Source organism: Argentina anserina, chromosome 6 (genome assembly GCF_933775445.1).
Source record: "Argentina anserina chromosome 6, drPotAnse1.1, whole genome shotgun sequence".
Lineage (NCBI taxonomy): Eukaryota > Viridiplantae > Streptophyta > Magnoliopsida > Rosales > Rosaceae > Argentina > Argentina anserina.
This window is the reverse complement of record NC_065877.1, coordinates 8,581,600-8,724,836: the sequence shown is the minus strand read 5'-3', so window position 1 is coordinate 8,724,836 and position 143,237 is coordinate 8,581,600. Positions and strand designations below refer to the sequence as shown.

At 37.1% G+C, this 143,237-nt stretch overlaps 14 protein-coding genes across 22 annotated transcripts in view; 8 read left to right on the top strand and 6 right to left on the bottom strand.

Moving 5' to 3' along the window:
* Positions 1–1,508, bottom strand: part of LOC126799024 (uncharacterized) — a 2,013-nt gene extending 505 nt beyond the window's left edge. Inside the window, exons 1-2 of the mRNA XM_050526133.1 lie at positions 1,215–1,508; positions 1–1,096 (exon numbers count right to left, since the gene is read on the bottom strand). The exon at positions 1–1,096 is cut by the window's left edge and continues 505 nt beyond it. Of these exons, the coding sequence (XP_050382090.1) occupies positions 1–1,096; positions 1,215–1,327 (1,209 nt within the window). The 5' untranslated portion in view covers positions 1,328–1,508. The remainder of the gene's footprint in view (positions 1,097–1,214) is intronic.
* A 21,880-nt stretch (positions 1,509–23,388) lies between these two features.
* Positions 23,389–29,883, top strand: LOC126798287 (uncharacterized). 2 transcript variants are annotated; one of them, XM_050525206.1, is made up of 8 exons: positions 23,389–23,866; positions 24,549–25,034; positions 26,335–26,500; positions 27,994–28,291; positions 28,685–28,757; positions 28,833–28,923; positions 29,012–29,091; positions 29,360–29,883. In XM_050525206.1, the coding sequence occupies exons 1-8, from the start codon at positions 23,783–23,785 to the stop codon at positions 29,597–29,599; spliced, it is 1,518 nt and encodes a 505-aa protein (XP_050381163.1). In that variant the 5' UTR covers positions 23,389–23,782; the 3' UTR covers positions 29,600–29,883. The 2 variants fall into 2 exon arrangements, with proteins under 2 accessions (XP_050381163.1, XP_050381164.1); XM_050525207.1 differs by lacking the exon at positions 23,389–23,866 and adding an exon at positions 24,216–24,340.
* An 8,508-nt stretch (positions 29,884–38,391) lies between these two features.
* LOC126796886 (probable catabolite repression protein creC) lies at positions 38,392–43,259 on the bottom strand. Of its 2 annotated transcripts, none has more exons than XM_050523600.1 (11): positions 42,866–43,259; positions 42,055–42,348; positions 41,862–41,970; positions 41,684–41,777; positions 41,368–41,455; positions 41,166–41,249; positions 40,137–40,233; positions 39,966–40,053; positions 39,695–39,800; positions 39,508–39,600; positions 38,392–39,088 (listed from the first exon to the last, which is right to left on the bottom strand). In XM_050523600.1, exons 1-11 carry the CDS (start codon positions 43,055–43,057, stop codon positions 38,690–38,692), a joined length of 1,644 nt encoding a protein of 547 aa, XP_050379557.1. In that variant the 5' UTR covers positions 43,058–43,259; the 3' UTR covers positions 38,392–38,689. The 2 variants fall into 2 exon arrangements, 1 of the variants encoding a protein (XP_050379557.1); XR_007672428.1 differs by having other exon boundaries at positions 38,940–39,088; positions 39,508–39,595.
* A 2,282-nt stretch (positions 43,260–45,541) lies between these two features.
* Positions 45,542–47,180, top strand: LOC126796643 (fasciclin-like arabinogalactan protein 11). Its single transcript, XM_050523370.1, has one exon. The coding sequence runs from the start codon at positions 45,714–45,716 to the stop codon at positions 46,452–46,454; it is 741 nt and encodes a 246-aa protein (XP_050379327.1). The 5' UTR covers positions 45,542–45,713; the 3' UTR covers positions 46,455–47,180.
* LOC126796640 (dnaJ protein P58IPK homolog) lies at positions 47,103–51,029 on the bottom strand. The gene is made up of 9 exons (XM_050523366.1): positions 50,875–51,029; positions 49,804–49,969; positions 49,309–49,510; positions 48,977–49,137; positions 48,798–48,891; positions 48,390–48,602; positions 48,182–48,262; positions 47,458–47,676; positions 47,103–47,319 (listed from the first exon to the last, which is right to left on the bottom strand). The coding sequence occupies exons 1-9, from the start codon at positions 50,999–51,001 to the stop codon at positions 47,113–47,115; spliced, it is 1,470 nt and encodes a 489-aa protein (XP_050379323.1). The 5' UTR covers positions 51,002–51,029; the 3' UTR covers positions 47,103–47,112.
* A 4,641-nt stretch (positions 51,030–55,670) lies between these two features.
* Positions 55,671–58,062, bottom strand: LOC126796641 (zinc finger protein JACKDAW). The gene is made up of 3 exons (XM_050523368.1): positions 57,629–58,062; positions 57,031–57,430; positions 55,671–56,901 (listed from the first exon to the last, which is right to left on the bottom strand). Exons 1-3 carry the CDS (start codon positions 57,762–57,764, stop codon positions 56,040–56,042), a joined length of 1,398 nt encoding a protein of 465 aa, XP_050379325.1. The 5' UTR covers positions 57,765–58,062; the 3' UTR covers positions 55,671–56,039.
* An 8,511-nt stretch (positions 58,063–66,573) lies between these two features.
* On the top strand, positions 66,574–68,353 carry LOC126796642 (NAC domain-containing protein 68-like). Its single transcript, XM_050523369.1, has 2 exons — positions 66,574–67,096; positions 67,614–68,353. The coding sequence occupies exons 1-2, from the start codon at positions 66,620–66,622 to the stop codon at positions 68,220–68,222; spliced, it is 1,086 nt and encodes a 361-aa protein (XP_050379326.1). The 5' UTR covers positions 66,574–66,619; the 3' UTR covers positions 68,223–68,353.
* A 3,137-nt stretch (positions 68,354–71,490) lies between these two features.
* LOC126797962 (syntaxin-71-like) lies at positions 71,491–74,134 on the bottom strand. The gene is made up of 9 exons (XM_050524752.1): positions 73,855–74,134; positions 73,564–73,689; positions 72,963–73,128; positions 72,753–72,838; positions 72,551–72,619; positions 72,422–72,466; positions 72,257–72,319; positions 72,072–72,148; positions 71,491–71,835 (listed from the first exon to the last, which is right to left on the bottom strand). The coding sequence occupies exons 1-9, from the start codon at positions 74,008–74,010 to the stop codon at positions 71,820–71,822; spliced, it is 804 nt and encodes a 267-aa protein (XP_050380709.1). The 5' UTR covers positions 74,011–74,134; the 3' UTR covers positions 71,491–71,819.
* Positions 74,135–75,715: 1,581 nt separating this feature from the next.
* Positions 75,716–82,417, top strand: LOC126798184 (E3 ubiquitin-protein ligase MBR2). 5 transcript variants are annotated; one of them, XM_050525064.1, is made up of 8 exons: positions 75,728–75,841; positions 76,435–76,547; positions 79,605–79,773; positions 79,869–80,621; positions 80,705–81,111; positions 81,608–81,706; positions 81,799–81,936; positions 82,058–82,417. In XM_050525064.1, exons 3-8 carry the CDS (start codon positions 79,674–79,676, stop codon positions 82,205–82,207), a joined length of 1,647 nt encoding a protein of 548 aa, XP_050381021.1. In that variant the 5' UTR covers positions 75,728–75,841; positions 76,435–76,547; positions 79,605–79,673; the 3' UTR covers positions 82,208–82,417. The 5 variants fall into 5 exon arrangements, with proteins under 5 accessions (XP_050381019.1, XP_050381021.1, XP_050381018.1 ...); XM_050525061.1 differs by lacking the exon at positions 75,728–75,841 and adding an exon at positions 76,808–76,954 and having other exon boundaries at positions 75,870–76,547; XM_050525062.1 differs by lacking the exon at positions 76,435–76,547 and having other exon boundaries at positions 75,716–75,841.
* A 2,101-nt stretch (positions 82,418–84,518) lies between these two features.
* LOC126800453 (polyubiquitin 11) lies at positions 84,519–90,916 on the top strand. Of its 2 annotated transcripts, none has more exons than XM_050527824.1 (2): positions 84,519–85,502; positions 90,050–90,916. In XM_050527824.1, the coding sequence occupies exons 1-2, from the start codon at positions 84,592–84,594 to the stop codon at positions 90,741–90,743; spliced, it is 1,605 nt and encodes a 534-aa protein (XP_050383781.1). In that variant the 5' UTR covers positions 84,519–84,591; the 3' UTR covers positions 90,744–90,916. The 2 variants fall into 2 exon arrangements, with proteins under 2 accessions (XP_050383781.1, XP_050383780.1); XM_050527823.1 differs by having other exon boundaries at positions 84,529–84,639; positions 90,099–90,916.
* On the top strand, positions 85,520–88,210 carry LOC126800452 (DNA-directed RNA polymerase III subunit 1-like). Its single transcript, XM_050527822.1, is given in 7 exon segments — positions 85,520–85,935; positions 85,938–85,953; positions 85,956–86,002; positions 86,004–86,424; positions 86,427–86,543; positions 86,546–86,625; positions 86,627–88,210. Coding segments are annotated over 7 exon segments (1,488 nt in total). The 5' UTR covers positions 85,520–85,779; the 3' UTR covers positions 87,278–88,210.
* Positions 90,917–96,632: 5,716 nt separating the features above from the next.
* LOC126800666 (MLO-like protein 6) lies at positions 96,633–101,422 on the bottom strand. Of its 2 annotated transcripts, XM_050528063.1 has the most exons (15): positions 101,404–101,422; positions 100,932–101,097; positions 100,515–100,847; positions 100,064–100,180; positions 99,896–99,956; positions 99,633–99,721; positions 99,459–99,533; positions 99,254–99,348; positions 98,993–99,042; positions 98,217–98,257; positions 97,928–98,101; positions 97,695–97,730; positions 97,531–97,598; positions 97,384–97,444; positions 96,633–97,297 (listed from the first exon to the last, which is right to left on the bottom strand). In XM_050528063.1, exons 2-15 carry the CDS (start codon positions 101,052–101,054, stop codon positions 96,878–96,880), a joined length of 1,743 nt encoding a protein of 580 aa, XP_050384020.1. In that variant the 5' UTR covers positions 101,055–101,097; positions 101,404–101,422; the 3' UTR covers positions 96,633–96,877. The 2 variants fall into 2 exon arrangements, with proteins under 2 accessions (XP_050384020.1, XP_050384019.1); XM_050528062.1 differs by lacking the exon at positions 101,404–101,422 and having other exon boundaries at positions 96,634–97,297; positions 100,932–101,304.
* A 17,220-nt stretch (positions 101,423–118,642) lies between these two features.
* Positions 118,643–119,164, top strand: LOC126796805 (uncharacterized). The gene has a single exon (XM_050523529.1). It carries the CDS (start codon positions 118,643–118,645, stop codon positions 119,162–119,164), a length of 522 nt encoding a protein of 173 aa, XP_050379486.1.
* A 5,131-nt stretch (positions 119,165–124,295) lies between these two features.
* LOC126797952 (MLO-like protein 3) lies at positions 124,296–128,745 on the top strand. The gene is made up of 15 exons (XM_050524730.1): positions 124,296–124,585; positions 124,670–124,727; positions 124,820–125,097; positions 125,176–125,292; positions 125,402–125,462; positions 126,593–126,681; positions 126,769–126,843; positions 126,941–127,032; positions 127,147–127,196; positions 127,307–127,347; positions 127,434–127,607; positions 127,697–127,732; positions 127,865–127,932; positions 128,055–128,115; positions 128,252–128,745. The coding sequence occupies exons 1-15, from the start codon at positions 124,460–124,462 to the stop codon at positions 128,555–128,557; spliced, it is 1,632 nt and encodes a 543-aa protein (XP_050380687.1). The 5' UTR covers positions 124,296–124,459; the 3' UTR covers positions 128,558–128,745.
* Positions 128,746–143,237: the final 14,492 nt, after the last annotated feature.

Below are 143,237 nucleotides of genomic sequence, written 5' to 3'. Positions count from 1 at the left end.
TCCTGGCTTTTTGACATAGGACAATAGCACAGAAGTGTTGTGGTCAACAAAATAGACATGGAAAGCTTTGTGTGTAATCGGATACGAAGGCAGGAACCAGTTTGTAACATTTGATTTCAGGTGCTCTGCTGCCCCAATATCGATATAAACCAACCGCTTCTTGGAGGAAACATCAATAACATCAGGCAGATAAACTGCTTCCCCATCATACACTGGCTTTTCCATCACAAGAGGTTCTATTTTCTCAATGACAGGTCTATTGTTTGTGAGGGACTGGCAGTCAGCCGGAAGGCGATACTGCTCAAATAGGCCAGCATTTTCGTAACTCTTCCTGAACACAACCAGTGTGAAATTGCTAATATGATTAACATGCACGACACTGGAACTCTTCAGCAATGAAGATATCGGGGTAGCAGACCTTATGAGGCTATTCGGAGCCAAACCACTGCTACCAACAAGCATAGCCCCAATTCCACCGGGGCTAAGAACACGCTCAATCTCAAGCACAAGCAGAGCAGGGACAGAAACCTTGTCTAGATCCCTACAGAACAAAAAGTCAAACGACTTGTCCTCATAGTCAATCTCATACACAAACTGCTTCCGCTTGAGAGAGAAGAATCGGTGTTCATAAATACCTCTCGCATTGGGGAACCCCAAATCCTGCAACGCCATCACTGCTGAGGCCGATCCCTCACCGACACAGAGAGCCTTATCACCATTCAAAAGCTGCTTGCTCATTAGCTCTCTGACCACAGTGACAGTCAAGTTCACATCTTGCTTGCACTGCTCCGAATCGAAGCTACCCCAAATGGGATTCAGAAACCGGGTCTGGAAGATGAACTTTCCCGGGTCCAGGTTCACATTGTCACTCCCTAATTCAGAGGCGCAGTCAATAGTGCTCACGAAGTTGAACATTCTCATGTAAGACCCGGACAAAATGTGAACCAAGGGAATCACAGACATAGCCGCGGCGATAAAGAACGTGCGGAAGAAAACGCGCTGGGCAAGCGATCCATGAAGGATCTGGAGCTTCAAGAGCTTCATTTGAGCTCTGACTTTCGGCCAAAACCGAACTGATTTGGTGTTGGAGTTATCTCTTGAACAGAGATGAGAGATGGAAGTCTAAGATATCGTTGGAATTGAAATAAAAATTTCAAAGATAGGAGGAAAAAGCCAAGGGGGAGAAAGAGGGTAAAGATTAGCGAGTGCAAAACCTGGAGGAGGTGTGATTCCCACCCACGAGGAGTCCCATTGATTTGTTAATTACTAACCAAACTCTTTTTGAGACCTTTGCAGGCTTCGTATCGTACCACACTCCCTGATCCATTGCTTGAAGCTTCAATCTACATTCTCTGAGAAATTGGATCCTCTACATCAAACTGGGTATGAAAATTGAGCACCAAGATGGGATTTTTTTGGGAAACTGAGATTTGGCAATTGGGAGATAATGGAGGAGCAGGGTTTCGTAGAAGCCTCGAGTGAAGTGAAGGATTGAGAAGAAGCAGATCTGGGGTGTTTTAATAATATTGGGGTGTTTTAATAATATAGTGAAGCTGCTAGTTGTAGTGGGTCTAGTTGGGAGTGAACGATAAGGGAACCGACGGTGGAAAGGTGCACGTGGCGGGAGGAGGAAGCTTCGGAAGTCTAGTTTAATTTGTTGAACTGTAAATAAGTGAAAAAGTACTAATAATGGGGCGGAGAAAGCGAAGGACTCGCCCGCCAACTGGAGCGAACGTCGGAAGTAAGGGTGTCAATTGGGCTGAAAAATCCGAGTTCGATACGGACCTGGTCTGTTAAAAATTAATTAAACATGGTTCGAGTCTATTAGCGACCCGGTTTAAATCCGTTATTTTAATGGATTGAACTGAGTTTAGATATTTTAACACATGGGCCCAGTCCGATTCAAACTCGTTTAGGGCCCAACACGACCAGAACAAGATAAATTCATGAGTCGGCTCGTTAATTATATAATTTTATATTATTTATATTAATATTTAAACAATTATAATAATTATTATTAAATATTAGACTATTTAAATATAAACCTCTTGATTATTTCATTATTTTAATTACATTAAATCACAAATATCATCAAAATAGTGATAAAAAGTCATAGTTTTGATATATATAACGTTTTAGAAATAAGATTATCAAATGTGTTTTATTATTTTATTTATTTTATTATTATAAAAAATTATATACAATACATATTCTAATTACACAAAAAAATTTTAATGTTAATTGTGTCTTATAATGCTAATGGGCCGAGTCGGGCCGTCCCAACACGGGTCTGAGCCCGGCCGACATGATTTTGGGTTGTGGGCTGGGCCGTGTTTTATATTTAAGCAAATGGATCGGCACGAGCACGGTTTTGGCCCCACTTAAAAGGGGCCAGGCAAGCTCGGCCCGACCCGACCCGTTTGCCACCTTTCGTGGGAAGGGAGATTTACAGCCGTTGGTTTAGATTGGGTCATGGGACTCATGACTACAATGATCTATTGGAAATGTGTCGTTAGTGACTAGAGAAATTTTTCTGTGCGTCGTGCGTACCAGCTGGCAATATGCGCATCCAATCAAAATTTGACACCTGCCCCCTCTTTCCACATCAGCATCGATAAAGGAGAGACGGAATGTATGGATGGGGTGTCGGGGCGGAGAATGAGAGTGCAATCAATTTCATGGACGAACAGTCGAACCTTAGTCTTGTTGGGATAATTATCAGCGGCGAGAGGGAAGAAGTCGTAGGAGAAGTTCAAGGAGGGAACGAGGGACCAAAGGGGTCACCATTTGCGGGAGATTAGAGAGGTGGCGACGACCTCGATGGTGGGGAGGAAGAAGAGGTTGTGGAGAAGGATCTCGTTGGGGAGGTCGTCGAGGCTCTGGTGAAGGCCATGGAGGCGTTTTGCGTGGAGGAGGAGTTGACTGCAAGTTTCTCTTGCCATGGCTTTGGAGAGATATAGAGTTTCTTGGGTCAAGTTATTCTTTCCTGATAAGAACATAAGAACCAACCTTGGAGCTGGGCAAGATCGAGATGCATTTTTGGGTTGCTTACCCATGTTCTCTTGAGTTTTTCTCCATCGATGCTGACGTAGAAAGAGGGGGCAGGTGTCGAATTTTAATTGGATGTGCATTATGCTAGCTGATATGCACGCTGCACATAAGAATTTCTCTAGTGACTAAATCGGATATGTGGTCGCATAAGTAGGGGATTGGAGCTTGATAGAGAGAAATGACATCTCTAATTTGCCATATGTAACAGCTCAGTTATGGGAATTGAGTTGTCCGCTCGGACCGTAAAATTTTTATTTTTGAGATTCCAACCTAAAACACAGACGCGTCTTATGGCCAGTTGAATGTGCACATAAAAGCACATCTTCTATTTTTTCTTGAGTGATGTGGGATCTATCACTAACTTGTTTACTAGTTTCCTAATCAGGCGCTATAATTCCATCTTATTAAAGGAGTCGACGTTGGCGTCGCACATTTCCAGCATGGGTTAGACACTGATAGCATATGTAATAATAGTCTACGAGGCATTGTCTGCTTTTTGGGTTTTTGGCCTCACTGGCGAACACTGATAGCATATGTGCTCAATATGCGGAGCTTCTTCCCCCCACCTAGTGGAGGTTCACTTTTCTTTTGTTAACAGATCGTGTACCACAGGCGCTAACCGAACTCTTTCACCAAAACTTTCAACCAACTGAACACCCAAAATGATTGCATTGCCATCACCAAGATAGTCATCGGTCTTCATTCATTTCGATGAAGGTGGTCTCTCAGAAACATAGATACTGATGCACCGGCATAGCCAAAGCCATCTATGTTCTTCTCGTCCTCCGTTCATTGATTGTCTCACCATGTTAGTAGGATTTTAGGTTTTTGATAATTAGATTACGGGGTTTTGGGAGACCCAGAAGAAAAGGTAAGAAATAGAATTGAATGGTACTGGATATGAAATTGTTCTTCTTTCTTTGATTCCGATTTGTTCTAATTATATCCAACTCTAGCTTTCTCTTTAACTCCAATCAGGAAGCCCCATAGTCTTCTCCTTCTCCTTCTTATACTTCGATTATATATACATATTGACTCATTGTTGAGAGCAAGAACAATCAGAGAAAGCATTTACCTATCCTCTCCTAGTCTTCTTCGTTTCTCTCCTCTCTGTTCCTGGATAAAAAAAATTATGCAATAATATGACTTTAACGGAGAAATGTTTGTCAAACTTAAATAGATTAATACATAGTTGTGGTTGTGCCACGTAGGTTCAGTTGAACCTTGGGAAGAATTTTCGGCTTGTTAATGCTGTGATTATACTTGATTCAGTACGCCGTGCTCCACGTGTATGTAGTACGCCGTACTTCCGATCACTTCCCTGCCACGGGTAACACACGTCGTTAGAGTAGAGACCACGGCGGCGTGGTCTTCGACTCTCCGACGCTCAAGTCAGGGCAATGATAATTCGTGCAGAGTGATGGTAGGAAGTTTAGTGTACTTACCTTGTAAGGTCAAGAGTCTGACCTTTTATTGTTGAGTTGAAGTGGATCGTTTACTTGCCATTCGATGTGGGACGACGTCCGATTAAGGTGCTCTCTGGAGCCTTCTTTGAGATGCGCGTGAGGGCACGTCCGTAGTCAGTTTGGGCCGTGGGGAGGCCCGTTGTGTAGTTAGCGCGGCTGACTTGCTGTTAGTGTTGTAGGATTGTGCTATACGTTAGCTTTAATGCGCTGGTAGTTGTGCTGATTATGGCGGGCATAAGCCTATGCCAACACGGCTCAATATGGTATATAGAGTTTAAATAACATGACTTAAAAAGTACATTGTCGTATAGTGAAGGGATTCTGGCAGGTCTCAAATCATAGACGTTCTTGATAAGATTTTTGATTAACAAATTCACCAAAGGCATGCATCAATGTAGTTAATTCCATTATCTTATATAATCTTTGGTGAAGGGATTCTTCTATGTCAAACGTGGTCGAACCTCATTGGGGAATTGGATCATCGGGGGAACCAAAGGCATCAAACATAGCATCTATCTCATATGATTGGAGACACATTCACTGATTCACTGGGGAAATATCGATCGGAAACAAAGTCCAATTGTCACTGACGAGTCGTAATATTGTAGATGCTATAGAGTATAGATCAGGACTTCCTGCCATTACTTACTACCAACTCATAATATTAACTCATATGCATGAGATACTTTGAATTTTGCCACTTTGATATCGATTTCATGGCTCCACATCAAGAACAGATGGACCATCCAACCTGACTTCAATATAATTGATGTACCTCTAGGCTCTCGTGGTATCTATTCTCTAGTTTTTTTCTCTGATTTTTACATTGGTATATGAAAGAAAAATTATTTACACGTCAGATGATTGTATATAACGGAAGTAGCAAACCATCTAGGAAGGAGGTAGGAAACTGCCGATAATTTTTGAACATATTTTTACCTTCATTTGTACTTTGCTTAGCTCTTATTGTTATACTATTGAGTCATTGAGTCGTATTAAGAGTCTTGGGCGGTATTTTATGCATTTTTGTGTTTACATGAGTTAAAAACGCAGAATTGGTCTAGAGTCCTACTTTGAGTAAAAATCCTTATAGGACTAGGAAACCTAGTTGGATTATGAGTCTTCATCTTTCTACGTTTTGGTCACATTGGCGATATTTTGAGTCATTGCACTAAGAATCCTTGTTAGGTTTCGAAACTAATTATTTCTTACTTATGATTTTATTTTCTTATTTTCAGATTGGATTTAAGAGATAATACTAGAGGAAAACAAGGAGAAGTCATCCACATGGAGTCCTATCATCAACAAGTCATGCAACAATTACATAGAAGAAATAAAAAAAGTGGAGAGAATTAAAAGATGAAGTCTTTGCCGTGAGAAGAAGAAAAGAAGAAGAATGAATAAATAAATGTGAAGATTAATTAAGTGAAAAAGAAGAGAGATGGAGCCATGCATATGCAACCTAAAAGCTAGAAGATGATCATTAAATGAATAAAACATGACATAATTTAGGGAATAAAACATGACATGATTTAGGAAATAAAACATGGATTTAAAGAATAAAACATGACATTATAATAGGAAGAAAGAGGCAAGGTCAAACCAAACCTACACTCTATCTTTCCTCTATATATACATGGTTTCACCTCTCAAATAAGATAATTTCTCATTAGCATTCAAGAGCCAGAACTCTACCAAAACATCACCATAAACTTCCCTCACAAATTAGTCAAACCGTCCACCCCAAAACTATCATCATCTCCACCGAGTTTCACTTATTGCAGCCGTATTTCTAAGATTCATACAACGTGTGATTCTCACAACTCATCTCTATGGCTTCGTCTATTTGTGTTAATCTACAATTCTTTGCCTATGAAGATTGTAGGTTGTTATTTATGTGGAAATTTTTGGTTTTGTATTTGTTTTAGAATTTTTAGATTGTATTTGATATGTTTTTTAGACTATGCTGAATCTATGTTCTTATAAGTATTGAAATTTGTATTTCTATTGTTGTGTTTTAATCATTTTTCTCATACTTTTAGATAATTTTCAGATATGTGCATATGAATTTAGTGCTTGGATGCAGTCCCTAAGATTGTGTTTGAGTGCTAGATTCATCAACCATATTGACACAAATCGAATCATGCCCTAAGTAGGTTTGGTTTGTGTTGATTAAAAGTGGTAAAAATTCTGGAAATTTGCATGTGAAACCATGGTGGGTCACGTCAGACATGAAACATGTCTCCAACAAATATTTGGTGCTTAAATGTAATCTTGTTTGATTTCTACCCTAAGTGTTGTTAAACTTGATTACATGCAATTTAGGTGAGGCCCTAAATCAACCTAAACGTCAATAGAAATCTTGCATGATTAGATGTTCCCCTAAAGCTCTAATTGTATTGGTGTCTAAAAGTATGTAATCAGATGAATTAGAATGCATGATAGAACCAAATTTGTAATTATGTGGTGTATTGGTGAATTTGGTTTAAGTTTGTTAAAGAGAAGTCGATCATGTAAATAGTAAATTTAGGTTTTATTTTAGTAGTTAATAATCAATCTCAAACCCTCCATTATTTGTTAACACTAAAAGTTTAGAGTTCACTTCAATTCCCCTAACTGGACAATCCCTGCTTATTATATACTAACGATGACATTTTACAGAATTTATTATAGACGTTTTAATTAACGACCTATCAATTATGCAACCAAAATCCCAGAAAATGAGCAAATCGCTTGATACGCCTCAATGGCCTCATTAGAATGATTCAAGGTCTGAAAAATCGAAAATTCCTTGATATTTTGGCAATATTTTCGTTTTTCTCACTTTGTGATATATCTTTGACTAACCAACAGTTTTTCGTTCGATATTTCGCAATGTTTTTTGTTAATTCCCAAAATTACTGAAATCATACGATATTTCATGTGTCACGTCACACCTTTTTTTTTCAGATTTAAAAATTCAACAAGAAAACCACATCCCCATATTGAAACCTTGATTGTCTCGTTTTAAACCCAATAAGTTTGCCACATAACCAATCTCACATCTTGTAATATATGGCAATTTTAATTATTATAACATCTTCCACAAATCTGAAAACAAACTCCTTCTATTTTTTACTTGCCTTTCTATTTATCGAGAATTTTTTCTGTGCTATCGTAGTACTACGGCAATGCTCAGTGGTCTATTCTTCTAATCACAATTTGACACGCAAGATTTAATTAGAAAAATTATATTTTAGTTATTTTGCTAAAGACTATTTCAAGTTTCTTTCTAAAACCCTAAACCCTAAACTCTAAACCCTAAACCCTATACCCTAAATCCTAAACTATAAATCATCAATACCCATAAAGGTCATTTCACAATAATAAAAATGTTAGATTATAATTTTTGTATAATAAATCCACGTGTCAATAATATAATAGGTAAAAGAGTACCACTAGGCATTTTCACGTGGTACTACGGTAGCATGTAAAAATTTATCCTATTTATCAATAAATTCAAATTTTGTGAACTTTTAAGTATTTGTTATATGATTAGACACAATTTAATACTTACATCTCTCATGAATCACTTTTCTATTATTCATTCTTTACATCATATTAGATCATGCATTAGCTATCTAAAGTAATCTTTTGAGTTAATTTTTATATTTTTTCACCTTGAGTTATACACTCACTATAGATATTAACCAAAAAAATACACTCATTATAGATCAATGGTTATACCAAACTTTCTTATTGAATATTGCAGATAATTGAGCAAACAAACATCTTTTCAAATTTCATTTAAAATTTCTATGTTTATCTTCAAATTTCAATCAACAATTTATAAAAGTCGATATTTCGTCAATATTTCTATCGAAAATTCTATTTTTTGGACGGTCGATATTTTCACGATCGTTGATATTTTGGTCTTTGGAATGATTAGATGAACTGATGAACAACAAACCAAGATGTAACCAAAGATGTGAAACTTCTAAATTATTTGGTTAGTGGACCTTAAAGGAGGAGCATTCTGGAATGCACATTCGCTCCGAGAGCCGAAGGTTAGAATTCCATACTTACCCTTGCACCCTCACTAACATCTCAAATTGACGGCGTCATATGGTCAGTGGCTCTGAAATCTCACACTTTGTTCTGTTTTATTCTGGTCTTTGAGGTTTCCTCTGCTTGGAGGTTGTCATGGTAAAGACGACATCGAAGATAGGCGGCAGGATCTAGATTTAGAGTTTGGGTAAGAGAGATGAGATTGGGTTTGGGGTCTAGGGTTTGGGGTTTGGGGTTTGGGGTCTAGGATTTGGGGTTTGGTGTTTAGTGTTTAGTAAAGTGTTTGAAAAGCCATTCCGATGGGCTCAGCGATGGAGCTGCTGGCGGAGGAGGAGATGGAAGAAGCTTTGTAAACCATTAGTGGATTGAAATATGAATCGTGTAATTCTATGTACCAATATGAAGGAGATGAATATGAATTAGGGCGAGTTCTGAAAACTCATGATGGGGAGGAGTTTGTATTGCAAGTTGTATTTTTACTTTTTAGTTTCTGGAAATCATTGGCTTCAAGAAACCCAGATTCTGATGGTCTTGAGGTTGAAGAAAGAACCAGCAGATATCGGGTTTATAATTGTTAATATGACAAAAATGAGCATCTATACATAACAAATGAAGTGGCAAAGCTGATACCCGGATTCGAATAACCCCCGGGCCCCCAAACCCTTTTTTTTATTTTTACTAATTTTAATCATACAATCGATCAGCTGAGTTACTTTTTTTCTTTTACAATTAACCAAGCAATTATTCAGCCGAGTTACTTAAGTAATGTATTTATCCAAACAAATAATCATAAGAAATTGTTTTCTTTCTTCTTCTTTTTTTTAAAGGAGTTTGAAACCCAGCCTAACGGGGAGGCTCATCCCCACGTCCGGTTTCATTTATTATAATAGTAAATAAATTTTGCAACAAGGGGATATATAACCTAAATCTCGTACTACATCACTAGAACGAAGAGGAGGTGAGGAAAAATTTAGAAATAAAAAATAATATTTATGGCCGACTTTTTTACACCTAATATTTGTATTAGTTGTTAATTTATTTTTTAAGTTAAATACTTAACAGTTTTTACATAGTCCTCACGTCATAAAAACTGAAAACACTACTAATGCGTCCCAAGGGTGGACCTGTTTCCATTATGGGAACGCCAAAACTTTTTTACATCTCTCAATACCATGTAATTATAGGGAGTCACCTTGTGCAGTCGAAGTTCGTAGTCTTATTTATAAGGTGCCCAGTCAATGCGGTTTTGTAATGGATAAACACCTATTTTTCGGTCCACTGGATGGTCGGATGATCATACGAGATCCAAACTGATTAACCATATCAATTACGTAGGCTTTTGTTCACTAAAGTATCATAACATTTATATTATATTAGATATAAAAATACCACATTATGAACTAGCTATATGAAGGCGACGTCAAAAGATCAATCACACCGTCTGATGTTTCCGGTATATATATATATATATATTTATGTGTCATATAAAATTTTCATCCAATTTGGACGCTGATTAACCATCCCCACCTCATAAAAACTGAAAACACCACTAGTATGCCCTTAGAGTAGACCTAATCTCAAGATGAGAAGGCCAAAACCTTTTTACAGCTCTCATACCACGAAATTATAGGGAGTCACCTTGTGTGGTCGAAATCCGTAGTCTTATTTACGAGATGCTCGGTCAATGCGGTTATGTAATAGATAAACGCTTTTTTTTATTAACCAGATATTATGATGGTCATACGAGATCTAAATTGAATAAAATTTTAATAGGTTGCCTAAAAATATAAACCGATCACATCTGACGGTCCAATTGACCATATCAGTAGCTTAGATTTTTGATCACTGAATTGTCCATTAAAGTATCATAACATTTATAATAGGTTAGATATAAAAGTGTCACATTATGAAACAATTATATAAAGGTGACATCTAGACATCAATTGCACCATCAGATGTTTTCAATATATATATTTAGGCAACATGTAAAATTATCCAAATTAGACTCTATTTAACTGTCCTCACGTCATAAAAACCGAAAACACCACTACTGCGCAATAAGGGTGGACCTAGCCCCAGGATGTGAAGGTGGAAACTCTTTTACATTTCTCATACCATTTGTAATCCTATTTACGAAGTGCCCAGTCAATGTGGTTTTGTTATGGATAAATCCCTATTTTTCAGTTGACTGGATATACGGATGGTCATACGAGATCCAAACTTAATGAAATTTTAACATGATGCCTAAAAATATGAACTGATCACATCTGACAGTCTGATTGATCATATCAATAACCGACCACTAAAGTATTATGACATTTATAATAGGTTAGATATAAAAGTGTCACATTTAAATTGACTATATATGGAGGCGACGTCTAGATATCAATCACATCATGTAATGTTTTCAGTATATATATTTAGGCAACCTGTAAATTGTTTTATCCAAAATTAGACTCTGTTTGACGTCTCCATGCTTAAATACTAAAAACTCCAGTAATATGTCTTAATTAATATAATACCATAAATATCCAAAATTTTCCAAATTGTATCTACAAATTGTAAATAACTTAGAAAATTCTTTACAAATAAGAAATTAAGCTTTTAGCTCTAACCATAAATCTAAACCCTAAACAATAGTTTTGATATGAACAATCTGGTGTACGATGTCGTTTAGAGGCACTACTAATATGGTGAAAAGAAATACACCCAAACAAATACCCAAAATTAGGCCCAATACTCGCAATACCGAACCCAAACCAAATCTATTACAAAACCCAATAAATACTTTCTCCATCATATCTTTATTTTTGGTTAGCATCTCCACGATCGTATCTGTAGAAAAGAGATGTACTCTCGCTAGCAGCAGCATTTAGTCTTTATCGACTAACATCACGACTCACGCCACCGCCACTATCGCCGCAAATCATCAGCAAGTGAAGCAATATGGCTGTCGATTTCCTCCTCTGTTTCTCACTCACATTCGCTGTCGAAATAGAACACGGCCCGGCACTCCGACAACATCTACGAATCCACCACACTACTCATCGGCGCAACATCCGAGAGCCTCTGAAATCACCGGTGTTGAATCCCATGCCTGAGCCTGCGCAGCACCACTCCACCAAGTGGCGGAACCAGGCCTTCAATCTCGACTGTGTAGAATTTTCTTCTCCGGTTCCAAACCTAAGAACTTCAAAACTCAAGAAAATCATGTTGGGATATTGATGGCCAGCGATTAAAGACGGCGGGAGAGTTAATTGATTTGATAGTTGATTCCGTGAGAGTTCACGACGAATGGAAAGTAGTTGCTTGGAAGGGCAAAACAGACCACGATAATCAAACATGAAAATATATTATATCATAGCAACTGAAGTAGCAGTTGGGCCTTCAAGTATTGAATTTGATGAAGAGAGATTTTAAATACACACCTCAAATCTCTTAATATATACACACCCATACATCATCTATTTCAATTCTCATTCCAATATTTTTACTAAATGCACCACATAAAAAACCTAAAATACCTTTAAATTAAAAAAATCAAAAAATACGTCATTATTTGAATATACAAGGCTACTTTTTATTGTAATTAGTATATTAATATATATACACACATATATATATATATATATATATATTATAAATTGCAATTGTTTTTTTTTTCAAATTCTTTAACCATAAAAATGATAAACAACATGGAGGATATATATATATATATATATATATATATATAAAAGGGAAATGGATAAATTGATTGTTTGAAGATGATAGAGCGCGAAAGCGTCACACAATTAACCCTGCAAAATGTCATCGTTAATATAGAATAAACAGTGATCGTTCAGTCCAGGGAATTGAAGGGAACTCTAAACTTTTAGTGTTAACAAATAATGGAGGGTTTGAGATTGATTATTAACTACTAAAATAAAACATAAATTACTATTTACATGATTGACTTCTCTTTACCAAACTAAACTAAATTCACCAATGCACCACATAATTACAAGTTTGGTTTTATCATGCATTCTAATTTTTCCGATTACATACTTTTAGATACCAATACAATTAGAGCTTTAGGGGAACATCTAATCATGCAAGATTTCTATTGACGTTTAGGTTGACTTAGGGCCTCACCTAAATTGCATCCAATCAAGTTTAACAACACTTAGAGTAGAAATCAAACAAGATTATGTTTAAGCACCAAATATTTGTTGGAGACATGTTTCATGTATGGCGTCACCCACCATGGTTTCACATGCAAATTTCCAGAATTTTTACCACTTTTAAGCAACACAAACTGAACTTACTTAGGGCATGATTCAATTTGTGTCAATATGGTTGATGAATCTAGCACTCAAACACAATCTTAGGGACTGCATCCAAGCACTAAATTCATATGCACATATCTGAAAATTATCTAAAAGTATGAGAAATATGATTAGAACACAATAATAGAAATACAAACTTCAATAATTATAAGAACATAGATTCGGCATAGTCTCAAAAACATATCGAATACAATATGAAAATTCTAAAACAAATACAAAATTAATATTTCCACATAAACAATAACCGACAATCTTCATAGACAAAGAATTGTAGATTAACACAAATAGACGAAGCTATGGAGATGAGTTGCGATAATCACACGTTGTAGGAACCTTAGAGATACGGCTGCAATAAGTGAAACTCGGTGGAGATGATGATGGTTTTGGGGTGGACGGTTTGGCTAATTTGTGAGGGAAGTTTATGATGGTGTTTTGGTATAATTTTGGCTCTTGAATGCTAATAAGAAGTGATGATTTTTCATTGTGAATGATGTGCTATTTATAGAAGAGTTTTGGCTCCTTGAAAATTATAGCTTAGACTTTTTCTCCTCAATTTCTTTCACTTATTTTTGTCATTGGTGGGTGCAATCTCCTTTGATAAATTCCTTATTTCTCTCCTTTTTAGGTGTCTCATTCTTTCTCTATTGCAATATCTTTTTTTATTCTCCTGAATTTATTTCACTTATTTTTGTCATTGGTGGGTGCAATCTTCTTTGATAAATTCATTATTTTTCTCTTTTTTAGGTGTCTCCTTCTTTCTCTCTTGGAATATCTATTTTTATTCTCTTCCTTTTTCTTTCTCTTTTTTTCTTTCACTAATTTTTGTCATTGGTGGGTGCAATCTCCTTTGATAAATTCCTTCTTTTTCTCCTTCTTAGGTGTCTCCTTCTTTCTTTGTTTTCCTCCTTTGCTTCTTTTCCTCTATTATTTTCTTCAATCTAGCTACACAATTTGATCTTTAAAATCTAAAAATAATAAAAGACAAGTGAGTTACGGAGTAGAAAATTACGATTAGGAAAGTTACGGAATAAAAGTTTCAGTTCAAGTAAGATTTTCCCAAATGGTACGTTTCCTAGTCTAAAATGATTCCTAATGCAAATAGGATTCTCAAAATATCGCCAATGCGACTAAAATGTAGAAAGATGAAGACTCATAATCCAACTAGGTTTCCTAGTCCTACAAGGATTCCTACTCAAACTAGGACTATAGACCAATTCTGTGTTTTTAACTCATATAAGTACAAAAATGCATCCAATACCACCAGAAACTCTTACTACGACTCAATGACTTAATAGTGCAACAATAAGGGCTAAGCAAATTACAAATAGAGAAAAAAAAACATATTAAAAACGTCGCACAAAGTGCTCATATCAGAAGAAGATGAACATTTTTTTGTCAAGAATGTATGAAGATGAAATTTAATGAAGGATGAAAAATTATAATTCTTTTTCATGAATTACCTTATATGGGACTCTAAAAATAGAAATGATATTTTTCGGTGAAAATTAAGGAATGAATTGATTGTTTGAATCTCCCGCTTAATTTTCCATCAAAATATATACTAATTTAAATGTCCCTGTAAATTTTCTTATTTTAATTTTTCTAAAAATAATTTTTTTAGTTTTAATAATTTAATTTGGTTTTAATTTTCTGAAATATTACACATACCTATTTTAGTCATTCAAGATACATGCAAAATGTTATTTGAATTATTGAATAATAGGGGTGTATATCAAGAGTTTATCGGTGTGTATTTAAAACTTCTATTTGATGAGCTATATTAACCTAGTTTGTAGTTTGATACTTTGATTATCATTGCAGCTTTAAATATATAGGGTTGTGTTATTTGTTTTTGAAATAAAGGGTTTATGTGGCTAGCCTTAAGCCTTAATTAATGAAAATGTCGAATACAAAGGGGGGCATAAAGCCTAAATCTCTAATTACAAAGACCTGAAATAATATCAGCAATCTCTACAAATAAGTACTCAATGATGCACCAACTAATGAATATTCTATTTTCTTTGATATAGCGGTGACATACCGGAAAAATAACTCGACTATTGCGAAACATAATTACTAATAGCACAGTTTTTCCCACTATGTTACCGTCGGAAAGTAGATCAAATGACACTCAGCTTCACCCTGCCACTAGGCGGTAACAACCATTTAATGAAACAAGGAACTCGTTGGTTACCTAAGGCAGACAAGACACTAAAAGTGCACACACAAGCACAAAACTTGACTAACCCTAAACTAACATAGGGACTTATTATGCGCATAATGCACAACAAAATTAAACAACATAAATAAACATAAAACTTTATTAAAATAACCACTAGGGAATATCCCAAGAATTGAGCCCAAACCCCTTGACATGCCACTGGCCATGTCGAGGCCCGAAGAACTAGGATGAGATAATATACAAACTTGCCGGACCAAGTCACAAGCTGCAACCCAATCACTGCACCTCCCCGGCTGCTGTCGTTAAGCCCCTAACACCGACACGTCGCCATCTTCCTCATAATAGAGATGGAAAACATGAACATGTAGTGCTAAACGACTACATCGACCGGAAAAACTGTAGAATTTGATCCCACTGTCGCAGCAAGCCCACTGTTCCTCGGGAGTAGAAACCAGTATCATAACACCGTCCAAATTCCTAGATGCCATTGCGATATGATGAAGACCCAATCCTCCACCAGCCTGAATCCACCACCACGCTGCAGCCTCTTTCTCAAACCAGAAGAGAAGAAATACTACCCCTACCAAGCAGATCCATCGATCCAAAGGCATGCCTACAACACGAACCTCATGTCCAGCCACGCACATCGTGTGCCAGCGAGGTCAAAGGCCGTCACCAACACTGGCGCAGCCGGACATGAACAAAGGAGGCAGTCGCGTTCTCTTTAGGGTTTTTGCCGCTCACTAGCAATACGCTCCTTCAATCACTAAATTGCTATTTACGCACTTTTTTATTCAATCACTAGAATTTAATTGAATTTACAAATTGACTCCTTAAATTTACTTTATGATTGACTCTCATGCAGTGTGTGAATATAATTTTGGGATGTGTTAATAGCACAATCCAATATATAATGTCTGTCTAACTCTCTTTGTTTTAAAATCTTAGGCTAAACATGAACAGAGTACATTAAGCATATGAGAAAAAAAATTCAATAGAAATTGGGGTTGGTATAGATTTGTGTAGTGTAGAAACTAGGACATATAGACATTAGACAATAGACACGGAAAATCCCGTGTCATGAACTACAATAATTTCTTCAACTAGTGTAGATGGATTGATGAGAAAGCAAAAACACAACATGGTTATAACAAGTAAAACAAGTTTGAAAAGTTAGAGAACTTCAGAAAATCGTAATTTCTGAAAACGAAATTTGCTTGACAAAGTTAACGAGTACATTTCTTGACAACCTATTTGGGTAGGGTAGTCATGTCTTGTTACTTAATTAAACTTTTGCATTTCCTTGAGTCTTTTTCGATAAGCTCATACCTTGAGTTAATGAATGATTGAGTTGTAGCATTCATCGATCTTTCTTTATATTCACATTTCGTTGGAGAAATTTTTCAGTGTTACCGTAGCATTACGTGGTCATGTTTAGTGGTCTACCATTACAATCACAATTTGATATGTAAGGTTTAATTAGAAAAATTATATTTAATTTATTTTGTCAAAGATTATTTTGAGTTTCTTTTTAAAACCTTATACCCTAAACTCTAAAATCTTACACTCTAAAACCTTACACTCTAAACCCTAAACTCTAAGCTTTAAACCCGAAATCCTATTTCAAAGTCATTAATACTCATGAAGGTCATGTTACATTATAATTTTGGTGTAATAAATCAACGTGTCAAAATATAACAGGTAGAGTATACCACTAGACATAGAGGTGGCAAATGGGCCCAAAAGCCCGGACCCGGCACGACCCGAGCCCGTTAGCGGCCCGGCCCGACATGAGCCCGTTATTGTAATGGATCGAGCCGGGCCGAGATATTTTGGCCCATGGGCTCGGCACGGCCCGGACACAATAAATTCATGTACCGGCCCGTTAAACACATAATTTTATATTATTTATATCAATATTTAAACAATTATCATTATTAAACTTGAATATTATACTTTTTAAATTAAAATTTCTTGATTATTTCATTATTTTAACTACAATATTTCACAAATATTATCAAAATAGTGAAGAAAACGTCATTGTTTTAACATACGTAACGTTTAAAAATAAAATTATGACATGTGTTGTAGTATTTTATTTATTTTACTATTTTAAATATTTATATAAAACAAATATTCAAAGTAATAATATTTTTTATTTTAATTGTGTCATATAATGCTAATTGGCCGGGTTTAATATTTAAGCAAATAGGCCGGCCCGAGCACAACACGAGTACGGTTTTGGCCCGTTTAAAATGGACTGGGCCAACCCGGTCCGGCCCGTTTGTCACCTCTAACTAGACATTACCACGTGGTACTACGGTAACATATAAAAATTTCTCATTGCAACAAAAGCATTCAAACCCGTACATATATACTTAAAACGGAACTCATTCCACTCAGGATCAAACCCAAGTTTACGTGTTTGGCCGATCTTCATTGTTCTTGCACTAGTACTCAAGAGTTCGTAAACTTCATGCCTTCCAATCATTGTCAACTACATGTTGAAGAGGTTCTCTATTACACTTGTGTAAGTGGTTGTAGTATTCACATCTCAATCTCAATGACCAAGTGGTAAAATATATGATACAATGCTTTCAGGATTATGGGGTCTTTGTCAAGCCAGATGTGCAGAAGCACCTTCTCTCTTGGAACCGAAAAGGCCAATCTTTGCTTTCAAAACATTCTTACATTACATAAAGACTTTGATGCTTTGCCTAGCTAGTTGTCACGAGCTTACTTCTTTCGCTATGCAACTCGTGCGGCCTTAGCAACTCCCTTATGCTAAGTCAGCCTTACTCGCAAACGCTCTGCTAGAACAATTGAAAGGCAAGAGAATATTTCGAAAGAGAACTTATATTGAATAAGAGAACTTACAAGTTTACTTGATAGCTTGCTTGCTAGATTGCTTGATTGCTTGATGGAACAAATGAGAGGGGTGCCTTGCTATTTATAGGCCTCCTCATCCTACTTTACAAGTTCTAGATATTTTCTAGGACTATGTACAATGTAGATGACTCTAGAGAGTTCTATACAATTCTACATAACTCTAAGATAGTCCTTGAGTATTCTAGAGAGTTCCAGAGTGGTCTAGGTCCTTGAGCCTCTCCAAGGTTCTAGAGAGTTCCAGAGATGTCCAAAAAGTTCTCAAACCTTCTAGAGACTTCTAAGACTTTCCAGAGTTTTCTATGACTCTCTAGAAGCTTCTACGATCTTCCGAAGTCTTCTATAACCTTCTATGACATTCCGGAGGGTTCTAAAGTCTTCCAGATGCTTCCAAAATACTCAAGTGATCTCTAATACCTTCCTTGAGCCATATTGTCCAAGGAAAATTCTATGAAGGTTGGCGGGGCGTGACACTCTCCCCCACCTAAGTACGCGATGCCCTCATCGCGCCTTCCTTCTTGTAACGCTGGATCTTGTCCTTGAATTGCCATAGTGTATCCTCGGGCTCCCAGCTTGCTTCCGTATCAGGCATGCCCCTCCACTTAATAAGATATTCCTTGTACATCGGCATGCCTCGACATCGGGTGACTCGATCGGCGAGTACTTCATCTACTTCTTTCCTTAAAGAAGTGACAAAAGTTGTTGGTGCCGGATGTGAAGCTCCCCTTGATGAGTCTTCCATGAATTCTAACGTCGAAAACACCTTTACGCCTTGTTTTGTACCTCTAGTTGCCGGTACTACACAAGACTTGTCGCCGTCCATGATGCAAAGGCTATTAGTGAATGGCACCGGGAATGCCTTGACTTGATCATGAAACTCTAACCCCAAGACTACCTTGTAGTCATCCATCGGTACAATCGAGAAGTCGAGGTTCCCACTCCAAGCTCCTACGCTTGTCTTGACTCCTCGAGCTACTCCTTGTATTGGGCGGGCAGGTGAGTTAACCACCTTAATGGAGCCTCCTCCATTTGTCGCCTTGAGTCCTAGCTTGCGCGCCTCTTCCACGGAAATGAAGTTGTGAGTTGCCCCGGTGTCGAGCATTGCCGTTGTTGGCTTCCCACTTATGGTGATGTCCGTGAAGAGTAAACCTTTGGCTTGGACCTTGGGTGTAGAGCGGATTGCGTTAAGCACCTGCAAAGACCCCAAGTGTGCACCTCCATTGCCACCCTCGGCTTCACTCTCGCCTTGATGACTCCCTAAGAGTGCGCTTAGTGCTCTCCTTTGTGGGCAATGCCTAGCCCAATGCGGACCATCGCATAGGAAGCACTTGTTGTCATTTGGCTTGTCCGAGCTCCGCATGTCTCTTGACTTGCCTTTATCCTTAAACCTTGCCGAGTAGCTCTCACGGCGGGGCTCCTCCTTGCGTTGGATTTTGTCTCCCCCACCTTTGGCATAGTTGCTCTTCTTCTCCTTTGGCTTGGTGGACTCTCTTGGACTTGAGAAATCAACTAAGCCTTCGGCCACGGCTATGGCGGTAGCAAGGTCTTGCACTCCACGTCGCCTAAGTTCCGTCTTGGCCCATGATTGGAGACCATCCATGAAATTGAAGAGAGCATCCTTGTCGGATAGGTCGGGAATCTCAAGCACCAAGTTAGTGAATTCTCTAACATAGTCACAAATTGGCCTGGTGTGCTTGAGCCTTCGCAAGCGAGCTCTTGCCTCATCCTCGGCATTCTCGGGATAAAATTGCTTCTTGAGCTCTTTAACAAAGTCATCAAAGGTAGAGATGGTGCACATACCTCTTTCGACATCTCCTCGCCTTCTCCTCCACCATAGCATGGCGGTGTCGGTGAGATAAAGAGTCGCGGTCTTTATCTTGGCATCCTCCTCCATGATGCCTACGGCCCCAAAGTATTGATCTAGCCCCCATAAGAAGTTGTCTACTTCTCGAGCGTTGCGCATGCCTCCGAAGCTCTTTGGCTTTGGCACCTCGATCCGCTTGGCTTCCACGTTGCTGCTGGTACTAGCCCCCGCGGCTAGTGCGCGCTTGCATAGGGCAAGGTCTGCCTGCATTGCCTCCATGCGTGCAGAATCTGCCTGCATCTCCTCCATGCGTGCAAGCATGCTATTGTGCTCCCTTTCTTGCACTTCACGCATCCGGGCGAGTTCCCCCATGAACTCCTCGCGAACCTTGTCAATCTCTCCCCGCAAGGACTCCTCTAGCTTGAGCATCATGCCCTTGATCGCAGTGTGGATTGCGGCGTCCTCCGCCTCCAAATCTTCCACCTGGGCTCCTATGCCACTCACGCTCTCTTCCACTTGAGCTAGTCGTGAGTCGATTGCAGCTAACATGTCCTTCACTCGTTCCTTCTTTGGAACCGTCGGGTTGACAAGTTCTTCATGACCCTTCTCTTGCGTGTCGTCGGAAACACTACCAACAGGATTGCCATTCTTTGCCATTGTGTCGAGCTAGCCTCTTGATCGAACTTCGGCTCTGATACCAACTGTCACGAGCTTACTTCTTTCGCTATGCAACTCGTGCGGCCTTAGCAACTCCCTTATGCTAAGTCAGCCTTACTCGCAAACGCTCTGCTAGAACAATTGAAAGGCAAGAGAATATTTCGAAAGAGAACTTATATTGAATAAGAGAACTTACAAGTTTACTTGATAGCTTGCTTGCTAGATTGCTTGATTGCTTGATGGAACAAATGAGAGGGGTGCCTTGCTATTTATAGGCCTCCTCATCCTACTTTACAAGTTCTAGATATTTCTAGGACTATGTACAATGTAGATGACTCTAGAGAGTTCTATACAATTCTACATAACTCTAAGATAGTCCTTGAGTATTCTAGAGACTTCCAGAGTGGTCTAGGTCCTTGAGCCTCTCCAAGGTTCTAGAGAGTTCCAGAGATGTCCAAAAAGTTCTCAAACCTTCTAGAGACTTCTAAGACTTTCCAGAGTTTTCTATGACTCTCTAGAAGCTTCTACGATCTTCCGAAGTCTTCTATAACCTTCTATGACATTCCGGAGGGTTCTAAAGTCTTCCAGATGCTTCCAAAATACACAAGTGATCTCTAATACCTTCCTTGAGCCATATTGTCCAAGGAAAATTCTATGAAGGTTGGCGGGGCGTGACATAGTGCTGCTTTGAGTGCTTTACAAATATGAAGGATAAACCTCAGCCATCAAAATCAAATACAGGTCGTTTCTGGTAAGTTGACTTCCATAGCACATAAACAAATTAAGAGTATCTAATCCCATTCCAACTGTGCTTTCAGTATAATTTACGTACATATTGTTTGTTGATGCTAGTAGCTAATATTAATACCCGTAATCGTAATGATAATTATTGTGGTTGAAGTGGCGTACGATGCAACTAACAAGAACTACCATTTTACTAGTTTCTGTTGCACGTAGACACACGAGAAAATCTCAACAGAACTAAATTATTCTTGTTGGTGAAAAATAAATTAGATGTAGAACAAATGCTTATAATGTACATCCTCTAATAAAGTTCTGAGAAACAGAGACTAAAATCGATATAAAAGATCATATCTTGCTTAACTATGTCGCAGTACTTTGATCGATATACATAAATCAGAAACTATTGTTCTGAAGTGTTGATTTTATACAAAAACTCCCGATTTGGTAAGATATTTTGTTTTGTTGTGATTTGTTTTTTTTTACAATGAATTAACTTCATTGGGCATACGCCCTTCCACGACCACAATGATCAAATGATATGTCATCTCACATACACGTTAACAATTAAAAAAACAAATAAAGGCGCAAAAACACATTTATTATACAAACCAAAGTCTGAAACGAAAAAATGAAAAGCAAAAGCATAGTAACTCCCTCATATCAAAATTAACAACAAAACACACTAACACATCAAGCCCAGGACATCAATTTGCGTACTCTCAATATTAGTGAAGTCGAAAGAAAAAACACGAGGGATGATCTTTCACCCCCACACGGAGGCCAAAAATTAGACACAGCCAAACAAAAAAGAAGAGGGAAGCTGATGTATAGGGCCCAGCCCACCAAGCCACGGATGCAGTCGACAACACAAAAGCTCGCAAACCAACCTCCCTCGTTCTTGACTACAACAACAACCAACTACCGACCACCGTGGGGATTGCCACCGCTTCATCACTTAGGTGGCTTACTCGGCCAGAAGGCCATGTTGTCGCCGTCGCCCACGCACAAACCAAATTGGCATGCACCTGCAAAGGACGTCCGCCCACCCACTGGAAAACAAAGCAAGCCATGGACAGAGGTTGTTTCCGTGCGCCGACCAAGGAGACTAGACGTCGTTGCCGCACACACTATCAGCCACAGAATCGAGATTCCGCGTCCTCTAAGACACAAACCCCAAGTGGAGCACTCCAACATAAATCGAACTCAGGCACCGATCGGCGACACCATTGTGCCTTCTCTTGTGCTTGATTGCATGCGGTAGCCGACACCGAGACGTCCTTGAGCAGCCGAGTATGAAGCCGCTGCCGTGCCTCACGAAATCTAGAAACCCTAGGTTTCGGAATGGGCGCTCCCGGGAAAGTGGAGCGATATTTTCTTATATATATATATATATATATATATATATACATGTGCTACTTGATTACCTTATTTCTAAAGATGTTTTGTTGTGATTTGTTATTTGTTAATATCCCAATCTTGTATATAAGAAGTCGACATCATGGTTAATATCCTATCGCCAGAACCTAGCCTGTTCCTCTCTAAGCTACGTTGGGTGCTCTGGAGAAAACTATATTGTACTGATGTACTCTTCTGAAAGGGACAACTAATAGTCTAATACTACTGAATGATGATTATATATAATATATGGTCAGCCTGATTATTATTAATCCTCCGAATCACTTCAAATCTGCTAAACTAGGACAAAAACAACTTCAAACTATGCGGTGGGCTGGAATGGATTGCCCTGAAAATGATGTTTTCCTATGAACTATACCTCACCACTTGGCAGAAATTTCATTATTCTAATTCTCCGGCCGGTCCAAACATCCAGCATTAAACTTTAATTAAGCAAACGAATTCTGCCCCAAGATCACTAATTGTCACATTCTGGTAAAGCTTCTTCGGCCACCAGATATGGATAAAACTTGAGAGATCATGTTCAAGACACAAAATCTAGTTGAAGAAGTAGAATTGATTTCCATATAAGCTTATTGGGGGCATTATTCCAGACCAAAGTTAGCCCTTCATTGGACTCAAGAGGCATTTGGTTGTGCTTGCATTTGCTGTGCTAGAAACGTCGGTAGCGGTACTAATTTCTACCGGAATATCTTCGAACTAACCTAGTAAACTTGTATCTCATGACCAAAAACTATGTGAAGATTGTGAACTAAATATGAAATATATGAGTTCGTTCTATAGTTAAATGTAGAACGTATTTATATGTTTGGTTGTCATTCTTAATAATTAAATCATGGAAGAAAATGGTGGTTTTAATGGATCTTAAGTTAACTAGCACATGTTCCACTGCAGAAACACATGCCCGAAAAGCTAAAACCCTTTGATAAACTTGTCGCCGGTGCCAAACCACCTTTTCAATTAATCCCTGTTGCAAAACCGTGGGTCCTTTTAAGAAATTAACATAAAACCCGCTTTGACATTTTCCGAGTCACCTGACTCTCTCTCTCGTTCTCTCTCGCTCTGAGCTGCCTTCTTCTCTGTTATTCTCTCCATTCCAGCTGCCACTTGTCCCTCTGCTTGTTTCTTCAGCTGATATTTACTTCACCTCTTTGAGGGTTTTATCTGCAGAACCTGAAGCAGGAGCCTTTGTCAGAATTCAAGTATGGCTATTGAAGGAGAAGAAGCTTCTGATAAGGAAAATGGTGCTGGCATTTCCACCACCCAAGTTGACCGTTTACCCCAAGAGGTAACCTCATTTTGTCTTTTCCTCGCTGAATTCTGTGATGTTTCTTTCATGTTTATGTTTTTCATTACTCCTTGGCTCTGTTCAATTTACCAGATATATGTGCTTATAATTTACCTCAGTGCTAAAGTTTTTATCTTTACTTGAATTGGGTGAAGTATACTTGGTGTATCATAGTACTAATATGCAGCTGCAATCATTGATTTGGTGAAATAAATCAACTGCTTTAGGGATCCATAATCTGCCAACTTTTAACTCATTCAACTTTACTTGGTATTTGTAAAATCATGTTAGTCTAGTTATAGGATCTAATTTCTCTTAAAACTGTTTATACTTGCATGTTATCATTTTTGGTCGAGAAAAAGGAGAGCTTGCTGTTGAGTTTGGTTTAAGATTCTGCATTGTCAGTTCATCATGATGCTCTTATATCATTGTGTTCCTTCATTTTTCCTTTTGCTTCAATCTGGATAACCATAGGTCTTACCCTTATGTTGGTTTAACATCCTCCGTTGTACATACCTTGGAAAGTGAAATGAACTGGATTGCTGCTAGATCTCAGTTTGCAATTCTCAATTATTTCTCAATTGTATGAGTTTGTTGTATATTTAGTACTTGATTGGGTGAATTTGATGTAAAAGAAATGTTCTTGCCTGATCTTAAGCGACCTTTCTTGTTCCTTTTACAGGATGTAAATTCCACTGAGATAATTGAAGACACACCTCCTGATCACCAATGGAGACGACAAAACCTTGCCTTACAGATACCCTCAAGAACTATTGAGAATGCCAAACAGGATTTTGTGAGAATAGACATGCCCCCAACGCCTAGTCCAACTCCCAAAAGAGTAAACTTTTCCCCATTACCCAGCCCTTGTTTAAACAAAGTCAGTGGATCTCCAGGTCCCTCATCCTCAAAAACCAAGTCAACCATAAAAGGCCTCCTTCCAAAACTAAGTTTCAAGTATCAGAACACGACTTCAGAGATTCGGAAGGCTGCTACTCTTGCACTCGGAGGTACACCTACAGCGACCCGTGAGAAGCCTATAATTTCTAGGACATTTTCCCTTTCAAAGCTTTTAACACCTAGATTGAAGAATACGTCATCCTTGCCTCCAACCCCAATATCTCACTCAAATCCAGAGTCTATGCATGGAAGGAACTCAATTGATCTGGTAAGTTCCCTTATGTGTAGCTATCACATTATAACTTGACCTCTTGAGAATAGTTAATTTGTTGAGGGGAAAAAAAAACCAAGTTGATCACAATACTTGGAGATGGTAAGGTGAACATAAAATGAATCGTGGGTTCAAGAATGTCAAGCCTTACCTGTTTCAATGTAAATCTATTATGTAGTATTACTCAATCGTACTTAAATATCACCCATGTGATTGTATTACCTGAAAATGGAGAGTAAATTAGCTTCAGATTTACTCTATATATGCACAAATGTTCCTTCAATTTTGCATTTCTACTTTCTTGTGTATGCTCCAATAATTTCCTGTGCAATAACAAAGTTCTAAGGGATGACTAAAGCCAATTGGTTTCCTTGACATCACATGTAGCCAGTGTTCGAAATATCGGATATATCGGCCGATATATCGCCGATATTTCGAATCCGATACGATAACGGCATATCGGTCAAAATTTATCGATCAACACAAAAATGATGGTCAACGGTCAAATATCGGTCAAACTGTGATTTTTTTTTTCCATTTTTTAATTTTTTAATATTTATTTCCTCTCTTTTTTAAAAAAATTATATATTTTTTATTATATATATATTTTTTAATTTATATATATGATGAATTTTAAGTCTAAATAATCATTCTTAAATACTTATTTTTATTATTAGATGTCGTTCGTGTACTTTAATTGTTACAAAATCAAGTATTTATTTTTTTAAATTTACTTAGTACCGTTTTTTTAGTTTATTTGGTACATATTAAAGTATAATTTTATAAATTTTATTGAAAATAAGCAAATCCGATAAAACCGATATATATCGATATATCCCTGATATATATCCGATATATCGTTTTACCCCTCGACCGATACGATACCGATAAGCGATATTTAGACCATTGCATGTAGCAGTGACAGAGCACCTTATTGTGAAGGGTTCCATGACTTTCCTTAATTTCATTTACTGAAAGTATGACTTTTCAGATTAAAAAAGTAACCATTTACCCTTTGTTATGTTAGACATATTCGGCAGGGATGTTTATATCAAAATAAACATGAGATTAGTTTCGTAGGACATGATTAATTGATTACAGGCAGGGTGCTTTCCACTAATCCATTCTGTAATCATACTTTAACCCGAGTTTTATATATTTGTTTATATTGTTTTCTCTAATATTTTGATTGCTGCAGGGAGTTATAATTCTTTTCAATGCTTCAATGTGGTCTTGACATTGTGTTCATTATTGTATCCACCAGTACACCTTAGTTTTGGGATTTTATACTTTGCAGAAAGGAGGAAAACAACTGCCTATTCATCGTTCACATTCAGTCCCTGTGCTTAATAAAGATGGGAGTGTATGTCTAGGTGGTGTCATTCGAGTAATTCCTTCCACACCACGAGCGATGGAGAGAACTGTATCAATAACTTCATGCACCTCCCCGAAAAATGACAATGGTAATTTTGCTTTCCGATTATTTTCACACTTTTGATTACATCATTTTCCTTGCAGAAATCTGCCTAAAGTGCGAGCATATATATACCAACTGTCTGTATTTTGGGGTAATTGATTATAGATCCAAAAATCAACACCCTTTTTAATCGAAACCCACTTTTAAAACTTTTTCAATTAGGTTGAACGTACAAGAAATAAAAAAAGAATTATTTGCTATAAGAAATAAAATTTATTCTTGATGAAAATTACTTTCTTTGTCACTAGTATAAATATATTTGGTATGTTTCTGAATTGCTTAATTGTAGTTTTAATTTAATATCTCATCACTTTATATTAATACTTTGAAATTCCTTCATTTTTGAAATTCTTTGTCACCTCCAAAATCTCTTACCCAAGTACTACCTTAGAGTATGTATTTTTGTTATTCTATGTTTTCAGTGTGTGTGTTTGCTAAATCTGAAGAACCTATGTAACCGGTAAAAAACATAATTCTTAATGTTCAGTGGAGTACGTGATTCTACAAAATAAGTGTTTTTTTCTTAAGTCTGCTAAATATGTGAGATGATTCATATGGTTACTTGTGTATTGGTTGGGATTTGTAGGTTTCATAATTCTGTTGAGTAGGTGGGTTTCACAATTTGGTTTGAATTTGTATCTGTATAGTAGGTGTGGTTTTGTTGTGCATCTAAGGTTGAGGTAAGAAGTTCTATTCTATAGAGCATTAAAATCTACTTAATAGGTAACAAGATTTGCATATGTTTAACAAGTTTACGTAAAGTGATAATTATTTAGTAGGTAGTGAGATCTGTATCTTGGAATTGGGTAATTATAGGGATTTCATTATGTTCTTTAAATTATAGTGTGTAAGGTTGTTTTGGTTTATGATAGGTGCTTTCAATCTGCTGAATATGTGGGAGAATAAAAAACATATTCCAAGTATATGAAAAAAATCTTTGATAACATAAAGTGATAGGAGACTAAATAGAAGTCAAAATTAAGGTAAAATTTAAGGCTCATTATGATAAATTCAAATAATTAATCGTCTTAAATAATAAAACAAATCAAAATTCATTCAATCATACCTCTGTTTCACTCTTGTATATTCTATAATTTCTCTAAATTAATACCCGATTTTCTCAAATTTCTCCAAAATGAAATTACAATTTTCATTTATGATAGATACAATTAAATGTTAACTAAATTAGAAAGTTGGTTAAAGGTAATTTTAAGGAGGATTTTCAATTTTTCAACCTAGAGTGTAAAAAAGTGAAACCATTCTAAATGAAAAATATTTGTTATAAAAATATTAGGTTAAAATAATTAATTTGGGTTTAGATTGAAAAAATCTTTTGGGTGTGGGTTTAAATTTAAGTGGGGGCTTCAAAATTAGGTTTATGTCTAATTATCTCCTGTATTTTCAGATTGAAGCAACCTTTAACTGTAGTTTTGCAAACAGCAATCACCAACATATGCCTTATTTAGTTCTGTGGTTCAGATGGAAGTGATGATGATGGTGAAGATATTGCCGAAGAAGAAGCTGTTTGTCGAATTTGCTTAGTTGAACTGGGGGAAGGTGCTGAGACCCTCAAGATGGAATGCAGCTGTAAAGGTGACCTCGCTCTGGCCCACCAAGAGTGTGCTATAAAATGGTTCAGCATCAAAGGTAATAAAACATGTGATGTGTGCAAGCAAGAGGTCCAGAACCTATCTGTTACGCTTTTACGAATTCAAAATGTTCAAGAACGTAATCTACGAGGAAACAGAGCACTGCAGCCTGAGGTTACTCAATATAGGCAAGTGAAATTTACAACTGCTGTTATGAGCAGGAAGGGTCTTTGCTCTTATATTTCTTGAGTGGTTGTGAAAAGATGCAGCTACTAGTCTAGATAGATATAAGTTGGCTCAAAAGGAAAATAGTCCCTTAAATCTAAGGACTTTCATTCGTAACCTTGAGTTATAATTCACTCCAAGATCAATAAATGAAAGTGGACTGAGATTATAATATGCAGTTTCAAAGGAGATAAATGAAAAAGATCAGATGGTTTGCCTGATCATCTTTCACTTGTTGTCAATGGGGTATGATCTCTTCATATGCAGAAATGGAGTGAATCCTGTATAAGTTTAATTTCTAATACATACAACACCACCTTCTAGGCTATAACTAATACATACTGCAATATTTCCAGGGTTTGGCAGGATGTTCCCATCCTCGTCATAGTTAGCATGCTCGCATACTTCTGTTTTCTTGAGCAGCTTCTGGTATGTCATGCAACTTCTATATGGTTTTGTTTTCTCCAATTGCTAAAAACTAACCTACTATGATCGAATGCATAGGTAGGAAAAATGGGATCAGGTGCGATTGCGCTCTCTCTTCCTTTTTCCTGTATATTGGGTCTTTTGGCATCCATGACAGCAACCACAATGGGTAGGCCATCTTACAATTCTTCATTAGTACAGTGTTTTATTTGCATCAACCAATCTTCTATGTTTCTGACTTTCAATTTTGTGCCCAGTGAAAAGAAAATTTGTCTGGGTTTATGCAACTATTCAGTTTTTTCTGGTGGTTCTCTCAGCTCATCTACTTTATTCATTGGTAAGACATGTTCTGCTGACATTAAGTCGTGATGAGATTTGTAAGTAGACATGAAAACTGATGTTTCTGCTTTGTGAAACAATGTAATTTAGTTTTGGACGTTTGGGTTACAAACATGTTGAATGAGGAATTTACTGATGAGGCTAGTGTAAAACTTTAAAGTGTCTCAAAATAGAATAAGAAACCAAATATTAGATGAGGAGCACTGATGTTTTAGCTTCTTACCTGTGAATCTGTGATACTTATAATGTTCTTGGTGGGTCTACAGATTCACATGCAGGCAGTTCTGTCAGTTCTTCTTGCCACGTTTACAGGGTTTGGAGTTACAATGTGTGGGAATTCTATTATTGTTGAGGCTTTGGGATGGAGGGAAAGATGGATTTCTCGGTCAAATCAACAGCATAGTACTGCTGCAGTGACACAGCCAAATCAACCACAACAAACAGAAGCAACTCCTCAGCCGCTTGAAAATGAAACACAACAAGCTGTAGCTGTTCATGGAAGCTGATTCATAATCGTCACTTCGTTCATATGGTGCATCTACAGTTTAAACTGCAACTACAAATTATCTGTATTGAGAATATTAGCGTTGATGTATATTAACCATTCCATCCCTTAAAAAAAGAAAAGTAACATATGTTGGTTTGGCAAGTACAGAAGTTAAATCTTAGGCTATTACCGAGCACAGAGCTTTCTTACGTGGGACATTTTTGGCAAAAACCGATTGTGTTTTTGGGTCTGAAGTTTTAAGGTTACCTTTGTGATTAATGAACTGACAGAGCTGATCTCATATGTACTCGGACCAGCATAGATCTTCTAAGACCGCTACTGATTCCCATTGTTTTTAACTCGTCAAAAGTTGGCAGATTTGATAAAGATTGTGTGGCTTACAAGGACACAATCACATTTCCTTTATTGTAAATCAAATTTTATTACGCAGACAATCAAGTGTCAAATTTTCTCTCTATAGAAAGGGATATCGGTGTGGTGTTCCATGGATGTAATTGTTAGCTTTATGGATGTAATTTTCTCTATATTTCCAGATGCAACTAAATCTGGTATTCTGGTATATATATATATAGGAGTCCCAAGTAGGGATACATGGTTGTGGTACTCCTAGAAAGATCTAACAATCCATTTTAAAATTAAAGCATATTATGATATAAAGTCTCAACAATCTACAAGAGCAAGTTCTAGTAAATTATAGTCCATTAAAGAGCTATCAGCTATGACATGCAAATTAATCGGTTACAAAGAACATAGCTAAGAAAAGATAGATTAAACACTCAGAAAAGAAAGTGCATATATAGCTAAAAAACTCACATAGTATATGAATCAAACTTGTTTTAGCATGCTCATTATGTACCAATGTAACAAAGCCATATCTACTACATATCTACATGTTACCCATGCATCCCAATTAACCAAAGAATAACATTTAGAAATCATCTTGATCTTGTGATCCTCTATCAGTCATAATTTTAGAAATATAAGTTCATCATCGACAATTGAAAGACATACGACTCAAAGACAATTGAAAAATAAGGAACAATTTTGTTTCTAATGACACAAAAACGACTAACGAATGTATATGCCCTTCCCCCACACTTAATCATGCATTGCCCACAATGTATGACTAATGAAAAACATGCAAAGATAATTCAAGCATAGAGGAAAGAAAAAAAGGAAGAAAGTTGGGAAAGAGCAAGTGCTCCCCCATTGTAGTCCCAAAACAGTGCTTTAGGAGACCAGCTTCCAGCCCTTGTGATTTTCTGAAGCAGCATCCAATGACCGAAATTCCAATTGGATATGAAATATGGCGTTGCAAGCTGTTCGTGCATATAAAGCACGTCTCCTAACTCCAAATAGATTGAAAATGGCGGCCCTGCAAAGTTAGATGAAACCAGTACACAGAAAAGCTGAAAAACGACCTTTACCCATTCAATCCTCAGTTTCATCAAGTTCCGGTGCTCCAATGAAGATGGTCCTCTAGATTACTTTTGAAGCTAACATCCAGAGCTTCATACCCATATAATTTTTTTCCCCATTGGACCACGGGAAGTATACCCTGTTTTGACTTTTATCGGACACAACTGCGCAGTTTCTGTTTTTTCTGGAACGACATGCCGACCTTCAAAATGAAACTGAGAATTCGTTCGGACTCCAAATCAAGTTCTGTAAAAAGATACAAAAACTAGATCCAAAGATATTTTCAGACATATATGGCACAATTTCCCAGGTCGTCCGAGCTGAAAAGTGGCGAGCGTCCAAAGTTGACTGACTGCACTGCCGGAACTTTGTTTGAGGCATGTTTTGCTACTTTGTTGCACTTTTCTTCCCAATACGACCTGCACACAGAAAACACAAAAAGAACAAAAAAACAAACTGAATCAAAATGATAGAGAATTGGGTTACCTCCCAATAAGGTCTGCTCTTTAGCGTCTTGCAGCAAAGACGATGTACCCTTAAAATTTGTCAGGAGGCTTAGGTCTTGGTTCCATCAAATGTTAACCCTCTTCAAAGATATTTCATGATCTCTTGATAGCAATTTGAATAACTTGGGAGCAATGGAATTATAAGATTTGATGCTCGTCTCCTTCCTTCTCTTCTTCCATTGTCCCCATCTCTTGTTGGATATACCAATGTTTTAAAAGACTAAGGCGTAACCGAGGCGTTTTCGGAATAGTCGACATAAGTCTTGAGGTAAAAAGCGTAAGTCTTATGTATGAATTCATATACTTGTGCATTGATTAGTCTTATATGTAGTCTTACATATAACATGATTTGTAACCAAAATAGACATAATAAATGGTTATTCCTTCATAACAAATACATATCAAAACCATGCAATTAATCAAATCATCTTGCATAACATACATCCATATATTAAAGTACTAACTAGTCTTAAAATAAAAAAAAATAAAAAATAAGAACAATGTTTGGACTATCTTCCAGCTTCAAAATCGTCATCATCATCAATTATAATATCATCATTTAAATCATCATATAAATGTCATCATCACCATCACCTCCAACACCGACACCGACATCTCCAACACCAACATAGGTTTGGTAGAGGAAATCGGTAGAGGTGGTCTTTCTAAAGTCTCAAAACCTAAAAGACCCCGTCCAAAAGATAGTTTTTAAATAAAAAAATTGTCTATTAAAAAAAATCTTGAATTATATATTTTTTTAGGCCTTCGTCTTTCGCACCTTGGTGTGCGCCTTTTGCGCCTAGGCAACTAAAGCTAAGACCTTTTAAAACTATGGGATATACCAATCATAGATAGAGAAAATCCTTTATCTAATTCTGGATTATCACAACTTATCATCTCCATACAATTGAGAATGTCACTAACTTCTTGGATGGGAGGGACACACGCAGAAGTCGAATGTGGCAAGCATGAATTAGATGGTGTGCCATATGTTAGCCAAGGAGGTTTGATGTTGTCTGATGTAATGGTCTCTTGCACACAAGCCTCCATGCCATCTCTGAAATACTCTTGATCATCATGTGACACATGAAACTCATTATCATGAAGCTCATCTTTATATTCTTCACTGTAAACCAAATTATCATCAGAAGGATCCACACTACAAATTCATCCTCTTCACATGTTGATCCAGGGAATGCATCGTGAGGTTGAATAATTGTGGAAGAGTGCAATTGACACAATAAGTTCGCCAAAGACCTTTTGGTTTCTGTCCACTCTTCATCAAGAACTTGATGTTCCTCATTAGAAGCATTCAGAGACTTAATCATCTCATCATAACGATCTAACTTAACTGAATTTTGAGGAGGGAATCCCCGTGGCCAATAATCATGGAATGAACTCAGGGAAGCTTCAAACTCGTTGTAATAACCCGAAAAATTCATATCTAATTTCCAGTGAGTTCACGAATATTATTAAGTTGGTCATTGTCCAATTTTACTAGCCGAGAATGAAAACGAAAGGGTTTGAAATATTAATTGTTCGGAAACGTTCAATTTGACGAGTCTAAGAGTTGACTTTTTGACTCATTGGGATTCTTAGGAAACTTCTTACATGAAAGTCGTAGAGCTCGTCGATACGAATCAGTGGACACGTGGCACGCCTAAATCGGAGTTCGTATGATGAAGTTACGAATCAAAAGATATTTGGACAATTTTGGAAAATAGTATAAATAGGGGAATTAAAGAGAAAAAGGGGAGAAAAATCAGAAATTCGGATCGGTACTGTTCACGCCAAAAAAAATCCAGAAATTTCTCTCCCGAGCAGCCGACTTTGGGCCGCCGGATCTCCGCCGTCCGGCCACCATATAGCGGCGCACCGGTCACGTTTGAAAGGTTGCTGCATCCCCTGTCAATTGGTGGTAGCATCACCCGCCATCTCGCCGCCGTTTAGGAGCGGTGAAGCCCGGAAGTTCTTCCGAAAAAGCATATTTTGCCGAACTTCAACTCGTCGGATCTCCCTCCTCCGGCAACCAATCGGTACGATTCTTATTTCATTTTGAAGGTCTCCTTCTATACTACAAACCCTCCAAAAGATTTAACCTGAATCGTTGTGTGCTAGGAGAATTGAAGAAAAGAAATTCTAGGTTTTTAAATTAGGGCTTTTCGGTTCTTGTTAAATTAAAGTGTTTAGGCTCAGAATTAGACTTTGTGGTGAACTAGGAAGTTGTTAGGAATGTCATTTAGATTGTGGTAGTGAAATTTAGTGATCATTGGTGGCGGTCGGTGAACAGTGACGCTGCATGAATAGTACTATGAATAGGGTTTTATGAACAGTTTTATGTAACAGTAATGTGGACAGTATTTTAGTAAACAGTATTGTGAACAGTGTCATGGTAAACAGTAACTGTGAACAGTGTTTTAACAAACAATACATTGGAACAGTGTTATGTGAACAATGTTTTATGAACAGCATATAACTATACTGAAATCGTCACCTGATATTTTACGTATCATTTTCTAAGTATTTATCATGCTATTAGGTGACTGACGAAACGAATGACGAAATTACTTTCAGTGTCGTAGAAGTTGCACACATGAAAGAATGTGAGTAAAATCTCACATTTACGAATCTACCCTTGTGGAGATTCAAGATTATGCAGAATTTTAAAGAATGAAATATGACATGTATATGATATAGTGGAATGTATATATATTTGTATAAATAGTAAATAGTTACATATATATAGTTTGCTATATTATATACTGTTATGATTTCGTGGTGAATATGTTCATTTTGATGATGAGATTTATATATCGAACATGTGATTTGATTTGTACAATATGACATGATGATTATTGTATGTGGTTTTAACATTTAGTTTGTTAAAACGTGATTGTCTTCGGACGAGTTTATGTCTTCGGACGTGTTTTATGTCTTCGGACGAGATTGATGTCTTCGGACGAGTTTTGTCTTCGGACGTGATTGATGTCTTCGGACTAGTTTTTGTCTTCGGACGTGATTGATGTCTTTGGACGAGTTTTTGTCTTCGAACGTGTTTATGTCTTCAGACCAGTCTTCAGACGTGTTTGGCATGTCGGAACCTAGCCTTTGGCTGGGCGAAAGTTACGATACAGTTAGAGCTCTAGTCTGTCTGCGAAGGTACTGCATATGAGGTAACATATGGGTTATCGGCTTATGAGTACCTATATATTTTGATATTGGATGACAGATGGTTGTCCAATGTCGGCGGCGTACTACATGAAGGGTAACAGAGGTGTACTAGCGCTCATGAGTACCCGTATTATAAATGCATTTAGGTAAACAGAGGGGTTGCCCAATTCTCATGAGTACATATATTTTCACATTATTAGACAACCAGATGGGCCGTCTAATGACTCATGAGTGCATTTATATTTGTTGATTTGTGAATTTTCGTATATATTGATATGCGAGTTATATTGTTGTTTTACTCATACGAGCTGTAAAGCTTACCGGGTTTGTGTTTACAATCCCGGTGCACCTATTCGATGGTGTAGGGGATAACACCGCAGGTGTGGATTAGCGAAAATCGACGGACCGTTCAGAGGACTTGAAGTTATTTATTTCCATCTTGTAGTGAGGACTTTGTGTTGATTTCCTTGTGAGGATTTTGTGTGGATTTATGTGAGGATTTATACATTTCCATTTGTTATAATGTTAAATTATAAATTTGGTTTTGTAATAATCGGTTTGACTAAGTTGTTTTTTTAACTCAGAAATGATCTGCTGTGACATTTAAAATGATTTCGATTTATTGAGATTATTTTAGAGTTTTTCACGACTTCGAAATTAGAGTTTCATACTCGAAATTTTGGGGTCGTGACACTCGTTGAGAGATCCCTGCTGGATGATGTGATTATTGCTCCATGAAGAATAATGAGGACTATCCCATACTTGATCACATGATGAATAGTAATCATTCAAATGCCCTGCGTTGCCTTGAAATTCTCCAAGCATGCTACTATGATCATAGTACTGTTGATAATAGATGCTTGGACAAGTCTCGGTTGAATGACCTACCAAATAAATAAAAAACATTATAAGATTGATGCTACATTAAAAAACCAAATAAAAATCAAAGTTAATAATATATACAAAAATAAAAAATAACGTAAATTGCTAAAGATTTTACAATCCCCGACAACGGCACTAAAATTGATACGGCTAAAATAGTCTCACAATTAACCATGCAAAACGATTGTCAATCGTAGTATAGAATAAGTAAGGATCGTTCGATGCCAGAGATTGAGGTTACTTTCACAATTTACGCTAAACAAAAAGTAAATAAACTAAACTAACTAAATCAATGAATTAGGGAGTTTTATGATTATAATGAAAAGAAAACAAGAAACAATAATAAACAAAACAAATAAACTTAAGAAAGATCAGATGGAGATGAGATTAGGGATTCAATTGTCTACTATCGAATACATTTCAAAACATGTGTAAAATCCTAGGTTCCAATTATTAAGTCAAAAATCGGTTCCAATTAAGAACAAACCGTGAACGCACTACATAAGTTCTTATTACTTCCCACAATTACTAGAAAAAGATGACGCACCATTACTTAGCCTTTAGAATAACCAATTCAGTTATAGATGATATCCTTTCAATGAATTACCCTAAGCAATAAACACAATGGAAGTTTGATCGAAACAAGTATGCAAAACTAGTGTGGAAATGCCTACCTAGCATGCAATCCTCTTTATTTGCTTTCACCTATTGTCCTATAGGTTTCACTACTTTGAAAAAGACAGTCTAACCGTTTAGGAGATCAGTCAACCTAATTATAGTCTCACTCACAAGTTCATAATATTCTATGTTGTGCAAACATGAAGATAAACAAAACCAAATAAACATATTCAAAAACGTAATAATACCGAAACCAAGAATCAAACCATGTCTATCACATATTCATAATAATACCGAAACCAAGAATCAAACCATGTCTATCACATATTCTCACCCCTAACAAGAAGAATTAGCTACATAAATCCATAGTTGCTGCTGTCCCGTAGGGCAGAGAGGAGAAGAACATAGGAGAGAAGAAGACAAAGGGAGAAGGAGAAGTCCCCTTTTATAGAGTTACAAAATTCCTTTTCAAACTAGGGTTGTCTTCTTTGTTTCCTTATAGGATTTCTCTTTGTTTGCCTCATAAATTGACTCCATAATCTTCAATATATCAGAATTATACTTCAAAAGTCGTCCATGCGCTGATTGGAGTGGTCCGTGCCTTGAAATATAACTTTCGATCCACAACGTGATTCTCAGCCAGACAGACTTTTACTCGCTAAATCATACATAACTTTCTGTAGAAAAATGATATTGATATGATTTCAAGGCTCTGGAAAGTAGACTCATAGGGCTTTCCATAGATATATGATTCATAATTTTCCACCGTGTAAGATACCCGCTATTATCCGTCAAAGTTGACTGTTCTGCAAAGGCAGATTTCTGATTCGGCTTTGAATGCCAATTCTCTTCTTTGCTTCCAAAAACACCTAAAATAATGAAAGTAAGTCAAAATGATAATGTTTAAGAGAATAACATAGAAAATATGAGGAATTAGACAATATAATCATAGCATAAAATGCTTCTATCACCTTGCGTCTTCAGATCCTATTCTAGTCTTATTATGTTCCATGATCGATTCTTTGGAGTTTTTCTTTGTCTTCTTGAATCATGGTTTAGGATTAAGCGTTGTTGGTCATTTCATTTCAATTGTTTTGATGGTAGCATTGGTTATAGCATAATATGAGCTGCTATATGTATGTATGATTGAGTATCATATGAGCTTAGATTGCTATTCTATTGTGTTGTCATTGATACTGGATGTCATTCTATGTCATAGTCATAGTCACTGATTAAATAAGCAACTACATAATTAGTTTCATTTTTCAATGAATACTAGACTACAAACTGAAAAAAAAAACTGCTAAGCTATAAGCAATATTTTCCTCTGCGATATTGCTGATCTCAATCAATGTCAATTGAAATTTTTACTTCATTACTTTATGATCCTGCTATCAATATAATTAAAGGAAATATAAATGTTTAGTGTTTCCAGGTGATCAAAATATTTCTCAAGTATGTGAGCTGTAACAATACAATATATTTGTCCGCTTCATTTGATGCCTATCTATTAAAGAATCGTTACATATTGTGGGCATTGACCTCATTACTGTTCCTTTTATTGGTTCAATTTTCTTGCCAGCAATTCTGAACTTTTGAAGCTTTTCTGTGTTAAACTGTTGGTTCAGTTCTGGTAGATCTTGGTGATAAATAAAAGCTTTTCTCATGGGTTTTCTGTGCATCTATCCAAATTTGGCATTGCTTTAGTTTCAAGGTTTTAGAACTTGGATCCATTGTTAAGAACCTTTATTTAGTTTTAAGAACCTTTATTTTTTTAAAAGCCTTATTTGTTGTTCTTCAGTGATAGAGGCCCTCTTTTTTGTGGTTTCTACTTCAGATCGGTTTCTCAAACTTTTCAACTAAATAGACCCTTTGTTGCATGTTCATGATCTTCATAGATTTAGTTTGTGCTTGACACAAATTATATGATACATTTATGTAATTCTTAAATCCTGTAAGCATGCTTAATCTTCTTATATGCAAGTGCTTCATACATTTATGTGCACCTATTTATAAATGACTATGAGCTAACTTATATGCAAGTGCTTCTGATATAGTTTTGTCATTTTAGAGTTAGATACAGGGAATGCATAGTCCAATTACAAAGCGCGGCCAAATTAACTAGTATTTATTGAAGATGAAATGTCTGGAAAGAAATTATGAAGTTATGAACAGCTTTTAAGATATAACCAAATGGGATACTCTGAGAAAAAACATATCTTTATTATTCTCGTCACTCGTTAAGTACACTCCACTAACGGCCATACTTTAGTTACAAATGGGTTTTTTTCTCTCCATCCCAATCTCTTACTGCCTTCAATGGCAATTTTCTATACAATAGAATCAGTTGGTTGCATGGCAATTGGGAATGCCGGTCAGATTATGCTCACAAAGTGCTATTCGGGGAAAACCAACTGGTAAGAGGAGAAAAAAGCAAATCAAAATGTACCCAACGGAGAGAAGCTTGTTATGCTTACCATCTGATGACAGTGTCATTGCTTATGACTGGTACTGCCACCCTTGCTTGACAGCAAAGGCTTGTCCTTCAATCTGGGACTTGACACAGTTTCCCCATTGCTTGATTGGATTTCGGAAACCCCAGGTCTCATCCAAATCTTAGTATTTCCTTCTCGGCAGACAGTAAGAACGGATTCTTGGGTAAACATCACACCAGAGAGAGGTTCAGTGTGCACACGGTGAGCAACAAGTGGTGAGATCTTTGGAACATCTCGCATGCTTGGGGCAGGCTGCAACGTACCCACTGGTAGTGCATTGTCCCAATGAGATGACTGGCTTCCAGTACTATATGTGGGGGAACCACCTGGAGGGCATCGGCGCAATGGCACCACAATCTCATCCATTTCCAGGTCCCACAGAAGTAACTGTGTGTCCTGCACACAAAGAAAAGAATAAATATTAGGACTCATAATAAAGAACTACACACACCACCTCAGTTACTTTAATATTTTCTCTCCAGTTTTTGCAATGAGCATTTTATCTGAGAAAACAAATAAGGGGTTTGAGGAAGAATATCAGAAAAAATAGGAATACCAAGGTCATAACTTTTCTAAAATGCACTCATTTCAGATCCGGGAAATTTCTTATACTATTATTATCAGACTATTGTAGGTTGACCAGTTTTGCCTTACGACACTCATTCATAATTTGAAAATGTCAAAGATATACCATGAACATAAAGATGAGAACCAAACAATCAAAAGTTAAGAAAGGAAAGTGCAACTATGTCATTAAGTCCTTTCTGTTATGTAATTATAAAAATATAGACAAGACCATCCTAATTTTCTGATACCTGACCGACGGAACCAAACCGATACATGACTGTTTCCCCGATACTTTCTGAATTAGGGGATGACCAATATGAATCAAACGCCACTCCACTGACCTGCCAGCGTCATTTATTAAATAGTTTAATACAAGAAGCAACTATCAGGTACATACAACAACTCAACAAGTCTGTTAATATTCAAGAAACTTACCCAAGAATTGTGCCCCTCTCCCCATGCTACAACTTTCCGATCTTCCATACTCCAAACTTGAACCAGATCATCTTCACCTCCTGCCAGTATGTACTTTCCATCCATGCTGTTCAGAAGCATATGCAGTAAATCATACCATCATCACCAAAGAACAATATCAATAGAGCCACAAAAGTAGGAGTTTAAATCAAAGGGAAGCTAGGAGATGGGAAGAATATTAATAAATCAGCAGCAAGCTTCCATTAACAAGAAACGAGTATGAGATGCAAACCTCCAAGCGCAACATAGCTGGGCACCATAATAACTTTTTCCCCCACATATAAGCTGCTCTTTAGAGTAGTCAAAAACACGTAGATAACCTGCACTCCGTGATTAATATCTAGCTCATATTTTACAAAAATAAAATTATCCAATAGGAAATAACATAATACTGAAACTATACCGTCTCTTCCAACAGTTGCTAGATAATCTCCATCAGTTGAGAATGCAATACTATTAATTGAACCTATGCATATGTGCCATCTGGCAATTGGGTTACTCTGCACAAGCATAGTAGGAAGTCAAAAGAAAATTAAAAATATATCATAGGGGCAGAAAGAAGAAGTGTAAACGAAGCATGTCTAATTCATATGATTTACAGAACTATCTGACATCTATCAGTCATGTTGTAGATGCAAATGTATTGAGCCAAGTAACCAGAAAGAATTCCAGCGCACTACTCATAAATGCTAGGATCTCAACCTTAATACCCTCAATAAAAGTAAGAGGATTTACTAGCCTATGAAAAAACGATAGGATATCAAAATAACCACTGATGACTTCCCATCTCTAAGTACAATTATCCAACATGCATCTCCACTAACATAAGAAGGGAATTATCTTAACACTTTTAAAGTCAAGGGCATTAGCTATGCTCTACATCATAATCAATTTTACCAACTGCTGCCAGGGTCAGAGATCAATGAGCAGACAAATTCCTGTCAACCCCTAAATCTGTGAGCTTTAGTAACCATCAATATATCACGTAACAATGCACTCAATCTATAGCCTAATAGAATATTATGCTCAGAAGACAAAATGGACGATAAATAAGATAAATCAGCCAGCATAGAGAGAGAATTGGAAGATAGCCAAGCTGAAAACAGTATCACTGATAATGAACTCAAACAGCTAATAAAGTGAAGACTGAGTAAACACAAGTCCGAATGGTGCTCTTAATAGACTAGGAATTCACTTAAAAAAATTCATCTAAAGATAGTGCCGATTGCTGAAAGATTCTTGTATCAAAGCCTGGACAATCAGTTACACCAGTATCCAGAACTGTGGCTATTCGCTTAAAAAATTGACACTATAATCTTCAAGGTGATATAGCAGCTGTGTATTATCCTCTTATCCAATTAACAAAATAACTTTGTAGAATGAACATCTACATGGGGAATTACTTTAAGAAAAACAAACGCAACTTAATTACCTTACTGTAACGTGCATGTGCAACAGAAAATTGAGCTTGATCTTTTATGACAGAGAATGATGTATCGCCTGCACCATCTTTGCTCTATAGAAAATCACAATGAGAAAACAGCACAGTCATATTACTTACACCAAAAAGAGAATCATTAAATATTGAAGTGAAGGCAGGGAAAACTAGTTTTTTATAGAGAATAAAAACTCACCTTTTCATATACATACAGATTCCCATCAGCATGAGCAACAACAAAAGAACCATCACCACCAGGAACCCATGCAATACTAGTGCAACGGCTGTTGAAAACAACTTATGAGTCAATATATTCCACAAAGCTGTACAAAGATATAAAACTATCAAAAACTGGCAAGCGAGGTCTATTAAGGAATGACAAACAGAAACAAGAAATGTCAACATGTAACATCCTCTGAGAAGCGGATGAACTTGAAAACAAGTACAAAGCATTCAATTCCTCCAATCTATCAAAGAAATTAAAAAGGAAAAAGAAAGGAAGTTGCACTTGCCTAATACTAACAGAACCATCTTTGTTATAATGCTGAGCACCAACAAGCTTTTTTCCAACATCCTGTAATTGCTGCCTCAGTGACACTGAGTAGACTACAAGAGCATTTACACCACCTTTAGAACATTTAAAATTCCACTGACAAAATTTTGATTTCAGAGTATAGCAAAAATGTGTACCATCGCCAGAATTTAATCCAATAATCAAATCATGACCATCCTTTGCATCTTGATCGAATGCGTGGCACACGGGATTTGAATTACTGAAATGTATGGACTTAATTGGATCCTGCAAGCAAACAAGAAACCTATCAAAAATCGATCCCAGCACCTAAACCTACAGCAATAACAATAACAAAATGTCCTCGAATACCTTGTCTTGAGTATTCAAGTCACTAATGAAAATCGCATCTCCCACATTGAATATCAGGTAAGACCCTTTCCCATCAAAGTTGGAAGTAGAAGTCAAATTACTTGAACTGGAAGCCACCAAAGACCCTACTCTACTACTCGCACTAACACTCTTACTCACACCATTCCCTCTCCCATTACTAGCACCCAACAACCTTGCTGCAGCTGACCGTACACCACTGCTACTGCTGAAGCTTGAAGATGGAGCAGTTGGGGTCGTTGGGGCAGGCTTGTCCTTAAGATGCGCTAACGTTACCTGATAATCAACAGCCAGCACTTCTTCAAAGCTCATCAATCATAATCTAAGGGTTTAAACAAAAGACTTGCACATTGAATTAGCTACAAACACAAATTCATAGTTGCCCCCATCAGATGGGCTGAAAATATCCAAAATAGAACTTATCAGCTTATAATCCTAGGAAACTGCTCTACCAAAACTATCTTCAAGACAATGTAGCAAGCCCTTTTCAGGAACTCGAAATGCTAAAGTTCACCTAAAATGAAATCAAAAACACAGCTTGGTCTCAAAGTGCCTCACATTTCAAAGTTCTAAACTTCTAACATTAACAACCCTTCTTTCCACCACTAAATTTCACATTTGAGCAAAAACCCACAAAGCTTAAACTACCCATTGCCCAATTCTTCCTAACAAACCTAAAAAAAAAAACACCATCTCACAATCAAAACCCAAAAAGGAAAAATCCCATCTTTACACAACCATGGCTTTAAATAAGTAAAATAACAAAATGGGTAATGAAAATTATGAAGCAGACCTGAGTGACAGTTTTGCCATGAGGGTAGTGAAGAAGGCCGGAAGGGTGAGCCTTCTCGTATTGAAGCTTGTACCTTCCCTCAGGGGTCTTGAAATAGGTCTTGAGCCCCGGCGACTGAGAACTGTTGTTGTTGGCCGCCGACGAGGAAGAAGAAGTCGTTGATGACATCATACCGTTGGCGGTGTTGATCATGGCGTCGATTACGATGCACCCTACAGCATACGATCATGACCCTCCTGGGAAAATGCTTGCTTCTTCTTTAAAGGTGGCTTCTTGCTATTATGATGTTGTGCTCTAATGGCTTCCGGATCAAAATGGGCTCTCTCTTTGGAGTTTGGACTGTCTGGTTTGCGGCTTGTGGCAACGTTGTTGGGGAGTTGGGACCTGTGAGTGAGAGAAGCACTGGTGAGAATTCACTGAGATGTAATTGGGTTGGAGATTTTGACTGTTGTGATGTCAGTCTACAGAGTGGACGGCTCAGATGAGATGATCTTTGGAATAGTGGGGAAGCAAAGGTAACGAGGCATGAATGAAGTCACAAAGAGACTGCCTAGTCTGATTGTGATTTTGGGACTTTCTTTTTTGGATGCAACATTACCCAAAGAATTAACAAAAATACAAAATATATGACTTATAAAAAGTGGTGGTATCACCTCACTAAGTTGAGCCGGTTCACGTTTGTTTAATACATTATTATTATCCGGATTCTCTCTTATTTGCATGCATTCGATAGTGCAATTTTAGGATTTTAATCATTCACCATATTAAAAAAAAAAATTGAGCCTAGCTCACAAGAAGGTTCGCAAACTTAACATGATACGTTGTCCGCAAACTAATTTTTCAACGAAACTACTTCCCATGTCAAAAAAATTCTGGCATGCAAAAAAAATCGAGGTGGAATATTTTATCACACTGTTAGAGGAGGAGAAGACATTCAACTATTGCGCATGGTTTGTTGTATGGGGCAGTTGGAAGAACTCTGGGTTTATGAAGAAAGAGGATATTGGCTGCAAGCCTCATAATAGGATTGCTCCTTGTTTCTGAACAAGTTCTTCACAAGAATCTGTCTGGGCCAACTTTGGAATATAATTAACTAGTTCAATAAAATCATGCAGCGGAACTAACCTATTGGAATCCACCAACGGCATCTTTGAATCCACAAGATTAGGGTTTCTCGAATACACAAAAAGTTCTGGAATCCATCATGATAATTGAGAAAACTTAAAAATTTATTGATATAAAAATTATCACAATACAAAGAAAGATAATGTTTATATATGCATCAATAACCTAAATAAAATCAAAATCATAACTAATATTGAAACCTAAAGAATCCAAATTTAAAAGAAAACAAAGAAACTTAAATAATAGAGTTTTAAAAGGAAAATAAAACTAGCCTAAAATACTAAAAGCCGAATCAGAACAGTGAAACGTCATTATTTGGCTTAAATCTGACAGGGCTCATTAAAATGAGTCTTGTAGATCTCGTCGTTCTCATTCCAAAAATGTGTTATGCGTCTCAAACGGATATTCTGACCAAAATCTGGTGAAATATAATTCATAAATTAAAATCTGCAATTTCGTACGAGCAACCTGAAATGTTCAAAATATCATTTTCTTAAATATTCCGGCAGCTAATTGTCTTAGAACACGCGAATTACTTATCTTCAAATCATAATTTTTTATTGTTCGTTGTTTTATTACCTTTATATTTTTTTGATTTAATTTACCTCATTCTTGTCTTAGTTTAAGGATTGCTTGAATTACCCAATTTAGTTTGACAGTTGGGGTCTATAAGCTCCCTAATGATATCAATGAACAACACAAGCTAGAGCAATCATCTAAGCGCAGATTAATGGTTTAGGTCTCATTAGTAAGAGTAGTTGGTCGTGGAAAGGCCACATCAGTATAATCTTTTAGAGTTTGAGACTATGCAAGTATAGAATTAGAACACTACAGAGTAATACAACTACTAAATTAGGACGAAAATGCATTATCATGCTCATAAGTCATAGCATGTATTATCACACTTTAAAGACCTTCAATAAAATTAATAAGGACGCATCAGTGGGTGTAACATCAGAATCTATTGCTGTATGAAAACCCTCTTGTTTTGTTCGCTAACTTTGCTTAAAGAGAGGACTAAATTAGAACTGGAAATAGATTGATTCATTGTGTTATTCTGTTTTTTGGTCAGAATGAATGTAGTCCTTCTTTTGTAATGAGAGGTGAATCAAATCCAGCATAGTATTCTAGTCTAGACTCTTACAATTCATTCAGATTTCAAATGATATTTGAGCTAAAAGTAAACACATTATTGAGCTCATCCATACTATTTCGTGTGGTTTACTTGGAGATTATCTCAAACCTACAGTTATCTTTGAACTGTTATGGTACTTGAGCTTAATTTATTTTCTGTTTAGATGTTAAACCAGAGGGTCTCATAGAATCAAAGTATGGCAGAAATTGGTCCTACTGTAACTGCCGAAAACTTAAATTACAAGCCTTCTTCTGTAAAGTTTGGACCAAACAATAAGCAATACACATTCAATCATAACCATCATCCCAACACTAAAACCCCACTCACTTCATTCACATATCCTCCTATTTTTCCTGCCCTGCCAAGCAAAACTCCCTACCTCTCCATTCCTCTTACTTCCCAATAAAGAGTTACACTACTGGGTTCTAGATGACACAGTCTTTCTACCTTAAAATGACTCCCCTTCACCTAACTATGCACTCATATATATAACCTCACCCCTCTTCACCTTTTGCTCAATTCCTCCACCTTGGTACATTTCTCTCTTGTTATTCAAAACCAAGCCACAAACACATACACACTGGAACAATGACACCCAAATACCTCTTCCAATTCTTCTTTTTCGTGATCTTCAACTTCCATTCAGGCATAGTTTCTGCTCAATCTCCAGCAGTTGCTCCGGCGCCATCAGGCACCAATGTGACTGCGGTGCTTGAAAAGGCCGGTCAATTCACTACATTCATCAAGCTTCTGAAAAGTACAAAGACATCCGACCAAATCAACACCCAGCTGAGCACATCAAACCAAGGCATCACCATCTTCGCACCAACTGACAATGCCTTTGCATCCCTCAAAGCAGGCACACTAAACTCCATTTCAGAACAACAAAAGCTCCAGCTACTCCAGTTCCATATCCTCCCCACGTACTATAGTACCTCACAGTTCCAAACAGCCACCAATCCTTTACATACACAAGCCGGGAATAGCGATGATGGACAGTTCCCACTCAATGTGACCACATCAGGCACCCAAGTGAACATAACAACTGGGGTTGTCACTGCCTCAGTGGCTAATACCATATTCACAGACAACCAGCTAGCTGTGTATCAGGTGGACCAGGTGCTCCTTCCCTTGGCAATTTTCGGCTCACCAGCGCCCGCTTCAGCGCCAGCTGCTACCAAAAAGAGTGTCAAAGGTTCTGATGCTCCTGTCGCAGGGTCGTCGTCCGATGACAGTCCTGCCGATGCTTCTACTGCTGCAGGGCTGAAGCACCAGACAGTGAAAGCAGTGTCCCTGGGATTAGCAATGCTTACAGCATTCTTGTTGTGATGAGATTTTGAGCTGAACAACTGTAATCATTTGAACTTTTGATTTGTTTTCGGTTGTTTCCTTTGCCTATTTATGCTAAGAATTTTGTACTGCTGCTATTATTTGAACTCCATGGCCCATTGTTCTTTTGAATAACATTCAGATAGTACCTTCTGCAATGAAACTCATCCTCATTCACTAACAGTGCAGTGACAAATTTTCCTGAAACAAAAGTTTCACTACGGATTTTGGTCACAAAAATTTGAAACATGGGACGATTCCTAGACCGCAAAATGAGGCTGTTCCGACCATTCTGCTATACAAATCAATTTTCCCAGAAAATAAAACATATCAGCTGTGTTAAAGTTTCTAATTATCTGTGATGAAAACGCCTTGCACATGTATATGTTTCTGTATAGAAAATTCAACTGATTCATTTGCTAATCGGAACCAATCTGAACATACGAGGGTACATTCAACATATACAGAAATGGACCCAAATCCATTTCGTTTGATGAACTAATAGAATTTCCAGACTCGAGCATTGTATGGATCATTGTCCATGTACACCTGTTAGCGGATATTGGCTCGGGGGCTTCCATTGAATGACACAATTTATACCACTTTTGTTAGCTCAAGCATCTGGACAGAAGGAAGCTATTCTTCAGTTAAAAGAAAATCAAAACTGGAAATCAAATCCACCAGGAAAGCCTCCACCAAACCCTCCGCCGCCGCCACCAGGAAAGCCACCTTCGAAAGTGAAAGTATATTGCTGTCCACCGCCGCCATGGAAAGGGTTGAACCCACCACCACCGCCACCCATTCCCATCTCTTCAATATCTTCACCTCTATCATACTTGGTGCGTTTTTCTTCATCACCAAGAACCTGTAGAGGATAACACAGATTGAATTTCAACTTGCGCATAGGCTGCAGTGCACGATTACCATATATTATGCATGCAAAAACTAATAAGGTTAAAGGGTTCAAGTTCAATACAGAAGTTTAAAAAGAGCTTATCCAAACCTCGTATGCAGCAGCAATTTCTCGAAATTTATCCTCTGCTTCTTCTCTATTTTCAACATTTTTATCTGGATGCCACTGCAAAGCAAGTTTTTTGTAGGCGCGCTTAATCTCAGATATACTTGAAGTCTTTGAAACTCCCAAAATCTTGTACCAATCTTTGCGTTTACTCATCTTCAAGGCTTTCTCAGCTCTCATATATGTTTCTCGAATATTCATATCCTGCATAATCAGCAAGATGTTTATTTTATAAATTCATCCGCAATGTATACATGCTAGAAGCAAGCAGATGTTCATGCAAACACATGCTACTTATAATTTTATTCTTAGCATCTATAGCACAATAGTGCACATATAGATGAGACATTGTTATCAATATCCAATCCACATAGCAAGACAATAAAAAATAAAAAATAAAAATAAATATTGAAGAAGAAAAAAAAACAAAATAATGATTTCCAATCTACATAGCAAAAAAATAATACCTAAAAATACATATTGAAGAAGGAAAAACTAAATTGTTCGGCTCCTAATCTGTGAAAGTTTGTTTAGCGGCACTTATTTGAACATAAAATTAGTGGCTGCAACAATTGTGAGAGGGGTATACTGTATAGCATATATATGGAACAATGGCTGCATCAGTGTACTTATTTGAGCATAAACTTTGTGGCTGCAACAATTCTGAGAGGGGCATACTTTATAACATATATATGGAACAAAGCCTAACCTGAGGCGATTTTTGAGCTGCTGATTTCAGATCTTCCACTGCTCCCTCCCAATCCTCTGTCATAAGTTTAGCTTCACCCCTCTGTAAGCATAAGACTTAGTACACAGACTGAGGTATGCATCATAAAACAATACATGAAAGGTAATTTTGTAGACAATACGCTGAACATAAAAACATAAATGAACGAGGAATACAAGCAACAGAAAACCTGAACTAAGGCTTCAAGAAGTTCCCCATCAATATCAAGTGCCTCATTGCAACTGCTTATAGCATCCTTTCCCCTCCCAAGCTTGACCAAGAGTTTACACAAGCCAAGATGAAGATGGACATTATATGCAAGATGATTAGGGTCCATTGCTAAGGCTGCCTTAAAATCCTCAACTGCAACTCGCAGCCTGCCCTTCTTTTCATTATCTTCAGCCTGCGGAAGAATTGTTAGTAAAAATTTCACCACATGGTGCTTAAGATGTAAGGGTCAATCAGGTTCTAAAGAAGGTAAACTAAAGGAAAGAACTTGGTAAGATTTCCAGACTTCTCACCATCCAAGAAGGGACACAGAGACTAGATACAGAAAGCTATAAAAATAAATAATTGAATGAAATTTCTTGGGACTCACACTTTTAGTCTTTTTGAGTAAGTTCTTCAATCCAAAGTAAGCTTTCTTCAGTTCACCATGCTCTGGATCTAGGCGGAGACCCTTTTGGTAATGCCTACATAAATGATAGATTTTCATTCATAAAGCTCTGATCTGATTACAAAGACATTACACAGTAGTTACACAGGTGTTAATCAAACCTTTGAGCAACATCATGATCAGCTAAATAATAGTAACCACGACCACGGAGCAATAAAGCATCCAGGTTATCTTCATCTTCTTTGAGAATGAACCCAGACTCTGCAATGGCACCAGAATAGTCTTTCGATGCTAACAACAATTTCACCTTCAGGTGTTTAGCCTGCAGCAACCAACACCCACAGAATTATAAGGTCACCAGAATTTAAAGTAATCAGATCCTAAACCCTAACTTCTCACAATACCAAAAAGCGGTAAGGCAAGAGGACATATAAAGGAAACTGATATCAAATAAATAATGGGGAGCTGTATGGTAAAGATATAGATTGGTTACCTGTGAACATGCTGGAGAGAAAACAAGAACAACTTTCTCAACATATTCCAAAGATTTTGCAAAGTCGCTTGATTCAAAGAGAGTCAAAGCAGTATCCAGAGCACTCTTAGCCTGATTCAATTGAGAAAGCTCCTTCTCTGCAACTTTATCTCGGGGTTTCAACTCCAAAAACTTTTTGTAGCTCTTCTCTGATTCCTCATATCTACATCACCCAAAAAGCGCCTGAATCATATGATTTTCCAATCAGAAATTGGAAATAGATACCTGTTTACTAACATTATGATTCCTAACCTTCCAATTAGAGATTCAAGCAACACATTTTTCGGGCATGATGTATTCAGTACACCAAAGCTTAATGCTAAAACTAATTTTATCATTAATTAATAGTAGACGGCACAAATAAAACAAAGTTCCATTGAAGCAAACTTAGGTCTAACGACTGCTACAAGTCAGAGAGATAAATCGTAATAAAGAAGTGATAAACCATGTAACTACCTGCATATCTGGCGAAGAACAGATGCACGATGATAATATGCTTCTGAAAGTTTTGGATCTGCTTCAATGGCAGCATTAAGATCATTAAGTGCCTCGCTATATCTCTTCACCTTTACACTCTGTGAAACTTTTTCAAACAACTCAGCCGCATTACCAGGTTTGCCATCTGCACACAGAAGGTTCACCCTTTATATGCCAGAGACGTCCCATGACAACAGTACCAAGCCACAGAAAACAACCGAACCAGCCATGGCCACTAACTTATCTGCAGCATGTTCAAACTAATTTCATCCAACTCTACCCAACGCAAATTTTGTACACGAAAGACAACCTGGACCTCGAGACTTCTTCCATCTTCCTAATTTTCTAATAGCGCTCTAGACCATGTAGAAAAATCACATTCAGACACCTTTTTTTACGATTCATTGATACAAAATTAAGTCCATTTAGTCAGCTTTCCTTATGACTATCCTATACAAGTTTAACTCCATTCAGTCAGCTTTCCTTACGACTATCCTATACAAGTTTAACTAAATTCAACCAGCTTTCCTTAAATCTATTCGATACAACTTAAACTCCATTCAATCAGCTTTTGATACAAGCTTAGCTCAATTCAGTCAGCTTTCCTGACGACAATTCGTTGTTTAACTCCATATTTATAACCTTGTAGTAATCATAGTCTCTCTCAACATGCATATAATTGAATTTAATACACAATCATGCTCTAATCCTTTGTCGATGTGAACAGAAAAATACTCTCTAGTAGAAGCAATCATAGTTCCACCATCCCACAAAGGCAATGCGTTTTTTATACAAATTCAAATAATCCATTATCAAATGAAACCCCCCACAAAGTAACATTAACAAAAACCAACACCATGCAACCTCCAATTTAGTTTTCCCCTAAATCAGAAGTTCAGAACCCAAGAAAGCAAGAAGCTTTCAACCCAACCCAAACCAATGAGCCCACCCAACTAACAAAGACTACAACTTTACCACAAAACACTAGATCAATGCACAAATTACATCCAATTAGGGCTTAAAAGAGATCAAAGATTCCAAGAAACATACTTAAAGCAGAAACCAGAGGCTGAAGAAGAAGAAGCTGACAGAGGAACACGAAATGTAGTATGAACACTGTGTAGAGCAGACCCCTCCAAGCCAACAGGTCCATGGCGAACGAGGAACACCGAATCATTACAACTCAATTCTGAAACAGAGTTTGGTTTCAGTACTGGGAAATTCTGAAAACAAAGACAAGATTTTGTGTTTAATACTATGCTAGACCAGGAGAGAGGGTTCCACGTTACCAGGACCTATCATTGTTCTCCACGTGGCGTTTAAACCTCGTCTAACTGAGAGTCTTGTTGTCACCAATCGGGGCCTGCCATGTCATAAAATGAGGTGAATCTGCTAATGAAACCCGTACACTCTAGCCCAAGACTTGGTTACCCAACCCATATTATTGGGCCGGTATGCCTTGTAAGGTTAGTAACTTAACTCCCATAAGCATGTGTGCCTAAGTGACATAATTATCTTGAATAGAATATTATTCATTAATATCTTAGTCCTAGCATGGATACTCACGAATTAAATTTTCTTGACCTTAAAATTGGTTTGGGTTCGCCACAGCCAATTAATTAACTTTTCGCTTGAAAAAAAATGCTAGATATAAAATGCATTTTTATTGCGTGTGGTCATAATAAGACTGTCTTCATGTCGTTAGGGGGAGGAAATACTATTGTCATTTAAATAATGACGTGAATTTTCTGTGGAATGTATCCACCAAGTTTGGAGTTCAAAGGTCCCGAAAAGGAAAAGTTATACATGTCCTATAATGCTATGTATCAGACTAAGTAAAAGATCCACATTTACTGGATAAATGATTGACATTTTTCCTTAAAGTGATAATGTTTTCCCCATAAGTGGCATGGGTACCCAAATCAATAAGTTCATAAAAGATAATGTATGCATCTAAGAATGTGTGGGATCTATGATTGATGATCATCGATGATAAATTATATATGGTATCTACCAAATATCATTAAGGGGTTATATTGATGCTATTTTACGTGTCATTATGAATGTCGAAAAAATATATCTATTGGACAAGTTGAAAAAAGATAATTCTAACTAAATTAAATACCTGAAACGAGATGCGATATTTAGACATGTAACCTCTCACAATATAAATGAATGTTTTCTATAGTGAAGCTCAATCACTATGACACAATGTCTAATATAAAGACATGAGATTGTGAAAAGTCTTCCTTTACATGAATGACAATTTTTTATTAAGTACAATGTTACATATACTTATTGCTATAGTCACAAGAGACTTATGACACATTGTCATCGTATGTTATGAGGATCTTAAAAACACACTGCTAAAAGAAAATTCCCAAAAGTGTCAATATAAGTGTATCGCTTACAAAATCCTTACATAAATCATGGAATTTTAGAGTCCGAGGTGGTTCATATATACCCATTTCGTTATAGTTGATGCAACCCAATTGTCTCAATTAGTACTATGTTAAGACCACAAAAATTAAATTTGACTCATGATTATTATGTTGCAAGTTGCAACGTATTCTAACTTTCATGAAGTGAAGAATTACTCAAAGCTCTTGAAAAACTTAAGTAAATGAGACGTATCAATACATAAGGATATTGATCATTAAAGCTTGACATGCCATGATAATTTTTCAATGCTTTCAACTGTAAAAAGTTAATTGTGTTAGTGTATGTTGTTTACTATTACTTTGTATGAATTGTGCATGTTGTTTCTAACCTCAAGAGATAAAACTTATTTATAATCGTCTAGCTATGTGGGTGTTGCTTTAACTTTGCAGGTACGAAAAATTTGTGATGAGCTCCTAAATGCAATGCATACATGGTTGCATTATAGTGACAGACATGTCAAACTGGTTTACATGGTGTATGAAGTTTGTGACAACCAGGGTGAGATTCTTATCAGGGGAGCATCAAGAAGTATGCTACGTAGGACATAATGCGCGTTGTACTCTTTTTCTCTTTTGACGAAGGTTATTTTTGTCTCATTGGATTTTTGTTACTTAATAAGGTTTTTAACAAGACAACACTAAGCACGTCTAACATCATCATTCATTTGTCAACATCTAAGGGTGAGTATTGTAAATATTAAAATATATGTGGTTATCCACGTAAATACTCATTAGTGTACTTTGTTGTAAACCCTACATGTATATAAAGAGGCTAATGCGAATGAATTAGTAAACTTTTCCACTTCCTCCCAACTCTTTTCATTTTTTCTCCACTTTGCAACACATATGAAATTATAATTTTGAAAAGTTCATAACATATGCTTGCAGCTGAAGCTTTAGCTCTCAGAAAGTATATATGTTTAAGTTGATCAAGGATACAGTTTGATTCAAAGTTGAAGTAGAATTCAAAGTTATTATATTAATCAGTCATATCTCAGTACCTTGGGGAATCAAGTTTCTGAATAAAGACATTAATTCTTCATCTAGCTGCTAATTCCTTGTCTTTTTAAGCATGTTCACCAGGAGGCCAATTTTTCTAGCTAATTCCATCATTGAATTATATATGCAGTATATGAGATATTATATACGCAGTGGCCTATATATATGTTGGTCATAGTGCACGACTGCACGTCGATGCGCTCTAATTCACCTCTTTTAAAATTTGTCATTTTAGTTTTATCACGTATTGGAAGACATTGAAATAGAAGGAGTCTGGAAGAGATTCCTAAGTTTAAACCAACACTCGTTCTGATTTCACTATGTATGGATTCATTTATGTGTTAAGAAACCAGTCACTACAGTGATCCGGACAATGCCGAAACTGCTGGTTGGCATGGAACTTCGATTCCCCTGACGATTCTCATCTTAAAAACCCTAACAACTCAAACTAAATTGAAAAGACAAAGCTATAGACCCGAGGTCTTAAAAAGCTTAAAGCTGGTCATAACAAGTACCAATAAAAAGGTCAAACTCCATGACACGATAAAAGGTCCATCACCCTCGATATTGTTTCTTTTTCTGCAACTTAATTCGTAGACCCAGAACCCCAGTGTGTGTAGTACCCTGTGTCCATTATTGGCCAATAAAAACTTGCAACCTTCTCAACGGCTTCCAATCTCAGGCATCAAATTAATAGAACAATTAACCAAGTTGGAATCAAGTCAAAGCTTTTCGATTTCCCTTTTTACACAGTGCTGAGTTCTCTGCAACGGTTTTCATAGGAGGGCAACAGTCCTAACAGAGTGCCCTATAAAAGAAAAGGCCGGACTGGATTTATAGGTAGGTGCGACCTTTGTACCAGAAATTAAGGGTCACCCAAAACTATTTTACTGTCTGAGGAAACAGCATTTATCACTTTATCGGTTTCGTTTACCATGGCATGCAAGCTTGAGCTTGTTGGGGAAAACCAACTAAAATTACACACAGCTAGGTTTTGGTTTGGACAAAGGAACGGCGTTCCCCTTCCGTCTGTGTTTTCGAGGATCCTCTTTGGAACCTTGAAACATTCTAATAATCTCATTTTCGAGGTTATAAATTAGAAAGGATCAAAAGATTCAAAACCAAGAGATGGATCGAATCGAAGTTCTGAGAGTAGTTTCGGAAGTGAGAGCCAAAGTCAAATCTCCTTGTCGAGCCCCTTGTAATTAGTCAAGATAGTGGTTTACAAAGCTAAATTATTGTATATGGCACCTACTTTAGTTTCTGGTTCATAGTAGGGCAAATGATCATAATAGTGCTAGGCAGCCGGCGGACAGTATTTGTCATGTATCATCTCACTGTTACATCAATTACCACTAATGATAGAGCACTGATTAATTGACTCGATCGAATGAGATTCATGGATGATATAATGTTGTTTTTCACTGAATCAGTAATTATTTAATTTTAAGGCATGATACTTTCCGAGTAATGTTAATGGAAGATTTGCACATAAAATCACTGGCTCCTCAAAATCATCCGATCCTATGCTACAATACATATACTGTACGGTTTCATTTCAAACAATCTCCATAACCGGATAACCCTACATGCCTTCTCTAAAGCAGCTGCTAGCTCTATAAGGACATGAACATGCATGGTTTTCTAAGACAAGTTCACTAATTAGCTAATGAGCTAGCCATAGCAAACTTGTTTACAGTATGGGGAGAATGGGAAACCAAATAGCTAACGAAAGGAGTGATTCTCCTCTCTCCTAGGGCCAAGTTCCATGCCCACATGAATCATTTAATTGAGAAAGTGATTCCGAGATGTGCTTATATGTGTTCGGTGATCGAGACTTTGAGAACTACTTAGTTTCCAAATATTGAATTGATCATATGAACACAACGTACGTACGTACAATTTTCGAATCTTAGCTGAGCTTAATTAGTTTCGTCTTCTATTTCTTCGGTGATGGTACGTACCAAACCATCAAGTAGCAGTTGAGACATCGCACATCACACACGCCACATCTGTCCCCGATCGACTTCCTTTGGCCCCAATAATTCTTTTCCCAATTGCATGCAGCTAGATCCTCCCCAAGTTCACATCGATCACAAACACACATCTATTCTCTAGCTACACTTGATCATGCATTACCCAAAACACCAAGAAACGTCTAAGCCCTAAACTAGTCTCTGAAAGCTAGGTTTCACTTCTTACGTCTCTTGAATATTCTCATTATCAAACCAATTAACGGTGGTGCATGGACGTTATAATTAATTACGCCTACAACTATCTCCCATTAACTGAAAACAGACAGATCTTTAATACCCTTCCCCGATCCCGTCTTTGTTTATAGCAACACCCGGCCACCATCGTTGACGGGGCAGCCGGATTAGTTTGACGGACGGTCAACTATTTCGGTCACGTAATTTTCCGTGTCCATTTCAAAAGATAAGAAATAGAATTCAATCATGCATAAAACAACAGCAGGCTAAACATACAGAAGAAAAAACAACGAACACAGCAACCAAAACGGGTCCAAATAGTTTACACATCATCATGACTCGGAGTATCGCTCTTCGTTCGGTAATTTCCGCCATGCCCCGGCGGGGCCACCATCTGAGCAGCTCAACCCCTCTGTGGGTCTATTTTTCTCAGGCTGCAGCGCAACCTTAGGTCTCTCTCTTATTCAGCTTTGCGGTCCCTAGCTAGCTGACCGATCAGGTTTTATTCAATTTGGTCCCAACTCATCGATGCCGGACTCGGTTTAATTGATTTCTGATAATGACTTCAGTGGTTGCCAGTGAACGGACTTAATCCCATAGCAGCTGAACTAATCAAGCCGAACTTGGCTAGCTCATGTGGCAAGACTTGCCTATTATGAGTTACACGGTCTCCCACGCCCAAAAAGTCTCGAGTTAGACTATTCTGATGATCAATCCCATTCGAGTTCGCGCCACCAAGTTTCATGAGCTGTTCGAGACTAGAACTATTCGATGAACAGCTTAATGAGCTAACCAGATTTGATGAAGTATTATTGCTCGGCTGAAAAAGCTGGTTAAGCTCATTTGACCTGCTGTTGAAGTCCAATGTGTTCGAGGAAGAAGGCGAGGTCATTACGCCTACGCTGCTGCCGGAAAGCGGCTGGTTACTGCTTCGAGTAGAACCCAACTGCGCGGCTTTCTGTAGAAGCGCTGTGGCTGACATGGGCGCTGGTGGTGGCTTCCTTAAAATACTGGCTTTGATATTTCTTCCTTCTTGATCTTTTAGTCCCATCGGTGATGATAACGAGAGATTCGCCGAACTTGTTGAAGTGGAAGCACCGAAGTTAGACATGGAATTTGACCCGAAAAGACTAGCGGCAGATCCCATTTGCACCATATCATAAAGATTATTAGGATTTGCGGCTGCCACGTCCATTACATTCAGATTGTTCGGCTGCTGGTTCAGCCAAATCGACAATCTGCTAGGCTTCTCGAACTGAGACATTTGAGAAACATCATGAACTGCTTGAGAATTAATCGTGGTGTTGTTTACTGTAGGATCATTTCCGAAGTTAAGATTTGTAGCAGCTGCGGCAGCTGAAGTGAGCCTAGCACTCTCTTCAGTTAGGGCATCACAAAATGCTCGATGTGTGATGAAGCTGTCTTTCCTGTTTAATTTAGTTTTCGAAAGAAAAAATGAAAAATCAACCATTTATTATGTAATGATATTTATCTGCTAGCATTAAATTCAAATCCAAAACGAGCTTTTAATTTGTAGGTTGTATCAATTTATGTACCTGGAAAATAGAGTGCCACAGTCGCACTTGTACTCTCGAGTCCCGCACGTCTTGGAGTGAGCTTTCCAATCCGATTGAACTGCGTATTTCTTTGAACACTTCTCACACTTCCACTTCTTCTCGCCGTGTTTCCTGCTGAAATGCTTCTTGATTCCGGTGAGGTCCCCGAGAGCTCTAGAAGGATCATGATGGACACAGGTCTTTTCCGGGCAAATGTACACCTTCTTCTTGATCACATCCTTGTTCGTCCTTTGTCTCAGCTTCCATGGAAGATTGTGCCCTCTTCTATGAAGCTGTAAGTTCTGGTCCCTTTGGAAACCCTTGTTGCATATCTCGCAGATGAATCTGTTCGTTGCCATAAGTGTGGTGGGAGATAAGGCAATAACTTCGGCATCTGGATCTGTTGATTAACACACAAAAATTAACTAACTGGAAACGATTTCAGGTCAAATATCTGACTCAGTATATATCTATTATGTTTGACATCCTCTTTCGGGCAGCCGTACTTATCAGTCAGACCATGTAGGTAAAAATACACTTGAAAAATCAGAAATTATAGATCATGAAATGGAAGAAGCTTAAACTGTTGGCTTAGAACCTGGTGTTCCTGGTAGATTCCGCTTCTTCTTGACAACAGGATTTGACTTCTGAGTAGGGTTTTCTGGGTTCAATTGATGATCAAACCCTTCAATGGCAGAGGAAGGTATAAGTGAATAACCATCACCGGACATCATTTCTGGATCTCAAACCTGTTCCCTTGTAATCTAGCCGCAGACAAACACTAGTTTTGGAAACTCAAAGAAACTGTACAAACAAACAAACAGAAGCGCAAGACTAAGTATAGTCAGTCCGATTGCGCCAAAAGACAGCAAGAGAGAAAACCCAAGTCGGGCGGGTATTGAGCAGTAGTGATCGATCTAAACAAAAGAAGCAACCCTTCTCACTAAAAAAATATACTATAGCTTTCGGACTCTTGTAAACAAGACGGTCTGGTTAGTTTTGATTTCTAAGAGAAAAAACCAAAAACCATGATGGCTCTTAAAAGAGAATAATATTTTCTATCTTTAAGTTTCTCTTCTTTCTAACCTCTCCCTTTCTCTGCTTTCTTTTCTGCAGTAGTCGTAGTCTTACGCCTATACGTCTCTCCCCTCTTTTATCCAACTCCCATCCCCAAAGTCGGTCAGCCATATATTTTTCTGGTCCACCATCGATCAACAGTTTCTTTTTCACACGTACACAACAGTGGAAGTGTGCGAGAGATTGGGTGAGCTGGGTCTGAGAAAAGCAGAATGTGTAGGGCTGTGTGCATTTTGTTGGTTTCTGGGGAGCTCAAATTCCGATCATGTTTAGAAATAGTTAATCGAAAAGGTGAATTCGAACGACGTGAATCACGAGATTGTGTTCGCTGTTGTTGGAAAATTATACAAACACCAATATTGTACAAGTGCAATCTCATAACACTCATTTAACCAATAATTATGCATATGATACTAATATTCAAGGGATTGGTAAAGTAGTATAATCGAAGAGAAAGATAGCACATTGGAGATGAGCCACAATAGAAATCGAAATATCACAAGGCCAAGAAAACCGAGTAACGAGAACCAACTACTGACATCTGTCAAGAAACATTCAAACTAACAGTACACGTGATTTGGATACTTATATAGTCTTAATGTATAAAATCATCTGCTTATTGTTATTCTATTATTGTTTGAATTTACTCAAAACAATGACCTAAAACTAAGCTAATTATAATTTTGAAGCCTGAAAAGGGGGTACTTGATCTCTCTTCATCAGAAAGTTACTTGCCTTTTATGTTTAGAGTATTATTGTGCATGATTAAAGTTGGACCGGAAGGAAATAAGTTAGGGTTAATTTCCCGAGGGTCACAGTTGATAGGACCGTCCGTGATACCTGTGTGGGAGGAGTAGTGATGTTATCGATCAGAGTTTTGGCAGCCATGGTAGGACTGCATGTGATGTTGATGATACCATATATATAGATAGGTTGTTCTATAATCACTCACTGCCATGCTGCGATAATTACTGAGCAACAGACATGGATCTAGAAACGGGGAGAATCTACAATTGGTTGCACTAGAACTTTCATTAAGTTTACTACTGAATATTACTAGGCCGGGGGACTTGGCAGTACCCTGTCTAATAATCCTTTTACCCTCTAAATTAGGATGTGAACAAATGAACCGGATCGTTATAAATTATGAGCAAGTGAAGAAACTGATCCTACGTACTTGATGTTAACTCATTGCACTTTGTTGAACTACGTTTCGGTTTCCGCCGCCTTCTTTTGGATTAATCAACAGTATCTCAAAGGCTTCCTAGATTCAAAAACTAATCTCTTGGGAGCTCATACAACAAACCGGCCATTGTAGCTTCTTCTCTGATTATGTTAATAATTCAGTAATTATGTTAAATGAAACCAACGTTCCATTGCATGATGAGGGGGTTCCGCATCAAAATGCAAGACAACCTTTAGGTTCTGTTTGGTTCTATTATGGATCATAACCCAAAATACTTGTCATATCTTTAATTCCCTAAGAGAACCTAATAAAAGGTTTGACCACATTATCGTGATTAGCTGATTTCCTCAATCTAATGCTTGTTATCACTAGCTCGTTGATTGATCGGGACCATTGTTTTAGGCTCACAACCCTGTCATTAATCAACAAAATTAACCACATGCATCCTACTTAACCATGCTACCTAATTTGCAGCTCAAGAACGGCGATAAATGCAATACAATCGAGTCTTAAGATCGAGCTAGCTCATGCCTAAGACTGGCAACTAAGACACTAAGCCTGCAACATTCCACTGATTCCAGGATCAATACTGTAACTACGTCCGTCTTATTGACGGAAATAACTTATAAACAACATATGAATTGCAAAATCATGTATACATATGCTGTTTATAAGTTATTTCCGTCAATAAGACTGGACGTAGTTACAATATTGATCTTGGAATCAGTGGAATGTTGCAGGCTTAGTGTCCTAGTCTTAGGCATGAGCTAGCTCGATCTTAAGACTCGATTGTATTGCATTTATCGCCGTTCTTGAGCTGCAAATTAGGTATATATAGTATCTATCCACAGTGAAGCTTCACTATGAAATTACATAGTGAAGTTTTAGTTTTGACACATTTTTCGGTCAAATTTTTTCACTATAAGCGATTCAATATTTAGGTATGCTATTCAAGATCATCTCTACAAAATTTCATATAATTCGGATATCGTTAACGTATTGAAATTAGATTAAATCAATGAATGAATTAAAATTGTTTAACGTGAACCGTTCGTGTAAATCTCAATTTTGAAAGCTCAAACCATTGTTAAATTGGATGAAACTTTGTAGAGATGATCTTGAATAGCATACCTAAATATTGAATCGCTTATGTTGAAAACATTTGACCGAAAAGTGTGCCAAAATTGGAACTTTACTCTGTAATTTCATAATAAAGCTTCATTCTAGATAGAGACTGATATATATATATATATATATATATATATATATATATATATAAAAGCTGGATACATAGCCTGAATTCATGATTTATTCTAATTTCTTAATGACAAACTTAGGGTGAAACACAATATTGATCGAATATTTATTTGACAAAGGCTAGGGTGAATAAAAAAAGTGTACAAGCCGTCCGGAAATTGACTAATTTATTTCACCAATTGCTACGAAATAATATCATTTTCACATGCAGGGTGAGTTTTATTTGATAGCTAGGTTGTCAAGTTTTCTTTCAGCTAGACACTGCTACTTATAATATTGTAGTGCTGGTATAATATAAAACTTGGAGTTTTCGGCAGATTTATTTTGTACTCATATATATAGAGCCAGAATTGAAGATTTAATTAAAGACTCCCAAAATTAATTAGGAAGTAAACTTTACGACGAAGTCCATTGTTAGGTAAAATCGTTGTTAGTTATTGTCCCTGCAGGTTGAATATGATAGATGTTGTTCGAGTATATGATTTCAATTGATGATGTTTTAAGTTCAAGACTGCAAGCTAAGTTATTAACTAACGCGATTAAGAAATAACAAAAGTGCTGAGGTTAGTGATCATAGTAATTAGACTTAATTAACGGCCGGAGACGATCAAGTTTTCGGAAAATAGCATGCATGCATCCATGGATCCATGATTAATTGAAAGGCAGTTAATTGATATGATTATATCTATGGTTGCAGAGGAGAAACATTTCTTTCCACATGCATTAAGTTCGCGTAGACTGATTGAAGAGATCAAATATTCAGATTACTTCCAGAGACCAGAGGTAACTTCACCAGAAATGCAGTTATATTCGCGGTCTATGAAAATAAGAAGCTGATATATATCCTTGTGATTATCGGGTCATTCTGATGACGTCCTTTTCTGAGCTGACTTTGATCATGCCCTACCACGAACCCAAAGTTAGTTTCATATCTGAGCTCAGAGCTTCAGACAATAATACACTGAAGCTAGAGATTTAAATCATTTCGACCAAAAAAAAATAGAGATTTTAAATCATAGAAATTAAGTCATATATATTCTACAAAATATATAGAATATATCGTAGACACAACTGCTTTTGGCTCCATGCATTCGGAGCTTCCTTTTCGACATTTGATGCTATCTTTCTTTCTATCTCATCCCCCATCGGGTATCCAATGTTAGCCTCTCTCGATCTGTTTAAAATATTGCATGCTCACGTATATAAAGAATTAAATATACAGAACCCCACATGTTGGGATTAAAATTTTAACAGACCAGAAAACCCTAATTTCTACTTGGAATGAGGTAGAGAAGATAATGATTATATATATTTCTGTTATGATATCCAATACCCCCTCCTATATATCTATGATCTATTCGATTTCCATCCCATCGATTGCACATGCTCCTTGATCAACGCTCATTCTATTATCGGCTATACATATAATGTGGTGTAGATTAATGAAAACACGTTACAGGTTTAGCATTACAATACATTAATGTACGTGGACACATAGGTTCTTATTTAGATGAAGAAAGATTAACTATGACTAATTAATCAACGTACGTACGTAAATAGATGATAGATGTCATCGATGGATGCAAATGTTTGCCAAGAGAGAAAATATGTGTCTCGGACCGAGGGCGATAAAATAAAATTGATGCCGTGATGAACTTCAACCTATGCCCTAACTACGTGTAGTAATTTACAGTCTATGCTTGTCATAAAACTAATAACTAATCAAAGTCTCTCATGAACACATGCATGTTTAATAAACTAACTTACTTGAGTTACTCCTTTCTTTTTAGGCAACGGAAAGGGTAAATCTGTATCGTGTTTTGATTACAATAAGTTAAGCTGTGCTGCTGTGGGGTGGGTAAAAAGTGGGTGAAGTAAAATTACAGAAATGTAAAACCCTAGCCAAAGCAAAAAATTTACAATATATGATGATTATATATGATCATGGGAACAAGCCCTTCTTGGGGATCGGAGTAGCTATAACCGCACGGGAGTTTGTCGCAAAATTAATCAACAACTTAATAACTACGTTTATCCGATCTTATCTCAATTTAGGATTTAGGGTTTGGAATGTCATTACAGTATTAGTTTTGTTGTGATCCTACATAATGTATCTTCTTGAGTACGTGTTGAAATGTACGTACGCGTGCAGGCTACTGTAAATAGAGAAACTTCTGGAATGTAAGGAACTTTTTCATAATTAATAAACTTTATCGTTCGATAACTTAGTAATTCTATTGTAGAATTTTGCTTCAACTTTTCCCTCCCATCTTTGAAGTCTTTGCTCTCTGCAATTAAACTAAACATAGTAGAGGCCAGAGGCCCTGGATGATAACATACTTCTATAAGTATTAGATATTGATTCAACTTGTCGATTTATTATCTAAAGATTTGTGGTTTTAATTCTTTTATTGATCTCTGAAGGCATAATCACTAAATGGCCAAAGGCTAAGTTGGCTTCAAGCTGTCGGTAGAGAGCCTTAATAAAATGAGAGGCAGAAAATTCTTCTGCGTTTACTGTAATACATAGAAAAACACATTCAATATATAAATAAATACTCTTTCCTTGTCTCCATCGCTGATGGTAATATGCTGATATATTATTGAACAATTTAATCAATATGAGTTTAGTTCATTATTAGCGGGAACTTTCTCATCAATCTGAAGAATACATGTTCATGATTAACAAGTTACAGTGTGAACGCGCGTCGACCACAACAAATATAAGGACGAAATTTTGTCTCCAATGGCATGGCCGGACAATGTAGATTCAGACTTTGTTCCACCGAACAAGGTAGTAAACAGTTTCAACATAAGAGTCGTGAGATGCGAAGTCGTGCAGACCAAAATGCATTTGAAAGGGGAAAAAATGTCGACCCAAACCTACTAGAGTTTAGCGCAAAGCTCAGTCGGCTTGTCCATTTCTCAAACCCATCAAACCAAACCCAGACCCGCCGTTAGGTCCCACCGAGAGAGACTCTGTCAACCATCACCGAGGTTGCTCACTTTCGGGTGGGCACGCGACCCGCCCCTCCACTATAGCAGTTAGCTAGCAACAACCTAGATCAAGTTGCTACCGCTTGGAGAGCCTGAATCCGGCACTAGCTAGCTCCGCCTGGTTCTCTAACGGGATGATCTAAAAAAGCTAATTTAATTTAAAAAAAATGGCATTTGAAATGTGAAGTTTCAGATTTAAAGTTAAGCATACATAACAAAAAGGAAACTAAGCATAAACACATAATCAGTATATACCGAGGGAGAATACTATAGTACAAAGGGTATAGTAGATGATCCAAATTGCCGTTCTATATAGTGACAAATACATTTATTAACAAGAACCATCAATTTTTATATGTAGCACACATGGATTGACGATTCAGGTAGATCGATCGAGCTAACTAGGGTTGGCCGGTCAAAGTATGTCATAGACGTTTTGGATCTTTTGGATTAACATTAATCGAACATAACCTGATCCGAAAACGATGTTGGCCAACAGTAAAGTGTTGAATTAAGCTTGCCAACAAACTAAGCTCCCTCAAACTCAACGTTCACAACCATAAAAGACGAATCAGATACCTCGGTTATTCAAAAAACAAACCCACATCACACGTAAAAAGAATGTTTCTTGTCCTTAATTACAAAATCATTTCTACTTTGGTGTTATACTGGATATAATATAGCTCAGTAGCATATATACTGCATACTATAATAACAAAAATCTGGAGAGTACTTGGTGGGTACATACGTTTGTATTCTTCGAAAATTCTAGTATATATATTGCCGCATTTTTCAGCAAGTTGTTTTGTTTGTAATTCAAAGAGGAAATGATTGAGCTGAGCATGCAATAATTTGTGAAAATTCTCAGGATGACAACCAGAAAATTGATATTGAACTTGAGACTCCATAATGATGAACAAGAAGAGACTCCAAGGAGGAAAAGACATTCAATGGGATCAATGAATGCCAAGTTGGTCTTTTTATGTGTCTCTCGGACTCTCTCCTACTGATTTCTCTAATGTTCTATTTCTTGGAGGTTTGTACAGAAATGATTATGGAGATATGGTGTAGGCTATAAGCCACTGGCAACGTCTATTCAAAACTTCTTCATATTCACCTCGATAACTATTTGTTTGGTATTTCACTAGTATGATCGAGCATGAAATAATTGTATACTATTCCTCCATCCATGTTAATTACATTGTTAGAATTATGTCATGAGGCAAAAATTAACAAGTCAATATTATGAACAATATGGCAACTTTTCTTGAGATCATATTGGCTCACTTCCAGAGAGCGAGGAGTTCTTTCAATTATGTATAATTGCTATAAAAGTACATTCTTTATTAGTGTTCTGCATCTGTTTATTTTATGTAGCTTTCTTCTCTTTTTCTAACACCTTAAGTTGTGATATATAATATTTATTAGTGCATCGTAAAAATCTAACAACATATATACGTGATTATATGATACAAGGCATGCACTTAATAAATTGTAGTGTTTATTTCATGCATGTAGGGTAAATAATGAACCAAGAACATAGCAAGTGTGTTTATACAACCAATGATCTAGACAAATATCAATGGATAGTACGTTAAAAAGAAAATTCGATCATCACAATGCATGCCTTACCACTGCTTTGGGTCATTTGAATACATCTGAAAACTTGAGATAGAATGCAATAGAAACAAAGACACAATAAACATCGACATAATTGGTACGAGTCGACATGTAAATTCTTGTGTACAAAAATTCAGATGCATATAATTGATATGATTCATGGTTATCCAGAGGTATATATCCATCACTCTCGTTTAACCCTGTTCATCATATATGTTCTTGTAATTAGCTGGCAAATCCTTGATCTCAGTTGTACAAACTGATGTAGTTGGCTCAACATATATGTATCGGATTATGGCACTGCTTGCGATGCACGTTATAACAGAAAGGTCGACGTAGATAGGTACAGGCATGAAAATAATGCAGCGTGGCACATAAAGTTCTTAATGATTTTGACGGATATCAATGAATTCTGTTACAAATATTTTGATCGTCATCCTCGACACAAAAATGAAAATTAATTTGAGATCGATAATGTCTTCAAGCTGATTGATTGAATTATGTATGCTCCCAAGTCCCAACAGCATCACTCCATCATACTCTTTGACAACAAATAACACCATCCATATGCTCAAGTGTACGTTTCTGATTCTAGAATGAATGATGAATATAAAATATTGAAAATTGACAATGGAAAATGAACATTCAAGTAGCTTTTATTTATTAAAGCAATTTGATTGAGAAAAAAAGTGCAAATTGGATAATGTGATCAACAATAAGGCATTCCGAGTTAATTTCAAGTCTTCAACTCAAACCAATTCAGTCCTCCGATCCAGATCAAGGCCACGCTATCTTCAATTTTATCTCTCATACGCGTAGACACACCTTGAAACTGACAATCAATATGCAATCTCAGTTACTCATTTAATTCAAAACTATTCATATGACACTAATATTTGAGGGGTGGATAAATATGTAGTAAAATCCTATAATCGAAAAGAAAAATAGCATATTAGAGAAGAGCCAATCTTGGCATGATCCACAACAATTAAAATCAAAGGATGATCACAAGGTCAATAAAAGCATCACACACAAGACATCACAACCATTGAGTCGTCAAAAAACACTAACAATCAAAGAACAAATAACACGCGTGACTTGCTCGTGCACTATATGTGAATGTGCAACTTGTGTGTGGAATCCGCTCTCATTATCCAAATGGTAGGTGAGTTGGGAGTTGGGACAATGAGGTTGCTTTCCCTTCTGCATCTTCTCTTTCTTTTTCTCATTTTTTCCACATCTTAATTAATAGTATATTAAATTACTAAAATAAAATGCTAACGTTTATTATGTCATTTTCTGCATGAGATCTGTACATCTATAACTTCCTATAAAACAAGTGCACAGTACATTCATAAAACCTACAAACCTTTGGGTCATCGATTATTTCAGTGGCTTTGGTTGATTCTCTAGGTTCCTCCATCACCAAGAAACAAGGCACATCTCAGAACGATGGCCGATATGGAACAGACCACTGAGAATCACAACCTTCAACTTCCTGCCGGGTTTCGATTTCACCCATCCGACGAAGAGCTTATCGTTCACTACTTGAAAAACAAAGTCACTTCATCTCCTCTACCAGCAACCATCGTCACTGAATTAGACCTATACAAGTACAATCCATGGGAGCTACCCTCAAAGGCCTTGTTCGGGAAAGAGGAGTGGTATTTCTTCACTCCAAGGGATCGGAAATACCCGAATGGAACCCGGCCTAATAGAGCGGCTGGTTTGGGTTACTGGAAGGCTACAGGGACTGATAAGCATATTTTCAGTTCTTGCGGAACGAAAAGTATTGGGGTGAAGAAAGCACTCGTGTTCTATACCGGACACCCTCCTAAAGGTGTTAAGACTGAGTGGATTATGAACGAGTATAGATTGCTTGACACCACGATTTGGAGCACTACTTCTAAGCAAAAGGGGTCTATGAGGGTAAGTACGTATATAATTGCTAACATCTACATCATCACTGAATACTGAATAAAGCTCCAGTTTCTGCTAAATATCTGTGTCGATATTGCATGTGATGATCGAAACTATATACGTTGCTTTAGGCTTTTACTTATTATTCATCTTATAAACTTCTAGTACTAATCTCAAATTGAGCTAATGCTAACCTTAATCATATTGGAAGATAATTTGCTTCTTAATTGTTATTATAAAAATCAGTATTTTGCATGAGAAATCAATAGATCTATTCAATATCATATCTTCATATATATCAAAATAATTCACAACATAATTAACGAAGGACTATTGTATGTACGTGACATATATAACCGGACGTCCGAATGAAAACTTGGCAAAAATATCCAGGCAGGTCGACTCTATAGTATCACCGCCCCAAATATGAAAGTTTGCATATCGGATTATCGGATATGCTTCTAACGGATATAATATATAATTATATATATATATATGTTGTGAAAAATTTTCTTTCTATTTTCAGTTGGATGATTGGGTTCTATGCCGGGTTCGACAAAAGTGCAACAACATCAGGAACGTCTGGGAAGATCAAAGCACTAGTCCTAGTTATAAGCTATCCGGTCACTTTAGACAAGTAATGGATGAATCATGTTCAAAGGAAGCAAGCCCTAGCATTGAAATGGTCAGGAGTTATCTATACAAAGACTTTCCTATGTTGCCCTACATTCTTACCTCTCCGAAAGTGCTTCCTACCATCGAAACCACTTCAAGTATAAACTTTCAGGACACCACTGAAAATTTAAAATCTTGCAGCCTTACCCCAGTTTACCAAGAGGCAGGTTCGAACAAGATCAACAATGGCGGGCATTTTATAGTTTCTTCCCTTGACAGTTTGATCAACCCACTGAAGAGAAAGCCTGACGGAAATGATCAACGTCGGTGTTCGGTTGCACCCAGCAAGATGATATGTAACAGAGACTATCAAAAGAACGAAGTTAGTAATGGATCCATGATCAATCCTTGGGGACTAGATAACCAGTTGGGAGCTGACAATAATCTCAATGCAGATCAATGGAGTTCCATGATCCAGTATCAAGAACTCAGTCAGTTAATTGGGTTTCCATGCAACTGATCACCAAGGAAAAGTATATTTAGAGAGGCCTAGCTAGCACATATTAATCATATTCAGGTTAATTATTTAGTGTGGGATTCCTTTATTTATGTAAATAAACTAATAAAGGCGTTCAAGAAGTCCCAAGTAGAGGTCTGCAGCCGCAGGTTTCCATGATGGTGATTCATAGGGGTGTTAATTAAAAACCGAAAACCGAAAAAAAACCGAACCATAACTGAACCATAACCGAAAAAAACCGAAGAAAAAAAAACCGCACTAAACCGTAAAAAAACCGTACCAAACCGAAAAATTTGGTGTGGTTTTGGTTTGGGATGTTTGGAAACCGAAACCGAACCGAAAAACCGAATATATATATATATATTATAAAGAAATTCTATTGTTTATAGATATATTTAATATACATAATTAAATATGTTATCGATCGAGACCCAAACTTTATCAAAATTCGGTGAATTTTTTACTATATCTGTATTTATATATGCTGATCACATCCGACGGTCGAAATTTAATAATTTGAATTTTAGATATTAGAACCACAACATGTCTACTAATGTGGTATAACTTGTTTAGTGGTCTTTTTGCAAATGTATGCAGTTGTGAAGCAACTATATCTTATCAATAGAATTTTACAAATATGTCCGCATGATGCGTTACGTATAGTGAAATATGGTCATGGTAAAAAAATCACATATTTTCGATAACGTTTGTGTCCCGATCGAGGCGGTCAACCCTTTTTACGCTTATTATCACCTATGGGTAGCCTTATCCATGGAACGTAAAATTTTTGAAAATTTTACACTAGCTACTACATCACATATATGTCAGAGTGTGTGCATGAAAAAATCCACCAAAACTAGTCAAGAAGGAGGGGGTAAGAACAAATTCACTTAATTAGATGAAATTAAGTTAATGTTGACCACATCGATCGAGACCCAAATATTATCAACATTAGATGAATTTTTTACCATATCCTTATTTAAATATGCTGATCACATCTGACGGTCAAAATTTAATATTTTGAATTTTAGACATTGGAACCACAACATGTCTACTAATGTGGTATAACTTGTTTAGCGGTTTTTTTACAAATGTATGCATTTGTGAAACAACTATATATTATAAATAGAATTTTGCAAATATGTCCGCATGATGCGTTACGTATTGTGAAATATGGTTATGGTAAAAAAATCACATCTTTTCGATAACGTTTGTGTCCCGATCGAGGCGGTCAACCCTTTTTACGCTTATTATCCCCTATGGGCCTATGGGTAGCCTTATCCCTGGAACGTAAAATTTTTGAAAATTTTACACGAGCTGCTACATCACATATATGTGAGAGTGTGTGCATAAAAAAATCCACCAAAACTATTCAAGAAGGAGGGGTAAGAACAAATTCACTTAATTAGATGAAACTAAGTTAATGTTGACCACATCGATCGAGACTCAAATATTATCAACATTAGATGAATTTTTTACCATATCCTTATTTAAATATGCTAATCACATCTGACGGTCAAAATTTAATATTTTGAATTTTAGACATTGGAACCACAACATGCCTACTAATGTGGTATAACTTGTTTAGTGACTTTTTGCAAATGTATGCATTTGTGAAGAAACTATATATTATAAATAGAATTTTGCAAATATTTCCGCATGATGCGTTACATATTGTGAAATATGGTTATGGTAAAAAAATCACATATTTTCGATAACGTTTGTGTCCCGATCGAGGCGGTCAATCCTTTTTACGCTTATTATCCCCTATGGGCCTATGAGTAGCCCTATCCCTGGAAGGTAAAATTTTTGAAAATTTTACACGAGCTGCTACATCATATATATATGAGAGTGTGTGCGTGAAAGAATCCATCAAAACTAGTCAAAAAGGAGGGGGTAAGAACGAATTCACACTTAATTAGATGAAATTAAGTTAATGTTGACCACATCGATCGAGACCTAAATTCTATCAAAATTAGATGAATTTTTACCATATCCGTATTTAAATATGCTGATCACATCTGACGGTCAAAATTTAATATTTTGAATTTTAGACATTGGAACCACAACATGCCTACTAATGTGGTATAAGTTGTTTAGTGGCTTTTTGCAATTGTATGCATTTGTGAAGCAACTATATCTTGTAAATAGAATTTTGCAAATCTGTCCGCATGTTCTTTTTATTTCGTTAAGAATCAAGTAGATAGACAAGGAAAGAAACTCCGATTTTCTTTACAAAATAACCGAAAGAAAAACCGATATAAACCAGAGAAAAACCAAACCGAACCAAACCGAATACAATTGGTTTTTGAAAAAAAAAGTGAAAAACCAAACCGAACCAAACCGAATAAATAGAACGGTTTGGTGTTCGGTATCACCTATAAACGAACCATTCACACCGATTAACACCCCTAGTGATTCATTATATGTAATTAGTGTAAAGCATGTTCATAATGGTATGTATATGCATGAAGAATAGCATGTAAATTATAGTTTGATCTGTGCTGGTTGAAAACTTGTGTCAATTAGTTGTATAGAAAGTGTGTATATTCTTAAATTCTTAATACTAGCATCTCATACAAGAATATTCACAATTCAATATCATGCTTTACTCTCTTGTATGATTTGTCCAATATAATATCGAATTCAAATTCTGGATTCACAAACACACTTTACTCGAGTTTTAATCTCTTGTAGAAGTGTGAATTTATAAGTTCTATTTACAATTCACTTGCTTGAGACCTTCACAAGACCATGAAAATAAATACCAGGTTTAACTTGAAATATCCGGTTGGATGTCTCAAACATAAGCTCAACTTCTGTTAGATCGGAGGCCAAAGAGGCAGATGTTGTTCCACCTTTGTCATTAAATGAGAGTTTTTCAACTTAACAAACTGGTTCAACCTTTGTCATTAGTTGGGACTTTGGGAGTGACCGACGAAACTGGGACCAATTCTCAGTTGGGGGAAACTGCTCCCCTGCACCAGGGCCGTGTGCTTCCTTGAATTGGTGGATCGTTAAAGGACAGATATCTGAAAAAGGAGAGATGAACATGTTGTGATATATATATTCCTGATGCTGATATTGAAGAAGTGTTTGATTAAGATATGCACCAGAACCCCAGGAGATATGTACTGGAAAGGATTAAGCTCGAAAGTATTAAGTTATGGGACAAACTATGAACTTAACAGGAAAACAATTTAACCCAAGAGACAAAACTAAACACTTCAACTTAACAAACTCAATGCCTGGGAGGTACAAAACTCAGACAAGCACCAAACAGTATTTCCATTAAAAGATCCATATGAAATTGAGACAAATGTAATTCCAAACTATTAACAGGGATAACAAAGGTTTTAAAAGAATTGAGCTTGAGGAATCATAACAAGCAGGAATAGACTCGAGATAGAGAACAATAAGCTGCAGTAAAAGTTACAGACATGATTGATGTACTCAACAAACACAACATCCATTCGTAGTTTCGTACTATTGTCTAAATCATGAACTGAACATCAAACACTATATAACAAACGACCAAAATGAGTTCTCAACGTGCAACAGTGCCGAGTAACCAACTCATAAACTGGTCATATTGCCATTTCACTTCTTCAAAACACTGCAAAGAAGAGACATGGGATCAGAATAAAGGATACAGTGGCAGAAAAATGGAGACATGCAATCAATAGTGCTTTCAAGCTTAAGAGTAGCATGTCCAATCACATAAAATCTAAGTCCGACATGTTTCAGTAACATCAAGATATTTGATCAGACAATTATCCATCTCAACACTTATCCATATAATCCCCATTTATATCAGATATCCAGGTTATCTCACAATAGATATCAGCTTACTTGTACAGGTAGGCAGCAATGCCCAAAATGATAATCAGCAATACAATATCAATGCAAAAATTTCGGCTGGATCTCAGCTGAAAAAAAAAAACAAAAAACCTTGCATTAGGATGAATTAGAACAGGTAAACATATACAATCGACAATGTGCAAATGTTAACAAACGGCAACGTTGCAGTAAATCACCTGGTTTACAGTGTCTTTCAGTCTAACATTAGTATTCTTAAGGTCAGAAGATGCCTTGTCCACCTGTTGAGAAGAAAAAAAAAGCACAATTAATTAGTGAAAACATAAAGAGTTAAAACCGAAGAGTATGAAGAAAGAAAAGGAGAAGACATTGTTTCTGCTGACCTTAGTGTCAATCTCATCCATCAATGGTACTTGCCGGTCCATTTCCTATACACACCATATTATAAGATGGATTAGAAAGATGCATATTTGTTGCATATGAACAAGCAGCAACACACAGACACCACTAACCTCGTTCATATCTCCAGCCATATTTTTCAACGTACTTAAACCTTCTGATATCACATCCAAACCTTGGTCCTGTGAAAAGGTCCAACAAATTAGTCATATCCACAAATTGCATTCTGTAACTTGTGAGAATGCAATTCTTCTTCTTTTTTCCAACAAAAAAAACTCAGTTGTAGACAAATGCAACACCTTCTATGTGACTTACCTGCTTCATTTTCCGCATTTCATACTCATTCCTGAATTGACTGGACTCCTCAGTTTGTTGAAAGAATTCATTATCAAATTGACCATCTATCAGAATACAGGAATCACAAAGGTAATGTCAACTCCAGTGTGCTCAAATAAAGCACAATTGCTCATAAATTTTAAAATGTAAGAGATTCACAGAAAGAAGTAAATGAATGTTAAAAGTTACCAGAGGAATCAAACTTGATTTCAGTACGAGAAGCTGAAGCTGTCCAACCTCCTCCACTTTGTTTCGGCACAGCCGGAGTGCCATCTGGTATATCCTGGATCCTATCTGTCAGTGCATGAGCCATATCATTACGAGCAGCAAACTCTTCAGATGAAAGCCCTTTAACCTGTGAAAAACAATAGCATTTATAAACCACAAGGCCGAAACCCTAAAAGCAATAGGGAATTCTATATCAAACAGTCAATTTTGACAACTCAAGTACACATGTTCTTTCACTTCAATTTCCTACTGAGTACTAAAATTCTGAACCATATCCGACTTTATAAAATGCACAGCTACAAGAAGAACATTTATAAACCACCCTGCCCAAACCCCAAAGCAATGAGGAACTCTACGCTAAACAGGCGACATTGACCAATGTAATTACAAATGTTCCTCCACTTCAATGTTCTAAATTACCATCTCCGATTGCAATCATCATTCAATTTAAAGTTTGAAAAAAAATGTAGCACCATAAACATCAATTTCTCAAAATAATGCATGTAATGCAGAACTACGAAGATGCATGACAATAAAACTGATTCAAACAGTGAAGGCCAACCTTCTTCACGGCCAATCTCTGCAGCTTGGGAACCTCTTCCATCAATCTAGCCTTAGTTCGGCGAATCTCGGCATTCAGAGCAACTGCAGATGCTCTATTCTTCTCTTTCGAAGCGAGCTCTGCTTTCTGCAGATCAAATTACTCAAATTTCAGCCTAAATTTCACAAATTATGACCAAAATATAACTGAAATTCAAATCAATTTGATCAAACTACGTCCAGATCTGACATTATCCTATATTCAACTCCAAGAGCTGTCCAGGAAACCAAATAAAGAGAAAAGGGAGTGAACCTGAAGAGCGGATTCAATGTCGGACTCGACGGCGGAGTAGAGACGAGCGAAGGCATCGTCGCCGGAGACGTTGGATTCCTTGTGCTTGTCGATGTCGTAGCGGTCGTACTTGGTGCAGATCGCCTCGACTCGCGTCAGAAGCTCGATGACGCTCATCTTTGCTCGACTTCTAGCTTGCCCTAGTATTCCGATTTACAGAGTTGAAGGAAGTGAGAAATAGGGACGGAGAAGATGGATTTCTGGGTTTTTTTTTTTTGTTCTCAATGGGTTTGTGTTCGCGGGGTGGGTAACCAGAGGGGCAGAGGGGAAAGCGGTTTCGAGGAAGCCAACAGAGCAGCACAGCCTGTGCGGGCTTCGATTATAATGAAATTACTTCAGTTGAGTATTTCCTTATTTTGATTTTATTTCTGGTTTGTTACATGGAAAATCCTCATCCTTTGCCTAGAAGTGCCTAGGCGGCCAAAATGCAAGCGGTTAGGCAGGTTAGGCGGGGGCAAAGCATCTAGGCTCGCCAAAACACTCCCTGGCCCGGCTTCTACTCCACCACTTGGGCGAGTACATAAACACTTCATAGCTCGGTTTCTACTCCATCATCCGGGCTAGTACGTAAACACTTCCCTGTTCGGCTTCTGCTCGACCCCTGGGGGCTGGGGCAAGTACATGAACACTCCCCAACTTGGTAAAGATTATGGATATTAGAAAAATATGCATTGATCCTACATACCCGCCATACCTCCACAATGCATACTCATTGTGCTTCACTAGCGTGCTTGTCCTTCCATGCTTCAACACCATACCCGCCATACTATACTCACTGTGCCTTAAGTGATATTCTGGTCTCAATAGTGCCTCGCCTATGCTTCATTGTTAGCCTCCATGGTTCAGATATATACTTCTTATGTCCCACGACATTTTTTCGGGTGCTTCAGTGTTCATTTATCTATGGTTCCATGAAATCAGTGGGGCCCCTATCTCGGGTATCTTCAGGCCTGGCAAACAAGTCGGGAGTTCGAACGTTGGAGGGGAAATAATGATGCTATTATATCCGCAAAGGTGGCTAAGGGAGGGCTGCGATGCCCCTTCAGTCAGACGGGGTCCCGATAGAGGAGTAGTCCCATGGCTAAAGGCATGTGGGGAAGCCTTTGTTGTCAATTCGAAGGTGCCACAAACTAGCTTCGGAGGATGTCAAAAAAAAAATTTATGGTTTCATGGAATCTATTTAATGTCTATGCTTCAGCGTTATGTATTCAATGTTGTGCTGGCAAGTTAGTACAATATTTTTCAGACATTTTAATATGTCAATAATTTCACATTTTTTAAATAATTCTTTCAATTTTTTTTTCATATTAATACAATCTTGATATCTTCATCAATATATCCACATTTTAGACCGTCGAGAGTCCACGATTGTTGAAATTTTAGTTCTAGCATTTTCACTAGTCTGGTCGATCAGTCTCCTATACCAAACGCCCCTTACTCTCTTACCACCAGGTGTAATGTAAAACCGTAAAACTGAAATGTAAAAAAGAAAAATGTTACATAGAAGAGGGGCCACGCTCTACGCATGCGGTGACCTCAAACACAAGCACGAGTCGCCAGTCACGACTCACACTTTCTCACAAAGCCACGACACACGACCCGCGCAAGTGGGAAAGCTTGGAATTTGGAGGTGGCACCCGCCTAGTTTACCGAAAACGCACTCAACTATTTTAAAGTAGAACACCCATACGGCGTCGTTTTGTTCCCCATCAGTTCAATTGATCTTAACGTAACAGTAAAATATACGGGTCGAGCTGGTCCCCGGTAAACAATGGGACAATTTCTCCTCCTCTTATTTCTGTAATCAAACGCACCCAACCGCTTTATATTATTCATTCTTCTTTCTCTTCTCTCCTGCAACTCTTAACCATTTTTTCTCCGTCTCTATTTCCTCTCTCTCTTAGAATCCGTTCGTCTTCTCCGAGCCAGCCTCCCGTCGACTTCACCGGTATGCTTTTTTTTTTTGTTCTTGAATTTATGCCTTTATTTATTTATTTCCGAGCTGATCGTGTTCTTGTTGTTTCTGCATAATAATTATTAAATTTTAGCGCGGATTTTTGTTTGCTGTGATTTTGATTCCGATCGTCGTTTTCCGATCAGTTTCGCGTTGTTTGATTCTGATCGTTTTGGTCTGTGGTCTCTGATCGTTGAGCTTTTGCTTTGTTCGGTGGCGGTGCATGTAATGGTTTTTACTTTTTACTGTTTGATTTTTATTGCTTGTATGTGTTTCTTGATTTTTGATTAGTCTTCTGTGTTTGGATCGTCCTGGCTTGTATTACGATCACCAGTAACGGTGGTGGTGGCTGTGATCATGATCATAATCTGTTTCAGTGGTAAAAAATTTATATCAATGACTAACATCAGTCATGTTTCATAGAAAAATAAATTTCAAATTTCAATAGGTGGTTATTCTTACTGTTTCGTCCGGTTATTTTGACCGAGGTTGCGTCTTGCACGAGAGTCTATTAGATCATTTATTGTTTATTATGGATTACGATAGCGTCGGCTAGGTTTAGACTTTAGATGATTCCTGTTATGCAGGTTTTCGGTGAGCTGAGGGTGTCTCGTTATTGCTTACTTGTATCGCGTTCGAACTTGGTATGAACAAATATTAGTACTGGAGTTCAGGAATGACGATGTGACTGCTTCTGCAGGTGAGACATTAGTCACATTACTAGTTTTAAGGAGTTTCCGTTTGAAAAATGAACAACTGAATCTTAGCTTTGGTTATTTGGTAACGTTTCTTGGTTAATTTAGGTGTTGAACATATATATATATATATTATACTTTGAGTTTTTCTAGTGAAGTTGTACGTTGCTTTCTTTAATATTGTTTTTATCCAATCGAGTTTGTTTGGGATATAGAAGCTGAGGGGTAGTTCATTTCTTTCTCTGAATTTTAAGTGGTGTTGCAGGGATGTTTTGGTATCTTGGACTTCTGAAGAATCATTATCAATTGACACCATGTTGTTCTGCTTGAGGATATATTGGCACAATCTGCTGCCATGTTTTAAGAGACTAGACCCTAAACTTGGCTTAGTATTGCGAGAGCACGATATGTGGTACTAACTTCTGAGATTCCATAGATTGTAACCTGCTGCTTTAACGTTGAATTGGGATTAACATGAAGAACTAGGTCCATTCACCTAAAGTGATGGAGGCCATACTGAGATGGAAATATTGTAGCTTTGATGATGATGATCATGACATGATTCATAGATTGGCCATGCTTGAGGTGTTTAGAGATGAAAAATAATAAATTTACTTGCGGTCTAGTGAGGCTATTGGTGTGAACTATTTTGTGTTGTGTCCACATTGTGCCTACTATGATGATGGAGAGGGTAGTTCTAGTCCCCATGGGCAATTCCATTGACTTTACATTTTGATGGTCAATTCACTCATTCATTGTACTGTTTTTGGTGATCCAGTATGCTGGTGTTCCGTGGGTGCGGTGGGATATAGTGGTTATTGTCTACTTAGGTCATGTCAATGAGAGGTGTGCGCTCTGACCTGCTTTTGAACTTTTAATACATGTTAATTGGGGGATCTAATTCGTTTTGGATTCATATTATATTGGCCTTTTAGGCAGAACAAAGGTTTTGCAAGATGATGTCACTGGACAAGTGAGATGTTGGATTTGTATTAGGATTGCATTTGTACAGGTTGATGCTCAGTTAGCAAGTGGGATGTTGGACCTAGTGACCCTTATCATTACTCATATTGTGGTCTATTATGTGCAAGTAAAGGACAATTTTGAACTTGAGGTACGGAGTGTATGGTTGGAATGATTGAGCATGGATCCCTAAGATTGGTGTAGAGGCTTTCAGTAGAGAGGCAGAAGTGAGGTGTTGTGAGCTGTGACTTTGCTTGCAATTGTTTTTCCCTACATTGGAGATTGTGGGCTGCCTGCTTCATTGATCAGTGGTCACTGATTATTGGTTTCCTCAGATTGGTGTAGGTTATCCCTTGTCAGGATAGATTGCCACCCTTGACTCTTGCACAGTGTATTTCTTTTCTGTGCTGTAAAAGATCAATTTGAGATTTATGAGAATATTTTGCTTGCATTTAGCAAGTCTTCTTCTTGACATGTCTCTCTGGATGGAGAGAGTTTTGCAAATATATGATGCTTCTTTCTTCCAAGCTCTTGCATCTCATCTTTTAGGGTGTAAGAGTACTTGTGTGTGTTTCATAGCTGCGTTTGCAAACTGTGTCAAGATGGTTATGATAAAGCTCACATCATTTTAAGTCCTCAGAGGAAGATTCTCTCCCCTTTAAATAGGGGCATTTGTAAGTGTAGAAATTAGTAGAAGCCTGAAGGTTTAAGCAATACATGTACTTTTGTGACCAACCTGGTCCTGTGGCTTGACAGTTTTCACTTTTCACAGTTCGTATCTAGGTGTTACCTTCTGTTATCACTGACTTATGATAGGAAGGCACTCCCAGAACAGGATTCAGCCAAATGGCACACCTGTTGATTGTATTTGTAATCCTTTTCGTTGGTATTACATTGCAATTTTCTCTTACATTTTATTAGAATGCTTTAAGACCGATTCTATTACTTTTCAATATCTAATCATCCATTGCTTGCATTTAATTGGAATTCCTGTGTTTCTGAAACTGCAGTCTTTCCTTTTATTTAAAGGGTGGGTACCGCTAGTTTTTGAAAGTTGCTGGTAAAGTGATAAGGTTTTTCAGTTCTGTTGTGTTGGACAGTTCTCATCTCTTACATAATTATATAAGCTTTTGTTTTACTTTTTTTTTTTTGCAATGTAAATGTCTTGCTTTTAAACATATCATTAGTGCTAAAAGTGCAAAACCACCCAAATTTTCGGGATTCGGGAGGCTAAGGGGACATCTGGTAATAGTTTTCCTCTTTGTAGAATTCATTTCAATTTTAATCCTATAGATGATTTTGGAATGTCAAACAACTGTTAGTTTAGATTGATATGGTGCAGTATTGGGATTGTTACACCTGCTACCCTGGTGGTGTGATTAAAAGTTTAAACTCAGGTAATGCAAATATGAGTGGCCCTGTCATCATTTTTCTTCTCCATTTCAGCTAATTTTTATGTCTTTTACACTTTCCCCTTCAATTCTATATCTCAGAAAACAAAATGGGTCTCTCCTTTATCTTTGAAAGGCAATCTTGTTGCAGATAAATGCAAGAGTCGAGGGAGAGGTTGATATAGGGTTCTATTTGGTGTTCTACATACATATCCCCAGCTTTGCAATGCCTTTAGGTTTTGACAGATCCTTTGAAAATGTGACTCTTACTTCACTTCCCAGCCTTGATTAGAATGGAGAGTTGGTGGATCAAACTATAAGAGTGTCGTAGGCAAGATTCTCTTGGTCGAGTTTGTTTTTGGTGACGTGACATACTTGTTTTAAACTGAAATTTCCAATTTCTGACATTTGTTGATGTTATGCATTCTCCATTTATGGTAGAGCATTTGTTGATCCAATCTGTATCCATGCGTGACACCTCGTTATCCTGGTATAATTTGTTCTATATTTGTAAAAAAAAACATTGTGTTTTTTTTTCTTCTAAAATATTAGTGATGATAATAGTGTTGAACGTTTATTTAAAACCAGCACTTACACACTGGTTTAATTAGTACTGTACCATAATAACAAAAAATATTTGTATCCATGGAACCAAGCATATATGCAGTTTGCTTTCCAATGTATGACATGTCGTTCCCTTTTGTGCAGGTTGTGGTTTTATTGTGTAGATTCTGTTCCAGTGAGTAACTTGTTAGTAGTTTGAAGGTGACTGAAGTTATGGGGCATAGACATCCATTCAGCACTTCCCAAGTTTTTGAGAGTGAGAATGATCCGAATTGGAACCATATGAACACGGAACACCCATTTGGACATCTGGGTATGGTGTCTTATTGTCTCTAGTTATTTATGAATTTTACTTGTTTCTAATCTATGGAATAATATATCTTCTCATACATTATATTATAACTGCAGCCAGGGCTGGGGCGGGAGAGAACACTTCTTTGTTTTATCCGGTGGAAAGTATGTTTTCTGATGGAATGCAACTTCCTTCGAATTGGAATCCACCAATGAGATCATATGGGTATTCTTCCTTAAGCCACAGTGTTGATATGCCTCCTCAATATCAACCGGATGCTTCTGGTCCGTCTCATTTATTTCAACATGCACCTAGTGCTGGTGCTTTTGGTATGGCCAGTGGAAACTATGCTCACCATTCATCTTCATCTAGTTACGACCGTCGAGCATTCAATGGTGTTGAGGGTGGGTTTGTTGATCTCACAATGAGCAGTGGAAGAGGGTTGCACAAGCGTAAAAGTCCTGGAATCCCTTCTGTAGCAGAAAGAGGCAGCTCAAGCAGGTACTACTGCGCTGGAAGTTCCTCTGACGTCTCTAGATCTACAGAATTACAGCAAGAGAAAGTAAACATGGAGACGCCGCACATGCCATGGGATCACATGACTATGATCCAGCAGAATTATAGAGGAAATGACTCAAGTAGGGGTGAGGAATCTATGAGAAATGTGAGAAGCCGGTCAGAACATGATTTGGAGTCCAACCTAGCAAGGACACATCTATCGAACAATCCTATACATAGTTCTTACGCTGCAAATTTTCCTATTGATCATCCTAGTACAATTGATATTCCGGTTCAGAGTTCCAATGTTTTAGCCCATGAATGGAACCATATCAACATGTCGCCTCCTCATGGAAGGATTCTACCTTCAGGTTGATTTTAAATCGATAATCCTTGTTTTATGATTTTTTGGGTATCCTGGTATCTTCGAGTGACCATTGCTTTTGAATTGCAGATACAGGTGGTTTCAGTCATGATCCCAACCGCTTCCTTGTAGGCAGCGGTATGGTTAATGGTTCTTCTGAAGCTGGTGCATATCATCATGATTTCATTCCAACCCAAGGGGCTGCTGTTCCTCCAAGTTATCCTGGTGCCTTACCCCAAACTGTAAGGGGAGTCCGCAGCAACTATTCTCAAAGATCTGGCCCTACCTTCAGGGCTTCTTCAAGCAGCATGAGGTTTGGGCCTGTGATTCATTCAGATGAAGGACTGCAGTTGGCATCTGAGAATTATCCAAGACATGCTAGACCAGTGGCTGCAGTTGGATGGCGTAACAGTGACAGGAATGGTAGATCAAGGATGTCGCACGATAGATATCGAGTCTCTGAAGAGACTAGCCTCCACGATCGTTTTTCATCTGAGGTATGCAAACATGATATTGCTGGCTATTTTTTCTTGCCACATGTAAAAAGAGTAGCTCCTTTCCATAATAAGAAAACACTGACATTGATAGAAGTTAGCATCAAGTTCCTTCAATATAACATGCAATGTTCTAAAAATCCCCGCCTAGGACTGCCTAGGCGGCGCCTAGGCGCCCGGAGACCCTTGGCCGCCTCAATTTTGGGCCGATTAATCCCTGATTAATCCTCTAGGCGCTGGTTTTTAGCTGTCCGCCCGAGTAACGTCTAGCGTTTTTTAGAACCTTGATAACATGTTGTGTATAAAAATTGCTTTTAAGGTCTTCTCTTGCTCACTGGATGATTTTTGGGATGTACAGAAGATAATACGAACATATGTAATTTATTTTATTGTTCGTTTTAAAAAAAAAAACTTAAAGCTTTAAAAATACAGAGTACGCTATTAATCATGTGCTTTTCTGAAGATCACTGGAGTAATTGTTGCTCATTTTGTATTGCAGGGTTTTATGATTGCTGATCGGTCAGGCTTTTATGGTTCCAGAAATATGCTTGATCATCACAGAGACTTGAGACTAGACGTTGACAATATGAGTTACGAGGTAAGACCGATAATTCTGGCTTAATTACTCGTTTCTTTCCTGCCATTGTCTTTCGGGTCTTCATAGTTTGTTATAAAATATTGGACAAACAGGAACTACTTGCATTGGGGGAGAGGATTGGGCATGTGAACACAGGTGTATCTGAAGATCTAATACCAAAGTGTTTGACAGAAACAATCTATTGTTCCTCAGACCTAAATCAGGAAGAAGCCACATGTGTAATCTGTCTGGTAATAGCTTTTCGTTTTGCAATCATGAATATCATCAAGTGTCATATTCTCAGTTTTAATCCACACGTAATTTGGATCTCCCAGCTCTCAAGTTTTGTAACTAGTTTTTATCCTTTGGCAGGAAGAATATGAGGACAGGGATGATGTTGCGGCATTGAAAACGTGCGGTCATGATTATCATGTGACATGCATCAAAAAGTGGTTGTCAATGAAAAATTCTTGTCCAATATGCAAAGGTTCTGCTCTGGTTGATAATACGAAGGGAAAATAAGTTGTGCTTTACTATAAAGACATTCTTGTACATATGTTTAGGGATAAACCTCCAATGGAGGCAAGGACTTTTCTTTTGTGAAGTTGTAAAGGGGAATGCTGGTCAGTTTCAGTCCATTTATTTCAGGCTCCCATCTAAATATGGGGAAGCCTCTTTTTCGAATCCCATAATTTTGTATGGGCAATGCAAAGTAAGATGTGATTATTTTGATCCCTTTGCCTCTACCTCTTCCAATTTTGCAGCCCTGATGTTCACGCCATGAGCGTATAGGAGGTTCCGGATTTCGGGTCCCATTTAAAGAGTAGTATTTTCTTCTGTGATCTCGAGTTATAAGTCATAACAAAAAATGAGAACAGGGAAAGGAATGGAATCAGCTCTGGTAGGTTTATGTTTATCCTTGAAGATCGAAGAAGCGGCCCCCTCAAACGACCAAAGAGTAGATTAGTTCAATTTCTTTATAAACTATGAGGTAGTGGAATACGCCATAATGAGCATCAGTTATAATAGTTGAAGATATAGTCCACTAGTCTAAATTTCAGTATAATTCATGCACTCGGACAAAAAGCAAGACAAATTTAAGCATCCTAATCTAATTCAGTTGTTAGCTTTGGACTCGGAATGATAAAGACTTGATTCAATTATATACGGCCCTTTTTATATGAAATAAACTAAGGGAGGTGTATTGTATATAAATTTGTGTTAATTTATTTTAATTGCCAAACATTTTGAATAGTCTATAGTTTTTAAAAAGTACACAGATTTTTATAGAATTGTTAAAATTACCGATTTAAAATTTGGCTGATTTATACAGATTTTTATTGATTCATGAAATCTACATAATTCATATTGATCGACTTCTATAGATTTCTCAGTATTCATATTGTATGTGCATATCATGTCTCTCAACTACAAGCCCACAGTTTCGTGATAATTTGCTTCATTCCCGACTGTGCCTTAAGCATCTAGGTTGGCCTTATGGGGTTTCTAATGCCTTGTGGATGTTATTAGACGAGGATTTAGTGCATGCTAAGAAAAATTTTCTACGGAACAATTTTTTGTTCTAAGAAAATTTATTAGTTGTATAATTTGTATCTATTATAAAGAAATTAGAAAATCTCATTTATTTATAAGAAAATAAAATAAACCCTTCAAATTTGATATATCAACCAATAGGTACCAAAGAAATGGAAGTAAATAAATTGTTCTTGAAGTTTTAAGCTAAAGAAGTCGGTGTTCATGAAACATTGATATGATTATATTCTCTTTTCTTCTTACGTATTTCTTTCATCGTCATTGTTTTTATTGTTAGCATTAGGCATGTGTCGACATATGAGAATGTGATTTTAATAAGTATAAAGATACAAGATAATGACATAACATAAAGAAGAAGAAAACAATAATGAGATCATAGGTTAAATAAACATGTTGGGTTGTACGAAAAAGAATTGATAAAGAAAAGACAAAAAAAAATAAAAAAAATAATGGAGAAAACAAAATACAATAAGAAAGTCTACGGAAAAGTCCATGAAAATCTTTGGTTTAGAAGCTAGACAATTTTTGGATTGTGGTGTGTATAATTAACACTATAAAGTCCATGAGATTCTATGAGTTTATAATTCCATAAGTATGAATGATATTTTGAATACCCACATGCCACCGACTTCTATTCATTTTAAAAAGTCCTGATTGAATATCATAAAACTCATGAATTCCATAATGACTTTTTAAAATCCTAATTGAATACACCTAGACTTGTATAGATAATTTAAAATTTGTATTGAATAAATCTAGACTTTTAAATTCTATAGATTTCTTTAAAACTCCCACTAAATCTACATACAATACACCCCTAAGTAGGTATTGGTTCATCAAATTCACAAACCTTTACTGAAATGAATAATTTACGTCACCAACGACTTATGTCGGTCTATCAATTCTATTTATTTGATCCAACGACATTAGATTCCTACCAACCGCAATTTCACCAATTAGCAACTGTTTTGGTGGCCAAAATAATTCCAATCCAAATTGGAAAACCTACTCGGCCAACGAAGCCTAAACCGTATTGAACACCCCAAGAAAAAGAAATCCAAATACAAAACCTCCTACCCCAAGGCAACCAAATGATCTCCGTAAAGAAAAATCAATCCGCACTAAATTCGGTCAGTAGTGGTTGGCGCAAATCGGAAGATTCTGGACCGTTCGTTTACACCGACTCCTCTCGAATCATGACCACAATGTCCTCGTCCTTGTCGGAGAAGTAAAGCATCTCGAGTCGGCCACCCTCCTATATAAACCCACCCCTCCCCCCCTTAGTTCCTCACAATTTTCTCAAACGCTTCTCTCGCCCTTTTCCGATTTCAATTCAATCCCAAACAATCAACATGCAGATCTTCGTGAAAACCCTCACCGGCAAGACCATCACCCTCGAGGTGGAGAGCTCCGACACCATCGACAACGTCAAGGCCAAGATCCAGGACAAGGAGGGCATCCCCCCAGACCAGCAGAGGCTCATCTTCGCCGGAAAGCAGCTCGAGGACGGCCGTACCCTCGCCGACTACAACATCCAGAAGGAGTCGACTCTCCACCTGGTGCTCCGTCTCAGGGGAGGCATGCAGATCTTCGTCAAAACCCTCACCGGAAAAACGATCACCTTGGAGGTCGAGAGCTCCGACACCATCGACAACGTCAAGGCTAAGATCCAGGACAAGGAGGGGATTCCCCCGGACCAGCAGAGGCTCATCTTCGCCGGAAAGCAGCTCGAGGACGGCAGGACCTTGGCCGATTACAACATCCAGAAGGAGTCGACTCTCCACTTGGTGCTCAGGCTTCGCGGTGGTATGCAGATCTTCGTCAAGACTTTGACCGGAAAGACTATCACGCTGGAGGTGGAGAGCTCCGACACGATCGACAACGTGAAGGCCAAGATCCAGGACAAGGAGGGGATTCCCCCGGACCAGCAGAGGTTGATCTTCGCCGGAAAGCAGCTGGAGGACGGGAGGACTCTTGCGGATTACAATATCCAGAAGGAGTCGACTTTGCATTTGGTGCTCAGGCTGAGGGGTGGGATGCAGATCTTTGTGAAGACTTTGACGGGGAAGACCATCACGCTGGAGGTGGAAAGCTCGGATACGATTGACAATGTCAAGGCGAAGATCCAGGACAAGGAAGGGATCCCTCCGGACCAGCAGAGGCTGATCTTTGCCGGGAAGCAGTTGGAGGATGGTCGTACCCTGGCGGATTATAACATCCAGAAGGAGTCCACCCTTCATTTGGTCCTCCGTCTCCGTGGTGGTGATTGCTAGGATGCCCGTTTGGTCGTTGGGATTTGCTGAGAAGGATTGTTTCTTTTATTTCTATGATATTGTATGTTTTTGTTATCTGTACTCCTTTTTTATATTTCAATCTCAAGGATCTACTTAAATAAAACAATGTTCGGTTATCTAGATGCATTTTCTTCTTGATGGTTGAGGATGTGACCGACTCCTGCTAAATTCTTGAGATAAACTGCCATGGTTGAACTTCTTTTTTGGTTCCTTGAGAGATTGCTAGTTCTCTATGCACTCCGATAAATGGTGAGATTTTGGTTGCTTCCACAAAAAAATTTCTCCGTGCAGTTCATGTGTTCATTAATGCTTGATGGCATGGATTCTGTTAATTTGCCAGCACCTGCTGTAGTTAAGCCAGTAGAGCTGTGGACAGGTACGCAGCGATTGCGTGTTTTAGTACACGCCCAAACGCAAATGTGAGTTTCTGAATCTCATTGTTAAGGAGAAATCCTATACCTCCACCAAGGAACAAGGATGGAAGAGGAACAGAAGCAATGTGTCCGGATGATGGTTTTGCATATTTTCGTAACAGTGAGCTATTATCTGGGCAACTTGGGAAGGCTACTCTATGAAATGGCAATAAGGATGGACTTTACTCTGCTCTTCTCCGAGACTATGAAGCTCATGCTGCTGCTGCTGCTTGCATGAATCGCCTGGCTAAATTAAGTGCACGATGGGTTGGTAATCATGGATTCTCGATCGGGCTTAGTGATGTACAACTAAGTGACGATTTGTGTCTTGAGAAAGAAAAGATCATCAAGGAAGGTTATAGCAAATGTGACACCCAGATAGAGTTATACAACAAAAGAAAGTTGTTAACACTTGAATCACTAGAGGCTGGAATTTCTGAGGTGTTGAACAAGATTAGAGATCAAGCTGGAAAGCTGTGCATTGGAGAAACAGTCCCTTGATCATGTCCCAGTGTGGCTCCAAGGGTTCTGCTATAAATATAAGCCAGATGGTGGCCTGTGTTGGTCAACAATCTGTTGGCGGTCGTCGTGCACCTGATGGTTTCCTAGAAATGAAAAGATGCCTGCGGCTAAAGGGTTTGTTGCTAATTCATTTTATAGTGGCCTGACACCTACAGATTTTTTTTTTCAATACAATGGGAGGGCGAGAGGGACTTGTTGATACATCAGTGAAAACAGCTGAAACTGGATACATGTCACGTAGACTGTCAAAGGTTTTAGAGGATCTTGCAGTGCACTATGATGAAACAGTTCGGGTTGCAAATGGAGGTATAGTTTAGTTCTGTTATGTGGATGATGGTATGGACCCTGCAATGATGGAAGGGAAAAGTGGAGCTCCAGTAGACTTGCACCGTATGTTTCTGAAAGCCAAGGCCACATGCCCTGCTGGAAAAAATGATAGCTGCCTGTCTCTTGAGCAAGTTTTAGAAGAAGCGAGGAGCAGGCTGATGATTCCTGAAGATAGTTTGTCTATGGGTTTTAAAGCTTCCATAGAGAAATTCCTCGATGAATATGGGAAAACACTAAAAAAAACACAGGAGATATTTTTTCTAAATCAGAGTACTGGTTGGGAGGCAATATCTGCAACTCTGGAGAAGATTGTCAACAATGTATCTGGTGTCACTTCTAGACAGCTGGAGGTCTTTCTGGATACTTGTATTTCTCGTTACCTTTCAAAAAGAATCGATGCTGGAACAGAAATTGGAGCTATTGTAGCACTAAGTATGACACAGATGACACTGAAAACCTTTCACTTTGCTGGAGGTCTATAGATGTTGATGTTGTGAAAGAATCAATTTTAAAAGTTCCAAGAATCAAATTGGAGCAAGAAAATATTAGAGTTCCAGATAGTGAAACTTTGGAACTGTTCTCTCCGGGACAAGGATAGACGCAGAATTCATTTTGAGCTCTACAGATTAAAGAGTAATCTCCCCAATGTTACAGTAAAGGGCATAACAACAGTTCAGCGTGTTTGACATTGATGAAAGTAGTGTGAAAAAGGATAAAGAAGTAGTTCATGTAAAAGGTGCAGATGTTGTTGATAAAAGATAAGTAAAGAAGTACAGGTTATTTGCTGAAGGCAACGGACTTCTGGCAGTAATGAACACTGAAGGAGTAGATGGTTGTAAAACCACAAGTAACACATTATTGAAGTGCAGCACACTTGGATTGAAGCTGCGAAGAGGAAATAAAGTATACTATGAAGCAACATGGAATGAACATAGATGATCGGCATATGATGCTCTTAGCAGATGCAATGACATCCAGGGGTCAAGTTCTTGGAATGACAAGATTTGGCCTTGAAAAGATGGACAAAAGTGTTTTGATGAGCGCTTCATTTGAGAGAACAGATGATCGTCTATTTAATGCTTGTGTAAAAGGGGCAGTAGACAAAATTGAAGGAGTTAGTGAAAGCATAATTATGGGTATACCAATGCCAATAGGAACTGGAATGTTCAAAGTTAAACACAACGTCTCTACTACATGACCTCCCCTGCTCGTGTTTTTTATGCATTGTTTCTGAATAGACTGGAACATCATGATGCTGCAGGCTGAATTAGTAAATTTGGTTCTGCTAAGATTGCAAATTGTGTTTATCATCTCTTGTCCTTCTCTTAATTTTCAAAATGTCACATTGGCTCTAATATACGCTCAATCTTTGGTTTCGTTCTGGTGTTGTTAATGAAATTCTTGATTTATCTAAATCTGTCCTGTCCTTGCACTGATGTGGATGTGTTTCTTACTTCAAAGGTGAGTTGTGAATCGTGCTTAATGATTTTTATTAGATGATTTCTGATGTGTACTGATGTTAAGATAAATTGTTCGTGTGTGATGTTTGTTTTGATGTATTCGGAGTTCTATACTGAAAGAAGAAAGATGGAATGAATCTGGAACTGATATTGAATTCAAGCACTGATGTGCCAGGTGCGAAGATGGTGCAGTCAAATAACAGAGGACATGGAATGCAATGGGGTGAACGTTGTATAAGCTGAAGACTGCTGTGTTCTGTTTTACATGCCTCTGTTGCATGGTGGCATTTGAACTTCTAATGAAGTATCATACTCGGGTAGTACTTCTACTTAAAATAAAATAAAATAGAAACGCATAGTCCCTTCCCTTCCCTCAGCTCAGTAATTCAAATTTACAGAAGCAATAAAAAAAATAAAGTAAAGAAAACTAACATTCACATTCATATTCATACTTATTAGACATTTGATAATGAAGTACCCATGGAACTAGCAGGAGTTGAAGCAAAATACGTACTGAAAGAAGAAAGATGGATTTATTGATTTAAGCCTTTTGTGGTACATGAGGTCATGAGCTACCAAAACCAACCAACCAAATCTTTCTTTGTTGTATGAGAATGGGAGTGACATAAATCTTCCCAGTTGTACCCTCTCTTTAACTTGTGATTTCTCAGAATTAGGGAACAAAATGCATCTATATATGTTTATGAACGTTCACTGATACAACACACTTGTTCTTTGAAGGTGCGGTCGGGTAATTACGTCGTATTAGTAAGTTGTGTTAAACTAAATCGGAGCTAGCCAGCTAGGTCTCTCAGAATTAGGAAGCTGTCATTGTCCTCAATGAATCCGAAACGGTGTTCCGTGTCGAATATAATTTACAGTCATGGTTTAGTCGGTGAGCAGGGCCGGACTAAGGGTAAGGCCACAAGGCACAAGACTATGGCTATAATTAATTGGAAGGTCTCTTCTCTCTGCATATCATATATATTAAAAAAAATTAGGACACAAGAAAAAAAAATCATAAACAGAGAACAAAAACTTATCTTCTATCCATAATCTTTTAGTTTCTCAATTTGAAGAAAAAAACACTAATAGTTTTATCAATCTTTCACCAATTTAGGAATGAAACATTACTCTAAACTCTCAATCTAAACAGCAACATTTCAGTTCTAAATTCATATTCATACAAACTATTGAGGCCTCGAGTTTCAAATTTTGTGGTAATTGTATTGTTCTCATGGAATTATTTTAACATGCCTTTGATATAAGCTTCTTATATGTTATTAATGTACATAATGTAATATGTAACATTTATTACAAATTTCATTGCAAGAAATGTGGAATAAAAATAATTATTTTTTATTTTTTAAATAGCCTATCTTAAATTTTGCCTAGGCCTCATTTGTCGGTGAGCCTGCCGGAACTAGTCTGGTCAAGAGTTCAAATCTCACCCTCCCGATCATTCTAGAGGATAACTCAAATAGGAATCCAGAACAGAAGAGGAGTTGGGAGGAAATTGTATCCGACATAACGTGGGTTTTGTGTTTTAGTACCTGGAAGGTTCTGGACCGTTCAGTCGACTTGTTTTTATGACCACAAATTCATCGTGTTCCTTCCGGAACAAGAATTGAATGTTTTCTTCTCAAGAAAGGAATTGAATATCGAGTCGGCTTTCTTCCCTATATAAACCACCCTCCTCTCCTCTTCCTTCATCACAATTATCACACAAAACATAATCTCTCTGATTCTCCTTCAAAAATCAAACACCCTTTTTCGAATTCAATCCCAAATCAACATGCAGATCTTTGTGAAAACCCTAACAGGCAAAACCATCACCCTCGAGGTGGAGAGCTCCGACACCATCGACAACGTCAAGGCCAAGATCCAGGACAAGGAAGGCATCCCTCCCGACCAGCAGAGGCTCATCTTCGCCGGAAAGCAGCTCGAGGATGGCCGTACCCTCGCCGACTACAACATCCAGAAGGAGTCGACTCTCCACCTGGTGCTCCGTCTCAGGGGAGGCATGCAGATCTTCGTCAAAACCCTAACCGGAAAGACGATCACCTTGGAGGTCGAGAGCTCCGACACCATCGACAACGTCAAGGCTAAGATCCAGGACAAGGAGGGGATTCCCCCAGACCAGCAGAGACTCATCTTCGCCGGAAAGCAGCTCGAGGACGGCAGGACCTTGGCCGATTACAACATCCAGAAGGAGTCGACTCTGCACTTGGTGCTCAGGCTTCGTGGTGGTATGCAGATATTTGTGAAGACTCTGACAGGGAAGACGATCACCCTCGAGGTCGAGAGCTCTGATACCATTGATAATGTTAAAGCCAAGATTCAGGACAAGGAAGGCATTCCGCCGGATCAGCAGAGACTCATCTTCGCCGGGAAGCAGTTGGAGGATGGCCGGACTCTAGCGGATTACAACATCCAGAAGGAGTCTACTCTCCACCTTGTCCTCCGTCTTCGCGGTGGTGATTTCTAGTTGGTTGTTTGTCTTTTCTTGTTATGCTGTTAGTTTATGGGTAGATTTGGCAATGCCATTCTGGTTAAGTTCACATGTCTGCTTGGTCCATCAAACTGATCAAGTCTTTTTAGTTGTGAAAACTGCCTATTTTAATTTCGTACTGAATAAAAAGTTTCTTTGGTTTAAATGTTGGTAACGAGTTAGTTATGCATTCTCTATGGATTTGTGGTGTTTGAAGGACTGGAGGATATGACCTACTCCATGATCGTATTGCTTTTTAATGTTGTGTAGTTGTGTACCATTGCAGTTCTGTGACTTGGTTTCTAGATAATCAAGTGATAGTACGAAAGCTTCTAGGTATTTTCAAGTAGTGCTACTTGCCCTAACAACATCTTAATCGAGCAATATTACAAAAGCATAGACATGGTGAAGAGTAGGAATTGGAGTGTTTAAAGTTTATCCATCCCTGCTTGTGTTCTATATGCATTTTTCTGAAGGGACTTAACACGTACATCGTCCCGGTGACATCTAAGCTAGCAATTGTTCTACTAGTTGTGTTTCATCAGCTTAATTTATCCATTGACTGAATGATAAAATTCTTTGTAACTGAAAGAAATCTTTCTGACAGTGATGACAACCTATTCTGGGTCACATAATAATAAAATTCTTCAGTTTGAAGGAGTGTAGGATAGTGTCATAACCCCGAAATTTTAAATAATAAAAATTCGAATTTAAAGTCATAAAAACTCTAAAACAATATCAAATATATTGAAATCATCTTATAATAACAGTGTATCAAAACTGAGTCAACAGCACGACTCAGTCGACTTGAATAATACATAACCAGTTTATACCTCAGTATTATAACCAATGGAAATGAAAAATTCACTTAATCCTCACCACAAACAAAAGAAATAAATCTTCATAAATCTTCAGAGTAAGCCCTCAAAATCTGCTAATCCCCACCTGCAGAACTATCTCCTACACCATCGAATTGGTGCATGAGATTGTAAACACAAACCCGGTAAGCTTTTCAGCCCGTACGAGTAAACCATCAGTATAACATACATCGCATACAAAGGAAATATGACAAATAACATTTAAAGACAAGCGTACTCATGTGACACTGGGCAACCCATCTGTTACCCAATATTATTTAAAAAGAAACATGGGTTCTCATGAGACCCAGGCAACTCATCGGTTACCATTCATGCAGTACACCGGCAAACAGACTAGAGCTCTAACTGATCGTAATCAACACCCGACCAAGGCTTGGTTTCAATTACTGCCAACAACGTCTGAAGACTAGAAAACGTTTTAACAAGACTCAATGTTAAAACCACGTACAATATAACAATCCACACATGTTATTGTACTACAACCAAGTGACTCTTCCACAACAATATATATATAGTCACTCCAATAATCCATTATGCCAGAATGTACGTTATCTCCCTTCCAATCACATCTGCCACAATTAATCAAGAACATTACCATCTCATAATTTAAATAGAAACCGTAACATTATATAATACATCAACCCATATATATGTATCGTATCTGCCATTTTCGTACACATACACAACCCACTATATTATATAAATGTCATAGTTCACTCTTTTTAATAATTCAAACATATAAGTCACCGCCAATGGTAGACTTGTCATAGTGAGATATACTCACATTCAACATAGTCCATAATCACTAAAATCTTTTAAAATCATTTATTAAAATAGCGTTTCACTTACCCATGAACCGTAGATGATCAAGTTCATATATTAAACCAAAACATATTTTTGAACAATTTTTATAAGCTAGTGATGCAATGACTATGTTAGCAACTCAAACTAAATTCAATAATTATAACACTACTTCGATCATGATAATCATTGTGAGGTTTACTCATCTTAGCTCCCGCTGCGTCTTCTACTCAAAATAAGGAAAGTACTAGCTACCACAATCACTCAAAAACCAAGCAACAAGTACCTAATTCATATCAATGTTGCAGGTCATTACACTTAAGACACGACAACAACAATTCAACTTAGAATCACCAAACCTTTAACAACTACTAACTTACTGAAGAATTAACCTAACACATGTAAATGACCTATGTAAATGCTCGTATCGACGAGCACATCAAAATGACGTAAACCATTATTCCGACACATGACCTAACACACCGCCACCCGCTGCCAACAGTGGCGGCACTACCACTATTCTGGTGACCACCAATGATCACCAAAATTTACTACCACAATCTAAACAACATTTCCAACAACTTTCTAGTATAAAGTTACTGGTCAGAAAAAAAAAGTCAAAGTCAGACCAGTAACAAAAAGTCAAAGTCATACCAGTAAAAAAGGTCAAAGTCAGAAACTTGAAGAGAGAAGAAGACATTTATCTTCATCTGGTCTCTAGTTTGATGATTCTTCGTGGATTTGAGTTTGGATTTTATGAAGAACGATCAATTTGACAGCTTGATGATTCTTCGTGGGCTTGAGTTTGGATTTGATGAAGAACGATCGACTTGACAGCTTGATAATTCTTCGTGGACTTGAGTTTGGATTTGATGAAGAACGATCGACTTGACAGCTTGATAATTCTTCGTGGACTTGAGTTTGGATTTGATGAAGAATGATCGACTTGACAGCTTGATAATTCTTCGTGGACTTGGGAGACTTCGGGATTTCTCGAGAGTGACCTTGCTCAAGTGATTTTCTGTCTTCTTCTTCAGTCCCTTCTCTTCATGTTGGAAAGGATATTTATAGTGTCAAGACTTCTATTTTATAGAATATTTTAATGACACTAAAATAATAAATTTCTTTAATTATATAATTTAATCAATATGTATTTTTCGATTAATTTAAAATTAGTTATTCTCATAACTAAATTAAACAGAAAATAATTGACTTAATTATAACCGTTAAGAAATTTATTAATTTAATCAAATGTCCGATTATCATTTTGAATCGTCAATGACATTTAATTTTTGATTTAAGTCAGAATCATGTAGCTTCGATTACGGTCATCCATTCATGTGATGACACGAGTTTTATTCGGATCCGCACTAACTTTGTTGACTTTTGGGTCACGTGTGCAATTTTGTCGGGCTCTTAGTCGATTTAACCATTTAATGAAGATAATTTACTTCATTAAATTTCATGTGTCTACACGCTGCTCTTCTATCTTCTCTTCAAATATACATCTATCTTAATCATATTAAGGTTTTCTTGCAAATTCTCCCTCCAAATTAACCGTGGTAAAAGTATGAGATAGGCTAGTGTATATGGCAATTAGGGTTTAGGGGGAACTGGGAAAGTGGCCGGACATCATATATAAATATTGCTCATCATTCCAAAATCATGGCTCTGAATTTACACTTGATTACTATGGTTCAAGTCACTTCAACTCTTAAATACGTTAAGGGTGATTTTACTCATTTAGAGGCTACTTTGCATCAAGTTGGTGTAGAGTTTTTGTTCACTATATATATATTAGAAAATGGTGCCTGATATCAATTAGTTCTTGAATGAGGAGATGAGAAGGTTGACAAGATAAAGAATCAAAGTAACAAAAGAAAAAGATATAGGAAAAGATCATGATAAAAACGCCGCATATATGATCAGAAACCGACATATTGTAATAAAAATAGAATTAATGAAAAGAGAAAATAAAAAAATTAAGAAGATTGTAATCAGAGCAAAATGGTCAATTATGATTCAATTATGCCAATTCAGCAGCCACCTAAGCTGCCACATCAATTGCCACCAATGGGTTTATATGTGGATTCCAAAAATATGGCTATGTAGCATTATTCTATTTTTCAAGCTCATAACACAGCTCGAAACCCATCATCGTTGGTTCAGGGAAGCCATCCCATACTGGTCCATGAAATGGCTGGCAACGCCATCTCTTAACACTTGGTAGGCCTTTGACATCACATTGTAAGTATCAATGGTGTCAATCCCGAAGTTTATTCCATCGGCCGGAAGAGATGCTACTGGTTGACCGTTCAAGGTGATACTTGCATTGACAAGTAAGACTTGTGGTTTTTCAAGGATTATTCTGGTCTCTGTACGTCGTCGCCGATTAGGACAACTTCATCACCGAAGTCCAAGGTCACCTCGTTGTCGTTCTGGAGGGCAATGCAGTAAGAAAAGCGATCCATCATGATCGGGTGGAGTTGCGTTACGAGACTCGGTCGTCAAATTTCACATAGATAATAATGTATAGATCACTCGGTCGTCAAATTATAGTGTGAAACTTCATTCTAGATAGAAAATATATATTCTCTATTCAGAGTGAAGCTTCACACTGTAATTACAAAGTGAAGTTACAGTTTTAGGACAACTTTCGATCAAATTTTTCATTTTGAGTGATTCAATATTTAGATATATTATTCAAGATCATCTCTACAAAGTTTCATCCAATTCGGTTATCGTTAAAGTATTGAAATTAGATTAAATCAATGAACGAATTAAAATTGTTCAACGTAAACAATTTGTGTAAATTTCAATTTGAAATCTCAAACCATTGACGTTAGATCAAATTTTGTAGAAATGATTTTAAATAGCATATCTCAATATTGAATCACTCGAGATGAAAAATTTTAATTGAAAAGTGTGTAAGAATTAGAACTTTATATATATAGTCTCTATTCAGAGTAAATGTTTACTATATATATAGTCCATATCCAGAGTCTGAAATTAAAGAGTGCAGTTTCAATTTTGACACACTTTGGTCAATTTTTTCACCATAAGTGATTCAATATTTAGGTATGCTATTTAAGATCATCTCTATAAAGTTTCATCTAATTCGACAATGATTTAAGCTTTTAAAATTGAGATTCATGTTGAACAATTTTAATTCATTCATTGATTTAATCTAATTTCAATACCTTAACGATGTTCGAATTGGATGAAATTTTGTAGAGATGATATTGAATAACATACATAAATATTAAATTGCTTATGGTGAAAACATTTGACCGAAAAGTGTACCAAAATTGAAACTTCACTCTTTAATTTCAGAGTGAAACTTCAATTTAGATAGGAATTATATATATATATATATATTTATTCAAGCATATTTTCATAAATATCGATTATATTTTTTTACATTTTGAAAGCATTCTTATGATGAAAAAATTAAATAAATGATAAAAAATTATAAAATATTTTTTTTATATTAATCTAAAACCGTTAGATTAATAATAATATAATTGTTTTTTAATTTAAAAATAATATTTTGTGATTAATTTAATTATTAACATGACAATGTGACATGACATGCCACATAAGATTATTATGACGAATTTGCCAAAATATTTTCTTTACAAAGCAGTAAGTAGTAGTTGATAGCTAGCTCAATGGGAAGATTAACTTAAACGAATAATGAACTAAATTGGTGGAAAAAGAAAGATAAAAGGTATGAAGTAAAATTTTACAAAACTTGTGTAATTTGCTCTTGCCACGGCTAAAATAGACCAAACTTGAACCTGTTGAATAGACCATAATTTAAGAACAAACAACAAAGGATTTACACTCCTCTCATATAGATTATCAACCAAGAGCTTATGTGACATTGACTTTGTATTAAAGAAAACGGCTGCTACGTACTCATTAGAACTGCGTACGTACTTAATTGGCTCAAACAATTCAGCTAGCTAGCTAATGAGAATGATAATTATAGTCAAGGAGGTTTCGGTTCAGTTTAACTCGATCGTAATTGGCAAAATATTAAAGCAAGAGTGTGCTATGCTTACAAATCTTGGCAAAGGCTGAAAGAATATGCTGTCACTGCAAAGTTCCATTGATATGTACTATTATGATTGACCAGTATGTAACGTACCATTAGTATCACCACAGAAAGTTTGTGTGATCGCCTTACTCAACTTGGACTGGGGATCGAACTGGGGAACTTTGTAGCTAGAGTGCATTACTTTTCACGTTGTTTTCTTGAAAATCATGCACCGTACGTTTGATGAATATCAATATTGAGCTTTACATTTTCTTTTTACAACTATTGAAGATGTATATCAAGTCTCTAATCATTTACGATTCCTTTCATGGTCATTGCTGTCCTGCATGTGGTCGGCTGGTCGCTAGCTCTCGTTGTTTGATTCGTTGATATATATCCGATCTATGTCCCTATGATTTCTCAAATGAGAAATCCTTCGAGTGAATTTGGATTTCGTGTTGAATTTGATTACCATAACCAGGTAGGGTATTGTTCACCAAGTTAGGTTGATATTGAATACTAATCTCTTCCTCCTGACCCTGGTTAGACCATGGTACGTCATCGGCGTCGTTGCGGGATGGGGACTCGTTTGGACCTTCTCTTTCAATGTACGACATCCTTGGCAATGTTTGCATACCATCCATGTCCTGTTCGGAGTGATAATGCCGCAGAAGATGAACAGGAGAAAAGCCATGTAATGGAGTACCGGGTGCGCTTGTTGGAACTGAATGCTTGCTCTGTTTTACATGCTTCTTTGCTACTTGGTGCCATTTTCTTATAGCATTTGCAACTCTGTCGTTAAAAATCGTAGGCTTCATAGTTGAACCCATCTGATCATATACATGTTTAATTCATTAGTTCACATTTCTTACTGTGCAAGAGACTAATTATTTAGTAAAATTAACGGTCTGATTACCTGTGTTACCAAGGCATAAAGTGGTAGAGTTACATAGCTGCAAAGTATTTGTATGACGACCCTGCTCCAACCACATAGTAAATAGGCTCAGTAATAAGTGAATGTGTATCAGCGTATATAAGCTTTAAAGCTAGAGAACTAACTAACCCCATTGTTATTCTTAAGACTATATCTTCCAACTTGTCGTGGAAGCAAGACTTCAACCCAAATTCATACTGTAATTATAAAAGGAGAGAAAAAAATGATCAACTTTGTGCTTCTTGAATATATAAAGCAAATGAGAGTAATAATGTAATCGGCATTGAAATTACCCAAGTCCATGCAAAGAACGAAAGTTGAAAGGCATTCTGTGATGGCAGAAGGAAGAAAACAATATGTGTTAGTGAAATGATGACTTGAATGAGAAATTCTAGATACAAAAGCTGTTATGGTGTATTTCTCTCATGTGTCATGACATGCAATATATTAGGTCATGAGGAGAGAAATGGACATATAGCTCATTACCGCAATTTATCAATTGGTGATAAGAAGAATGAATTCGAACCTGAAAGAGAATAAAATGGATGATGTGAAGAAGAAGACGTGGGTTGTTGAACCAGAAGAGGTGGTCACCAGGCTCAACAAGCGGGGTCCCCTTAACCACTTCACCCCTTTCTTGAATTTTAAGCCCCATCTTGGTTATTATAACTTGTAGCTTTGTTCCTATTAATAAGATCATCTGCAGAAGAAATGGATTATTAGATATTCGATCATCATTTGTAGGACCTAGCTAGGATTAATGTGTTAAAGCCTTAAAGGAAAGGAATTAGATAGGCTGAGGCATGGTTGCTTACCGCCAGGGGAATAAAGGGTAGATAGAGATAAGAACGTGACCCTACAAACAAACAGAAACCACAATTAAAAGAAATGCGATTTATTTTACAGAATCAAATATAGCGTTAAGCGTTCAAATGTGTGATAGTGAGACATAAATGGTGAAGGTTTTTAGGAAATGATCATATTAATTACTGCCTTTCATGAAAGAGAAGTAAAATGTAGGGGTGGGCACGGGACGGGGCTCATCCCACGTCCCATCCCACTTTTTTGAATCGGGACGGGACGAGGGTTTTTAAGAATGCATCCCACTCGGGATTAATCCCGGTTGGAACGGGACGGGATTGGGACGGGACGGGACAAATCCCACATTCCTATAAAGTTAAATAAAAACTTATATTTTTACTTTTTCATTAACAAAATAACATTTAATAATGAAATTTTAACAAAAAAAATACATATTATGTTCTAAATATTATAATTTACCATTATTATTTGAATATATATAATTTTGGAGTTATTAAGAATATAAATTAGTTTCATTTTGATATAAATATATAAGAATTTTTAAGTTTTCATTAAAGGTGGGACGAGACGGGACGAAGCGGGATAGAAATTATTCGTCTCACGTCCAATCCTACTATTATGAAACGAGACGGGATCGGGACGGGACGAACGTTTTTAGACCTCCGTCCCGTCCCGTCCTTACGAATTTCGGGACGGGATCGGGACGGGATCGGGATTTCCGTTTTTTATGCCCACCCCTAGTAAAATGAATGATGCATGGCTAGTTTACCGTGGGTGTTCGATAGCAGGAATATTACTGCGGATAACCAGATAACAGGGCTGCAAATGTGTAAGAAAATGTTAATTAGCATCAAGGCTGTGTATTCAGGAAATAATGCAAGGGCTTTCGATACATTGTCACATAAGTACGTTATATGCACCAACAATTTAGTTAGTTCCAGACTGGTGTAATTTTTTACTTGCTGTACAAGAAAGCATGCCGGTCTAACTTCCTCATAGTCAATTTATTTAGTTGGTTCAAATTACGCACCTGACCCCTACCACAACCTTGAAATCCTCTTCAAGTGATCTGTTGATGTACTTCTGAAAATCAAACTTGGTTTGACTCTGAGGTGCCAAATGTGCCTGCAGCAGAAGGAACAGCAAGCATTAGTTTTCAAGCAGAAATTACCACATTAACGAACGACTGGCGGCTTCTATTTTCTGTTTAAACCTAGTGTATAGAGAATGCTTACAAAGATAAACCCATTGCGTAGCGTCAGGTAATCGACCTTAGGCACTGATCTGACAAACTGTCTGAAGAAGCAAACCTGCAATGTTGTTACGATTAGTACATTCTTGGTCATCATAATATCGATATCCATCATTCCATGTACGTGACACAGTAATAATGGCATTTGAATACTTACAACCCATAACAAAATAGGTGACTGGCTCCAAAAATTCAAGTGCCTTCGTCCAAACGATGTATCTCTGGCAAATCGAAATCTTTCAGGGTCTGCACACGATGCATATTATTGATATTAATCACAGCCCATTTCTTCCACTTTTTTTAATTCATACTATAATCACAGTAAAAATAGTAAATATCAATATAGAACGTCAGAATTAGAAGCCACAGCTACCCTGCATGGAGGCTGATCAATATAAATTACGTGTGGAGAAAACATACCATGTGAGAACTGGTAGTCTGCAGTTCTGGTTTCCAATTCCCATGCTTTCCAGCTCCTCATCTGCAAGTTGCAACCATCCGACAAAAATTTCCGACTAATTAAACTCAGAAACAATATATGCGAGACAGAGAGAGAAGAACAGAAGGAAATTTTGGTTGATTATATACCTTTGCTCGGCCCAAAACCAGGGTTGTTATGCAGTAAAGCACGTGGAATACGGCTAGCACGAAGATGAGTATATGAAGCTGGTGAATTCCATAAAATGACACAAACGGAACTTTTCCCTGCACATAATTACCAGAACCAAGTTTTTGGTTATCTTTTTCTCTCTAAAATTTACCATCCTAATAATAATTCATGCAAATTTGGATGGTAAATTCATGCATCCCATCCTAATATCTAGTTATCTATACTTGAGTCAAGACGTACGGTCTCTTCTTAATATATAAAATAGTTTAGCATGTTGCTAAATTCTAAATAATCCAACTATATATCAAGTAGTACGACAAGATTGCTACTTATTATATGCTATAAAATTAAGGAATAGAAGATCTGAACGTGTTTATTATTAATCTCCAATTCTCGGTCAGTATCAACAAGAAGAAGAATTCAACATACCTTGGCACCGCATTTGTCATATCCAGCTGCTGCCAAAACACGTCGGGCATTCTCACTGGAACTCGAGAGAACCGCGGATAGTAGCCTTCTACGGCGGCTGTCATCATCATCGGATTCTGGACTGGGGCTGTCTCCACCCTCCTTTGCAAAGACCGCTTCTTGCTTCTTACTACATGGATGCCAAGTAGCCCCAACAGACTTTGATATGCAAATCTCCGAAATGGGCCCTTGTCCCACTGTTAACAGCAGCGAGAGAAATCCCAATAACATAAGCTCTGCTTTGATTTTCTCGAGTGCTTCATAGAGCGCTCGTTTATGCTTCCTTTCCAACCACTGCACAGTGCAAAAACCCATTTCAGATTCAGAATTAAGCTAAGAAACACTTATACTTGAACAAGTGCAGGTTTGAATACACACCTTTCCGATCAAATGAAGGATATGTTCGATGATGATGGAGATCAGAACCAATATGAAACAAACAACGGCAACGGCCCACGTTGGCGTTTGCTCTAATGATCGTTCCTTTGCAGCTGCTGCCATGCTTAAATTGCTACCAAAATTGTTGCTGTAGTGTACGTAAACTCTAAACGATAATCACCAGGTGTCTGTGCTTTAATTAGTGCTGCATGACTAAACGATTCTAAATACTCCTATAATATATGAACTTCTACCCAGTAAGGGGTACAGCCCGGTTATAACTAGATAGTAGTGTTGTATATATAGCTATATATAGACGTACTCACGTACAGTCTTTGCGGATAGCCAAAAGGAGAAGACTTGGTGTTCAATGATGTGCAATATTATAACAATTGAACTGAGAGGAATTAGAGACTTTGACTAGGTTTAATCTGTTAAGGAAGAAGACTAGCTAGTTTGGAACAAAAAATACCTTGAAGGAAAGAGCTGATTCAGTCATGGATGAGAGAACAATGAGGGTTCTGCAGTACTATAAAAATGGCATGAACAATGAGGGTTCTGCAGTACTCGACAAAGCAGATTATCTTTGACCGTCTACCATCATAAATCCAGATATAATAATTAATGAAATTTTTATTCCACAGAGACAAGACAGAAATTCTGAAAATGCTGTTGCTGCGAAGCAATGGTCGTATTCCAGAAATTCAGAATACATCATAATCGAATTCTGGTGAGCAATCTTTAAATTATGTACAGGCAAGTTGTAGTTTTTTAGAGAGAAATGCCGGCAGAGAAACGTGGCCTCATGGATGGAGCATGCAAAGTCCATAGAAGAGGGGGCCAGTTCTAGATGAAACCATGTATCATATGGATATTTTAAGTGTTCGATCAACTCCTTTTAATTTCCACATGATAATTAAAGGACACGGATGCTGACTAGGTAATGTTTGTACGTACTAGTCCAGGATGTATTTTGACGTATAGGTTTGGCATATGCATTGCTACTCCCTATCATTTCAAATTTGGAGTGTTATTTAAGTTGAGCTACTTCAGCATATGGCCTGAGGAATAGATCCTCGTATATGTCTTAATAATTTTAGTTAGCTTAGAAGAATAGACTGATGCTTGTTGTATATTACTTGATTTATTCATATACTGAAATGTTCTATAAATAGTCTAACAAAAGTATAATTTACACAAATTATTCCTTGATTGGCTCTCCTTGAATCAAGACTTAATTGGCTCCTTGAATCACGCTAACACTCCCCCTCAAGTTGGCGCATACACATCAATCATGCCCAACTTGCTAAGTGAATCATAAAATGCCTTCTTAGAAACTCTTTTTGTGAGCGTATCGGCAAGTTGCTCTTCTATAGGAACAAAATGAAAACTAATGATTTTAGCGTCTAGCTTCTCCTTTATAAAGTGACGATCAACCTCCACATGTTTGGTACGATCATGTTGCATAGGATTATGTGAAATATCAATAGTTGCCTTGTTGTCACAGTACAGCTGCATAACACACTTAGGTTTAATACCCAAATCTTGTAGCAAATTTCTAAGCCATAACAATTCGCACACTCCCTGAGCCATACCTCTATACTCTGCTTCAGCACTAGATCAAGCTACCACTTTTTATTTCTTACTCTTCCACGTAACAAGATTACCCCCAACAAAGGTAAAGTACCCTGATGTGGATCTCCGATCTGTAATATTTCCAGCCCAATCTGCATATGTGAAGCCATAAACCTCAATGATATTATTGTGATTATAAAACATTACTCCTCTGGAGCTAACTTTAAGTACCTCAAAATCCTTACAACAACATCCATATGGTCCATATTGGGATTACAACAACAATCTGCATAAACTGACTCACTACACTTACTGCATACGCAACATCTGGTCTGGTATGTGATAAATAAATCAGGCGTCCAACTAGCCTTTGATAACGAGTTTTTTCAGTAGGCACTTGATCTGGATACTCTGGTAACCGATGGTTCTGCTCAATAGGAGTATCAATGGGAGTGCAATCCAACATACATGTCTTTGTTAGTAGATCAAGGATGTACTTCCTCTGACACAAATAGATACCATTATTTTCCCGGGCTACCTCAATGCGCAAGAAGTACTTGAGTGTACCTAGGTCTTCCATCTCAAACTCTGTGGCTAGCTGTTTTTGTAATTTATCCACCTCATCAGTATCATTCTCAGTAACTACCATATCATCAACATATATAATTAGGGATGTTACATTCCCTTGTTGGTGTCTGAGAAATAATGTGTTGTCTGAATTACTTTGTCTGTAGCCAATTTTCCTCATAAATTGTGAAAATCTTCCAAACCAAGCACGAGGTGACTGTTTAAGACCATATAAAGACTTTCTCAGTCTGCATACAAAGTTACTTGGAGAAGCGGCCACATATCCAGGCGGAAGATCCATGTGTACTTCTTCTGTAAGTTCTCCATGAAGGAATGCATTCTTAACATCAAATTGTCTAAGTGGCCAGTTTAAGCTAGCAGCAAAAGAAAGCAATACCCGAATAGTGTTTATCTTTGCAACAGGTGCAAATGTTTCATCATAGTCTATGCCATATGTCTGGGTGAACCCCTTTGCTACTAGGCGTGCTTTATACCGGCTCACTCACCCATCTGGATTATGCTTCACTGTAAACACCCAACGACATCCCACAGCCTTCTTGCCATGTGGTAGAGATACAAGCTCCCAAGTATTGTTCTTTTGTAATGCTTCCATTTCTTCCTCCATTGCTTTCCTTCATTTTGGATCTCCCAATGCATCCTGCACTCTGTTAGGTACTGATACGGTAGATATTTGATTCACAAATGATTCATATGACTTAGACAATCTTCTGTTATACATAAAGTTTGCCACAAGATACTTAGCTTTAGCCTGAAGGGTAGGTTCGTATTTTTTTGTTGGCTAACCCCGACGAGTAGACCTATTTGGCAAGACATATTGTCTACTATTAACTTCACTAGTATTAGTCCCAATAGAATGACTAACCTCAGATGAGTGATCTTTTGTACCAGGAGAGCATTGGTCATGTGTATAAACAATAGTATGGGAGACATAAGGGGCAGTTGTGTTGTCATCTTCTGGTACCTTAATATCGGGAGTGACTACACTGGAATCATCTGGTGGTGCCTGTGTAGCGGACACATTGGTAATCTCAACTGAATTGGTCACCATATCAACTGGCTCACTTGTCTCCCCCTCTCTATGATACAGCTCTTCAAAATATGAATTCTCCCCCGGAAGAGCAGTATCAGAAGAGGTAAAATAGCTCATGTCCTCAAAGAAAGTGACATCTAGAGTGACATAGTACTTTTTGGTAGATGGATGATAGCACCGGTACCCTTTCTGATGTCCGCCATACCCACCAAACGCACATTTAACTGCCCGGGCATCCAACTTAGACCTCTGATGTTGGGGAAGATGGACAAAAGCAACACAACCGAAAACACGAGCAGGAAGACTATGAAAATAGGGTAATGAGACATGAGATGTAAGCACCTCATATGGAACTTTTACCTGAAGGACACGAGATGGAAGACGATTAATGAGGTGGGCGGAAGTTATGACAGCATCACCCCAAAGGTATTTAGGCATATGGGCACTAAAAAGAATACACCGAGCCATGTCAAGTAAATGACGATTTTTCCGTTCAGAAACTCCATGCTGCTCATGTGTGTAAGGACACATTGTTTGATGAACAATTTTATGTGTGTTAAAGAACTCCTGAAAGACACGATTCACATATTCCCCCATTATCAAAACGAAGAACTCTAATTGTGGCATTATATTGTGTTTGGACAGTGGTATAGAAAGCTTGAATAGCCGAAAAAACCTCATCTTTAGTTTTAAGGAGAATAATCCATGAAAGACGTGTGAAATCATCAATAAATGACACATAATACCGCATTCCTAACACATTAGACTCTTTGGAGGGTCCCCAAACATCAGAATGAATTAATTTAAAAGGAATACTACTTTTATTAGAAGTATTTGGGGAATAAGTAGATCGATGACACTTGCCAAAAACACATGTCTCACAACGTAAAAATGACCCATCCACACTAATAAATAATGTAGGCATGGATTTTTTCATAACACTAAAACATGGATGCCCTAAGCGACGATGTCATAACCAAACTTCACTTAGCTTGTCAGAAGTGGAGATTAAAGCGGTCCGAGACTGTGCCCCTGGTTTCTCCCCCGCATATGTCGGATCCAGATGAAACAACTTGCCTCTTAGATATCCCCGACCAATTAACTCTCCGGTGAGAAGATCCTGAAATATCACATACATAGGAAAAAATGTCATAGAACACTTAGCGTCAATGTTCAATTGTGAGACAGATATCAAATGATAAGATAAAGCGGGAACATATAGCACATTGTGAAGCTCTATTGTGGGAGTAATACGAACTGACCCTTTTCCTAATACGGGGAAGGTCTCATCATTAGCATTAGTAACATAGAGTACTGGTGGAGGAGACAATACGGTAAAAGAAGATTTGTTATAAGTCATATGATCAGACGCACCAGAATCAATAATCCATGTATCAAAACTAGAAATATTTAAAGCCATACCAATTTTACTACGACCAACTATGGATGCGGTAGGTATTGATCCTCTTGTTGTATGATGATCATGTCCAACCACACCATAGATATCAGGTTTCTGGACTTACTGAATAACTACTTTCGCCTTGGGACGATAAGTAGGCCTCTTGGGCCTAAGGTGTGGACACAATTTCCAACAGGTCGGGTGAGCATGGTTAGTATCATGACAATAAGAGCAAGGAGGGCAGGGCTGATTCTTGAAGCCTGGTGGTAGTCTTTGCTGATGAAGAGGAGCTGAAGTGGCTTGCGGAAGGGGTGGTGCTGGAGATCTAGCATGAATAGTAAGGCTGGAAACTGCAACTGGTGCCTGATGAAAACTCTCCTGCTGAGACTCATCCTTACAGATATATGTGAAAGTAGTGAGTAGGCTAGGGGGTTCGGTCTTTCAGAACAATTCACTTTTCGCACTGTTATGCTTTGCATCAAGACCTTTCAGGAAATGGTTAAGTCGTTCAAGCTCCTTCTCCTTTTGGTACCAAACAATATCTTCCTGATTCTTGATCATGCAAGGACGTTTCACATCAATCTCAGCCCAAATGTTTTTCAGTTTGGTGAAATAGTGCGCCACTTGCCCATCTTGTTGCATTGCCAAAGTTGTTCACATTAACTCATGAACCTGTATGAAATCAGAGTCATTAGTATATAAGTCTTCCAGTGTCTTCCATATTGCATGCGTAGTATCACATGCCTCCACCAGATCTACTATCTCTTCATTCATAGCTTTCCACAAGACTGACATTACAAAACCATCATCGTCGTCCCACTTAGTGTAGGCAAAAATATCATCTATACTAAGAGCCTTAGTTACTCCAGTTACATGCCTAATCTTGTGCATTCCTCGAAGATGAGCTGCCATAATTCTCTTTCATTTACGGAAATTGGTCCCATTGAGTTTGGCTCCCCCGAAAGAACTACTTTCAGAATTCTTGACAGATATTTCAAACTTCTGAATGTCAGTAATATGAGAACTTTCTTCGTCGTTTCCAGAACCCATTGTAAAACAATCAAAAAATCAGTAGCTATGCAGCGGAAACAAAAAACAAAACTAAAAAGGAACCTGCCTCGGGTGCACTTGCACTGTCTCTGGTGTACTTACACTGCCGGTGCACTTACATTGCCTTTGGTGCACTTGCACCGTTGGTGAATGTGCACTGACACGAAACCGGGTCGGCGGAGGCTCGAATCTCTAATCCCAATGGAGATGCCCGCTAGGAGATTGAACTTCACGCCTGGGAGACGACAGAGCGGCGAATCGAATCGGGAGCGAGCCTGTTTTTGTTCGTCGGATTGAAGCGGCAGTCAAGCGGGAGTAGCAGTAGTCGAGCGGGAGCAGCGGTGGAGGAGCGCGTCATTTGGGAGTGCGCCGGTGTGACAGAAGCAGGCGACCTAGGCAGGAGGGAGGTGGGAGGGGGCTTGCTGTGTGAAGACGAGGCACTGTATGAATTACTTAGCTCTATATGAGTTATAGCTTTGTTCACAAGCTAGAATTTTTCATCTAACTTCAAAGAGTTGTTGCTTCCTGCTCAGGCAAGTTGAGCAAGTTACTAGGCAAATCAAAAGGTTCTACTACTTTCCAGGAAGGGCAGAGAGTTTTGAGCGTGAAGAGGTGATCCTTCGGTGAGGTCACTGCTGCAAAACACAAACCCAGAAAAAACAGAGGATGAAAAAATGGCTCTGATGCCAAGAAGAATAGACTGATGCTTGTTGTATATTGCTTGATTTATTAGTACACTAAAATGTTATATAAATAGCCTAACAAAAGTACAATTTACACAAATTACTCCTTGATTGGCTCTCCTTGAATCAAGCCTTAATTGGCTCCTTCAATCACGCTAACAAGTTTGATCCATTAATTATGTCTACACACATTAATGATATATAATTTGAGTATACTACACTAATTATAAATGAGGGTGTTTTAGGAGAGGACCTCTTCACTTAAAAATTGTTTACTTGTACTATTGGAAATATGAAATATTCGACAGTTTCAAAATTTCAACCTTTGCTCCTTTAGATTCATATGTAAGTTTATGTCTACAAAAAAATCAATATCAATCCTATAATGACCAAGTTAGTTACATTAATTGTAAACAAATTTTGTCTGTTAAGTAACACAAAAATTATACAAAATCATTATTTTGTGTGATTTGTGCGACATTATTTGATGAACTATGTTTTTGTTTGACTTGAATGTCTACAGAAACAAAAATTAAACATAGACTCAATAATAACCAACATCAATATTTAGGAACCAAAAAGTTTGCTTGGGGAAGATGAGTGGAGATGAGTGGGAACTTTTGTCCATAAATCAAGAAACTAGTGATCGGATTGACTAACTTGGTAATTGTGAAGTCAGACGGCTAACTATCTCGTTATCTCGCACGAAACCGCAAATCAACCGAAACTAATTTCATTTGCTGCTGCCTCCTGGCCAACAAATCAACAAAGATAAATCTTCTATATATCTATTTTTCAAATAAGATAAATGTGTTGTAGAAGAATTATCTCCGTAATCTTCTAGTATATTTTGTCCTAATTTGTATAGGTTAGTCTAGATAAGAAAATATATATAATTATTAAATTTACTGGATACTCAATGTAATACATATTTATATAATCTATTTATCAATGAATAATGATGATAGTTCTCTCTTTTTTATGCGTATTACATTCTTTTGTAACAAAGTTATCAGCACGTAGTTCTAACCATGAGTTCCTAGGTCTAAACTCTAATTTTTGAAAAATAATTCCTTCTGTCATGCAAATAATTCGACAAAAGAAGACGCAAAATTCATTATCTCATGAAAAATAATTTGACATAGAAGCTGAAAAATTCCTTCTGCCATGAAAAGATTTCAGCAAAAGATGGCTGAAAAAAAATTCCTCCACCTGAAAAAAAAAGGCAGAAAAGACTTAAAAAAATGAGGGAAATCGTTTTGTTTCTTGGGCACCCAAATTTTTTATATGGGCACCCTTCTCCGATCTCCAAGACCGGCACAACATCTCAACACCGCCCCTCCCCCTTGTGATGCCCAAGTCACTGCGTGCGACCCAACCTTCAGCACCACCTTGTGACGACAACGACAAAAGATGCGCATGACCCAGCCTTTGGTGTCGCAACCCAGTACTCCGGCCTCCGCTCGAACCCGAATTGGTTCCGGTTTAAAACTGGATCGAAATCGACCCAGCGTCGCAGCCCAGGCGACGACAATTTTCCAACGACATAACTGCTTCCAAATCGGACCTCAGGCCCTTGACCTCGACGCTCGTCGAGCCTCCTCCTAGCTGGAGCACCGCTGCGTCCGACCCGATCTATATTCTCTGACTAGTCTACGACGAAGACAAAGAGAAATTTTTACCCCTCGGTTAAATTAGTAATTTGGGGCATGGTAATTTTGTCCTAGGTAAAAGTTTGTTTTACCGTCACTGTTACAATAACCTTATTTTAATTTGATTGTTTTTATTTATGTGATGAATTTAAACTAACCATATGTTTTCATTTAAGTGAAATTTATCACATGACGATACGAAATCAAATGACAAGAGCTCCAGGACGTATATTCGTGGATTCAAGCATGACCGTGAAATTCAGCAAGAGCAACATGTATACGTTGTTTATTTAGAGAACAACTTGTAATACCCCGAATTTTCGGGTTTAAATTTGTATCATTTCTTGTAAATTATTAAGCTTGGTAATTCGAGTAATCGCATTGATTCAGATTTCTCATCGATTTCTTTGCGAAACGAAACTGATTTCGGAAATTTAAGTTGAAAAACGTTACGTTTTCTGTGTCTGGAGAGTTGACTTTTATTCCGTCGTTCATCTCTGAAAAATATTCTTCATAGAAGTTGTAGAGCCCGTCGATACGAGTTTGTGGACACGCGACAGACCCTAATCGATCGTCGTATGTGAAAGTTGTTAGCAACAGAAGTTTGGTTTCCGATTTTGGAATGCTATAAAAGGACATTTTTTGGAAACTTTCCAAAACCAAAATTTTTTTCTCCAGCTTCTCTCTCTTCTCACCCGACCCCGGTTTTTTTTTTCAGAAATTTTCTCCGTCCCGGAACTAGGCAGTTCGACCGCTAATCAGAGCACCACTAGTGTCATTCTCTCCGCCTCTCCATTCTCTCTCGATTGAGCCACGGCCCACGACGAGCAAAACATCGAGCACGGAGCAGCAAGCTCGATAGTCTCCACCATCGATCGATGCCTCTATCTCCGGCGACGACGGAGCTTGCGACCCTTCCTTCCGTGGTCATTCCTACCTTTGACTCTGATCCCATGTGGTTTGAAGCTCGAATCGAGCCATTTCAGTTATGATCTTCAATCCCCGATCCGGGATCTTGCAGCGGCGATTCCGGCGGTCTCCGGCCGACTTGGGGCGAATTAAAGGTATGGTTATGATCTAGTCATCATGATCTTCATCTTTAATGTTAGAAGTTTGTTGATTTGATGAAGTTTGAGCTGAGGTGGTGGTGCTGCGCGTGCTGCCGTCTAGGCGGCACGTGGGAGCAAATGAGGGCAGCGAGGACTAGGAAATAGGCCTAGGAAGGTGTAGGAAGGAAATTGATTGGTTTTGGGGGCTGCGAGTGAGGTCACGCGCGGCTGGTTTAACGGCGTGTGAGCATACGCGGCTACTGTGGGCGGCGCGAGAGCGCTGTGCGCGGCTGCCGGAGTGTGGCACGTGAGTCACACACACGGTTTTGCAGCAGCGCGTGAACAGTAGTTTCATGTGCAGTGTTTTCGTGAACAATGTTTTTACTGTAATTAATAATCACCTGTTGGTTTACGGGTCGTTTTCTAAGCACTTTATCATGCTATTAGGAGACCGATGAAATGAGTGAGGGAATCGCTCTCGGTTACGTAGAAGTTGCACACAGGAAATAAGCTGAGTAGATCTCATGATGACAAGTCTACCCTTGGCGGTGACTCATATTTATAATTTCTTAAAAAGAGTGAACTGTGACATCTATATAATATAGTGGGTTGTGTATGTGTACGAAAATGGTAAATACGATACATATATATGAGTTGTTATACTATATAATGTTATGGTGTTTATTTAAATTATGAGATTGTATTATTTGCGATTAATTGTGGCGGATGAGACTGGAAGGGAGATACGTACCTTCCGGTATAACAGATTATTGGAGTGACTATATATATATATTATTGTGCAAGAGTCGCTTGGTTGTAGTACATAAACATGTGTGAATTGTTATAATTGTGGCGGATGGGACTTGAAGGGAGATAACGTACCTTTCAGTATAACGGATTATTGAAGTGACTATATATTTATTGTTGTGCAAGAGTCGCTTGGTTGTAGTACATAAACATGTGTGGATTGTTATATTGTACATGGTTTTAACATTGAGTCTTGCTAAAATATTTTCTGGTCTTCGGACGTTGTTAGCATTAAATCGGAACCAAGCCTTGGCCGGATGTCGGTTACGATCAGTTAGAGCTCTAGTCTGTCTGCCGGTGTACTGTATGAGGGGTAACAGATAGGTTGCCTAGGTCTCATGAGTACTCTTGTTTAAAATGATATTGGGTAACATATAGGTTGCCCAGTGTCTCATGAGTAAACATATTTTTAAATAATATTGGGTAACCAAATGGGCGGTCTAGTGTCTTATGAGTACACATGTCTTAAAATGTTACATGTTATATTTCATTTGTATGTGATGTATGTTATAATGTTGGTTTACTCATACAGGCTGCAAATCTTACCGGGTTTGTGTTTACAATCCTTGTGCACCAAATCAATGGTGTAGAGGATAGTCCTGCATGTGAGAATTAGCATCCTCGGAGAGCTTACTCGGAGGATTACTGAGGGTTTCCTTCCTCTGGTTGTGGTGTGGATTGAATGAATATTACATTTCCAATTGTTTTAATACTTGAGTGTATAAACTAGTATTTCAAGTCAACTGAGTCATACTATGAACTTAGTTTCGATACACTGTTGTTGTAAGATGATTTCATTATAATTGAGATTGTTTTAGAGTTATCATGGCTTCGAATTCGAATTTTTATCACTCGAAATTTTGGGGTTGTGACACAACCAAGTATGTTTTAATTAACGTTGTTGCTTTCGTGCAATTTTAATTCTTCAAAATTGTGTCTTTCATTAGGGACTTTCAACCTCCCTTTCATTTTCAACCTGATTCTTTCGCTTCTCAGGTAGCATACAGGGAGTTCCGCTGTTACCATCCGTAGCCGTTGAGTGTAGCTACATGTTTGAAAAAAAGGGACAAACATCAGTTTACGACTGAACTTGTCGCTTGCACTATTGGTTTGTGACGGAAATTATCACTTATATCATTGTCATGATTTCTCACGGTTTATTGTATTGAGTTATCATAATTTGGGGCTTGACCTACAATTCAGTACTTGGAAGATGTATTGTATATTGATACATAATGAATCTTCCCTCTTGTTGACCACAACATGCGCCTAATATTACAATGTGTTTATGCACCTAGTCCAGATTAATTTCTTTTGGTGCAACATCGTTTCATTGAAAGACAGAAACATTATGGTCAAAATATATAAGAGCGAGATATGAGAAGTTCTTGAAACAAGACACTCATTATATGAAAGAATATGAGAATATCTTATCACTATTACACGGATACAAAAGCAATTATACATTGCGGTTGTTAAAAGAAAATAATGAAGCATAAATGCTTCGGTTAATTGTCTGAATGACTATATATATGTTTATTCCTAAGTTTATGTGACTAATGTTACTTATTTGATGCATCAATAATTGATTCATGGTTAAGATCTCAATCCAATTATTGGCTGAAATATTCTCATGTAGTTCAAACAAATGAACATACAAGAATGTCTCGATGCAATTATGGTTTCATTACTAAAAGCAATTTGTTAATGCAATGTAACGCATTACATACTACATGGCACCACCTACATAAACCCACAGTTTTAATTGTGGCATAAGTCAGGTTGACACTATCTTTGTATGGTGCAATGCACACTTATATGATCTTTGATGTTGTTATTACACATTTGTTTTAGTTCTCCATAATCTTTGGTGGATTAGGTCATCATCTATTTGATTTTGATCAACATTTTGCAACCTAGCATTGCAAAACACCGAAGGACTCCGAGCGATGAGTATTTGCTCTCGGCTTTATTTCAAACCGACAATGCTGGTTGAAGCATATATATGTCTCATTGGCATGATGATGCCTCGATTGATGTCTTGTTATGACATGTTTCCACCTTATTTTGATGATCATTTGTAGTGTTACATGCCATGTAATGCACTTTATATCCCACCATTTCAAAATATGGTGATGTTTTATACAAAGTTAGAATTGGACTAATACTCGTACAAGATTAAGGGAGTGACAAACTATAACAGGTTCGCGAGTTATGGCCTTGGCAGTATTGCCAATATGTTCCATCCGTCGTCTAGTTTTACTCCTAATACATTAATAGATTGGTCAAACTCTTGTCTCGGCCCCCCTAGGCATCATGTGGCCCCTGCAAAGCCCCCAACAATCCCCCATGCGAGCACCAGCAGACCCTATGCATGCCCTCCCCGTAGGACCCCTACACGGCTCCCCGCAGCCCCCTCGCACAGCCTCCTCATGAACTCCTAGCTATTTTAGCTCTATTTTTTTTAAGCCGGCAACCCTTTTTGGTATGCCCAGGCAACACTGATCCTTATATTTGGATCTATGGTGTATATATGCATGATATTTGCATGTCAAAATCACTCGTGAATGGCGTTTGAGGGTCTAAAACCCTTAGGTAACGTTAAGTGGCCATTTGAGACTATATCAGTGCACTTGCTAAGCTTTATATTGTGATGTTTATATGTTTTAACATAAGATTACTTGTTTGTATATTCTTATTTATGAATATGTTAAAACGAGACATTGAGTGCATAGCTGGAAGAACATAAAGTTATTAGTGGATTTCGTATTTTAATCCATTGTGACTACGATGATTAGATCATCACAAAAGAATCAAATAGTGGTTTAGTGCTCAAGTTTATATGTCTTATGGCATTATGATTCAAGTCACATGCTTTTATGCATCAAGAGAGCAATTGAACCTATGAAAATAGTTTTTATCATAGTGGTTGTCTACGTTGATGAATTCACAATGATACCATACATAAAAATTGGTGAGACGATAAGCTACTTGAAGGCAATACTTATGCCAACGTGTATCACCTAGAAACTCATTGTGAAAGAAGTTATTATGTATCGCTTCTAATGGCGGAGCGCATCTCAAGAGTTGAGAAAGTGTGAATTGTATTCTTTCATGATACTATGATTCCGAATAATGAATCGATGACTCGTTTAGGCTATTCTTTTGAGCAAAGATGTTATATAGATCAATATAATTCCTCAAACATAATGGAGACATAATCTATGCGTTAACAAGTGCGTAAGCCCCCTCTATGATCTTTCATAGACTATGCTCAATCTCTAAACCTATTCTTTAAGAAAATTTAAGAGTGGCATACACTCTCATACGCTAAAGAGAATGAGAAATAAGATGGAAGCCTAAATTAGCACTTTGAGGCTAAAATATCTTATGTTATTACATATATCATGGTTAAACCCAAACCGTAACACTTAGATGTTATGAAGCACCTAAACAATGATAAAATTTGAAAAAGCCTAAAATTTTAGGATTTATAGATTGCGGACTTGTTATTGTGAGGACTGGTTCACCTACTTTTCGGTGGGCTATTGAGGTGTTACTTGCTGCACCGATTTCTAACATTCAAGGCTACATACTCACAAATTTTGAGGGCATTTAGAGACTTGGAACATGGTGAAACGTTCGACACAAGTGGTCACTGACCTCTGGCGAGTATTCCGGCTGGTTCGGTGCCTTTCTGATCGGTTACGGCAATGAGACCAGTTTGGATTCCTAACACCCATGTTTACTTGCTCTTAAAATTTTGTAACATTCGGGGTTTGGAAAGTCAGTGAATCATTCAAGGAAGTGTAAAACTTAGGTTCAGTATTGGTCGTTGATGTGTCTAGGCTTCCAATGAACCAACAATTCGACCCATAAGTTACAGCTTGTAGCATGTCTTATTTTATGGTATCCATTTATACCACCATCATTGACATTACGGTTGTAACGATTCGCATGTTAGTGTTTCAAGTCTAACAATATGCATGCTTGTTAACGGATTATCGTCCACATATTTTATGTGCCAAATTGCGCTTCCATAAGCGCATAATGATGGGTTATTTGATGTTGAATTTTGTCTTTGAATAAGACATGAACTTCCACCTATGTCTGCTTATATAAAGACCTTAAAATGGATCTCGTTTAGTCACTTTTGATGAGCCAGTCTCCTCATTATTAAGGGGAGAAAAAAAACAAGTTTGTTCAAGTTCAATGATTTGGTTTTGTCGTGGTTTGTCCCATCACTCCCATGTGCCTTATCATATTCCTAATAGTCCTACAAATAGAAGTGATGAGCTTAGAGATATATGTTGTAATTATGCCTATAAGAATTAATGTCCGACATATGGGCATGTAGTCACTCTTTGTTGGTGACGTGGTGACTCCACAAATGTGGTAGATGGTGTCACTAGGTCATGACTCTTACAAAAGTGTAGAGAGACCACTTGGTTCGATAATACTTGTTGATTGCGAGTTATGACACAACTTAATCTATGATCGATGATACTCAATCGTCTGTTTTCTTGGATGATGGTTATCATTGGGGAACGTCTCAATGTCAATACTAATCCAAATGAGAGATCTCGAAGAATGACGATGTTGAATAAGTTTGATGTCAAACCATACATACTTTGTTGAAGCAAAATTCTAACATTGTAGATTGGCCTACATGATGGTGATGATTGACTCATGTCGCCGCGACAGCCTCCCGAAAAACCGTATGATCCAGTTTTAAGAAAGAGATAGGGCATTGGTCAGGTAATGTCAATACCGCACATGTAAACCCTATCGGTTATACCTTTTCTTAGGCGTAGTGAGAAATAGAAAAGTTTAGACTCACCTTATGGCGCAAACTCTCTGACAAATTGTCCTGGAATCAAATATGAGACGGTTTGTTCTCATAATACCTTGTCAGTTAGGTGGTTTCCAAAACAACTGAAAATTTGCAGTTTGTGGTCACATATCATCTCTATTGGGACTAAGATAAGAGATATAGATAAAGATCCTGAATGGATTGGTTTTAACCTAATTCAAGTTCATCTAGACCACGGAGCGCGTTAACTTGATAAAGGTAGGGATATTAAAATAAAGTGTGATGGACTCTTGATGAATTAAGAGTCAAATGCTGCTTTCTTGATGAACTAAGAGTCAAATGCTGCTTTACGAAGCTCATTGCTCAAAACTCAGAGCACATCACCCTGACAATGCAAGATAATTCACTTCAAAGACTTTTTATTGCATAACCAGGATTGGACATCCCCGTAACCCCATATTCATTCTGCATGAATGGATGAGCATGAGCGACAATTTAATAGTTATAGCTTATAGCTAGGACCCTCATTATGCATAAGTAATTTACCCATAATTGTCTGGGGATATGCAATATTGCATGTAGCTATACTTAGAATGAAAAGATCTTGAGAACACTAGGTCTCGAAAGTGATGTTCGTTATTTTAATAATGTTATTCATCAGTTGGCTAAAAACACTAAGGACGTTAAACTAATGCCTACAAGTATTCCATGAATTAGTTGAAGTCAGGAGAAGACGTGTTTCCTCCTTTTAAGCGATGATAAGTCTTAAGAGATGAAACTCTCCATATTTAAGTATGATATGTGTACGCATGTACTTGTTGTAATATACTTGACTCGACATCTCATTCGGTTTAAACTCGTAATACCAAGATAATGGTTGAGTGCACCCACACACATGTCAATGCTTGATTACAGCATGTTTATGACATCAAATCATATATCCCAACACAAAAGACACTTTAATGAAGCAATTTCAGAATCTGCCAAAATTCGTATGTCAATTTCCACAGGTCCTATAGGGCAACTCATTCATTGGGAAATTGTGAATTTAGTATCATTGGAAATATCTGTGTATAATTTCCAGGAACATCAACTATTCGATCATATCTATTATACTAAATGAGATATAGCTGTTTTAGTAAAATAGGACAGATCTGTCCGAAAACTGTAGCTGAGTCAAGTTCGACTGAGCTTTGTGATCAGCTCAGAACTAACTACGTTGTGAACCATATATCATTAGAAAGCTACTGGTGTCTACTTTTTACAATGTATAACAATTTTCCATACCTATTGTATCGAAGAAGTTATGACTATTTAAGTGCGTAAATGTCATACCACGCGTGAATCTGTTTTTCATTGCAAACTTTTGTTTTGAGTTGTCATGCAATTCTCTTTCTTTTGATCCATGTATGGATAAGTTTACATTTTTTATTTAAGAATGTTAGGTAATATTTGATATTCAAATCATTGAATCATTGCTACTTTTGAAGAACGTGAAGAGCGTTCGTATACGTTATCTATCTATACTCTAAGATTAAGTTACCAATCATGAGGAGTTGTTTTGGAAATTTCAGGGGGAGTCTATACCACATGTTATCTTCAACTGTAGTTGGTGTGTTGTGCTCTTTTCCCTTCGACCAAACTTTTATTTTACCCAAGAGGTTTTTGTTTTGATTGGCAAGGTTTTTACCAAGGCAACAGTATTGCACCATAACACATTAGGATCGCGATACAAGAGAGAGTGTTGTAGGAGAATTATCTTCATAATCTTCACGTGTATTTTGTCCTAATTAGTATATGTTAGTCTAGATAAGGAATGATATATAACCCATGAACCTACGAGATATTCAATGTAATGCATATATATAAGACATCCTTATCAATGAATAAAGATGATGTTTCTTCCTATTTGATGCGTATTACATTGTTCTGTAATAAAACGTTAGTTTAAAAGTGGCTATTTCCAATTCTCTTGCTCTTAGCCATAGATCTACTATTGGGAAGTATTTGGGTGTGCATAATATTGTTTTCTGGAAAGATCTCATGAATGCTAAAGAACTTATTATCAAAGTTACTAAGAGACTTGGTTCTTGGAAGAGTGACAGTCTCTCTAGAGCTGGAAAACTGACTTTGTTGTAGGCCAATGCTACAGCTATTCCAAACCACACCCTCTCTTGCTTTAAATGCCCTAAGAAGACTTTAAAAGCTTTAGACAAAAATATGAGAGATTTCTTTTGGGGAAAGAGTTATTCTCCCCCAGTGGCTTGGGATCAAGTATGTTTACCTAATGATTTGGGAGGGCTTGGATTTAGACCTCCCAGTTATTTCAATAATGTAGTGTTAGTGAAGTTAGGTTGGAAAATACTCACCAATAAAACTAATTGGGGGATGAAATTGTTAGCAAGAAATATCTTCGGAAAAAATCCTTCTTTGAACATAAGAAGTGTGCCAACCATTCCTTGGCTTGGAGAGGAATTCTTGATGCTGGAGAATTACTCTCCTCTAGAATGGATTGTTGGAAATGGTAAGGATATTATGTTTTGGACCTTCAATTGGGTTTTTGACCACTCTTTAATTGATCTTGTTTTTCCATCCTCTAGACCTCATATCAATTTAGATGAATGTATAGCAGATTACATTTCAAATAATGCTTGGAATATCAATAAGCTTGATATGCATCTTGACCAAGACATCATTGATGAAATTACCTCTCTAAATATTCATTTGAACAACTACAATGACAAATTTGTTTGGGGTCCTGCTCCTAATGGTTTGTTTAGCATTAAATCTGCGACTAATTTGCAGTACTAGTCTCCAAGTCATTCTAGAGCTGAGACTCTAAAGAAAAATTGGAAGCTAAATATCCCCCCCCCCCCAAAGTAAAGATTTTTGCTTTGTTACTTATTAGGGGTAAACTAAAAACTAGAACTCTTTGCCTTGCAGGGCCTGAAGACATTAACCACCTCTTTAGCTCGTGATCTTATGCTAAAGCGGTGTGGGATGCAACTCCTCATGTTCCTAGCCAGGCCTCTTCCACTTCCTTTGAAGTTTGGCTTGATTCCATTATGAACTCGGCTAACTCCCACATTGCTGAAGATTGCTTGTTGGTATGTTGGCAAATCTGGAAAGCTCGAAACAACCTTATTTTCAGTGATCTGTCGACACCTTTTCAGGCTACTATTCAACATGCTGCTTCCATTGGCTCCACCTATTGGAATGCCAACAAAAGAACTCCCAGCTTAGCGCCTGCCAATCATAACATCATCAAATGGATTCCCCCAACTGCTAACTGGCATAAGCTCAACTTCGATGGTGCAGTTTCCTCTACTTCTGCTGCCGTTGACTTTGTCATTCGAAGCTCTTCAAGCCAACCCTTGATTTCTGGTTCTCGAAACTGGGTTCCAGTTGCTAAAAGCTTTGCTCTCAAGGATGGCTTACTTGCAGCCCTAGACTTAAACATCCAATCCCTTAAGATCGAAGGTGACTCTGCTCTGATTATCAGCTGCTCTCAGAATGTCTCTCCTTCTCCGTGGTCAATTAAATATATCATTAGAGATATTGAAGATTGCATTGGAAGATTCAAGTAAGTGAAAATTTCTCATGCCATTGGAGAATCTAACTTCCTTGTAGACGTCATTGCCAGAGTTGGCCTTTTCTCTGACCTCTCATACTACTTGGCATGGAATTCCTCCACAGGCCGGTTCTGCTCTTCTTCTTGATCTTTCCACAGTGGGGTACCCTAGGGGTGGCTCTGTTTAATTTCCTTTTCATTTAAAAAAAACCAAAACTAATTTCAAATATGAGATATTATATGAACTGGAGTGTGCTCTTCCTTTTGAATTAGTAAATTAATCTCACAGTCTTATTGATAAGTCTTCCATTTATTTATAGTAATTTCAGTAATCTTCTTCCCATTTTTCAACAGAGCTAGAGGCATCTGAAGAATTTTAGAGCACGCTAAGCGTGTACATTCAAGTACCAAAAAACTGTTGTTTTCAACATGACCAATATCGCATGTGTATACCTTACTACAAGCTTGTTTTATGTGGCAAAAGATTTGATTTTCTTGGTCCCGGACTCTCAATGTTATTCACATTTTAAAAAGCTCCATGCACTGATTCTAATTATTTGGCCGCCACAGCAATCGTCAAACGCCTTGAGACATTCTTCAGGATATTAATATATACACCAAGTCACCACCATAATTTCGTGCAAACTATGCTTCATATAATAGAAAGAATTAATGGCAATTTTCGCCCTACTTTGTGCAATGATCAATTTCCCTATTAATAATGTGAATTAGATAGAGGTTTTTTCTTTCGGGATCGTCATATTTATTTTACACATTTACATATAATTAAATAAAATTATCATCATTACAACAATTTGTTTAAAAACTTGTAAAATGTTGTAAGTGGAGTAATTACATATAGTAGAACTATAATTACTTAAATTATTATTTATCTTACCACACTAACAACAAATTTATAGTTATATTTATGAATGTAGGTACCATATACTAATGGTACCTAAGAAAATTCTTTTTGATTTTTTCGTTTTAACTGACTAATTAATCACATGAAGAAGAGTGTGATGACATCCCAGGGAGTTTCTACAGCGCCATCCTCTCTCTCTAGGTTTCAATCTAGGAGATTAGATTGGTGAGCACAGCACAAAGATAGTGGATAAAGCCGTAAAGGCGACTCCATCGGCGGCGGAGTATTCTTTCGTCGAGGTCGTGTGCCAGCTTTTGTTGTGAGGAGACAGAGCAAGGCTAAGATGCAAGGCTATATTTATTTGTATTATGCTTGCAGTTGTGCTAGTTGTAATAATGAGTTGCGATGTCTGCATGAAGTTTGGTTGTTCTACACTTCAACCAATAACTACACTAGGTAGTTCGTCTCCTGCCTAAATTTATTATTATTATTTTTACTTATTCTTTTGTAAACAAAATTATTAAGAAGAATTTCGGGAAATAAGGCCAAAAGTTTGATCACTTCCAATTTGATTACGAATCTCAAATAATTAAAATGCCATTTGCCATTGTCTCGAGTGAAGACTTGACTAAATGCCTATAGAACTTAACTCGTGAGTCGTAAAAGATCAAGTATATTCTACAAAATATAGATCTCAAGTTGACGTTTTTTTTTTCTTTCCTTTTCCCATCCGGTAAACTATTCGGAAAATTTGTTAAGCGGGAGATTTGAAGGTGACACTTCATGCACAATCAGAAACATATTTTTAATGTTAACTGGCATGTTTTTGTCCAGAAGGCCTATATATCTATGTTTGTAATAAGGATCAGAGCTTTGTTTATATTTGGCTATATATTAACCGACCAAGTTGTGAGAACACCGACAAAGACCATGCCTAGTTGATAATTAATCTCCAGTCAATCCAGTCTTAACCATTATAACTAGGTTCATGCCTTCAGGGATATAGTTAGGGCAATCGACCCCAAAGGCCAATAATCCAGTAAACCTATGAGACTAATCAAGTACTAAAACCTCGTGCTCAAAGGCGAACCTAAGAGAGAGCAGTCCCAGCAGAAGCTCGGCAAAATTAAATGGGTCAGTTGTGTGTGTGTGTGTTTTTTTTTTCTGTTGGGTGGACTTTGAGAAAGATAAGGAGAGATTGAAAAGTAGATAATGGAGGAAAGTAGAGAGAAAATTAAAACAAATATGACGAGTGTTTGTAATTGATCGCAATTCTATTCTTTTTCAATTGGAACTGATTATATGTTATCAATTATAAGAAAATAATTGTTGTTGACCCACAATACTTCAAACAGTGAGACAAAACTACACATTCTAACTTGGATTACTTCCCAAGATGAACTATTAGTACTTGCAGGCATTTAAAATCCCATAAATTAGTACACTTTTATCATGTTTTCTGAATTTTGTTTTCCTAATTCATGAAATATAGGAAGCTTATTATGTAGGTTTGGTGAGTGTTGGGAGATTGCCTTGTACTTTCTTTTTTCAGTCCACTTCAAATTTTTATACACGACTCCTTAATTTTTGATTTTTTATGTATACTATGTAAAAATGGTGTTTTAACTTACCAAAAATTTTAACATTCTTCATTTAAAAAAAAAAATTTCACTCACCTATCTTTCAGACCTTAGATCCATCACTACTCGTACCATAACATAATTAGTACTTGTTAACATTCATACTCTTAATATTCATATATTCCCAGGTTACAGTGCTAAAAAGCCATGATAAGAACTTGAAACTAAATCAACTATATATATACATCCATAATTGTTTCGGTCAACTTCCGCATCGACTAGCTATAGTTAATTACAAATTGGGTTTGGCTTTGAGCCAAAAACATACTAAGTGTGCGTTAACTTTCGAGTTTTGATTACGTACGTATGTATGTACCATATTCTTGAATACGTTATGGTGATATTGGTGATGATTAGGAAGCTATAGTCAACACACTTTGCAAAAAAAAAAAACTTTATTGGTACTAGACTATATTTTAATTAACTAAAAATTCACTTTTCATATTTATAAACTATAGTCTAAAAAATAAATATAACAAAATCGATTAATTAATTAATGCAAAAATATCTAAAATACCATTATTTTCGTGAAAATTATCAAATGTCACTCATAGATCTAATAAATTTATCTCTCCTCATTTTTTAGTTTTTTTTTCCGACAAATTTAAGTTTTCCGGCCAAACCACAGGCAATTTGGAGGTGAACCAATATATAAAATTGTTCATTATGTCATCGGCTTTCATTTAAGTACCATAGTGCATATGTTTTGAGAAATTTTGAAATTTTGAATTTTACTCATCAAAAACTACAGTAGCAGTTAGTTTCTCAATCGACAGTAGCAGCTAGATTTATAGTTGACAGTAGCAGGTACCTTCCAAGTCGACAGTAGCAGTTAGATTTATAGTTGACAATAGCATGTACCTTCGAAATCGACAGTAGCAACTAGTTTTTAACTCGACAGTAGCAGTTAGTTTTTACAGTCGACAGTAGCAGTTAGTTTTTATAATCGACAGTAGCAGATAACATTTTTATTGATGGTAGCAAACACTATGGGTTAAAGATTAGTAAAAAAGTAAAATATTTTATGACATGTGGCAACTTACCATCATTTAGTCCTTATTTGTAAATTTTGATTAATATTTGCTCTATTAAATTAAGTAGTGAGTTATTTGTAAACTAAATTGTTGTCGGAAACTTTTGAGTAATTTGTTAAAATTGATTTTACTCAAATTGAACACCTCTGCATATATACTACAACTAATTATATAACTATGTAACAAATTGAGGCGTGTCTCAGTAAGGTGTTGGGCGACTCGATCTGACATATGTGCATGGTTTCACCACTTTCATGTCCCTTGACTGATGGGTTCTTGGATCCTATCTACGTACACGATCATCTCTTTTCTGCAGAAATTCTCTTCAGGTGAAATTCCAGAACATGCAAGCTAGACGGTTTGTGTATTGTAAAATTCGTAATAACTGATAATAACCAAGTCCTTTAGGGGCATGACCATCGATCATTCGATTTAGTGGAGTAAAGGAAATCGATCAGCTCTAGATCTGGTAGTGGATGGAAGTGGGTAATGTTTGGATATATCAGTTAGTCTTTGATCCAGATAGCTATGGTGATCGAAGTTGCAGCTGGTGGCCGGAAAGAGTTGCAGTAAAATAATGCAGTCAAGACTTGAGAGCTCGGATAGCTCCGTTCGCAAGTGGATGATTGGATCGATAACAATGGGAGCCTAAACGAAGAATTTTAGATTTTTAATAAAATCAGTTTGCACTTGACTCTCGCAGAAGAGTAGACTACTTCTACTTAGAGGCCGAATTATATTACGTTTTTACTCAAGTAAGTTTTGAGTAGGCCAGTCATAAGATGATTGTGAGTAGACTTTTCTGTATGAGGATTGTTGGTTTAACTTTGAAGTTTTATTTTTTCTTATAGTTTCTTAAATGAAATTGAGATCATCTTTGCATCAACTGTTTAAAACTATCATTTTGGTTAAGAAACTCAATACAATTCACTCAATCTATTAGGGGGGCTCTTAGAATCGCCTAGATTGTCCTTTTACAACTAAAAGAGCTGCCACTACATAATTATTAGGTTTTAATTTCTTTTTATATCCTAAATTAGCATAACTTAATCTTTAGATTGACTGACAAAATCAGTACACCAACTTGTATTTAGTTAGATCATACACGAACAAAGTTAACATATATATTTGAATATTCTGTCTAGATAATTTTTTGATACAATGTATTTAGATATTAAATAGAGGTAAATTTAGGCTAAAGAGCAAAAAATTATATGCTCTTCTATTTTATTGAAGTGAGGGAGCATAGAAAATTGAGCAAGAAAAGAAAGATTTTTAATGTGACTCATCAAAATTGACAATGCATTTTCTTTGTTTTTTGGATGCTAAATTGACTAATGTTTACAAAGTCATAAAGATCGATAAGCCAACGCGTGAGAGTGGAGAAGAACGGGAGGGAAGCACATCAAGAACTCTAATGTGAAGATGGCCGGCATTAAAATGTAGACAATGAAACTCTAACCGGTTTGATAATCCCTGTCTCTTTACAAACTTGACGTTTGACGCGACCCCTTGAACATTGGACTTTTTCTAGATATTATTAATTTAATCTCTTATATAGTCCCCTCTCCCATCCCTCTGGATAAATCATTAATTCATTAACGAATTTCATACGCCCGAAGTGTGAATCGGAGACAAAAACTACTTCCAATCATCAAAGCTTGAGGTTTATTACATAAAAGTCATATTCGATCATCTCTCGATCATAACATCTTGACATTACCATTCTCATTATCATCTTCAATCACCGCCGTACGTGTTACGCCGGCGTCATGGCAGAAGCAGCCGTTGAAGAAACCACTTTGGAATACACGCCGACATGGGCTCTTGCCACAGTTTGCTTCTTCTTCATTTCCATCTCCATCGTGCTTGAACACTTGATCTACCTCCTTGTATCAGTAAGTAGTACTCTGTTCTTTGTCACCATGAAATTTTCGAGCTTTGTCGTTTGGGTACTGAAAGTTTGATTCTTGTTCATGCAGTGGCTGAAAAAGCATCGAAAAACCGCCTTAACTGATGCGGTTGAGAAGCTCAAATCAGGTACAGCTTGGTTTGAAGTTTAGAGAATGAACCCAGCTTGTAATATATGATCACAGTTGTATTTGGTTTACATTATTTTGTTGATGTTGCAGAGTTGATGCTACTGGGATTTGTATCACTGCTATTGGCGGTGACCCAAGATAGGATATCGAAAATATGCATATCTGAAAAGCTAGGAAACATAATGCTTCCATGTCGTAAAGCCTTGAATGAGACTCCCAAAGTTGAAACAGTCGAGCACTATGTGAACAAATTTGCGGCCCACATTAATTCATCAAGTGCACATGTCGTGTTTGACGAAATGCTCAGGCAAACGCAGAGGATACTCGCCGAGGAGGAGGAAGCAACTGTTGAGGATTACTGCGGTGATGTACGTAACTTCACAATCAGTTAAATTTAATGATGTTTTACCAGGGTGATTGTTGATTCTGATGAGTCTGACTTGCAGGGAAAAGTTTCGTTAGTGACGAAAAACGCACTTCATCAGCTTCACTTGCTGATCTTTGCGCTTGCGGTTATGCATATAGTGTATAGTGTTCTAACCATGGCTTTGGGGAGGGCGAAGGTAATGTTCATTAAACGGTGAAAAGTTACCATAAGCTTCAAACTTAATGTAATTTGTATCATTCGATGAACTTTCTGATGCTCAATATTCTTCTATGGTCAATATACAGATGAGGCGCTGGGAAGCTTGGGAGGCAGAAACTCGAACAATGGAATACCAAGTTGCCAATGGTATGTACGCTTTAGCTTTGAAACTATCAATTTTTGGGTGCCAATTCAAAGACCCTCATGCATCTTTGATTTTCCTTTCAATTTCCACCATCATACAGTGTAATTTAGGCTGGATGAGTTCTTGTTCGTATCGCTTATGGTTCATTCTTTATGGACCATCTTCACAAGAAGTCAATATGTGGATTTGTTTAGTTTCCTGAATTTCAAAAAATGCAATTTGTTTCCTTTATGAAAACAATTTGGTACAACAGCAAAAAGTGTCAATAACAGTTGCGCCAAATCCATCCAGAGGATACTTATGCTTCATGCAATAATTGGAAGGGAAGGAATTTATGTTAGATTCTAAATCTGGTTTGCTTTTAACAAACTTCTCTTCTTCTAGGGTAAGGCGACTGAGTCTAAAATAATGGGTGTCTAAGAAAGACTGCTGCATGTTATTATATTTCAAACATAATACACGGCCCCCAGTTTAAATATACCTCAAATGGCTGTAAAGTCTTTGTAATTAGAATATTAGGGGGCCTGAGCCACCAGAAGTTGGGGAGTCTTGCACATAAGCCTCTGGCTTCATATGATTAATTTTGGAAATGTGTATTGCTTTTCCTTAACTGTTATACCAATCTTGATTGTAGATTTCTTTGACCAGAACCGATTCAGAAACACTATTTCTGAGTTTTTTTTTTCTGAGACGTCATTAGTGAATGTCTCTGTCACAGTCTGGTTATGCACTTGGTCAGCTTCTGAAACTTGTATAAGAAATGAAACCAATTTTCTAACTTGCTGGACATATTCTAAAACTTCTCTCCCCCTTAACTTAGGGGTAAGCACCTTTCGAAAAAAAGATTAGGGATACCGGCTACGTATACAATCTTAATATGTCAGCAATATGAAAGAACGTATCCTATAAAAGTATGCAGACGTCTACATATAGTCATATACTATGCACCTTATTGAAGAGCGTATATTCTGATGTCTTTTTTTTTCTGTGGAAGTTATAGACTTACAGTATTCATATTACTCATATGTATTAACTGTCATAATACTCATACGTAGATCCTGACCTTAAGAATCTAAGATAAGAAATAAGGAATTGAGCTACGTATCAGTTACTTATCCACATTCATTTGCAGATCCCAATCGATTCAGACTTACAAGACAAACAACATTTGCAGAACGACACATGAATTCGTGTACAGAGACATCGTTTCATCTCTGGATTGTGAGTACCTTTTATCATCTTCAAGCTGGACCTAAATCTATAAGGACATATCTAATAACTTGGTTTTGGATGACTGTATTGGGGCAGAAATGCTTTTTCAGGCAATTCTATAATTCAGTGGCAAAAGTTGACTACTTCACCATGAGGCACGGTTTTATTTCGGTAAGGGACTTAACAAAACCAATTTTTTGTATGGTTTGATGAGAGAATTTTATTCAACAAAATCAATCAAGCCTATGATTAATGAATCTTTCTGTAGGCTCACCTGTCAAACAGGCACAACAACTTTGATTTCCAAAAGTACATACAGCGATCTTTGGAGGAGGATTTCAAGAAATTGGTCGGAATCAGGTTTATTATTATTTGTTCATTTTCATTGTAATTATTGAAAATTACACATTTTACATCTTTCATCCCAATCATTATTATTCAGAAAATTAATGTGGCCTCGTTTCATTTCCCCAGCCCTGTAATGTGGTTTGCAGTAGCCGTTTTTATGCTGGTGGATGTATATGGTAAAAATTCTTATTGCAATATTTGCTTCCTGTTGATGATTTCCTTTAGTTTGTGTTAAGTGACTTAAGGCGATATTTTAACTCATGGTATTTGTATGAACTCTGACCAGGTTGGCACGTATATCTTTGGCTATCATATGTTCCACTCTTGGTAAGTACATTGTTGTATGTTTAGACGAGCACATAGCCATATATAGTATCTGTGTTTCCTGATAGGTGTTAACTTTTCTTTTCTAGGTCGTTCTGGTCCTAGGAACTAAACTTGAGTACATTGTTGCAAAGATGGCGCTTCAAATTAAAGAACAAAACAATGTAATCATTGGAACACCTCTTGTTCGACTAAACGATGATCATTTTTGGTTCAAGAGACCAAGATTTGTCTTAAAGCTTCTACATTACACTTTGTTCCTGGTACGCATTCCCATATCAGAATGAGAAATTTTTTATTTTTACTTTCGAAAAGTGCAGTATAACTAACAATACTGTCTTATGCCATGTAGAATGCATTTGAGCTGGCCTTCTTTATTTGGGTTACTGTAAGTTTTTCCTTCCCATCCTAGATTTGATTTCATAGTCAGGATTCAGGAGTAAATAAGTCCCAGTTTTAGTAAAATCAGCAATTATGCTTTTAAATAGCTTATGATGGACCGCTCTTGTGATTTTCTTAGGTTCAATTTGGATTCAAATCGTGCTACCACGAGCACATGGTGATCATTGTTACAAGAATTTTCTTAGCGTAAGACTACCAGAGATTTCTGATATCTAATTCCAAAAGTTATTTTAAGGAAGGATATGTGGTTAACTGGTTATAGACTATTGAGTATGCTTTGTTCGCATTCGTGACTACTGATTTTTCAGGGTGACCACCCAAGTCCTCTGCAGCTACATTACTCTTCCACTCTATGCACTTGTGACACAGGTAAAGTATATATGATCTTCTCGTCATAGCTAACACATTTTACTGACCAGAAAAACTTTTAATTACACCAAAAGAAATATAAGACATGAAAATTGATTGATATCTGACTCATTGTTTTATATACATGTACACACAGATGGGCTCACAATTCAAAGGTAAGATACTAGAAGATAACATGGCTGGCATTCTAAAGCAATGGCACGGTGATGTGAGGAGGAAAAGGAGGAAGGAAGAACGAGAATCACATTCTGGACGGACGTCTTTTTCCGTGGAATGGAGCTCCATGAGGCACAGTATTTCTTCTTATATGAGACCAAGCCCTTCCAGACGGGGCGAAAATGCCGATATTTCTAACAGAGGGGACAACAGGGAAGAGATAGTAGAATTAGAAGAAAGCTCCTCATCAAGGGGTCAAATAAGAGTTGATGATTTTAGGACATGAGCAGTAGTGGAATTACAAAGCCTATAGGAGGGTTAATGGTCGAAGGTCAGTCGGACTCTGATGGCCACTTTGTAGCCAATTGTAGGGGTAAATACATCATTGAATCAAAATTACAATTTTATTAAACTAAATTTACAACATTGAGAACAAAATTACAACATGTGTTTTTTATATTTATAAATAACAAAATAAATTTACTACATTGACAATTATTTGTTAATAATATTATAAATGTTATGGGGGAAGTAATTACAACTAAAAGAACTATGTTTATAAAAAAAAACATCACCTTGTTTACTACAATGACAACAAATTTGTTATTAAATCACCTTATTTAATTCTACTTTTTCAGATTGTATTTCAAATTCATTTTGACAATCTCTATTAAGAAAAAAACTTGCAATTACTACTACTTGTGACTATGTTTTATAAATAATATAATGGTCACGTACAATAGTTTCCTCCCCTATACATATATGAATGAGCATAATTTAGTTGAGTAAAAAATCTTAACTAAGAAAACAAGTTTGATCACATTCAAATACAAATCCCAACAAAAAAAACAATGGCACACTGTTCAATTTAACAATATTGTCATGATCAATCCATATCAAGATGCACAATGTCTGGAAAACGTCTCTTTAGTGGCAACCCCTTCCATATTTTGAGTTTCTTGAACTCATCTATGCGTTGTTCATAAGTACGATATATATGCCCATTATTAACTTGGTATATGTGCCACTGAGAAGCAACAGGAGGAATTGGAACAGATTGAGATATCAAATTTACCTACATGCATAAAAACAATATCGTGTATTAGTTATGAATCAGTAAAATGAACACGACATCTAATTTGGTACGTGTTTTGAATATTACATTAACAAAATGACGTCTAACATATCCAATTGCAAATTCACCACCCTCGCAATGACCACGGTATTCATTTCGACATTCCTTCCGATTATATAAGGGAAGATAGGTAATGCACATGGTGCTTGATAATTGAAATACTGTCACACTATAACATGTGGAAATGATGAGTCCCATATCAGGCATGGTCATCCAAAAGGCTTCAGGTGCAAACCCGCCAGCAAAATAATCAAGGCGATTCTCTAGCTGACGAAAGCGTGCAACCCCGTAAATGTGGTCTTCATAGAAAGTGCGGTTACCGCTAAGCTCATCTAACAAATGTTTACGTACTGTACGCCAACCATCATGACCGAACCCCATTGAGATAGCTACCACTCTATATCCACAGTTTCCGTCCATATCAACATTAATTTGATTTGCAATATATTGTTGATACATAGTAGGAAATTGTCTTGTATATTATCATGTCACTCTAGGTGGTATCATGGAGTTAATATTGTTTGACCTCTGAAACAACATGAAAATGAGAAAATTAGAGATAGACCCAATATTAGAATTCTTTATTGAAATTAAACCCACACATAAATATTTTTTTAATCTACACCCAAATTTATTTTTGCCCTTTTGATCATTTTGGTTTGCTTAATATTAACATCTATTTATAATTTTTCATTTTACATGTCTAATTCAAACATTCCATTAATTTTTCATTACATTCAATTACTGAAAGATTTGATATCAAATTTTCCTTGAGAAAAACTTATTTATATAGTTAATATCAAAGTTTCAAAATACAAACACTAGTTCATCTTTTATACATCCTACGAGAGAATTCTAAACTAGCTTGTTGTGTATTTGTATCATTCGTTTGTTTCAATTTTTTTAATCTACCAATAAGGTACGTATGTCGTTATACATGCAATATGTATGTATATATGTTTTCTCAAATCTTTTCATTTCGTATCATGAGCTTTTGTATGGTAAGTCTTAATTTGTTCTAGGTTTCACCTTTTTTTTTTACACTACTGATACCTAATAGATAGAAAACATGCATATCAATATAAATTTCAAATTCAACCTATGAAAGACATCTTTGGAATGATAGAATACCTCACAAACATGTTTATGTAAAAAATCCTAGAAAACATGTAAACATTCATATAGATACATACCTAATCATTAGGTTGTAATTAAAAAAATACCAACTTTATAGGGGAAAAAACTTATATCTCTACCTCAAACGTAGGTTGCATTGTTGTTCATATGAAATCTACCTATGAAATAGAATGTTTAAATTATTTTTAAAAAATGGAAAGTTTGTAACACCATGAAGTGATTTTGATATTGAAAAGCTTATGAAATCTAAATATGTAACTAAGTAATGTTCCATTATTTCTAAATTTATGATGAGTAAAAAAAACTGTAATTATTAAGGGACTATGAAAATCTATAATTAAGATAGTAAATGAGAGCATAATTTGTTGATTGACTAATCAATTTTTAATAGTGTCATTTTATAATTTAAATTAAAGAGAATGACAATAATTTGGTGTATATTAAAGAAAAAACTAGGTTGGTTTCTCTTAAAATAGCTTCTAAAAATTGGGTGTATAATGAAATATCCCAAAGAAAATTTGTTCAATAGGTAAAATGATATAAACTACATAAAACATTAGATTAGTGAGTGCATACCTTTTGTTTTGAACTGTTAAATTATTTTCTGCCTTTTTTGGGATACTGACTCTGTGAAATTCTTGTTGATTCTTCGAAACCTTATTCAATTTCTTTCTCTGACGTTTCAACCTAACTGTAGGATCTGATGAGTGACTATCACGGCCTGAAAATGCATTCACACACTCAAAAGCAGAAGGTATACGGCGCGTGGAACTATCTTCTTTACGTGGACGCCCTCGATTATTGGTTTTCACTTGTGGCTCTCTAAGTGATGTAGAACTTGGATTCATAATCTCTTCTAACTTTAATACGAGTTGTTTCTTATTCTCATCATTTTGCTCCTCAAACCACTTCTCTAGTCTTAACATATGGGGCTTAACATGAATAACATTTGACCTCTTACTGCTGCTCCATGCTGGGAGAACACTGAAATCTAACTTCCTCCAATGAGGATGAATGCAATTAAGTGGAACGGGATTGTTACTACTTTTGTAGGAGGCAATATCATGGGCACATGGCAACTGATGTGTGAGGCGAAGAGAACATTGACATGAATCAAAACTTCCTTCACAATTGTCAGCCCTATATATTTAATAGTAACAGCATATATGATATTGAATAAATGAAATGATAGACTAAGAAGATGAATACCTTTTATTTCGCATATTATTTGGTTTAATGTTGTGATAGATTCAAAGCCTCTCAACTCTCTCAATTCCTCAAGCTAAGCACAATGTTGGACAATGCATCGACTCTTTTCAAATGACGCTTTAATATCGGTATGTTGCAACTCTATCAAACAATGTATGATGTCCCATGACAAATCAAAATTAAGTTGGCTATAGCCAAGTTGGCACTTTAGTTTTGCATGAGCACTTTCCGCCCTACGGAAGAAAGAACGAAAGAAAGAAAAAAGTTAATAATCTACCATATTATACATGCTGAAAAGCATTTAAAGTACGTACCTATTCGAAGTAGTAGTGCTAACCAGGTGAAACCATGTCCATGCTAATACAAATTTTTCCTCGTGTACTAACCAGGTGTCCTTCAAATAGGAAATAGCAGCTGGGTATGCTTTATATCTAACTTCAAATGACTTTAGCCTGTCCAAATACTCAGTTTTGGAAGTGATCACAAATTGTCAAACTCATTAAACATCTCCCATATTGCTGTGGTTTCAAACATCTTACTACATTTTACAAGCACCTCATTATTGATATGCAACGTACACAGCATATGATGGCTGGTAGGAAATACATTACGTATGACATTCATAAGCGCCAAGTCTTGATTGGTTACTATCACATGAGGGAGATCCTCACTAAACAACTCCTCCAATCGAGACAAAACCCATGTGTAATTGTCTTCCTTTGCAGTATTAAGATATGCAAATCCAACGGTGAATGTAATGTTAGTAGATGTCACTCCCACAATCTCTAAAAATGGAAACCGATACCTATTAGTCTTGTATGTGTAGTCCATTATAATTACATGTGGGAATGAACGTAAAATATTGGGTGAGTCCAAAACAAGTCTGACAAAATCTGATCAAGTCCAATACTTCTATGATCTTATTCAGAAAATCTAACTTGAACAGATTCGATCACTCTCTCTCTCTCTCTCTCTAAATACAATGGCTTTCTCCAACTCCATGAGTAAAGAACTGGCGAAAATTCTTCCCATCACTGGGTGAAGGTTCACATTCGGCTAATCTCACTAACATGGCAGCACCATAGCCACAAATTTGGGTCAATCCTATCATTTGACTAACGTCGTCTTGTGAGTGTGTTATCAAGCCAAAGTGCACCCCACGAGCTGTGGGTGCAATTGTGGAATTGTTTCCCCCCCGTCTCTTCTTCCTCTCATATGGCCCCCTTCTCATCTTCCTCTCTTATTTTATTTAAACAACTAAATGGGAAAGACCACGTGATGAAGTCTCTGTGATGAATTGATAATCCTCCAGAATTCGGATGCCGCAGGAAACTCAATTTTTTTGTCCAACTGCGGGGTTCTGATTACAGATTTGCTGTTGTAGGATAAAATGGGGGACTGCAGCGGTGCGACGTGTAAGCTTGAGGTCGGAAAATAGTCGGGAATCATAACAGAGTGATGGTGGCTGGGTTCGCAAGTAGATTTCAATGGTGAGTGAGGGAGAAAGAAATGACGGGAAGGCTAGTTTGGTGATTGAGTCTGGGTTCAGTGACGACGGGAAGGAGAACAATGAAGACTGGAATGGAGTTATGACGGTAGAGTTCGACTTTGACGATCTTGTCAAAACTGACCTTTCACCGAGAGAGTGCAACGCTGGGAGGTGGCCAAACGACAAAGACTCGACACCATCATATAATTCAGTCGGCTTTGGGGTTGTTATCCCTGATCCTACATATATATAAATTACCCTAATAACGGTTGAGATCTTGAGATGAATTTAATCAACGGTCCAGATGTGAATTACTTTTCAACTAGTGGAAGGATAATACCCACTAAATGGAGTTTACCTAATCGAGACCCATACATACATCAACGAAAATATGTAAATTTTGAACTAGAACCATATTTCACTGTTACGATCAAATTTTACGGTTAAATATTGATTTTTTTTTTAAATTTAGTTATGTGAATCACATTGTGGCCACTAAAGTGGTATATCTTGTTTCATAGTTTATATGTAAGTGTGTGTGTTTCCAAACCAACTCTATTAAAAAAATGAAACTTTGAAAATCGACCTTAAGATATCATTAGTTTAGTGATACATGACTATTGTAAAAAATTTACCATTTTTTTTATAACATTTGTCTTGATCCACTAAGTTAATTTTGTGTATCATTTTTTAACCCTAAGGCAGCCAAGTCATGTAGTGATGAATGTATAAAAAAAATTATGGGTGTGGATATGGAGCATTATCGTGAGTGCACAATAATTTTTAGTGCTTTTTTCAGGTGTCAAAGCTATTTATTAGGAATTTTTGAAATCTAGAATAGTTAAAAATCAATTGAAAAAAAAAAGGTAAATATGGCCAGTGTTACACCCTCGCTAATGCTATAGACAGGGGCGCGCATGGCATGGTTTCACCTTGCACCTTGTCCATGCGTGGGAAGCTTGAAGCAAGGAGTAGGAGCGTAGGAACAAGACGGAGAACAAGTGCAGACCCGTGCGGAGCTATTAGCCTCGTTAACAGTGAGGCTAGCCTCGGTGGCAGATAGGCAGATTAGCCTCGCTAGCAAGCAGGCATATTAGCCTCGCCAGAAGCAACACAGACCCAGGCAAGGTTGACCCGAAGGCAACGTAGATCCATACAGGGATATTAGCCTCGCCAGCAGCAGCAGTGGCGGAGGGCAGTGCAGGTAGATTAGCCTCACCACGCAGTTGCAGACCGTGTAGGCAGTTAGCCTTGCCAGCAGGCGGTTGCGGGGATATTATCCTCGTCAGCAGAGGCAGTTGCAGAGCAAGTATAATGACAGTTACCTAGGCAGTTAAAAGGGCTTTGTGGGAGGTTACTTGGCTGCTTAGTGGGCGGTTATGCAAGGTCAGTTGGTGCACGATTTCAGGGGCAGTTGCATGCCTTGGAAAAGCATGCATGCCGCCACCTCGTCTTGACATTTAATAAACCTAGTAGTGGGGGCTGTCCACTACACCTATAGTTAAAAGCAAGTATGCCATGTGTCCTAGGGAAGTTGGGGATGTCAACTTCCATACTAGTTAGTAGGTTTAAATAGTTTGTCGTTGAATGCATGAGACTTTAGGGAAAAAGACTTGTAAAGATCCATGCTAGATTTGTAGGTTGTACTTTGAATTCCATATATGAAAAAGGAGCAATAGTTCCACAAATCCGTGTGTGTGTATTTGCATGATCCTAACCCCCGCACAATTGGGAAATACTTGTGTGTAGAGCGACTTGTAAATTGGGAATGAATCACTCATAAGGGTAGATAGACAAAGATATTCCGTTGCGTAGAAGAAAGGCTGGCTGGGATTGATCATCCTAGCGCCATCATAGGTAGAACGTAAGGTGAGAAAAATTTATTTGCGCACAATTAGCATATATTGCACGTGATACCTGTGACAACCACCATAGTGCCACGTGTATTGACTTAAATCATAGGATTATGAAATAATATACAAATTCTTTAAGAGAAGTTTAAAATACACACCCATAAACTCTTCATACACACCCCTATTATTCAATAATTCGAATAACATTTTGCATGTATGTTGAATGACCAAAATAGGTACATGTAATAATTCAAAAAATTAAAACCAAATTATATTATCAAAACTAAGAATTTATTTTTAGAAACAATTAAAATAAGAAAAATTATAGAAAAATTTAAATTAGTATATATTTTGATAGAAAATTAATCGGGAGATTAAAACAATCAATTTGTTCCTTAATTTTCAATGTGTTGCAATATGGCAACACATTATAAAATTATAATGTGTGTGTATGTTCATACTTACACACACTAAAAAATATCATTTCTATTTTTAGAGTCCCAAACAAGGTAATTCATGAAAAAGAATTATAATTTTGCATCCTTCATTAAATTTCATCTTCATACATTCTTAACAAAGAAATGTTCATCTTCTTCAAACAATCAATTCATCCATTTCTCTTATATATATATTCTTCATGTTGTTTATCATTTTTATGGTTAAAGAATTTGAAAAAAAAAAACAATTGCAATCTACAATGATTCGTAAGAACAAACAAGAATCGATATGAACATCTATAAGATGTTAATATATATATATATATATATATATATAGTCCCTATCCAGAGTGAAGGTTCACTCTGAAGTTTTAGAGTGAAGTTCCAATTTTGACACACTTTTCGGTCAAATTTTTTCACTATAAGTGATTCAATATTTAGATATGATATTCAAGATCATCTCTATAAAGTTTCATCCAATTTGACAATGATTTGAGCTTTCAAAATTGAGATTTACACGAACGGTTCACGTTGAACAGTTTTAATTCATTCATTGATTTAATCTAATTTCAATACCTTAACGATGTCCGAATTAGATGAAACTTTTATAGAGATGATCTTGAATAGCATACCTAAATATTGAATCACTTATGGTGAAAAAATTTGACAGAAAAGTGTGTCAAAATTGGAACTTCACTCTGAAACTTCAGAGTGAACCTTCACTCTGGATAGGGACTGTATATATATATATATATATATCTGGATAGGGACTGTATATATATATTAATATACTAATCACTGTAAAAAGTAGTCTTGTATATCCAAATAATGACGTATTTTGTGATTTTTTTAATTCAAGTGTATTTTAGGTTTTTATGTGGTGTATTTAAAAAAATTATTGGAATGAGAATTGAAATAGGTGGTGTAATAAGTATGGGTGTGTAACTATGTATTTAAAATCTCTCATTCTTTAAAAATAGCTAGGTTGCTCAAAAAATTCCCAAAAAAATTATTGCACTCCTAGAATAATGCGATATGTCCGACCATATAAAAACGAATATCAATGGGAGGGAGGCACAATTGCCCTTACACAATTGCCCTAATTGAGACCCATACATCAACGAATGTAAGTAAATTTTGAACTATAACCATATTTTACTGTCATGGTCGAATATTAATTTTTCCAAATTTAGTCACATGAATCAAATCGTGGCCATTACAGTGGTATATATTGTTTCATAGTTTATATATAAGTGTGTGTTTCCAAACCACTTCTACTAAGGAAATTAAATTTAAAAAAAAATTGTGATCACCTCCTAATAGTCAAATTTTAATTTTATTAAATTTATCATATGACTCATAACATGTAAACTATAGTGGTATAACTTATTTCATAGGTGATATGTACTTTGGATATGAAACATGGAAAAACCATAATATGTTTCCATACAAACTGTACCTAGGAAATGAAACATGGAAAATTCTCTGTAGGATGTCATCAGTATAATGAAATATGGCTACGATATAAAATTCATATATTTTCGTGAATGGTTAGGTCTCCATTCACGTAGCTAACATTAACCATCATTTTTTCTCCCTAAGAGCTTATGTGGTTAGGTGAGACATATTTCAAAATTTTAGATAGAGCGCATTACCGTAATAGTGGATTTTTGGGCAACTTTTTGAAGTATATGAGCCATTTACTACAATTTTGGAATATTTAAGTTTCTTATGACTAATTATGATGTCAAATTTGATAGATGAGACAATTAGAAACGAACATTTGTCCAAATATTTATTCATTTGGTCATTTGAAATAATTTAATATATCATCAAAAAATAATTTCCCCAGATTTGATGGTTAACCATTTTAGATTTTATCTTTATATTAATTATAATTAATTACACATAACAATTGCAAAAGAAGTCTTCCAATTTTTCCCTCATTCTTATCTCACAATGGCTAACATGAATTACATGATCATGGGATTCATGGCCCCCTCCAAGGTCCCATTCTCAGCCCCTTCTTCCCCAATCGCAAAGCCCAAGCTCCTTCCTCGATCTCCAAATCTCCATCCCATCACCAAATTGTCCACCTCCTCTGATTTCTCAAATCCTTTCTCCCAAATCGCTGTCACCTTCTTCATCATCGCCCCGCCATCCCTCACCACAGGGATCGAGAAGTCGGCGATCTTCGACCTCACCCTCCAAATCTAGGGTCGGACAGTTCTTCCGGCACAATTCGTCACCGTCGTCGACATGCACAACACTGGGATAATTGTTTTACTCTTGGAGTTGATCAGAATAATGGTAAAGACCCATGCGCTTGAAAGCTGAAATTGAGGGTTTCAAACTTTCAGGAGGTGACTGACCTTTGGGAAAGGAGTGTGTGGTCTGTTACATCAAACAACTATTAACGGGTTTAACGCGCGTGAGGAAACACGTCGTTAACAGACAACAAGTGAACATTCACTAGGTAAAGGGAAGAAGCTCCGAAGAACTAGACCTATATGTACTCACCAAAGCCTCAATTTGAATACGATGCCACCTAAACTAGAACCATTCATTCACTTACACACTAACACACATCTATAGCACATAAATATATACTATTTTTTTATACGAGACAAATATGTACTATGAGATACAAAGCCTTACTGATGATTGCTCGATTACTCGACATCAATATTTAACCCTGTAAGCATCGTAAGTAGTATAAAGCAAGAGGGTATCGTTCACAAACCGGGGATCCAGTCAGGGCTTAGGATCACAATACTTAACACGAATTCATAAAGATATAAAAGAATTTGATATAGGTTCGCATCAAAGATAAAAACAGAAAATAAAACCTAAACTAATATATACATGTGATCAACCAACCAACACATAAACAATCACCCAACAACTCACATATAGAAATCGAAACAAGTTCTATGACTTCCTTTAGTATCATGCCGAGACTAGTCCATAAACAACTAAGGTTGGATCATGCAATCTAAATTCCAAATCAGTAACCTATATGCATAGACACTTAACACATTCAAGTCTTGCCACTCGGCTTCACTGAAATCTAACATGTTCATCTTACCATACAATCCCAAAGCCATGCATATCGAATTCATCAAGTATGTCACCTACTTAACCCCCAATCATGCAATTTCGAAATCCATATAGAAAAGAAGAAACATGTTCATAGCATAAGTCTTTAATCCAACAACCTAAATATCATGCTACAATCGTATACATAACATAAAGATACTTTCGAAATCATGCAAGACATGTCACGGCAGAAACCAAAATCATATAACTAAAACATGAAATCGCAACTTTATATAAATTGAATCAAGTAACTATCTCATAGACAAAATCGAAACAAGTTTACTCTACACAAATCGCATACTCATCCAAGAACAAGAAAAACCAAAACTGAATTGAAACAAAGAGAGAATCATGGTTACACTTTATCAATCAATCGATCTCACAAAGTATAGCCGAGACTTCGAGGGGAATGGAACCTCTTCTTAATCGTGCTTGAAGGCTATAGATAAAGGTGAAGAATGGTGGAATCGGGTTTAGGATTTCTTGGAAGGGTGAGAGATTAATTCTGCAGAGCTAGGCTTGTGCTTGTGTGCAAGGTTGATGATCAAAATATGGGGAGGCCGAGCCTCTATATATAGGAGTTTATTGAAGCCTCTTGCCGTCCCAATTAGGAGATAGAATCCAATTGGGAAGCTGAAATCTTCTTTGTTATGGATTTGATTCATGTACTCCAAATCCAACTTGATGTGGGAAACCAAATCCAATAGGGAGAACACATATGGGCTGCACGGTATCTCTCCTTGTCCAACTAGGAATAGCTAGGCCGGCCTCTTCTTCTCCTTCTTCAACTCGAACATGATTTCCTTGTTCAACTAGGAATGCATCTCGACATCACTACTTCCTTTCCAAATATGATTTGTCTTTCCTGAAAAGAAATCGACGATTAAAGAATAGGAAAGAATGAAAATAGGAAAGTAGAGTCCTAGTCGAGTAATGAATCCTAGCTCAATAAGGAGTTCTAACACTTAGCACAATTTCATCATCAATTCATCCAAATTCGAAATAGCTCTACCTAGAACATAGAAATGACAAATATGAACCTAAAACAACTAAATAAGAAGTAGCAAAGCATAAGAATATGGTATATAAACATTAATAACGTCACACTTTGTGTTCCTATCACTTACCTCATCTTCAGTCTGAGAAGGTCATCTCAGTCTCTATTAGTGTGTTAGCGTACTAAAGAAAGATTGAAGACGAATCCTTAATACAAAATTAGGGTTTTAGGGTTTAATATGTATATTTGTGTGTTTTGTAAAATAAACAAAAAAATATTATAATTTAATAAGTTGTTCAATCTATTACAATAATTTTACATCAGAGTATTACGGTCTTTTAATAAATCAAATGACTATAGGGTGAACAAAGTAGACTGTAGAGTGACAATAGCCGCACCTTTATTGCGGTATTACAAATTTTAAGGTACATAAGAAAATGCTCATCATTGTATACTGTATAGTAGTGGTCAATGGTTACATGCTTCTATTGCCGCAGTTGTTTATAAATTGAGAATCAATACTTACATTGCTGTGTATACAAAAAATAGCTTAGGACTTCAAAAATCCTACCACACTGCATCAGTCTGCATGACCAATTTCATGTGCTTAATTCATTCACGGAATGCTTCCTGTTTCTGGGTGATGATCAATATTGTGTCTTAGCTTTGAGAGAACTTGCAAGAAATAAAAGCTAGAAAATCTTTGACTCGATCAATTTGGTATATAGTTGAAAAAGAATTTCCTCGATCTTAAGTATAAGGACATGATGGGCCTTGTACTAGTTTATGCATTATCTTTGCGTTACTTGCTCTAGGTAGGTGGCGCGAATTTAGTCGAATTGTTGTAATCTTCTAGTGGCATGGTTAAACAGAGTGCGATTGGGTTTATTATCTTTCGGTAACATAGTATGAAAGCTAGCGATGGAGTACTACACTCAAAACTGCATCGTACTCAAGCTGGTCAGTGTGATTTTGTATAAAAATATCACCATTTTCTTTCTGTTTTCGGTTTTCGGTTTTTGAAACCTTTTGTCCTAAGCGCGATGGTCCGGTATTGCCTTTGTGCGTAATGCATAGGCCTCGGCCGCCTAGTAGAAGGTGATAAATTTTCTTAAACTAATTTCATCTCAGACTTACCAGCCTCGACCAACATAAGCAGGTATTGTTAGGTTAATATTAACCTAGTAATGTTTGCCTTAATTTTATTCTTTTACTTTATCTTTTTGTATATTTATTTATTTCTTATTACGTTTCATACTTATGCTAGAAAAATGTGCAAATGATCGGAAACACGTTAAAATGAGTGGATTAAGCGCACATTCTGGATTCGGTTGAATGTTTCAAGCAAAAAGAGCAAATGTGGAGATTTCACAAGAAAAAAAAGAGTCAACGCCGGAAAATGCCGGTTAAACTCCGGCGATGAGAATGTGGTTGCCGGAAATAGTGGCGGCTAAAGTCAATAAGTCAATGAAACATATGGTGAATCATGAATTGTGGATTTTAATTTACAATTTAAATTCAAAATAGAAGAAAACAAATGAAGAGGACAATTTCAAGAACAAGATCCACAATTTGTGCTTCATGAATTGGGGATTTAAATTTAAAATAGAAGAAGACAAATGAAGGGGATCATTTCAAAAACAAGATCCACAATTTGTGCTTCCACATTTGTCCACCATATCTAGTCATTCACCCCCTTACATTGTGATCTTAAGGCATTTAAATACCCTCATTCTTCCCAAATTCGTGCAATCTCTTTTACCATACTAAAACTCCATCAAAACTTCATCGTTTCCATAGTTTTAACATAGTTTTGTTACGCCTAAGTCATAGATATCAAGTTGTGCAAAGAGAAGTGTAAAGTGTCTTGGGTTTTCACCAAAAACTAAAGATCCTTTTACACCTTTGATCAATCACAAACTTGTTTCATAGATTTGGGTTGGAGTAAAGAGTTGTGATAGTGTGGGAGGTTTTACCAAAGTCATACTCACTTCACTCTCTTCATCCTCTACTCATAGTCATCATCAACCCTTGTTCTTTGTTCTTAGATTGTGTGGATAAAGTATGGTATTCATGGAGTTCTTCCTTTGTTAGAACTCATTAATATCATACTTAGAAGCACTTTATTTCTTATTACATCTTTATGGGTAGTGAACCTTTAGAGGTACGGTTTGGTATCATTTGTACTAAACCCTTGGTAATCTCTTCTCTCTTTACTCTACTTCTCTTTTGTTGTATTTTATTTTCAAGGGTTTGTTGTATTTAATGGGTTGTGAGTAGTTGGATTTGAGGCTAGGCTAGCCCTAGTCAAACTCATGTGCTAATGAATTCATTTTACTTTTAATTGATATTGATGCATGTTGAATCTATGGGCTTCTATACTTAAAATGTTCACTAAATGTGTTGCTAGTTTTGTCACCTAGAAACATGTTTAGGTAATTAATGAATCGGAACTTGAACTTGACAACTTTTTGAATTCGTGAGCACATGTAGCCTTTAGATGGTGGCTTAGTGTTTCTTACGGGAAATATTAAGTTGTTTGAATTTCTTACCTTGAATTTAATGATTGTGTCATGAGTGTAATTATTCTAAGGGGGTGTTATGCTTGTGGTACATAGCCCACTTGTTTTATAAGGTAATATAATTGGGACTAAGGTTGTGTGATTTAATTTGGCTCCAAATGACTTTATTAAATTGCATGATTAGTTGGTTTCTTGGTAGCTTCACCAAAGCACTAGGGGAAGTTTGTCAAACATGTTTATGTATTAATCTTGAAGTACATTTGTGCATGAGTAATGCTAGGTGCAATGCCTAAATCTATACTCCTCTTTTGATTTTATCTCTACATTTACCTTTCTTTGTTGTTTTTGTGCAAAAAATAGTTTGCTTAGCTTAATTCTAAAATCAACCAAGTCGATTCACTACCACTTGTTAATACCATCTCAATGACTCTGAGTTTCCAATGGTCTAAGGTTGTAAACTTGTAAAAAGTTAGAATGCATGTTTTTCTAGTTTTTCTTGCGGAAATTTAGTTAGAGTTGAGTTTCTAATAATCCCTTGGGTACGATACTCTACACTTTCCCTTACTAAAACTTGACCTCATATACTTGAGAGTAGGTAGTTTCACACATAAATACACATAATCATACTTAAGTGATGCAACCAACAAGTATTTCATGAAAAGCCAGATATACGAATACAACAAGTATTGAAAAGTTGAAAACCAATAATTGAATCGAGCATCCGGGTAAGCTTGACAGTGCTAGGGGTCATCATGGCCGAGTTAGGGTTAACCCTACCCTAAATTTAGGACTTAGGTTAGGGTCAGGTCGGAGTTTGACAAAGTCAACACGATTTTGGGTTGGATTAAGACTTCAATATGTAAGTCATCGGCTAGCCCTAACAGTCCATTCATTTAGGGCTAAAAGGGTCGGGTAGGGCCAAATCGGGCCAGGCCAGGCCGACTCTCTAAATAGGGCTAAATATGACCAAAGCGGGTCGGATCTCATATTATGTATATTAAAAAATATTCTATATAAAAGCATTAAAGTTATTATTTTCCCTCAAAATTTAGCGATATAAGACTATTCTTTTTAATTTATAATCATAT

What these genes read in the sequence shown, in the direction of transcription:
- LOC126798287 (XM_050525206.1), top strand. Translation starts at nt 23,783, where the DNA reads ATGGCTATTGAAGGAGAAGAAGCTTCTGATAAGGAAAATGGTGCTGGC. An exon ending in TTGACCGTTTACCCCAAGAG is followed by an intron (nt 23,867 to 24,548) that starts GTAACCTCATTT and finishes TTCCTTTTACAG; the next exon opens with GATGTAAATTCCACTGAGAT. An exon ending in CCTGAGGTTACTCAATATAG is followed by an intron (nt 28,292 to 28,684) that starts GCAAGTGAAATT and finishes CAATATTTCCAG; the next exon opens with GGTTTGGCAGGATGTTCCCA.
- LOC126796886 (XM_050523600.1), bottom strand. Translation starts at nt 43,057, where the DNA reads ATGATCAACACCGCCAACGGTATGATGTCATCAACGACTTCTTCTTCC. An exon ending in TGGATTAAATTCTGGCGATG is followed by an intron (nt 41,778 to 41,861) that starts GTACACATTTTT and finishes ATGCTCTTGTAG; the next exon opens with TCTACTCAGTGTCACTGAGG. An exon ending in CACATGCACGTTACAGTAAG is followed by an intron (nt 40,234 to 41,165) that starts GTAATTAAGTTG and finishes ATGCTTGTGCAG; the next exon opens with AGTAACCCAATTGCCAGATG.
- LOC126796643 (XM_050523370.1), top strand. Translation starts at nt 45,714, where the DNA reads ATGACACCCAAATACCTCTTCCAATTCTTCTTTTTCGTGATCTTCAAC.
- LOC126796640 (XM_050523366.1), bottom strand. Translation starts at nt 51,001, where the DNA reads ATGATTCGGTGTTCCTCGTTCGCCATGGACCTGTTGGCTTGGAGGGGT. An exon ending in GATCATGATGTTGCTCAAAG is followed by an intron (nt 48,892 to 48,976) that starts GTTTGATTAACA and finishes TCATTTATGTAG; the next exon opens with GCATTACCAAAAGGGTCTCC. An exon ending in CAGCTCAAAAATCGCCTCAG is followed by an intron (nt 47,677 to 48,181) that starts GTTAGGCTTTGT and finishes CTGATTATGCAG; the next exon opens with GATATGAATATTCGAGAAAC.
- LOC126796641 (XM_050523368.1), bottom strand. Translation starts at nt 57,764, where the DNA reads ATGATGTCCGGTGATGGTTATTCACTTATACCTTCCTCTGCCATTGAA. An exon ending in GAATCTACCAGGAACACCAG is followed by an intron (nt 57,431 to 57,628) that starts GTTCTAAGCCAA and finishes GTTAATCAACAG; the next exon opens with ATCCAGATGCCGAAGTTATT. An exon ending in TGTGGCACTCTATTTTCCAG is followed by an intron (nt 56,902 to 57,030) that starts GTACATAAATTG and finishes TAAATTAAACAG; the next exon opens with GAAAGACAGCTTCATCACAC.
- LOC126796642 (XM_050523369.1), top strand. Translation starts at nt 66,620, where the DNA reads ATGGCCGATATGGAACAGACCACTGAGAATCACAACCTTCAACTTCCT. An exon ending in AGCAAAAGGGGTCTATGAGG is followed by an intron (nt 67,097 to 67,613) that starts GTAAGTACGTAT and finishes TTCTATTTTCAG; the next exon opens with TTGGATGATTGGGTTCTATG.
- LOC126797962 (XM_050524752.1), bottom strand. Translation starts at nt 74,010, where the DNA reads ATGAGCGTCATCGAGCTTCTGACGCGAGTCGAGGCGATCTGCACCAAG. An exon ending in AGAGATTGGCCGTGAAGAAG is followed by an intron (nt 73,129 to 73,563) that starts GTTGGCCTTCAC and finishes TGTTTTTCACAG; the next exon opens with GTTAAAGGGCTTTCATCTGA. An exon ending in TGAAAGACACTGTAAACCAG is followed by an intron (nt 72,149 to 72,256) that starts GTGATTTACTGC and finishes TTTTTTTTTCAG; the next exon opens with CTGAGATCCAGCCGAAATTT.
- LOC126798184 (XM_050525062.1), top strand. Translation starts at nt 79,674, where the DNA reads ATGGGGCATAGACATCCATTCAGCACTTCCCAAGTTTTTGAGAGTGAG. An exon ending in TGGAAGGATTCTACCTTCAG is followed by an intron (nt 80,622 to 80,704) that starts GTTGATTTTAAA and finishes TTTGAATTGCAG; the next exon opens with ATACAGGTGGTTTCAGTCAT. An exon ending in CCACATGTGTAATCTGTCTG is followed by an intron (nt 81,937 to 82,057) that starts GTAATAGCTTTT and finishes ATCCTTTGGCAG; the next exon opens with GAAGAATATGAGGACAGGGA.
- LOC126800453 (XM_050527824.1), top strand. Translation starts at nt 84,592, where the DNA reads ATGCAGATCTTCGTGAAAACCCTCACCGGCAAGACCATCACCCTCGAG. An exon ending in GTCCTCCGTCTCCGTGGTGG is followed by an intron (nt 85,503 to 90,049) that starts TGATTGCTAGGA and finishes ATCCCAAATCAA; the next exon opens with CATGCAGATCTTTGTGAAAA.
- LOC126800666 (XM_050528063.1), bottom strand. Translation starts at nt 101,054, where the DNA reads ATGGCAGCAGCTGCAAAGGAACGATCATTAGAGCAAACGCCAACGTGG. An exon ending in AAGGTTGTGGTAGGGGTCAG is followed by an intron (nt 99,043 to 99,253) that starts GTGCGTAATTTG and finishes ACACATTTGCAG; the next exon opens with CCCTGTTATCTGGTTATCCG. An exon ending in CGTTCTTTGCATGGACTTGG is followed by an intron (nt 97,599 to 97,694) that starts GTAATTTCAATG and finishes TTATAATTACAG; the next exon opens with TATGAATTTGGGTTGAAGTC.
- LOC126796805 (XM_050523529.1), top strand. Translation starts at nt 118,643, where the DNA reads ATGAACTCGGCTAACTCCCACATTGCTGAAGATTGCTTGTTGGTATGT.
- LOC126797952 (XM_050524730.1), top strand. Translation starts at nt 124,460, where the DNA reads ATGGCAGAAGCAGCCGTTGAAGAAACCACTTTGGAATACACGCCGACA. An exon ending in GGAATACCAAGTTGCCAATG is followed by an intron (nt 125,463 to 126,592) that starts GTATGTACGCTT and finishes ATTCATTTGCAG; the next exon opens with ATCCCAATCGATTCAGACTT. An exon ending in AAGAAATTGGTCGGAATCAG is followed by an intron (nt 127,033 to 127,146) that starts GTTTATTATTAT and finishes TCATTTCCCCAG; the next exon opens with CCCTGTAATGTGGTTTGCAG.